The sequence below is a fragment of the Amphiura filiformis genome, unplaced genomic scaffold, assembly GCF_039555335.1.
Source record: "Amphiura filiformis unplaced genomic scaffold, Afil_fr2py scaffold_50, whole genome shotgun sequence".
NCBI lineage: Eukaryota > Metazoa > Echinodermata > Ophiuroidea > Amphilepidida > Amphiuridae > Amphiura > Amphiura filiformis.
The window spans coordinates 605122-749300 of NW_027305514.1; the positions used below are offsets into that span (position 1 = coordinate 605122).

Consider the following 144179-nt stretch of genomic DNA (forward strand, 5'->3'; position numbering starts at 1 on the left):
TTTTTGTGGGACATGAGAGCACATCAAACATATCGAATTGCATTCTGAATACGAAGAATGTCTTTCTGATATCAAATAATTTTCATTTTGTGAAATTCACGATATAATACAAATGACAAATTATTAAAATTTGATATTTTTCACATTTTTGATATTATAACAGTCCTCGAAGTAAATTTTATAAATCTAATGATATAATTCTTAAAGTGTAGCCTATGTAGCTGGGTGGAAAAGCCGACGATCAATTGAAACATTTTGACCTTTCATATTGAAGATTATGGATTTTTACCCCAAAAGACCTATGGTTTGTTTGTTTTTTTGGTGTTTTGGGAAAACAGATCCATATCTTCAATACGAAAGGTCAAAATTTTCAATTGATCGTCGGCTTTTCATCCCACCTACATACACTTTAAGTATAAATCACCAGATTTATAAAGTTTACTTCGAGTAGGGCCTACTGTTAAATATCAAATATCAATTGTTAATCATTTGTCATAAAATGTGTATTACATTGCGAAAAAATCAAAATTATTTGATCAGAAGGACATTCTTCGTATTCAGAATGTAATTCGATATGTCTGATATGCTCTAATGTCCCACAATAAATACTATCCAAACGTTCATACCCCATCCCTTAATGACATAAAATTTGATAAAATATTGTACAGAGTTTTGACTTTAAAACCCTACAATTCCCGCTATACAATTATCACTAAAAATAAAACCACTACTGTCTGTTCAATTAGCTTAGATTCTTGAATTTTTGAGATATTTGAAAAAATAAAAAATTGCGGCCAAAGTCATCAAAGAAAAGTGTTAGCACAGCCTTGGACGGTGATTTATACTTTTCAAATTCCCAAGTTCAATTTAAAACCCCATTTCTTTTCAATTTTGCCTCATTTAGGCAGTTACTTGGGTCCACCAAAAAGGTTCGCAACCGTTACAAATCGAATGGGACGGTCCATTCTCAACTAGGGCATAGACCCTATCCAATTTAGCAAAACAATCTGTCCACCAATCTGGCCTGCCATTTCAATTGTTATACCGTTCCGGTTAGTGGATAGGTTCCATTGGTGATGATGGTCCACCGGTTTTTGTTACACGAAATTATATGGCGCGATTACGTTTTATGCATAACATTATTATGAGCATTATTTTTTTCCTAAACAATGACATTAAAATTATGGATTTCGTTCTTATTTCAACTGGTTTACAATGTAAATTGAGTTTTGTTTAATACCATCATTCCTTCCCAAGAATATCAGCATTCGCTTGACATTTTTCAGATACAGTAAATAAATAAATCAATAAATAAATAAATAAATACGCAAGAAATGTATTTATACCGGGTGTCCCCAAAGTCCCTTAACATTGTGAATTTGCCATAACTTGCGTTGGGTTAATAGTGTTGTTACAAAATTGCACAGTATGTAGATAATTCTTTTAGAAATGTTATGATACCAAACATGCCTATGTGGTCATGACCCTTTGGCATGAAATTAATGGATATCTACTGTACCGTAAAACCCACTTTTATAAAATAAGTCATTTGAGACGTGAACACGATATAACGTGTTATCATTTTAAAATCTGTTTTGTTTAATCTGGCTGTGTTTGTTTAATTGTTTGTTTTCAATGCGTAATCTTCATTTTCTGTTTTATCTGGGTTTTATATGGAAACTGCTTAAGATCTTTTCTGAGGATTCGATGAATAGTTGTACGGGGTACGTTGTTCTCCATTGAAAGTCGACGTACTGATCGCCTTGGGCTTTTTGCCACCGCTCTTCGTATGACATCAATGTTTGTAGCCGATCTTCCTGTTCTTCCACGTCCTGCCCGAAGTAGATCATGAACAGATCCAGTTGATAGGAATTTCAGCACTAGTCGGCTGGGTAGTGCATAATTTACATTAAACTGTTCCTTAAACATTGCTTCAGTGAGTTTGTCCGACTTTGTCTCGGCAAAGGACCATACGACCTGAATCCGTTGATCTATAGGAAATTCATCTTCACTTCAACTGTTTTAAAGTAAAGTTTAATCTACCTGGATGACTGAGAATATTCACAAAGTTTAATATTGTCAATATATCCTAATTATAATCTAAAACAGCAGTCACGCTTACGCTAAGCCATGTAATCCATGAATGTTCATACCGTGCGCAGTGAGTGAACCAACTCTATTGTTCAGGGAAGTTCATCATTCATGTTCTTGAACAAAGAACACATGAGCTTGCTTTTGTGGGTTTGATACACACATATGTACAGTCGCACAGTAAGGTCAAAGGGTCTTCAATAATGCTCTTTTTGGTATCAGAATAATTCTAAAAGATCAATCTATATGAATATGTTCTCCATTTTGGTATGAAGTAGGAAATATTTGAGATATGGCCAATTCACAATGTTAAGTTACTTTTGGGACACGCTGTATAAGCTGGGCCTATTTTAGAAAACTTAGCTCATAAATAATAACGTAATGTTTCAACAGTAGGGTTTCAACACAATAGGCATACTGGCAAATGTAGCTATTTTGCTGGACAATACTTCTTGATGCGGATGGTCGAATACATACTATCTCAGCGCAATATGACATTCGTCCCCATTGTCTAAATGGATTGATTCAAAAAAGTTTATGGTACCCGACGTTCTACGGCTTGTTATAAAAATATCGCGGGAAAAGACCAAAATTGAAAAGAAATGGGGTTTTAAATTGAACTTTAGAATTTGAAAAGTATAAATCACATTAGGTCTAAGGCTGTGCTAACACTTTTCTTTGATGACTTTGACCACAATTTTTTATTTTTTCAAATATCTCAAAAATTCAAGAATCTAAGCTAATTGAACAGACAGTATAGGGACATGTAAGTACATTCCATGATATTATAATGATAGGCACAAACACCATAAAACACCCAGGCGGCGGATGACATGATCGAGCCGGCAACTCGTGAAACCGCCCGGCCGTAGGCCTATGGCATTTTCCATATACTCGGTTAGTTTTGTGGGGTTCATTATCGAACCCCAACGGTTTTAGCTTGTATTTATATTTATCAACATAGGCCTAGGCCTATTTGTTTGTGATATTTCAAGCGTTTTAAAATTTCAAAATAATCACATTCAATTACACGGTTGACGATGAAAATTTACTGAATTTAGGGAATGCACGTCATACACCACCTGAAAACACCAACCCAAAAATAAACAAACATATCTGCAGTCATCGGCAATATCATCAATGAATGCACCATGTGCACGGCGATTATTGAGGTCGAATTATCAGGGAGGTCGACTTGTCCGCAGGTCGAGTTGTCAGGGAGGTCGAGTTGTCAAACCTTTGAACTTCCGTGAACTTTGACATAAACATCAGTCAATAACAAATGTTTTATTTTTATGTATTATTATTCAATAATAAATATATCATTTTGCAAGAAAAAGATAGAGCAGTATGCAATTAAATTTTAACAAGAAATATCTTGGATTATATAAAAATGTAAATCAAATAAACATATGAATATTTATGTGTTAAGCGTAACTGCAGTAATTTTTAAATATTACATCTGTTAATGATCAATAAAAATTGAACAGCGGCGAAAGAGCAAGATTTAATTTTTGCGAGAGCATCTATTGCACCTTATAATTCCTAATTTATTGCAGATCCATTGGCCAAATAAAGCAGATAATATGGGTATCATTGACCAAGTAAAGGTTCTACACAGCGAAGGTCTCTTCTCAAATGTAGCCATACTGGTAGGTCAATAAAACTGAGATGAATTTGAAAATAATAAATAAAGATTAACATGTCAAACAAACTGCCGAATTCTGCACTGCACCTATTCTACATTCTACAGGATTTTATGGGTAGACAACCTATGTACAGTTGTATCGCGCCCATCTTGTCCTCTTGAACCTAGAGGGTTGAGTGCAGATATCAGAACCGGGGATGATCCCCCTTCTCTTTTCGAATAGCTCTGACACTTTAACGTGCACAGGGATGAATCCTCCTGTACACGGTCACGGGACCAACGGCTTTACGTGACTTCCGAATCACGGACATCGCACATAACTACCTATATCTGCACGCATAGGCAGTGTATGGGGCGAGAAGAAATTCTTCAATTAAATTCTGAAATTAAATTACTGAACTTAATTGAAGGATTCCCGACCATATAGGAACTTTTTGGGAGGGAAGAGAATTTTCACCTAAGGCAAGCCCAAGGCTCGAACCCTCGTCGATCGTATCTCCCGGCCGGCAGCGCAATGCCTTAACCGCTCGGCCATCTCGCCCTATGTTTATAGCTAGGGAGAACCAGACAGGGTCTAATTCTGCATAAAACCGGGCAACGTTATTTCTATAGATCTGCTGCGCATTCAAATTGCATTGTATTGCATCGTAATTTCATTTGTGTCTATGCTAATTATGTTTACACAACATGAACTCACGTGTTTTCAAGCAAATTCGCCGATAATAGGTGATCAAAATCGATCGGAATGTTACAAAAGTACAGATCGCATTCAGCTTACTTCATATGAGATGATCTTGGGAAAAATACGGCCTAATTTGTCTTGGTGTTTGCGGAATGCCATGCAGTAAAATATTAATACGTTGCGGCAATTCATGATTGACAACTAACAATCGGCGTGTCCTTCGTTAGTTCGTATCCTCCACTGTCAATTTCTTATCCACTCACTAATCCTCACAAAAGCTTTGTGTTGATTACGTAATGTGTGGAGGCAAATTGCAATAAGTACAATGAAATAATGAGTAGGGCGGGCTCCGAGGCGGGTTTCTTCTTCATCTTACGTAACAGTAGGCCTATTGTTCTCCAAAAAAACCCGGAAGCTTGTCGTTTGGAGCTCTAGCTGAAATACAGCAAGATAATGTATAAGATAGTAAATGTAAACCTGTATTTTAGCTAGAGTATCTCGAGCTAGGGAGAACAGTAAACTGTCTTACATGCTTTTTCAATGGGAAATGAACTTTGCAGCTTGGATGATGTCACGAGAGATTAGGTCACGTGTCATGAGGTGGTCCATTTTGTGTTACATGGTCAAAATGGTCAAAAAAATTATTTTTTAATATGTTATAGATATTGTAAAACTACAACATCTCTAGACGTTCGCCTTTTGTATCTCTTTCCTTGTTGGAAAGGTATAACGTTGTGGAGATAGGAACATGTACGACCATCCGGGACCTACTCTGCCATGTTTGGCTGAGTAACGCTTCGCTGAACACGGTCTTTTGTGCCTATGTAAATTATCCTCTGACAGGTATTGTGTTGAGAAATGACCTCACGACTTTCACGTGCTTAGAATTGTACCATTGACATTTATCAAATTTTGACATTCGGACAACGATGGGATCTTTCTATATATGCAGATCATATTCGTTAGCCTGATATCTGGCCTTTAAACTTACCAATATTCTTCAGAAATTTGCTCATACATCTTTACAGCATGAAATAGACGACATTTGTGTGATATTGGCAATGTCAAAGGTTACGATAATCTGGACTATTCTACTTTACGGGGGAGTCCGAAAATGAACTTTGGCAGGGGCTGAAATGCATTTTTTACTAGCGCAATTTCTGTTTGTAACTAAAGCATTTGGAGTTCCAAGACAATCCAGCGTGTATTTTTTATTCCAACGGCGGCCGGCCGGGTCGGTCATGCGTGAGTTATTCTCGTTTTATACAGGTGTTTTACGTTTCATGTTAATTTACTATTCCTAGTCCACTACTCCGTCATTTATCCACCCCACAAGTAAAATGGACATGACGACCTATGCCTGCCACTTCCACATACTTGTGCATAATACGGAAGGTCGATTTGTGCCCATAAATGTTTAGGCCTATGTTAAACTGTATGTTATACAAATTGTACAGCTATAATTTCTACCCTATGACGAACCGACATACCTGTAAATCAAATAGCCCACAAAAAACTGGTCATCGCTGGTATTTTTCATGAAGAAAAACGACACTTTTTTACGCCGAACATGTCCAAAACACGCCAGCTGACGACAAGCCTCCCCACGCATGTACATAAACAAGCCGTGTTCATTGTTTAATTGTCACCTGCAGCTGTTCGCAAGAAAACTTTCTGCATAAAATTACCTGGGGTCGTTATCAGGCCTGAGACACACTGGCGCTAGTTTGAGGACAGTCACTATGAGTTACTAATGTCGGCACATGCAGAAAATGCATGATGGGTCGCCATTTTGTGACTCGTGCAGCTAACACAAACAAATTATTGGACTTAATAATCTTTTCAAGTTTTAATAAAACGTGCATCTATCATGATAATATTACATTTTATTATTTGAATTACATAAGCTATGTCAATTTTGTGTCCATGTTAATTTTTATATGGATTTACCTGTGTTGATTTTAAACTGTTGTGAACGTGGAGCTACGCAAATTGGCAGGCGATTACCCACCATGCAATGATGCAATGCGAATACACGGAAACGATCCAGTTTAGGATGCATCGCAGTTCCTGTTGTGTAAACCAGGCGTAAACCGCCCATCCAACCTGATCGTGTGCACAGGATTTGTGCTGGAGGCTAGTTAATGCGCACAACCAATGCGCAGAAGAAGACCTTGATACTAGGCGGAGCTTACGTTTCACAAGAATGATTGACAGCTGTGAGTAAGTGAAATTCTGTTCTGTGATTGGTACAAAATATGGTTCTCGTATAAATGAATATATTATCCATGGCTTCAAAATTAGGAACTGTTTCTTCCACAGAGCCCTATAGGGCTCTATGGTCTCTACTCATCATACACGACCGTAGAAGATCTGGCCAGCGAAGACGCTTGCCAATCAGGCTAGCTATTTGTACGGCGTGGCCTCTCATGCTTTTTATTATCTCTGGTCTTGTCACGCTGGTAGATTCGCCCACCTGTGATTACTGACCTGGATCTGACAGAAGATTGTGGAATTTACGATTTTCAGCAGCAGGATTTTATGAAACTGCCAATATTTGCAAGTACATTTTTTGTATTCTGAAGGATCGGTAATAATTAAAATATTTTTCATGGTGTCGGTAGTGCAAGTTGATGAAGTTAGTGAATTTGTGGTTTTGTATGTTATGTGCAAGAGTGTTTTCAGGAAGCGTAAATAGGCAGGCCGTTATGCTAAGCTCTCCATCTTATATGTAAGTTCGGCGACGAACTGGACACATCACACGGTAGTGTGATGTGTCCAGCCTGGATATAATGACGACCCCGGGATGTGGCGAGGTCAGATGCGGTTGCATGATGGTATAATTGAAGACCGAATTAAAAAGACTAGTTTGCGTCTGACGTCAGGGCAAAGGCGCGACGTGATTGGTTACTGACCTGCGCAGTACGGCATTTTTGGTCTGGTTGACAGGACGTCATGTCACGTCATATGCAAACTAGTCTTTTCAATTCGGTCTTCAATTATAGGGAAGATTGTTGCAAATGGAAAAAGTCACATGAAAGGTCAAATGATGCCAATGATGTAAATAACAGAAGAACCGAACAATTCCCTCCAAGTAAATGCAAGCGTTTTCACGGCAAATCAACAGGGATCGTCGAATTGAAGGTAACACAAATGGGTACACTATGATGGTCAATATTGAGGTTCATTTAAAATAGGTAGGAAAGTGTGCATAAATATGAAAAATATGTTTTTTCAAATGGAATTTTACAGCTCTTATGGTGACCCACGAACACAATGAAAAGGTCAATTTTCATCATTTATTTGTTCTGTTGCGTTCAACCATCTCCAACAATTTTTTCAATGTAAGTGCCTCTGGCCCTAGTGGAAGTAAAAACGGATACTATGGCCAGAGTTCTAGGGCTAAACATCTCCTACAATTTTTACCTCAAAAATGTTTATCGTTTTGGCGTAATTGCCTAATTAATAACTAATTAGCCCATAGGCCGCAATGTAAATCAAAATTTTCAAATGCGTTTTTCTCAAATTGGACCTTATTCACATAAAATACCCCACAACAAATGTCTGAAGTTGGATTTTGTCCAATGTGCTGGGATATGTTCACAACATATGCATCAGTCTGAAAAATTTTATGTAATCACGTTCACGATATACAGGGTGCACCAAAAAATATTTGATATTTTTTAATTCAAATTTAATTAATCATTCATATTTTCCCAACACTACTTTCTACCATTTTCATTATGCAAAAATTAGTTTCCTTGTGCAATTTCCTTTCAGAAAATACATACATTTATCATGATACAGTGAATATTAAAGGAGATATGGACCTTTGCAGTTTTTGCATGTGATTGCATTGACTTCTGTGCATTTAGAGGCAACCCGTGGTACAAAATGTAATGAGAAACTAATATGGAACATGAAATTGATCAATTTTGAAGTTAATCTTGTTTCTTTGAGTAATTGGCTCTAAAATGAGACATTGAAAAGCTCAATATGACAAGGGGTTATGAAGATACAATAATTTATTCAAACCAACACTATGGAAATCTTACATTTTCCTATGCTAATAGTACTCCTGATCCACATGCTCCTGATCCACGTGCTCCTCCACCCCATCAATTTTCAATTCCAGCTGATGCCATTTATTTAGTTTGACTCACTTTTCAGTACTAGTTTACACAGTTTTAGCCCTGTTCTTTAGCTTTAAAATGAGACCCAAAGTAGCTCAACAGGACAAAAGGTTGGTTCAATATGACATTTTTCATTCGCCTACATTCGAAAAATTGTAACACCACCACCTTTTTGGTGTACCAACTTGTGACATGTGACCATTAGCATTTATTCCGTATTGAAAAGCGTGTACTGACGGATATGCAGTCGACCGGCCTCTAGGCATCTGTCGGATTTTTGATGACTACAATGTTGTAAGGCTAAGCTTTGGTCAAAAAAGGGTGGGGGTTCAATTTTTGATTAAAAAAAGGGTGTCCTGGGGGCTTGGTTCTACCTAAAAAGTGTGGGGTGGGGGAATAAGGTTATTAAAGGGTGGGGGGGGGTTATGTAGGAGCTTACACACGGAAAATGTGACATGATCAAGGGGAATGAGTCGCATGTGTTTCAAAAGAGGACATTTAGAGCTTTCAGAAACTGAAAACCCCATGTTGACAGTAGGCTACAACTTTTCTTTCCAAAGTTACATCAATTTATCAATTGCTGAAAATAATATAAAACAAAGGAATTTTAACACTTTCTTTGCCAATATCTCAAAATCGATATTAGCGACATCTGACTTATTTCCCTTGAACGTGTCACAAATGGTATCAACTAACAATCCACAATCATAGAAACTAGGAAATCATATAATGTCCATGTACAGCAGATTTTTTTTACAACAAGTTACTTCTCACCATTTTCTTTTGTGGCTAAACTTGATTAGGAGAAGTCCTTTTTGTAAGAATATCCTTTTAAAATTTGGTTGAAATTTGTTGCCAAAAATGATGAATAAATGTTTTAATTCCACCACATAAATTCTTCTGATCAAACTTGCCGCCCAAATAGCACATGGCAAACTGCAGCCTGTAGGCCTTTACGTACAACATGTAACCTTATAGTCTGTATCAAGTCTTAAAAAAAACCAATTTATTTCTTTGATACACTTCACCGATCAGCTTCTTTTCAATACACTGGTAATGGAATGTTGATGCCATTTACCTAAATCAAAGTTTGTTTAAGTGTTGTGCATCCTTAATTATTCCTATGGCATGTTTGTTTATGTGATGAGCGCCCTTGAAGTATGCTAAACATGGCCTGTCACCCAGCACATAATTTCACTGGACGCTAGGCCTGGCATTTTCGGGTAATTTTGTACCCGGGTCCCCGCCGCAATTTTCGGGCGGGTAACCGGTACCAAATGAAAAAAAAAAAAAAAAAAAAGTTTTTTTTTTTTTTTTTTTTTTTTTTTTAAGTTTTTATTTTTCGGTTTTGTAGTGTCTCTGGACCTAGACCTAAATGCCAGGATCATTCATGGTTGACCTAAAAAAAAAAAAAAAAAAAAAAAAATTCAAGATATTTTGTTATTTTTTATATGAAAATTGATAATTTGTATTCATGTCATAGTCTATTAATGATTTCAAAATGTATTGAATTTGAATGCATTTTGAAATTTTTTTTTTTGAATTTGGTACCCGGGAGGTATTTCCTACCGGGTAATGTAATCTCGGCGGGTACCCGTTTACCCGACCGAAAATGCCAGCCTTACTGGACGCTGACATCTTGAAAAATGTTCGTTGTTGTACTGTAGGATGCTCTCGGTAAAATACATTCTTTTACCACTTCAAGTTCAACATATAGACTTCGATATGTAAAGGAAAGCTAAGTGCAGATACTAGTAATAAAAGAAGATAGGTTTCATCTTATGTGTAGTCTATCCTTTTGTGCACTAATTTGTCATTTGAAGTCAAGTATTTGGTTGTTGGATGCGAGTCAAAAGATTACCAAGCTTCCGGACAATAGGTTTCTACTCGTTTCCGAGAACCGGCCTATTGAAAATTGTCAGTAATCAGTTATTGAGTCGACTCAGTTGAGCTAGTTGGTAATGTTTGAATGTTTCAACTTTCCGTTTGTTTCCAACAGGCTTGTTTGGTAAAGACGGCTTGCGAACAGAACCCAGAGCTATTGACACCATCTGAAAAGTACCAGTTACAAGTTTACTATGCTGATGCTTTGTTTGAACAACAAGAGTACAAGAAGGCAGAGGTAGGGTATGCGTTCAGGATATGTATTATACATGTAATTCCTCAAATTGACTAATTGTAATACAGCATTTGTGTGTGCCAAATATAATTTTCACTGGGCCAAAATTGCGCCATACAGCCTCTGAGTAAGGCCAAAAAAAAAGTTGTTTGTTTGTCCTCCACCGCCCGCTCCTCAGAATAGCAATTTGGCAAAAATATCAAGGTATCATTTACACAATTATTCACATGTTGAAAAGTATTGATGCTATTGATAATTAGAGTTCCATTATTTGATTAAGATGCACTGTCGGTTTGTAGTCAAATAAGACAGTAAGTATTCAACAAAAATAATACAAGTCTTTTTAGTTTCTCTGTGGTAATTGCCCAAACATGCTCATCTGTCAGTATACAGTTCTTTAACCCCAATAGGCTTCCACATACATAGAATGACCTTTGAGTGTGTTGGGTACAAAAACTCATACTCCATCCACTTGAAGTCAAATTTTGAGCTATATGTTAGTTAATGGAGGTCATTAAGCTTTGCAATTAGGGATGAGGTTATTATGGCTCATAGTGCTTGTTCAATTTCAGTCCCAGCTTACCGTGTATACCCCAATCTGATAATAGTAAAATATTACATGGATGTAATTGAAGTTACTGTAAAACTTGTGGTCACAGTGAATATCGCATACCCTGCTGACAGCTCTTTATAGTGTATCCGATCCACAGGGGTAATTTGATCACCTCATTTGAAAATTATACATAAAATTGTTTTGACATCATAATTTATCTTTTCAGTTATTATACCGGCGAGCGCTGCAGTTGAAGAAAGTGTTGCTGAAGAGTAAGGTAAAGGGAGGCTCACACAGCCACAGCAGCAGTCAGCAGCAATCATCAGCAGATGGGCTGCCCTCGGAGTTGGATGTCAAGTTCCGCATCTATGAATGCAACTATCATCTGAAAAGTTACAGGGAGGCCATTGCTGTGGTAAGAGAAAATGCTTAGGAAAAATCTGTTTTGGATCTGTGGATCAGGCATCGGATATCATTGCAATGATCAGCACCCAAAGTATTCCATCCCTTTATTTGACTTCAGATGGAGACGTTAGCGCATTTTGTGGGGAAGGGCATTCTCACTCTCTCATTCACTCATATTTAACCCCATGAGAACTACCTGTCGATTGGCCTAAATGAATATTGTGTCTAATTTTGAACCAATCAAGGAGGGTATTAATAAAATTGTCTGCAAATGCAAGTTTGACCATAAATAGTTTAAAGCCTAGTCATAGTTAGCAATTGAAATGAGCATTTTAAGTAATATCAATCAATCAGAAATGCTGTTATATGACCAGTAGTGTCTAGGGGTTGAGAGTTAAGACTACACCCCTGCCCAATTTTGTGCCTATTTTTGCATTTTTCTCAAAAATTATAGCGCATTGGTGACAAGTAAGATATGTATATTATAGGGGCAAGGACTACAACTACTGCACTGGAAATTTTATTTCAGCACAGACAACAGTTGTGGAGTTACAGTCAAAAATGAGGAAAACCAATATTTGATCAATAAATCAATAACTACTTGCCTTGAGTTGCTGAATTTTCAGTGCAGTAGTTGTAGTCTTTGCCCCTATAATATACAAATCTTACCTGTCACCAATGCGCTATAATTTTTGAGAAAAATGCAAAAATAGGCACAAAATTGGCCAGGGGTGTAGTAAATTACTTATACTGTAACAAAATCGATATGTAGGTTAAGGTAGTTGTATCTACTTCTAGGACAGTGAAGAAACAGTTATCAAAGTCTTTACATTTATTCTGCTGTCTCTTGGATAGATTGTTGCCAACAATAACGGCAGCGTATGACACCTGCTTTGGTTTCACAAAGCCTTACAATCGATCTTGCGATTGGTGTACCACACGTAAACCCCTATTAACCCTAACTTTCCAAGTGCTCTTTGGCGAATGGAAGGGAAAGAAGGAAGGTATACAGAGAGAAGATAAACAAAGAAGTTGTTTTATTTAGGGTGGGATTCGAACCCGAGACCCCTCGCATGCCAAGCACTATACAGGTCGCCCACCAGTAGCTATTGCATTGTGTGTCGCTGTCCCGACCCGGCATATCTATATGATTTAGGGGGATTGCTTCATCACATTATGTGGGATGCATGCATGCACAGTGGCTTTCAGCTGAGTATTTTGTAGCGCATGATGCAGTTAGGGTTAAATCTATTGTAAGATCAATCATACATTTGCACTGAGGTTTTGTGAAGTGGGCCCCTGGGTAGAGTGGGACAAGCAAAATCAAGTGTTTTCCCCAAGCTTAGGGCATAACATGTTGGCTCTGACAGGGTTTCGAACCCACAACCATGTGATCATGAGTCAAATGCCCTAACACTGGCAAAACATTTAATAGGCCTACATGCCCTATGGAAGAGGAACCAATGTGAACTTATATCATAAGATAGTTAATCCTATGGACACTACTGGTCATCTAACAGCATTTGCAGGCATGAGAATTTTCAGTTTAAAAACTGAATTCAGTTTTTTTTATAGTCAAAATTTCCGCAACTTTATTTAATTTCAGCCTGTTTTTGGTACTTTTTGCCCAATTTCACGCGCATTTTCAGTTTTTTCAGTTTTTTTTAGGAAAGTGCAGTCTCATGCCTGCATTTGGAATGCTCATTGCAATTGCCAATTGTAACTACATGTAGGATTTATGGTCAAACTTGCATTTGCAGATGATCTTATTAATACCCTCAGGTAGTTCTCATTGGGTTAAAAACAGAGAATATAATGCTTTGAAGGAGGATTGTAAACTCAATAGCTGTTATCTTTTGTATTGAGGAAGTATAATGTAAGAAGTGGAATATGACGTTGTCTTATAAGAACAGTGAATTTGTGTAAAATTTTACCCACATCCAAGCAATTGACTTTAATCGTTAATGTTTGTTTTCTTGTAGTTGGAAAGCATTCCAGCTAAGCAGCGTAAACCCAATGTGAACATGGCCCTTGCTAAGCTATACCAACACTTTGGCATGGAGAGATCAGCTACAACAGGATTCAAAGAAGTTCTCAAGTAGGTACTTTTTTTTATTCTTTTTATGCTGTTGATACATGTACCACCATAAATTTCAATGAAAAACAAAAGCAAACAAATAAATAAACAACATAACTCAAGTCATCCAAGTAACTGTATGTGGATTAGATAAAGCCACAATTTCTCCGTGTTTCAAAATTTAAAATCTGTGTTACAAATTGGACGATTCCATGATTTTCTGTTTTCCACTATAGAGCACTGAAAAGTTAAAGCAAACATGATTTAAAAGTGTATTATGCCTTACCTTTTAGTGTAGTATGACCAGAATCTTGCATCGTAGGCCTAAAATTAATGTATAATAACTTTTCTTTGTTTTATTTTGCAAATCAACACAAAAGTTAGACATTTTATACAGTTTTTCACTATTTTGTGGCATTTTCAAATTTCTGTGAGCAAACCCCGAATTCTGTGAATTTTTCTGTTTCTTCGAATCGCCGAGAAATCGTGGCTTTAGGATTAGCGATCAACTGAACTCATCACCGGTCAAGCCCCTCATATGGAGCTCCTGCATAAGGAGGATGAGAAGACCCAGCTCAGGAACATGCATGCATGTATATCTTAAACAAGCACTGTTTATGTCATTACAATAATTAAATAAAACATGTTCAACAGAAATCCTAAAATGCTTTTCCAGCATATGTGTATAGTTAATCCAGTTAGCAAATTTCCCAATAGGAATCGTCTTTATACAATGCTTTTCATATTATTGATCTGAATTTCTTTGTGCGTGAGAAATTGTGCAATAAGTTTTATGTAATTAAAAAAAATATGAATTGCTCTAAATTTTATCCTAAACAAATAAGTAAGTAAACATTATTTACTGAAGGGTTGAATGCCTTATGATGCGTCATAATTCTTAGCGATGGTGACTGATCCGTTTTTCCATCTTCCTTACAGACAGTGCCCATTGGCATTGGAGGCAGTGCTAGGGCTATTATCACTGGGTGTCAAAGGCACAGAAGTGGCTGCACTAACCATCAATAGTTTGCCAAATGCCAGCAATCTAGAATGGTAAGAATAAACCATGAAATCTGAATCAATGAAAAATCCAATAAATCAGTGGATTTACCAATAAATTGATCAAGCATTCAATCAAGCAATCAATGTTACAAGGTGTTAAAGGTACATAAACGGCAAGACAAACTGTGCCAGCAACTTGATAGTGGTGATAACGTTTCAAATAATAAAGCAATCATTGAATCAACCATGCAATCAATTAATCAACCAACCAATCAATTGAGCAATCAACCGGTGTCACTTGGCGTCAAAGGCACAGAACATGCAACACTACTAATGGTAAAATACAAGATCAATCAATAAACCATCCAAACAATAAATCAATCAAATGGATTTACCAAGATTTTTAGCCCTTCTTTGTACTTTTTAGCCCATTTTTGACCTTTTCATCAAAGTTTTCCCCCATTAAAAGTTGGCTCCCCCACCCATCTAAAAGAGGGCAGACTATGACACTGGTTGTGGCATCGGAAGGCACTGCAGTGGCAGGACATCAGTGAATATAGTTTACCAAGTTCCAGAAACTTAGTGGTAAGATAGATTCAACTAATAATAATAAGCAAGTAAGCATGCAAACAATCAATGGAACCAACAATCCATCAACTTAAAAAAAAAAGGTGCAGTGATTTAGAGGGCGCTACGCAAAGGCACAACGCCTCAGCACACTTTACAGGTTGTCGCTGACCACTATGGCCCACATCATTCCATAAACCATTTAACAACCAATTCAGGGACTTCGCTGCTACAAGAGCGCACACCCTAGACATTCCACAAATAACCTTGCAACCAGAATCGGCTCTGTGAGTTTCATACGGGTTACTACGAGACAATTAGCAGTAAGTTCCTTGTCCATGGGAATTTCAAGCTAAATCAATTATTTCCACAACAGCATACTAGGCACCGCCAGGATTCAAACCCGCAACCTCTTGCACCATAGTCGAACACCTTATCGATTGAGCTAACTTACCTTTTGGTTGTAGCTTTCCTGCTAGGCAAGCTATGATATGTTCACCCTATGTTTATTAGGGTTGTTAGTAGAGTGATTAAAATCAGAATTTTGACTTTTCATTAAATCTTGATGAGCTTTAAATAAATGAATAATATGGCATTGTTACCATTCAAAATGATGTTATTTTCAGGTTGACATTCTGGTTGAAAGGTCATGCATATAGTGCCAGCAAGGATTATGCCAAAGCTGTCAGCACATTCAAGAGCCTGGAAACTGGGGTAAGTGCACTAGAAAAAGTGGATCAGTATCATTTTCTTTTGGCATCAAATTGTCACGGAGGTATAAGTGCGTTAGTGTTCTAGACCTGATTGGGAAGTCCTCATTTGGTCTATACGCTAACGCGCTCATCTCTTAAACCCAGGGTCGTGGATTCGAGTCCCGGCAGGACCGGAAGTGGCTCGAGGAGGCGCAGGATATTTCCGTGAGGGGTTTGTGACATAAATGGTGGCAGCGGTGGTCCCTGGTGTTTCTTAACACCAGGGGGATCACCCATCGGAAAGGGTTAGGCGTTCACAAAAATGGCTGGCCGAGTATTCCTTGTATCAAGGGCGACCAGTCTGGCCGAGTATGCCTTGTATCAAGGGCGACCAGTTTAAACAGAGGAAGTAAAGGCGCGAGGACGCCTTACGAGGAAGGGGAGCATGTCACGGAGGTATAAGTGCGTTAGTGTTCTAGACCTGATTGGGAAGTCCTCATTTGGTCTATACGCTAACGCGCTCACCTCTTAAACCCAGGGTCGTGGGTTCGAGTCCCGGCAGGACCGGAAGTGGCTCGAGGAGGCGCAGGATATTTCCGTGAGGGGTTTGTGACAAAATGTCTTCCACTGGCATCAAAAGGCTTCAAATGGCTTCCAATGGCATCAAATGGAATCAGCAGTGTTGGAATTAAACATTTTTATACATAAAAAAATTTGCTTTCATTACTTTTCTCTTGGTACATCCACATACTTCAGTGTGTAAGTCTATGGCATAAAAATGCTACTCAACTCCAAAATTGTGTAGCAAATTGATAAAATTGTGTAGCATATTACTATGCTATACCAGCTACTTCCAACGTTGGGAATCAGTGACGCCAATTTTGGCATTATCAGTGAAGCTATTATATTGATTTTCAATGTAAAATGGAATCAGTGATGCCAATTTGAGATCAGTGATGCGAATTTGGAATCACTGATTCCAATAATTATGGAATCAGTGATTCCATAATAGCTTCACTGATGCCAAAATTGGCGTCACTGATTCCATTTGATACCATTGGAAGTCATTGATGCCTTTGGAAGTCGTTTGATGCCAAAAGTAGAAAAATGATGTGGTTCCACTTTTGCTAGTGGTGTATGTTTTTGTAAGTAGTGTTTAATAGTTTAGTGTAGCTTATGTTCATATTAGATCAGACTACTAATTAGCCTGATTAACTGCGAAGCTCTTAGTTACTTTGGCCTCATAACTAGGCATCTGGACAGTTTCCTTGAAAAAGTCTTGATACATGGGACGACTGAGGGTTCTTGTAGACCTGATTGTCCAAAGTCCAGATGGAGGATCAAGGTACTTATTGGGGAACCAATGCCAGTGATGTACAAACTCGCTGATGATCATCAGAGGGTGGCATACGAAGTCTTGAGCTGTTGGATATGATGGAGACGTACCAACCAACCAATCATAGATAGGTTGCCTTTCCTCTTGAAGAACTCATAGGTCCATATGCACAAAAGAGTTAGACCGGGTCTAAAGTAAGACCTGGTCTAAGTGGAATTTAATTCCATCTGGAATATAATGGTCCGTCACTCTTATTTCCTTCTGAGAGTAGCTAGCAAATTCTAAAGATTTTACTGCAAAGTTAAAAAATAATACTGACAAAAGAACTTACACAAATGTAAAGGAAATTGTCCTTTTTCCTGGGATTAGATTCCACTTGATAGACCAGGTCTAAATATTTTGTGCATGTGGACTATGCATATATAGGCTATATCCCAGTGCATAAGCCCACTTCCTATTTTTGGTTAGAACCTCTTTAGGATGTGGTTAGTACTGGTGCTGTATAGTTTTGGATAGTTTTGTGGCACAATAAAATGGTTATTACTGGTTAAACAACAGAAATTCTTTGTTATTTTTTTTCAGAGTGTATTGAGGGAGAACATCAATGTACTGTGCTGTCTAGCGGAGAATCACTTCCTGTCTGGAGATCTTGCCAATGCTGCATTGGTTTATAAACGGGTAAGAAAACCACATACACACCCCAACACCAGCACACCCCCACACACCCCTGTGTGTAAGTACTTGCAAACGAGGACCTCATTCTGCATATGATTTAATCCTATCTGATCGAGGACACACACCCGATTTCAATCGCCACACCGTGGACCTACCCCACATACCTCCGACAACTTCCTATCCAACGGTGACCCATCCTGAACCCCCTAAACGTGGACCACTTTTAAATGTATTTTACGTTATTTGCGTTGTCCTAGTGGTTATAGCCAGACGCCAATGGTTGCAGGTGTCCACGTTTGTGCGGTGTATATCATAATGTAGGTCCACGTTTGCAGGTAATTACAAACACAAGTCCCCCCACACACAAACACGGGTGTTCGCCTCCAACCATGGACAAAGTTTAGTACTATGCAAACGTTGACATCTGAATCCGCATTCTATCCACATACCAAGGACATTTTCACCATTTTTTTAGTGTATATGTACACTATATATATAACATGAATGACCCTTGTAACATGCAGAGCATGCAGAAGTTGAGTAAATTTGATAAGTACAATTATGTGCTGGTTTGATCAATGTAAGTGGAGTTTGAAATTTGAACCTTCATATCATGTAGTTATAGCATGTAGTTGGCATCTGCAAACTATTTTCTTGATAGTTCCTATTTCATAGTTCAAGCTTCTTATCTGTAATCTATTTGAACTTTGCTTCTACACACATATCCCTTTGTATATAATGCAAAGCAAAATCAGTATCTTTTTACACAGTTGATGCACAACAAAAAACGCTTTGCTCTCTAAGTCTGATTGAACCATGGCTACCATATCATGTAATAGCGTTCTCTTCCTTGTACTAGCATTTGTTTTGGCTCATCACATCAATTGCAGTCCTATCAAACAGAAACCAACAATTAACCAACAGGCTAGCGATGAATGCGACCAAATCGCATGTGCTTCAGATGCAGATACACCAACTGAAATAGATGTGAAGTTGCCCAAAAAGCTTACCAGGACTGTCATGAAAGCACTTCCACATATCGAAGACAACCAGGATACGTTGGTAGCTTTGCTTGAGAACATGAACAATATGACATCATCCATGAATGTCCTGTTGCAAAATGTTGCTAACTTGCTGCAGAGCCAAGCTCGTATGCTGAATGACCGATTACCAGCTCCGCTACCCCCTGCTAGAGATTGCCAGGAAGTTGCTGCATTGGGGTCATATAAGAGTGGCCCCTATGTCATCACACCTCAAGATGGTTTAGGACCATTTGTGGCATATTGCGCTGGTGGTTGGACTGTATTTCAGAAGCGATTTGATGGTTCAGTAGATTTTGATCTCGGTTGGGAGGACTATGAAAATGGATTTGGGGAGCCGGATGGAGAGTTTTGGATGGGTTTGAAAAATATTCACAGACTTACAAAATATGGAAAGTGGCATTTGCAAATCAACTTGAAACTATACGGTGGCATACATGTATATGCTGTATACGATTATTTTAAAGTTGGAGATGCAGCGTCAAACTATAAACTTTTAATTGGAGCACATAGTGGAAACATAGGTGATTCCCTCCGGTCCGGCAACAACACAGCCTTCACCACCAAAGACAGACAAATTGATCCAAGTCTGCGTAATTGTGATGGTCTCCCTCAACATGCCTGGTGGTATAGTAGCTGTAGTACTGATGGCTCCAACCTAAATGGTCTGTACTATGAGAGACAAGGTTATGCAGGAATATGGTGGTATAGCTCAAAAAAGATTCATAGAGAAAGTTATTTACGTCCACTGCAATACACCCAGATGAAAATGTGTCATATAGCCTGAGAAACTTACAAAGCAATTAACTCTTCCATTTGTACTGAGAGCCTTAGTGTATGAATATGGAGACCCAATATGACCAACTTTCACGTCACAATCACAGTGTTGGTCTTTTAGTTGAAGCATTTGCTGAGGAGGATGCCTGAATTTAATTTAAAAACTCAGATTTCTACACAATTGTAATGTACATTAATAAAGTAACATAACCCTGCAAAAAGTAGATTTTGAATGTAACAAAGTATGTCGTTTAATTCATACGATCAAAATATTATTAGTCAAACGGGTATGTGATGTTCATAACATTGCATGTAGAAGACGTTTGGGATGTTCATAACATATTGAGACATGGCCAGCCAAGTGACACACATTGGCGACATCGGCGCTGAAATTAAAATTTACCTCATTTGTTCAAATCAAAATTAAAGGGGCATATCTAACAGTGAAAACTACTACCATTTTGTGGGGAAAAAATACAAATCTATTTAATCAAAACATTACAATATTGCCTTAAAATAGATTCCATTAGGAGGTTAAGTTTTCCAAGTATTGTACAGTGGAAATGGATGCGGTAAATTTTGATGCTCCAATTTGAAAGAAACGGTCTCAGATTGTTTGTCATATAGTCAAAAAAGGGTAAGTTTTTCCACTCTCTAGAATAGGTTGTACATAGTCAACAACTGGGACTTAACATTTATTGCTCTATTACATGTACTCAGTAATAAAGCATTTTAGACAATGCAAACCATTCCTAATGAATGAATAAAATGAAAATTAGAGAAAAAGTATCTTCTACTAGAGCAGATTCAACCCATCGTGGGACAAATTCAGACTATATACCAGGTGATCATGCATATCACACTAAAGATGAGGCACAGGTGATCAACCATCCCCAGCAGCCTGGATATGTTGGAAAAACATCCCACAATGGGTTGAATCGGCTATATAAGCTGTACAGTTATTAAAACTAGGTACATTAACAAGTCTGCATGCAAATTAATGAGGAATAAAATCATGTAAAATGAAAGTTTTTCAAATAAAACTGAATCAATAAATGTGTCAGTGTAATACTTGTATGAAAAGTTGTTATTTTATTACACATTTCATGATAAATTACATCTACATGTATACTAAGAACATAACATCCACCCATGGCAACTGATGTAAAATTATTAATATTTGAAGCTTGCAAGACAAACAGTTGTAAGGTATTGCTTTTCATGTCCAAGGAAGTTGTTGTATGACCCATAATGATGACATAAATTCTTATTAGAGTCACACGGTAGCCGTGACCAGCAAGTTTTAAAAAAAAAGACTGATAAAGAAGACTAATAACAGATGCTCCCGCGAGACTATATAATACACCTAACATTAAAACACTTGACTTCTATTGTTCGATGTTATTTTTCGCTGGGTACAAAATGTTTCTAAAATCATGCTAAATGTTATTTACAGTCCCAGGTGTAATATCTTGACAACTCATTAATTCAAAAAGGGCCACCAATCCTACAGTCAATCATTGTTCGTAATAAACAAATATTTTTGCTTCCATTTCACGCGGTATTTCATAACGAAAATTAGTTGCAAATCATACTGATCCAGAATTTTTAGACACTGCTACATGTCTACCTGGTATTCACCTTCACACTACTTTTTCAGATTCACTTCCAAATATACCCTAGCAGTTTCTGAGATACCCTACATACAAATTCTGAGCCCCATTCGCCAAAAAATCTAGTTTTTCACAATTCTTTTGTTCTTATCGGACGACGCATCCATTTATATAATAAATGCTGTATTTCGACACAGTAGTTTACAGCAGAGGCCCGTGGCCTAATGGTTAGGGCTCTTGACTCCAGATACGCTATCCCGAGTTCGAAACCCGGTGACCAAGTGATTTTTTTTCAATGTTTTATTAAACAATTTATTGTCATTAATCAAGGATAACATAATTTTAAACATCCAGTGCTATTGTGATATTATTTTTTTTATTAAAGCAAGTTGTTTGATTCTCAGGGAAATTGTTTATTGTGTTAGGGGCCTATTTAAAAACACAGCATAGTGTGATACAACACCATCAAGGATCAAAAGAAATCTGAATAACACAAGAAACTAGATCAGGTATTATAGGGTATGCAATACGACGTTACTCATTGTTATTCTCATTTAAATATATTTTGTCCTACCACGGGCAAATTTGCATGATAATAGGACAATAAAACATGATTGTGATATGTATGAATGGTTGTTGAATCGATTTAGAGACCTGACTCTCTGTGTCATCTTCAGCTATCGCAGAAAATGACAATTGTCATACCGTTCCGGTACAAATACTCGATAGGTGTGAAAAATTGTTCCGCTAGTATGGAAGGCCAGCAGGGAAAAAAATATCCAAATAACATTTATCAAGCATATATAAATGCGGGCGTCTATGTGACACAACTTGACAAGATAATTATCTTGCCATGTCGACTTATTATCAGCATTATGTCAACATGACGATATAAAATATCTCGCCAAGACAACTGAACAAACAAGTCAACATGGCAAGATAAATTATCATGCTAAGTCGACATACCAAAAATGGAAAATCGCCAACAACTGCCGCTCAATAGGAATATTCAACTATATTGCCCCGCAGGGCTACAAAGAACCAAAAACCGCGAAATTTGGATATCCAACTAGATTACCACGCAGGGCTATAAAGAACCACACACCGCGAAATATGGATGTCCAACAAGTTTTAGCTATACATTAGCCCTCGATAGAGGACAAGGCTTGAAGGATTAGGGAAATTATAACCACGAACCGCGAAAGTTGCCTTAACAAACAATATAAGTCAACATGGTAAGATAAATTATCATACCAAGTAATAGTAATTTTGACACCGTATGATTTAACTTATTGAAAAGCATCCTCGGGATGTAGAGGAGGGGGCGGCCCGAAATTAAAGGGAAAATTAAAACCACAAATCTCAAAAGACTGCCGACAACCGCCGCTCAATAGGGATATCCAACCGCAGGGCTACAAAGAACCACAAACCGCGAAATTTGGATATCCAACTAGATTGCCCCGCAGGGCTATAAAGAAACACACACCACGAAATAGTGATGTCCAACAAGTTTTAACTATAAATTAGCCCTCGATAGAGAGCAAGGCTTGAAGGATACGGAAAATTGTAACCACGAACCGCGAAAGACCTCCAACAACCGCCGCTCAATATAAATTTCCAACTAGATTGCCTGCAGGGCTACAAAAAAGAACCACAAGCGGCGAAATTTGGATATCCAACTAGATTGCCCCGCAGGGCTTCAAAGAACCACACACCGCGAAATATGGATATCCAACAAGCTTAAACAATAAATTAGCCCCGATAGAGGACAGGGCTTGAAGAATTAAGGAATACCACGAACCGCGAAGGACCGTCAACAACCGCCGCTCAACAGAGATATCCAACTAGATTGCCTGCAGGACTACAAAGAACCACAAACGGCGAAATTTGGATATCCAACTAGATTTTAGTTATAGGTCTAGCTACATATACATATTTTTTATTGTCATAAATCAAGGATAACATTTTTCGCTTTATTCGTCTTATGGAGTACTTCGTACCCGGATGACTTTTCAAGCTTGGAGCTACTCGGCTTCATTCATAAAAAGAAAGGAAATCTACCAAAAAACCGTTGACAACGTAAAGAAAGCAGCAAGATTAAAAAGCCCCACCTCGGCTCACTTTTTGAAACTTGGCGTTTTTATTTTATTTTTACAAAATACGGCGTTTCCAACAAGTTATAACGTTTTAATAATAGCATGACTGGCATTATATGCATTTAATTATTATTTATTCATTTAATTCGATCATTAATCATGAAATTAATATTATAAAACAAAACATATATAGGATGTTGGCTTACCATGCAAGAGCAAGATTATAACCTTTCTGATCTTACAAATTAATATCGCATCGGCACATTAAAGACACATAACACATCTGGAAATGTTTGAAGTTGATAATATTATGATAAAGTTTAAATCAGTCCCAGGAAATCAGTACGTTTTACAAATGGGACCAAGTTTCAAAAAGTGAGCCGAGGTGGGGCTTTTTAAACTTGCTGCTTTCTTTACGTTGTCAGCGTTTTTTTTTTGGTAGATAACAATTTACATTGTAAGTTTTATTTCTTTATGCATGATAGAGACCAAATATGTAGATAGGCTTTCTCAACAGGAATTCATGATAAGTTATAGTATTTCCACGAGTACGCTGTTGGTTATCATAATGCCGATGCAGCTGGTCCCTAGGAGTGGTCAGGGTTTTGTCCGATGTGTCTTTAACTTCACCAATCCTGGTTAAAAGTCAGACACACATCTGACGAAAGCTTGACCACTCAGTCAGTCACACAGGGACAGGCTGCACTGGTAATGTGATAGGCGACAGCTTACTTGTAGAAATATCATATCTTATGATATAGAGCACTCTATAGACCTTTTTGCCTACTTCCTATCATGCACTATTCCAGGGAGTACTTATGCCCCATTCCACCATTCGAGTGTCTCGAAACATAATCTCCCAGGGTGAATAGCGTTATGTTCATTACATTCTTGAATACGTACATTTCGGCTGGTGCCTTCATCAGAAAAAGGGAATCACAAATAATGACGCACAATGGCTCATACCTTTCAGATGCAAAAAAAATCTTTTCTACAATGTAGGTGTTATTGGCATGGAATCGTCTGGAAAAAATTGTTTTGTAGATGTTGATCTTTACCATTATTTCATAACACATGGTTTGAGTTCAAGACTATGCTGAGATGCAGTTTTTCCTATAAAGAGCTCTGTGGTTGTGGGCAAATCATATGATCTTATTTGGGAATCAAATGGTTTTCATCGAGGGCTTAGTGCAACAAAGACTCATCTCCATTAGTTCCCAGGGATTCAAATTCGAGGAGAACCCGAGCTGGATTACAACTAGGAGAACCAAAATTGGTTCTCGTAATTAAGCTTCAAGTCTCAGATCACATGTTATTTTATAGTACCTTTCTGCAACAAAAATATGATTTAATAATTTCATTAATCCAAAAATATAATTCTGAAATGTTGGGAAAAAGGCAAAGTTTTCCACATTTTAGCTGTCATTACGATCACAAACGGGAATCTATGACCCATGCATGCATATACTTTTCAGTGTTTAATACTCGACCATCCCATAGCTGTGATGGTGTCACTTCAACCTGTTGTAGTTCTCATCTCATTAAATTTTTCATTAAAAAAAGTTGATCTCTGCATGGAGGAAGGTCCTCTCTATTTACTGACCAATCAGGAAAAAGTTTGGTTAATGTTTTCCGGTGGAATCAGGAATTTCTTGAAACACCCTGATATAGGCCTACATTTGGATCAAAAACAAGTATATACGCCATTTAACAGGCCTGGGATTTCTTGTATCGATCAGTTTCTCCATAGACAATACGTGTGTGAGTGCACGCATACAGTAAATGAAAAATCGTTCTACATGTAGTGGAAACTGTATGGACAGTGGGCATCCCTAATACTAGTATATGGTTGTCATGAGCAGAGTGCAGTACATGTAGATCTAGATAAAAGTAATTCCGTAAAGTGTTGGATGCGTACCGTTAGACCAATAGGCCTGTGAAATAAACTCCTTGAATGACAAAAGTCTTTGAACATGGTAAAGGTTCGAAGGCAGCAAAAACATCTAAATCCAGCCATGCTGACGTCTTCATCAGTGCTCAACATTGTTCATCCTCTATACCCAGCCTGTACAGTGCATCAGTTTTTGCATCATCCATTGTGTCTTTCATAGGCCTATTGGTCTAATGGCATGCATCACTTTACGAAAACAACTTTTATCTAGATCTAGCTGCACTCTGCTAATGACAACCATCTTTTTTATCTTTTACTTTGCATGCTGATGTTGCAAGTGTCTTCTAACAGTACGTAGATCTAGTGTACTTGGATCTCACTTGCTTCCATGCATATGGGATGAATACGACAACCACACCTTTAGCAGGACAACCACATAGTACTCCACACCTCTCTCTTTTTATTGATAACCCAGTAGTTAAAACTACTTAATAGTGGAAATTTGTCATGGCACAATAATTTTCGCACTTGTCACACTCAACACAGCTACCACAAAGGTAAAAAGGTGCAAATTTAATTTTGTACTTTTGTATATGCGGCTATGTACAAAAAACATGAAATCACTAATTTAAGAACAAGTGAAGTATCAGGAAAAAGTGCAGGCGTGAAAATTAATACTTTTATACATGTAGTAGACCGAATAATTAATATGTGTATTTGTATGATGAGTTTAGCTGTGTATTTTTCTTTCTTCATTTCAGGTTCATGCATTAGATCCACTATATCTAAAAGGAATGGATGTGTATGCATATCTACTTGCTAAGGAGAACTCGAAAGATCTACAGAAGTAAGTTACCACACCTTTTAAAACTTTCATTTTCTCTTATCACCATATAGAGAGGTGCAGCATATTGCCACTCACTCAAAGATATTTTGTTTATACTATTTTTCACCCTAATGTGGCAGTGACGTAAACGCGTTGAGGCAGCTGTTATGAGGCGTTTTTAAGTGTGTATGTGTGTACACTTTGTAGCGCTTTGAGTCATTACTAGCGACGTAGTTGAGCCCAATGAAATGTGCATTAACATCACTGCCACATCAGGGTGAAAAATGACTTGGCCTTTGCATCATGTCCCTATAGTCTTATTATAACATGAGCAATATTATATTCAAGTAAGCCACCCACAAGAAATCAAAAGGAGATGCAATTGTGGTTCCCATGCATGGTCCTTGAAAGTCCATGAATTTGAAAACAGCTTTTCAAGGCTTGAAAGTCTTGGAAATTTGCACAGATTTGAAACACACCAAGGTAAGCAGTGACATGATAATTGAGTTTTATTTGTTCGTTTGTTTATCTACAATCTCTGTCAAAATTTCTTTGAATGCTAACAGTAGAGAGGCCATGCAGCCAAAAGTGCTCTATTTAATGATTTCGTATGACAGATGTTTAACATGGACAAATCATGTGACCAGCTCCAACAAAACCCACAACAAGTCTCCAGACATGTTTTTGAGTTATATGCCTTTAAAGATGACATTCCCATAAAAGATATGAAATTCTTAATTTCATAGTATTGACTGTGGACTAAGTGGACTAATTGGTCCATTTCTCAGAATAGCAATTTGGCAAAAATATCAAGGTATCATTTACAAAAAGGTCCTTGAAAGTCCTTGAAAATTGGAATTTTACCTGAAGTATAATTTTGACAAAATTTGGGGAGTGGAAGGAGCTGTCACTTTCGTTATCACGCAGCTTTTTGGGTTGTGGTAAGTCCCTGAAAATCATGCTTTTGGACCTTGGAAGTCCTTGAAAAGTCCTTGAATTTTGAAGGTGTGGAAACCCTGTGCAATGAGGCCAGAGGCCAAGTTCTACACCAAACCTGACATGTTATATGAGGAGAAGACAGGTACTGAAAATAAAACTGTCATTCTTTGTGTTCAAATGGCCTATCAATATAAAGATTGACCCTTACTGAATCAGATCTCACTAAATCTCAATATTAAAAACACTGCTTGTGCACACATTGCATGTGGCTTGATGGAGTCATATATACCCAGGGAATCGTTGGCCGGGCCAACGTCACCTGTGTGGCTACATGCTGGGGTTCTTCTGTGTGGCATGCGAGGGCTCCGAGGTTCGAATCCCGGGGTACCAAGTGACTTCTTTGTTCATCTTCTCTCCTTTTTTTGTTTCTTCTTTCCTTCCGATAGCAAAAACCTTGTGTTCAGTTAGGGTTAATAAAACATTTCCAAGATTGAATGTCAATAATATCTCATAATATGCTTATATTTTGATTGTTTCAGTTTGGCAAATGAATTGATGTCCGTAACTGATAAAAGACCAGAGCCATGGATAGCTATGGGTTATTATTGCTCCAAGACTCCAGCTAAGGCTACAAGAGCAGTCTACTTTGCACAAAGGGTATGGTGTACTTAATTATGTTTTATAAATATTACTTTATTTATTCATGGGTAATGTTGTTGTTGTTGATGTTGTTGTTGTTGTTGTTGTTGTTGTTGTTGTTGTTGTGTTGTTGTTGTAAATATATCTGTTGTTGTTGTTGTTGTTGTTGTTGTTGTTGTTGTTGTTGTTGTTGTTGTTGTTGTTGTTGTTGTTGTTCACGGAATGATCCCTTTAGCCAAATTTGTTGAATCATCCTTGATTCAACAAACTTGGTAAACAAAAAATGTTTTACTACAGAAAACTTCTAAATGATGCCTTATGTCAGGCAATATAAAGGCTAAAGGGTATAAAATGTTTTAATAACATTCCGAAAACGTTTTTGAAAACTTGATGCAAAACATTGTAGGATAATGTTATTAAATGTATGCAAAATATTTTGCAAAAATGTATGACACAGATGGGTTTGCTCTTACAATCTTATCATGCATTTATTGTTGTGTATCTTTATATACATGTAGGCATTTCAGCTAGATCCACGCAATGTTCAGTGTCTGCTACTCAAAGGCAATGTATTAAAGGATATGAACAAAATACCTGAGGCATTGCTACACTTCAGAGAAGCTGTCAGAACTGCACCACACAGATTTGAAACACACCAAGGTAAGCGATTATAGGTTAATGAACATGTTTTACTTGTTGGGAGAGAAATTAGACAAAAATAATGCACACGCACTGATGTTGATGCCTCTAATGCATGAGCCCGAAGGGGGGGGAAGTGCATTAGACGCATCAACAGCGCAAGTGCATTATTTTGTCTTAATTTTTCGAACAACAAGTAATGCGCATTTATTAACTTCTTTCATGCTCGAGAAGAAAAAAAAAACACATGATTTTTGCTGTTTTTTTATAACAAATTTATCACTAAACATGTTGGTAAATAGAACCAAATATAAATGCATCAACCCGTTTGAAAAATTAATCAATCCAAACGCATGCCAAAGTACTGCTACTGCTAGTAGTACACAGAGTGCACATTATACACAAGCAACGCACTCCGCCTGTACATTTCTAACCACTTTTCCGATTGGCTACTTTAAGAAGTGTATGAATAGAATGATAATGGAGTTATGTTTGTTCGTTTGTTTATCTACAATCTTGGTCAAAATTACTTCCAACACTAACATTTGAGAGGCTATGTAGCCAAAAGAGTTCTATTTCTGATTTCAAGTAGGTTAGGCGTTTCAAATGGACAAATCATATGTGACATGATCAAGGGAAATGAGTCGGATGTCGCTGATATTGATTTTGAGATATTGGCAAAGAAAGTGTTAAAATTCTTTTGTTTTATATTGTTTTCAGCGATTGATAAATTGACGTAACTTCACAAAGAAAAGTCGTATCAACATGGGGTTTTCAGTTTCTGAAAGCTCTAAATCTCTTTAGAAACATGTGTAAAACTTATTTTCGACCAGGGCCGACATGTGACTCATTCCCTGATCATGTCACATATATCAAAATGTTCAGAAGAGTCTGGAGAATCGTTTCTGCTATGTTGTCAAATTTGTAACCTGCAATGCATGTTCTACTTAGTTTCCACGGCAACAGCCATGCTATTTTTAAAAATTATTTTATAATTTTTTACCCAAGAATATTACAGTTTAAATAGCTATTTCTATGAAACTACAGCATTTTGCAAAGATCTTTCGCATTGCCCGATTTGGCACAGTTTATGGCATATGCATAAAGTGGGGGTTCTGAATGGTTTTAATTGAAACATGTCATCATCACACCAGCACCTCCTTCGATGATGAATTTGCGTAACATTGTGTGACTCAGGCGTGATTTTATGCAATCAGTCGACCAGTGCGATAGGTCTTTGAAAAATGAATGGAGTAGAAACTTCATATTTGGTGTGCGCAATATATGACACATGGATGTCTAATTAGAGATAGAAGTTTCCAATAGATTTCTTGATTTCAGGAAATACGATCTTGTAATAAGTAGGCAGAAAATGCATGTTTTTAGGGATTTGGGGCATTTTGGCCAAATAGAGCTAAGAATGTGGACCTGATCTAACTTCTGAATTCACCATTCTGATCATGTGGATATCAATCACAGACTGTACCATATATTACGTTAACTTGGTAAAATGGTTAATGAAAAATATTCAGAACTGATGAACATGCAGCTAGACATTGTGGCATACATTGTGCTAGCAGAGATGTGTTGAGAAATTGTTCTATACTGTTGGAGATCTTGATGCCACAAATGACTTTGAAACAAGAAGTTTGTTTTTCTATTAATCCTGATTTTGGAGGTGAAATATAGTGGTTGTCCGTCGAACAAATGCATACGGTACGTAGTCGGACATTGAAACATGGAAGTCAAGTTTATTTATTAATCATGATGTTGGAGGTAAATTATAGTGGTTGTCCATCAGACAAATGCATGGCTTATCATGGTAGTCACATGATTTTGTACAAGTGGATAAGTGCTTATTTCAGACACTAGTCCTGAATGGGCTATTCCTTTTAAAAATCCATGCTCCCCCTGTGGAAGATTTTGAAAATATCATCCACAGGGGGATTATGAATTTCAAATGGAATTAGCACATTTAACTCCATTTGAAACTGCCAGAATGAAATTCAAATGGTGCTGCCTATTATGTTCATTCCATTTGAAATTCATACTCCCCCTGTGTGGAAGATATTTCCAAAATCTTCCACAGGGGTACGTAGTGTGGATTTTAAATGGAATGGCCCAATGTTAGGTGGCAGTAATTGCAAGAATGGGTGATGACATGATATTCTTCTTCAGGTCTCCCATTCACTGAGCTAAAAAAATACAATAACAAAAGTTTCATTTTTGTATTCCTGCAGGAGTTGTTGAATGTTACGTCAAACAAGGGCGTGTACGAGAAGCCATGTCTACTGCTAGCAATGCATGCAAGGTACTGGGACAAACACCAAGACCTCTGACACTATTAGGATCGGTACTGGCAAAAGATAGCTTATCTGTTGAAAAGGTAGGTGTGGCTGTATGATTTAGGGGTTTTAAGGGGGTACTACACCCTTGGCCAATTTTGTGCATATTTTTGCATTTTTCTCAAAAATTATAACGTATTGGTGACAAGTAAGATATGTATATTATAGGGGCAAGGACTACAACTACTGCACTGAAAATGCAGCAACTCAAGGCAAGTAGTTATTGATTTATTGATCAAATACTGGTTTTCCCTCATTTTTGACTATAACTCCACAACTGTTGTCTCTGCTGAAATAAAATTTCCAGTGCAGTAGTTGTAGCCCCTATAATATACATATCTTACTTGTCACCAATGCATTATAATTTTGAGAAAATGCAAAATAGGCACAAATTGGGCAGGTGTAGCACCCCCATAATGAATGGATGAAAGTAACAGAGGATCGTTGAGATTGAGGTGAGGAAATAAATTGTGCTTCAGGATTACAAGTTATGTGATGGAATCTCAAATACGACACCACTTAAAAATAAAAAAATTGATCATGACATGTTGGTGTCTGCATCACATACTGTTGTATCTCAAAAGGCTGCCTTGTGTGTTTTTTATATTTTTGTCATTTAATTGTGATACACCATAATATTACTTATTATCAATTATTGTTACAATCCCATGTCCATTTGTAAAAGAAAGAAGTATGCTGAAATACAAAATATAAATTATGAAATGCAACAATGATATTGAAAATCAGGTTTTTGAGGCAGCAAGTATGTGATGCAGACGACGAAATATGAGGAGATAAAAATGGCTGATGCATTGAGGTGAAGATGGAAGTCTTAATTTGCAAAACTAATTGGATATTGCTAGAAATAAACTCAGGCACAAGTTTTGATGTGACATTGATACAGGTGTAAGGCCAAGAAAAAAAAATTGTTTGCTTGCCCTCAATTGAATTTTAACAATTGGGTCGGTCGGTCGGGATTTCTTTTTTTTTTTTTTTTTTTTTAATTACTAGGAAACTCTAATGTTTGTATTAATTAAGGCTCAAAATATGAAAAATCAGACAATTTTGGTGTCAAAATGAATCAACTAATATTAGAAAACAACTAAAATGTTGAACACAAGCTCTAAAATACATTTTTTTTTACATCTTCAGAATGCAAAAATTTGAAAAGAAAAAAAACTTATTCAGGAATTTCCAAAAATAGGGTCGGTATTCTTTTGTACAGTAAATAGAAAAAAAAAAAACTTTTTTCTGATTTCCAAAATTAGGGTCGGTCGGTTGAGGGCAAGCAAACAACTTTTTTTTTTTTTTTTGACCTAAGGCTGAGACTTTCAAAGTACAGAATATTTGGTTTCAAAGCTTGCAAGCAATCTACATGTATGCAGTCATGTTTAATAATATACAAATATTTGACTAACATGTTCCCATTAAATATGAAAAAGGAAATGTTTATTCTATATTCCAGTGAGGTGTTTATTAGGCCTGGTTCATACTTTTTTATTGGATGTTGGTATTCAATGCAGCAAGTAACCCTAATTAGGCCGTTCCATTTACAATCCACACTACCCCTGTGGAAGATTTAGCTAAGTCTTCCATAGAGGGAGTATGAGTTTTGAATACAATAGACAATTGGGTAACTTCCATAGTTCCATATGACATATTCACTCCAGTTGTGTAAGATATGGGTAAAGTAAAGCCATAACACAGGGAGAGTATGCATGTAGGTTTCAAAATGATTAAACTCTGACCAATTACATTTGAAAAACGTACTCTATGGAAGATATTTCCAAAATCTTCCCCAGGAGTAGTGCAGATTTTAAAAGGAATAGCACACTGAATCTGTTTTAGTTCATTTGTTTTCTTCCAACATTTAAAAAAAAATTATATTTGACGTCAAATTTGAGTATCTTGAAACATATGATCGATTTTACATCAACAAACATTTGTTAGAGATTAAGGACTAGAAATAGATTAAATAACAAATACTTGTTGCATCAAATATTCAATGTTGAGTAAAAAGTGTAAACTGGGCTTTAGTTATAGTGTGTACTCCTTTGATTTACTACAGTAGACAATGCTGTATTGTTATCACGCACCACAGAAACTTGACAATAGGTTATTGCATACATGTACATATCTTGCCTACGAATATTTTATTTCCCACAATTGCAGACAATATGTGTTGAAATCAAATAGAAGCAGGAATTGTGTGTTAGGCAAGACAATTTTTTCTTGATATCCTAGCATGTAGCCATGATCACAGGGCAATTTTTTTACAGGCTTTGTTTTATATTTATAGCGCCAAAAAACAAGAAATTAAAAAATAGTCATTGTCATTGAACATGGTTTTGTGTTATCCAGCTAAGGCTGGTCGGAAGGGAGCATGACCTGGTGGTGTTTGCACAAGCTGACACACAAGAGGAATATACTAGTCTCAGAGAGGAATGAGATAAGCTTGATATATATGGGTTGTCATTTGTGCCCTATCCATTTGCATGAAATTATTTTTGGGTGATATATTATTGGCCTTAACTCAAGAACCGCAAACCCTATGGAAATATATTATATTAATGTGGTTAAATTGGCCTTATTTAGTTAAATGGCTAAAACTGGAAATTTATTGCTCCTGCCATCCCATTCGCCTTAATTAAAGCAAATATATGGATTATTAATTTGGTGAACATGATTTAATTTTACATTGTTTATTGATTTGGTTGAGAAATTAATGACAGCTGTGGCACTAAATATTTCATCACAAAATACCCTGGCATGATGGAGCCATTATAAATCCCAGGACTTTGGATGGCAACCGGTGGATTGCTGGTTTGGAGTCCCGGCAGTGCCATCGTGTTGTGCACTTGGACAAGGCGCTTTACCTTACTTGCCTCTCTCTACCCAATGGTGAAGAGGGGAACTGATGTTATGAATATTGTCCGTTGAGCATGCCTTCAACATTGTATGGCAGCTGACATATTCTAACAACAACAAAATAAAGCGCTTTGATGCACGTAAAGGCGCTGTATAAATGCCAACATTTATTTTCATTTTTTGTTTATTTATCCAATGGGAAAATTGAATGTAACTGAATGCCATGACTCTGGAAAGTAGTTAGAGTTGCATGATTTTGGATTTTTTAGATCTACTCTGACAATAAAAAAACACCTTAAGGTCAAAGGTCCGTAACCCGATCGACAGCATCATCCCCCTGATTTTTTTCATTGTTGATGAGGTTTTGGTATCACATAATAGATACTATTTTTCTCATTACTATCCCGAAATTTGGCGCTCCAAGTCGATGTATTTCGGATGGAGAAATCATGAAACACAGCGGTTTTTACAGGTTACCATTTGTTCGCATTTTACACGACACGGGAGTTTTGGGTAGTCATAGAATGAAATCGAATAGATTCGGAAGACTTCACCCCAGTACCAATTAGTCCATAAAAAATACATCAAATAGGCCCCTAATGTCAAACTATAGATGGCGCTATAATGATATAAAACAAAAACAAAAATAAAGAAATACATAAGAGGCGAAATAAATAAGAAAACATGACCTATATTGTCAAGCATGATACGAGGAATATGAAAAAAATTATGAGAGCACCTCCCCCCATTAAAAAATTAGTTAAAAAATAAAACAAAGAAAAATCATAAATATGTGAAAATGTGCATCATATAGCTAAAATAAAGAAATAATTAAGCAAAGTAAATACAGCATGGGCTATCTTGTCAAGAATGATAATGGCGCAGTGATATGTAATGTTTTTAAGATTAATCAGTATGAATAGAGGTATAAAAAGTGTACAGGGCGAGCCGGTTTTCAGTGCCAAGGCGAACACTTCCTGTTTCCACCAGGACATGCGCTCGGCCGTTGTTTCGGGATGCCTGACCAGAATGCAATGCACACGTACCAGTGTATTGGCTTGCTAATATGCTAATTATTCACATTTATGCTGAAATTGTTCCCGTTTTCTCACATAGATTGATAAAGGGGATAATATTTGACATTGTGTGTAAGTTTGAAGAGAATCCATATCCTGAACCGATAGGGTTACCCCCCTTTAAGGTCTGAATGGATGGTGCAAGTAACACATTATATATGCCCAAAACACTGTGCAGTTTTGCTCACAAATATCATGTATCATGAATATAGACCAATATCAACATTTATTTACATGCCATGGTAATGCAAATTTTAGATTTGCGTCCACCGCCCGCATGTTTTGAAACCTACAGCATGAAATTTTCATTATGTGAAAAATATTTCATTATTTCCACAAAACAAGGCTCTGAAACAGTTTCAAGGTCTGGATTGTCAGGCTGCTTTATTTACGCAATAATTGGCACCTACATGTAGGGCCTCCCTAGTACTAGATCGTATCCGTACTTTGATCTCTGCACTCATTAATGATACCCCTTTTCAATGCATCCACTTAAATTGTGGACAAATCCTACTGAAAGCAATGATGAAAAATGAAAAACGGCCGCATGCGATTTGAGAAAGTGACAGATGCAAATCTACAACTTTCATTCCCGTGGCCTTAAATGAGTCATTTGTTGCTAATATTAATTTTGAGATATGTGACGTGTCATGTCAAAAGGAGACACTTTTGGGCAGAATCGTAAATGGAGAAATAGCTAAAAATCTGACCGGGGTGATTTTTTTTACAATTTGGGTTTGTTGCGAATTTGTGATGTTATTTTGTTACAAATATTGTCTGATAGTTTCAGACTGGAATATAACTGGCATCTTGTATTTTTTGAGACATTTTTCAAGGTAATTCCTGCTCTCAACATTGTCAATAATATTTTAAAAGGCCGATATCTCAATTTCCAATTTTTTAATACCATAACTTACGAACTAAATATCTTCGCTTAGGAATGTCTGATTTCATTGGGGAAAACGGCATTCTGGAGACAAATATCTCTATATTTAAGATATGTAAAAACCTCAAAATTGATAACCTGCCCAAAAGTGTCTCCTTTTGACATGACGCATCACATATTACTAAGAAATTGTTCTATGGAATTTTCAGGGAAAGAAAGTTCTGATAATAGTACATCAAATGAAACTGATTCTTGATTTTTGATTTTGCTTGACAAATAATTCAGTTTGCTTGGTTGCATCACACTGTGTGACCATCCATCACAAATTGGCTGTAATCTCAGCAGATCTTTTGAGAAATGGTTCTTTGAACCTTTTAAAAAACAATAGAAAACAAAGGATTTCCCAACCCTTTTATTTTTTATTACCTTGCAAATAAGCAATAGGGAAAAGCTTATTGTAAGGTGAATTTGTGACACAATCTGGTCCACGGGGTCAAGCGCAGCAAATTTGTAATTGAGATAAAGGCAAAACTATGAAGTAAAAAACAATAAAATAGACATCTCAAAACTTCAAAATTTTAGAACCAGTATTAAAGGCCCTTTCAGTGATTTCACAGGAACATTAAAAAAAATGGAAATTTGTCAGAGTTGCTTAGAAATAAAGAATAAGTCTACAGAATTTCATGAAACCACTTTTCCCCTGAATACATCGACAAATAAGTAAAAAAACAGAAGTTTTAGGAAGGTTTTCTACTTCAACTCAGATCGACTCGAGAAAATCACACGCGAGAAAATCGAGATTTTCGTACAGTGCGCCACCAATCGACTGGGAAAACTTCCTAGTCCAGTGTTTCTAACACGGGGAAGTAGAGTCTAAATTGATTTAAAACAGGCGCTTAATTTTTGTAGTAGCTTGTAGTAGAAAACAAAATAAGCAATTAAAGGTCACCGAGGCAAACTAACGGTCAATTCAAATATGAAAAACAGTTAAAATTCTGTATTTTGTTTAAAATAGTAGCTACTGATGTAATAAGTAGTAGAAACAATACATAGCGCGTGTTGCAAAGCTTCTTCGATCTCGAGTCGGACTTTTTGTTTTTTTATTATCAAAAGTCCAGATTCATGTAAATGCTTTATTTTGTCTAAAATACACGGCTTTCGACCGAACCACTAGCAGGCTATGTTAGCACATCTATGCCAATTACAAAGGTACCAAAATCTGAATTTTGATGATTTTTACGATCGTCCGGATGAGCAAATCACTGAATGGGCCTTTAAGACTTATTACAGTGTTTAAGGGTAGACGAGGTATTGTTGGTCAAAGCAGCCAAAAAAATTGATGTTCATTGTCTAAATCAATATATTATTGAAAAATAACACTTTGATGTTTTGCAAAAGTTCATTCTACAAATTTAATAACTCAAGAACCACAGGACCCACAAAAGTATATTTGTGATATTTGAATTCTTCTACACAAAATGATCAATGCAATTTTTGCCGAAGCTCACTACCATTCGAAAGATACCGTGAAGGTAAAAATTATAGTAACTCAATTTTCAAAAATGTCTTCTTTGGTCCCATGAGCAAGTTGTGTCACATTAACCTTTAAAACCAATATCTCAAAAAGTAAAAAATACCTACATTACATTTGAAAATTGAGTTACTATATTTATTACATTATATAACATTAAGCTATCATATGTGTTGAAAACACCAAATGTCTAGCATACTTGGTTCTAAAATTATGAAGATTTGTGATGTCTATTTTCTTATGTAATATATACATGTATTTTATTGTTTTTTTTACTCCATATATTATGTAATATGTATTTTATTGTTTTTTTACTCCACATATAATATTTGCCTTTATCTCAATTTCAAATTTGCCACCTCTGGCCTCCATTGATCAGATCATGTCACATATGATAGCTTTTGTAGACACATGCCAATCAATGCACAAAAAGGCACCTTAAAATTTAGCATGTTGGAAATAGCAAATTTATTCAAAGCAGCAAGGAAAGCCTTAAAAAGTCAGCTTTATTTCTCAGTAAATATACACAAAATGGCAAATTTATAAACTTAGTGTTTTTATCTCATACACCTATATTTTTAGTTTATGCTATTTATCATATGATTATGCAATTGAAAAGAACATGTTCAATTGATATATCCATAATGTTTGATTTCCGCCAAATTATAATTTTTTTTATTCTTTACCACAAATGTTCAAATAATATTACTAATAACTGTTAGGAAAGGGTTTTGTCTATTTTTTAAGCAGGAGTACTGACAAGGTAAAGGTGAAAGATACCCCAACGGAAACATGAAGTTCTATGGGGAACTAAGTTAATGTGTGGATTATGAAATTATGTCAGAAATTGCATTGTTTACTAGATACAAAAAATAAGCACAACAATTTGGCTGATTCCATTTATAGCAGATTCAACCCATCATGGGACGTTTTTCAAACAAATTCTGGCTACCAGGCAATCATGCATATCACGCTATACGCTATGCATGACTGGCAGATGATTGACCAGCAGCCTGGATTTGTTGGAAAAAACATCCCACGATGGATTGAATCTGCTATAAATAAGTTGAGACATTACCATTGGCTTTGGAAGATTTTCAACATTGGGGGGCTGAGCAAACAGAAAATTTTGTGGACCCATCCTGGGGAGGGGGGGTGTCTGAGGGGTTCCCCCCCTCGGTGTCAGGAAATTTTGCAAAAAAAATTGGTCAAAAACACACATTTTCCCGGTATCTCGTCACATTTGTTTACTTCATCTGGAATTATTGGGGGGCTGAGCCCCTACACCAAAATTTTTGAGGGGGCTGAGCCCCCACAAGTCCCCCAGTCCCTAAGCATATGATTTCAAATATAGCAAAAAACAAGGTTTGAAAAACATCAACCAATTTCATATTGTTTTTGTAAGATCATACATTACATGACTTTGAATGATCAGACTTTTGCACAATTTATGACAGCAAAAACTGCTAGTCATGTGATATTATTTTAACCCTATGGGCACTAACCGCCAAATTATCGACCTCTAAGAACTACTTTGATTGGTTACAAAGAGAGCTATTATCATGTATTTAGCCAATCAGAGACATGGTAAGAATAGTCAATATGGCTGACAGGGGATAAAGCTTGGAAGTACCAATCTAAAAGCTCTATTTTATTTGGTTACTGAGATGATTATATCATGTAATTAACCAATCAGGGAATCTGTAAGAAAGGCAGTAGTGCCCATCAGATTCAGATACATGTGTAAACCTCAAGGTAAGGGGCCGTGAAATAATTATGAGTCCTTCGGGAAGGTAAAATTGGGGAGAATCAATTTTTGGCCATCCAAGAGGGGAGGGAAGCAATTTTTGGCAAGCCGAGAAGGGGGCAAACAATTTTTGGCACACATTCATGGGGCACCTTTTAGATAAAATGCTCTAAAATGGCTTAGGAAAACAGTACAGAAACAGAAAATAAATGAAAGTTTTCCTGCTCGCTGCATTCGCAATACATATCCAGCTGAAATGCCAACAATTTGGTATGTGGAAAGGAGAGGGGCAAAGAATTTTTTGGGTGCAGGGGGCTCATAATCATTGCACAGCCCCAAGGTATTGTTGCCATATAGCAATTATTCCCAAATATTCTCCACGTCTTCTAAATAAGAGCAACTGCAAAATATATAACTGCAAATTTAAAGGCGATAGCTTTTTGCCAGTCTTGAAAAATGGATTTCACATATATTTAAAAAATTGCAGTTTGCTTTTGTATCTACACATAGTTAGGTCCAAGTAATACAAACAATGAAGGTGAACAAAATGAAATGAATTCAGCCTCTGATTTTAGGGATTGAGAAAAGTCGAGTCATTTAAAAATACAGTGTAAATAATTGATTGGCCCTTCAAGCTTTGGGTATGAGAACAAAAGCAGGAGGTTCATTTTTGCACAATCATGGTGTTGCAAAACAGAACAGCAATACATTTTTGTGATATTTACGATAATTTGCAACCAAGCACTTGTCCTTATTACTTGTTTAAGGTGTGATTTCACACAAGAGGAAAATAATCTTGCTTATCATAGGCCTAGAGCACTTTTTGAAAGCCCCCCTCCCCGACAATCCATTATGGATAAATGAACCATAGCATTGTTGATACAGTTCTTTATGACGTCACATGTATATTATATTGTTATTGATATATTTATGTGATAAGTTTGCTCCTGAATAGAGCTATATAGTTCAGCAATACATAATTTTCTATATGACTATTTGCCTTTTATTTACTGAGCGTTGAACTGTCATAAAAGACATAGTAAGTCCTATACTTTATCTACTTTGTTCAATACAAAAAATATAGAACATACAGGTCAACTGTATCACTCTGAATGTGGGTCTACTTTTCGGTGTAGTGGTAAAAGCCTAACAATTCCCGCCAATTATAAGCTGATCAAAGTATTTTGCATTTCATTGCTGACACCCTCCCTATCCATCTGTAATGAACCAGTGGGTCAAAATAATATTGATGATTTTAAGGGATCTAAAATGGCGTTTATTAACGTTTAGACAGTATTTTTGTGGGACATGAGAGCACCTCAGACCTATCGAATTGCATTCTGAATACTGAAGCATATCTTTCTGATACCAAATAATTTTCATTTTTTGAAAATCACAATATAATACAAATTTTATGACAAATTATAAAAATTTGATATTTATCAAATTTTTGATATATAACAGTCTTCGAAGTAAATTATATAAATCTAATGATATATTCTTAAAGTGTATGTAGCAGGGAGGAAAAGCCGACGGTCTATTGAAAATGTTGACCTTTCATATTAAAGATATGGATTTTTTTCCCAAAAAGACCTAATTTTTTTAGTGTTTTGGGAAAAAAAATCCATATCTTCAATATGAATGGTCAAAATTTTCAATTGATCGTCGACTTTTCATCCACCTACATACACTTTAAGTATAAATCATCAGATTTAAGTATAAATCATCAGATTTATAAAGTTTACTTCAAGTACTGTTAAATATCAAAAATATTAATTTTAATGATTTGCCATAAAATGTGTATTAAATTGCTAATTTCAAAAATCAAAATTATTTGATATCAGAAGGACATTCTTCGTATTCAGAATCCAATTCGATATGTCTGATGTGCTCTAATGTCCCAAAATAAATACTGTCCAAACGTTCATACCCCAGCCCTTAAGATCATAGGAGTTCAATAATTGACATTTTCCGTAAATCCGCTCCCTGTGTAACAAAACTAGTTTCTGTTCATATGACATCTTCGATCATTTATTTAGTTCCATATTAATAAGTCACATTGTATATCTTCACTATGTTGGCATCAGCAACTGCAAGTACATTCTCCGTCAAGAATGCCATTGCCCTAGGGTATATCAACCCACTGGCTATCCGCGCCACAAAGTCACCGTTTACGCACGAGTACTGCTCGATCACACCTTTCTTCTCCGACTGCTGTTTCTCGTTGATTCTTCCAACAAGGAGGCAGTTTGTGCGCTTATCGTAGCAAATTGCGTAAGCTTTTGGTATGGACAGGTTGAGTACTGGCTTGCCGGATTGTATGTCGACAATACATACACCTTTTTCACGACTAGCTATCGCGACTTGAGTATTCAAGATTGGAGCAAGACGATCGGGTGACGTGCCGATTTTGAACGCGGTCAAATCGGTGGAATGATGTATCGTAATTTGACATAAGTCCCGATCTCCAGCAATGACACGTTTATTTGGAGTTGACGTGACGCATACAACACTGAAGCTTCTGTTGCTTCCTTCAGCTTGTGTTTGAATGTCACCTTTATGCGTACCAACTTTGTCGTGAAATTTCAATACACTCCATTCGGGCACCAGGTGATCGCCATTTGTCAGCACCGTCACGTCTTGCGGTCCATACGCGCGCACTGGAAGTTTGAAGTGCATTTTCTTCTGATATTGTTGATTGATGCGGTCGTGATGGTACAGCTGAATGACGCCATGGTATTTTGAGCAAACTGCTAGGGAGCCATCACTGCCAGCCGAGATGCCAGAAAGATCGCGTTTGCAGTCTTTGATTTCTTGGATTAGACTCAGCTTTCTTGGCTTACTCTGCGACTCTCTGCGAGCTAGATTACTTGTGTTGCGTTCATTTAAACTCAAATTTGATATATCATGTGCTTGACTCACAAGATCTGGCTGTGGTGCCTCAGGGGTGCTTGATTTGCGACGCTCAAGGGTGCTTGATTTTCGTCTGGAAGCATGTTCCTGACTCCATTGATCCGCCTCGGGCATCTCAGTGGTGCTAACTTTACGCCGCTCATGTGTACTCAGTTTACGCGCAGAAGTACTCTCGACTGATCCAATATTTAATCCGGCTGGGTTAGGTTTGAATTTCACCATTTCAGGTTTGCTGTATTTATCTTCAAGCTTGTGAGGCTTTTTAGAGCACTTTTTAAGGAGTTCCTTCGCAATCTTATCGTGTTTTGGCACATAATCTTGACAAGATGTAGATTCCTTTACTTTCCGTGCGTTAGTAGCAGCAATTGTGATATCACTAGCAGTCTGAAGCAGCTCCTCTCTCTTGCTTTCAAAGTTCTGCAGATGCACAGCGCTTCTGTTACGCATTTCTTCCTTGATTCTGCGTCCTTGTTCCTGCACGGATTCAATCAGTGTATCAATCTTTTGCTCTTCCATGAGAAGTAACAGTTTAAAGTTTTCCTCCTGATCCTCCACCTCGCGTGCTGCTTTTTCCCACTGCCCAGTGCTCTTTCCGGCTTTTACCAATATCATATGCATCTCCTCAACTTGCTCCGCGTACAGCTCGTTCACATCTTTGATATCATGTCTAGTACGCGGCTCATGTTTTAATACGATGCAAGCCTGGCATGCTGTCGCCTTGCATGTGGTGCAATAAAAATGCACCTTTTCACCGCTATGATTCGGACACATTGGTACACCACTCGAGTCGACGTGCTGCTTCTTCCGCGCGCTGTCCTTACGCTTTTGGACATGGCTGAAATGTTTCTCCGCTAGACTCCGTATACGTAGATTAGTCTTGAGTCCTTCTATTCCTTCCGCTGTAAGATGAGTCACCATGCGGCATTCAGGGCATTCAATAGTAGGTTTCCAGCCATCCGTGATCAGTTCCAGACATATTTGGCACTCGATATGTGGACAATCCAATTGCTTGGGTGTATGTGGATCAACAAACAACTCAAAACAAAGCGGACAAGTCAAGTCCTCTTCAACGCTCTCCTCATAAGTAGCCATTTTGTTTAAAACTGGTAGCAATGTCTATTATAGTAATTATCCAGTGTGTGAAAACAACCTGTTGAATCCACCTGATGATATTAATTTATGTACATGCATATGAACAAAAATAATGGGCTTAACACTACAGCAGGTGTTGTGAGCATTATCCCCTGCTCAGTGCTGCATGCTAGACTAAGTATACAGGGCGTAACAGCATGCTGTACATGTGCTCGTTGGTTACAATCGATATTTTTACGAGCACTTTAATTTTACACCATTCAGGGACCATATGCCACAATGCAATAAAGGCTGTGTCTTTGCAGTATAATACCTTGAACTTTACTGAGTTCATTGTGGTTCCTGTTTCAGATTTGCTATTCATATTTTCCTTGCAAATGTGTGAAATTGCACAATTATGCCAACTGAAATATTGATGTGTTCCCGGGATGGATAGGCCTGTATTAATTCTTAACAAGTTCCTATTGCTTTCGTGCAATGGCAAGCTAATTATATAGTATTTTGTGTGATTGGTTGGTAAAAGGGTATAAAGTTCATGTTTAACAAGAAATAATTTTTTTGTAGATAGCAAAAAGTTAGGACAAGAAGGTCATCTACAATAGCTGCCCTATAGACATTTGCCAATTTCTGCATTTTGTATTGTATACAAATCTATGGCATCATCAGCGGGACCCATCGTTCCGCCCGGCCTGGAAGCCTTCCAAGGCCAGAAAACAGTAGTTCTGTTAAACCCTAAATAAACCCAAAGGCCCTTTTCAGGGCCACCCTACCTTCAATAAGAGAAATGACTTTGTTCCCAATTGTCCTGTGTCGCTTTTATTTAATATAATAAAATAATCGTGTGTATATCTTTCTTTCGAATCTTCATTACTCTAAAGGCAAGAAATTGCACCAGAGTTCTTTTACCATAAATTTATTCAATGAAATTTTCAGACTCTTTAGGCAAGAAATTGCATTAGAGTTTTATACTAGTTAAACATGTTGAAATGACTCCTTCGACAAGAAATTGCATTGGAGATTTTCAGCTAATTAATTTAATCTTTTATATTTGACTCTTAAGGCAAGAAATTGCATTAGAGTTTTCTAGTTCATTTTATTTGTAATTTTAATCGGACTCTTGAGGCAAGAAATTGCATTAGAGTTTGGAATTTAGTTACACATTTTCTCAGAAGTTTAGTTTAATTTATTATATCAGCATAGCATATAAGTTAGAGATTTCAGATACAGCCTAGAAAGTCATGGTATTTTACGCCACATTAATTAAAAATGCAATTACATATTAAAAGCCAACATGACATGAACCGACAATCTTTTCACAGTTGATCAATCAATATAATCCGCGGCTCATGCAGTACCGTCAATTAGATCAAAGCACAAAGGATGATTGACAGGTTATTGATTGACATGTCAATTAGTATACAAGTTATACTTGTAATAAAATAAGGTATTACAAGTTAGTAATTACCAAGGATTTTCCAAGTTGGAAATTATATTTATATAATTAATATATTAAAAATATCCCATAGTTTGGGATTTTATTTTATTTTATTTTTAATTTTAACTATCATCGCCTATGACATTTTCCGACTGGAGGCAGGTTCTGTCCGGGACCTATTTCATATTTAATTTTAAAGCAGATAAGGCCATCTTGCACTAACCTTTGGCTGTTATTGTCTGAAAGGTTTCTAAGCTAAATACAGTCTTTTGCAGCTACCTGCTTATTCAGTTAGCAAATCCAGTCATGTGTAGAATACAAGTATTGTACCAACTTAACCTTGCATGGAAGTATAGGTGTGATTTCATGCAGAACAAAATGAAAAAAGGTTTCAGAAGTTTAAACAAATGTCTGGATTTGTCTCTCCCATGAGTCATGGATATACTGGTCTTAAAAAGTTCAAATGTGTGAAAGGTGTTTTGTGGTTAACTTGAGGGCTTTGTTCTTGATTTTAAAAACTTGATATTCAAATCAAGAACAAGTTCACTAACAGAGTTGGATAGCAGCATTTGTACAGTATTTTTGTGGGACCTGAGAGAGCACTTCAGACACACCAAATTCTGAATATGAGGAATGTCCTTCTTATATCAAGTAATTTTGCTTTTTTGAAATTCGCATTCTATATGACAACATCCAACATCATGATTTTGCACCCCTTTGCCAAATGACTCAATATTAAAATTGCCTTTTATTTACAGTTTGTTCAAATGAAAAGATTGAGTTGAGCTTCATTTAAAAGAAGAATTTTTTTTTTAATTGAGATAAAAAATTAACTGCTATTTGTTTCATGGAACAGCAATTTGCAAGTATAGACATTGGTACTGCATCATCTGGCCAGTGTGTGCAATTTCATTTCATTTTTCCTATCACTCCTAACAGGGGTTAGGAGTGTGACCATCGGACACCCCCAACTTTATCCTATCAAAATGGATATATTGCCATCAGAAGAATGCTCATTTATATGTTATGAACGAAAGAGTGATAGTCTCATCCCTCATTGTGGTACCACTAGTGGCGTAGCCAGGGTTGGCAAAGGGGGATGCAACTTAGATGAATATGGTCAAAAATTGACTAAAAATACAAAAAAGGTCTAAAAATCTTAAATATCAGGGTGGGCAAAGGGGGGAGGCAACTTTTAAGGGAGATTAGAAGTAAATGGTCAAAAATTGTCTAAAAATACACAAAAGGCCTAAAAATCTTAAATATCTGGGCGGCCAACACAATGAAGAAGAAAAAAAATCTAACCACCACCCCTTTTAAATACCCAACATTAGTTTAATAAAGCAGGACTGTTTGTATTGTGTTTGTAACAATTAAAACAGTTTCTGTCACGCTATATTGATATTATTAAACACAAATGTTTAAAGGCCAACTATTCTTTCACTACAGGCATCTTATGAATGGACACATGTTTTCAGTGTTATTTTTAAATGAACTTTCACTTATGTCTATGGTAGACATCCAAATGCATGCAGCAAAGAGGGCAGTATGATGTTGATTGAATTAAAGTATGATAAACATAGGCCTATCACAGGGTATAATAGTTCAATAGCTCTAGCTGCATTACAATATAATCAACAGTTTCTACATTCTATATATTGCACACACTTTTAGTGGCGTAGCCAGCGGGGGGCCGCTCGTCATGGCCGTCTGTTCATGTAAGGCCGTCGGTAGACGGAAGGCGTTGGTGAAAAAAAAAATTGGGTTAACAATAGACTATTCTTTACCCAGGGTGACAGAAAATAAATGATGTAAAATTGTGAATGAAATTGAATTTTACATAAAAATTTTGTGTTTTTATGATAATAAATAATAATCCTTTTTTTTTTTGGCTCATTCACTTTTTCAAACCAAAAAAAAAAAAAATGTGGGTCAACAAATCACAACTTCCGTCGGCAACAAATATTTTCGTCGGTTCATTTACAAGTTGTGCCCCCTCGGTTCCAAAATCCTGGCTACGCCACTGCATATGACACCTGGCAGCTATTGCAAGTTTTGCCAGAATTTGCTTTAAAAAAATGTGGAATACACTGAAAAACATTGAATTTGCTGTGAAAAACTTACAGTGTAAAGTAAGGAACAAATTTCGTAAAGTGCCATAAGACAGGTTTTCATGTTTTTTGCCAAGTGGTGAGGAGACTCTTTCGTTATTCAACATCATGATTTTCTTAATATTTAACACATCTGTTGTTAATGGTAACCAACAAAGAGTTAAAGAAAATTAAAGAAAATTACAGGTCGGTGTACTATTATAGCTTTAAGTATTGACCTCTGTGCACTGTTTGCTGGAGGTATTTGTTTACACAAGATACTATCAAAAGTAAAAAAGAGACTGAAATATTGCAAATTTTCTATGAAATGGCAAAATAATGAACTACCTCTGCAAAATGACTTTCATAAGGCAGCATAATAAGGTGATGTGTGATGGCGACAGGTTAACTTACAATCGACTTGGATCACTTCAACTTGAATTGGATCACTTGGTCATTCCTGACCAAATGGGAATATTAATATTATTTTTTGTTATAATGAGTCATTCCATATAAAATCCACACTACCCCTGTGGAAGATTTAGCTGAAGTCTTCTACAGAGGGAGTATGAGTTTTGAATACAACAGACAATTGAGTAACTTCTATTTGAAATACTCACTCCAGTTGTGTAAGATATAGGTAAAGCCATAACACAGTGGGAGTGTGGGTTTCAAAACGATTTAACCCTGACCAATTACATTTGAAAAACATACCCCCTCAATGGAAGATATTTCCAAACTTTTCCACAGGGTAGTGTGAATTTCAATTGGAACAGCTCAATTCAGTTGGAAGAATAATGATCTTTTTTTAGAATGATACATTAATTGTTTATATTTTTTAGTTTCATCATATTTCTTGTTTTGCACATTGGTCGGTAGGTGTTGCACCAAGCCATGCAGTGCTGTTCCTTACAACACCAGGGTATATTTATTTGTCACAGAAAATTTAACAAAATCTATCCATTTCCTCTATTTTTTGCAGGCAAAAACCATGTTGGAGAAAGCATTAGCAATAGAGTCAACATATCTTGATGCAGTCTACCTATTAGCTGATATTCACCAGGAGGAGAAGAGCTATACTAAGGCTATTGATTTGTAAGTATTGATTGATTGATTGATTGATTGATTGATTGATTGATTGATTGATTGATTGATTGATTGATTGATTGATTGATTGATTGATAGATGGATGGATGGAAAAATACAAAAATGAACATAAAATATTCAAAGTTCATAACTTTGCTACCAGGTATGGCGTGGATAGTGGGAATTTCAACATCATTAAGTATAGAGGCCCTGCATGCTTTTATCGATTGGCTCCAAACAAAGGATTTGAACCTGTGTCCTTCACCCTAATCATGGCGCCGTGCATTCCATTCAATCAAATGTTGTCATCAACCTATTTGATCGTAGTGCATTTATTATGTGTGTACAACTGTACATGGTGTAAGACGAACTGTTGCGGTAGATTGCAATCATGCTTTTGTTGAATGCAGTTGAGTAGTCCGCCATCATTATGGTATGATATGTCATATGCACAGCCTCTATTGGTCTTGAGCAAGTTGGAAGTAACAATTTTTCAAAATGTTTGACTGGTCTGCGTGGATCAAAATCATGAGAGGTTTATGTGAAAAATTGCTTATTATGTGTCACATGAAAGCGAACCATTTTGTACAACACACTTTATTTTCTTAACTTAAAACAGAACTGTCATGTGTATTCATTGGATGCATATCTGGCATCCTTAACAGTTTTTTATGACACATTCTTAAACACTTCCTGCAATCTTATTGGTTCTTGGCCTTGTGATATGACACAATGTAACACAGCTCGTGTGTGCTAGTCAACACGATACACATACGCACTATGAACCAATCGGAGGCACAAAGCAACAACAAGACTGGTTATAGGTTATTCCTCATGTAAAATGTAGGATTTTATTTAATTAAAATTTTGTATACTTATGATTAATATATTTATTTGAATTGAAGTGTTTAAGAATGAGAATAAAAGGATTGTTTTTAGCCGCTCTCAGGCATCTATATACCCATTAATGTTGACTGATAGATGCATGACAGCAGCTAAAAACAATACATTTATTCTCATTCTTAAACAATACCTTTATTCTCTAATTATATTTTTGTTGTTCTTATAGGTTAAGGCAACAGTTACAGAATCAGAGTACAGCAAGATTACATCAGATCCTAGCTGATTGCCTAGCAGCAAATAATGAGCTACAAGAAGCACTGGACCAGTACAGTATAGCACTAACGTAAGTCATGCAGTCATTAAAGAAATCCTTCACCAATAGGCAAAATGTAGCATCAACTGTTATTGAGTACCAATCGTTCCATGATGTGGAAGAGAAGACATATTTTTCAAAGCGCAGTTTTTTTTAAAATGCACAAATCGCACAAGTATATTTACGTGTTCACTCAATTTCTGTACACCTTTAAATGCAAAGTGAAACGTAGCGAAAACTTTCGGTCCAAACCCACCAACCCCCACTTTCTTGAGCGTCCTATCGAAACAAAATTTGGATCAACAATTCATTTAACTTGAGAGATACGTTGTTAAAAGTTTAAAAAATATCCGCTGGGCAATGTTTAATACCCCTTCAGATGAAAAATTTAGAGGGTACAAAAAATGGAATATACACCTTCAGCAAAATGCTTAAGAAAACCCTGCTTATGAATATTTGAGAATCCTCTTTCTGTACAAATCGTGGGGATGTGATGATTTTCATCCTCCAAAACTGCTGATATTGTGTTGTTTGCATCTGTCAACCAAGCGATGGTGCACTAACATACAAAAAAAAATTAAACACCACCCAGATGGCGATGGACAAATATGCGCCCATCTAAAAGTAACTTCAGCACCCTGGATACGGCACCATAACCTTCAAAATCTCTAATATTATAGTACAGAACATTTAATTTAAGGCTACATGCTCTTTTTGGTTGAAATTTTTGGCGGGAAATAATCCCGTCAAAACATTAAAGTAATCTTTTCCCACAACTAAATATCATACTCAGGAAATTAATGATGCATCTGGTAGCTTAGATCATAACTTTCATTATACTTAGTTGCAATTATCCCAGATAATTCTTGATTTGTTTTTACAGAGTCTTGAATTGTCGAGGTTTTTGATCAAAAAACATCACTCGGTGTATTTTGAAACTCGAGGCATTAACTCTTCTCAAATTAGCCCCAAATCATAATTTATTATATACACGTGTAGCAAACACCAATGGGAATAATTGGACGTTGTTTGCGGAGCCTAAATTTGGTTTGATTTTATTTCACAATAATTCTAAGGTGAGAATTTTGACCTGACATTTCCTTTTTGGATTTCCAATTTAAATTCATTGATATGTGATATTTTGAATAAATAAGAGTACGCTTACCTTTCTGCAACTCTTCCCGGTATCATTGAGCATCTGCTGAGAGCCAACATTTTGGCTGAAAACAGTCCCTTCCTATCATTTTTGAACAAAATATGTCTCAAAATTACGTGCATTACGCGTATATATCGGGACAGCGAGGGAATGAAGAGAGCTATTTACGGTGGGGTAACTATTGTATAGTGTATCAGACATGTCAAGCAGATGCATGCATCCATAAGGGCGGTATATTCAAATGCTATTGTCTGGATCATTGAGTATCGATCGCGCAAGTAAGTAGGCCTATACTGCGTATAAAAGCGAGTGTCGCACCCCAGGTATTGACATAAATTACAATGAAGTCGTGCATGACCCAGCGTTTTTATTTTATTTATTAGAAAATTAATCATCGTTTATTACGAGTCCTAAGAGTCATACCATTTCAATTCATCAAAATTAATTTGTATCAAATGAAAAACAAACAGACAAGTAGAGTCCTATGTCTTACTATGACTGTATTCCTACCAAAATCTGTTATTCAATATACTAGAAATGTGTTGATATGTATATCTTTGAAAATCGCCAGACATTAACGACAGGCAGCGTGGCGCAGTGGTGAAGTCGCCTGTCACTATTAAGCATTCATAGTACCTTGGCAGTGGTTCGAATCCTGGTGTGAATTTTAGTATTTTTTATTCTCTTTACTAATGCGCTGTGCCGTTTTTCAAACACGCCCCTGTATGAAATTGATGGTCAAGTATCCTTAAGCTTTTAATTGACCAGACTCATGAAATCCAGTGCACGCCACTGATGACAAGGCATGAAACCATTACCACATCAACAACAACAGTACAACAATAATAAAAAACCCTTTAAAAAGGGATGTACCGGGACAGGAATGATTTCATGTGAAGATTAAATAATCCTTCTGAAAGATGCTTGTAATGTGTAATATTTGACAGGCGAGACATGGTTTTAAGATGACAATTGTGATTCAAGGATGTACATCTAATTGATTGGCCTTGGTTGGATGCTTGCAATTAAACATATAGGGTAATCTCTGATAATTATGTGATATTGTTGGCTGGCAAAATAGGGAGATTTTGGATGGTGGGAAGTACTGGTTGATTGGTGGTAATCATGGTGAATTCTTTTGTTCCAAATCATGCGAATGATCTGTCTTTGAATGACACACTACAGTGCAACAGGGCATAAATGCCCGAAACTGCAATTTTGGACAGATTGACACGTAATTTAAAATCTAGATTAAAGTGAAAAATGTCACTCACAACATTTTGTGATCAACCTCTGATCTTTACTAAGGTTGCAAAATTTGACACGTTTTCATACATTTTCATATAATTAACATAATAAAAAGAAATGTATAAAAAAAACGAATTTATTTTTTTATTGTCAAAAGTAAATATGTTATAAGAATCAAACTTATGGGAAATATCGACTCTTGTCAAATCCTACAATTCTGTCAGAGAAAATCTGCATATTTGTATTAATGTTTTTAATTAATGGACATAATTGATTAATTAATAAATAAATTTTAATGATTTACCATCATTCCAAACATGTCCAGCAACATGTCAAATTAAAGCTAATGAAATGCTTTATAAATTGGTCAGAGCACATTTTGCAAAATGCATTTAGTATTTTAGTTATAAAATTCCAAACATTTTATTCCAAATTTTTGCTATACACGCACAGGAGCTGTACTTTTAAAATCCGCGCCTAATCAATAATGAGTCTTTCACTCCATTGTTAAAGTAATGTGCTCCCTGCAGCATTATGAGTGACCAGGTCCTAGAGTGTGATGGTTTTGTAGCAGATGACAGTGTTCATTCAAGCCTGTCAAGGTCAGTTATTAGCCACTTGCTGAATGGCTGGGCATTATCATGATTATCAAAGAGATGCCTTATGCAGCTGCCAATCACAGTAGAGGTTTGATAACATTTTGTTAAAACCCAAAAGTGATATAAGGACAAAGCTGTGTATGTTGGTACTTGATTGTTTGGATTCAAATTTGTTGAAAATCCCTTGTAGAGTAGTAGTATTATTTTATGTATAGTGTATATTGTTCATAAATTATATAGCTTTTAAATTTAGGGCATTTATGGTCTGTTGCACTGTGTGGGTTATGAGTTCAAGTCATCACCCATGTTTCTGAAATTTTAAGCTGAATGCAACATCTTGGGCAGGTCGGAGTTTGAAGCAGGAGCCTTCTTCAAAAACTAACCGCATTACCTCATACTCTTTTTTACCCTTCACAAACTTTAGTCTTGATCCAACCAACAAGAAAGCACTGGAGGGAATGCAGAAAGTAGAGAAGGCAACTGATGGTCTGGAAGCAGGACATGAAGATGAAATGGAGATAGCGGAGGAGAGTGGAGAAGATTTAGATTATGATGCTAGTGACGCAGAGGTGTCATGGGCTGATAATGAGGTTAGTAGGGTCCTGGGATGATGACACTTTGTGTATAGGGGAACAGACTCATGCTATTCCTGGGAAGAGGGTATCTCTCAAGATAATAAATTTATTTTTGTGAGAAGTCAGGCACACTTCTTGCCTGGGAAGCGGACTCTGATCTTTCAAGGTAATTTGCAGATTAACTGGTTCAACAATGATGGCAGGAAAAAAGGGACATAGCCAGGAATTTAATCTATAATGGAATTATATAATGAGAAGTTAAAGCTAAATGACGTCAACTATCCAGATTAATTAACTGAATGTTCCTGGCTTCAGGAAAATAGCAGGATTAAATGTATATGAACTTTTCTAAGCACTTTTCTAAGCAATACATATTAAAGGATCGACTTAATAAATGTATGTTAACTTCTCTTGAGAAGTTCAGCCACATTTGTTGTATTTGAACGGTACCTTTTTGATCCATATTTTATTTGGTAAGTGGAAGTTGAATCCAATTCTGGATTCCAAATGGAGATACTCCTGACGGATATGCCTAGAAAATGTTTGAGTGATTTAATTTTGTTCGTTATTTCATCTGGGCAAGAAGCAGTTTTGATTTTTGCATTGGGCGATGAAATCCTATCCTTTTTAAATATGAGAACACAAGTCATGCCTTGCTTGTGTGGATATTGCCTGTGGAAGGTAAATGAAAATGTAGTGTATTGTGTGCGCTAGATTAAATCTGCAATTCACTGGGTACAGTTGTTTTATATCCACAATAATATAATAATAATGATAATTCTTTCTTCTTTGTTTCAGTGGTTCAGCTGATAATGTGATGCCTCAATTTGGAAGACAACCAAACTGCAGCAGAACCAATGCAAGGCACCTCAGCAATGTGATAAGATTGGTTTCCTCTTACAATGTTGGAAGAGATAAATAGCTGTTGTGTTGAAGAAAGGTTGTAAATATGAAGAGCTTGGTTCCAAACCAAGTCCACCAGCTCATGTTTCTGATTTACCTGTGTGATATTGCAATGGGTTGTGATGCTATAGTAATTTCAGTTGGATTCACCATTACAAAGCAAACATTGGATGGATACACAGTAACAATACTGTGTGCGGCCTTTGGTTCCCAAATGAGAACAATGGTCTGCATATTGTTAAACAGCATTGTTGTGGTAAATAATGGCTTGTTGATGGTACAACTCACTGTTGCTAATGTCAAACTTGTCAAAGTAATTATTGTGATTGTGTCACACAAGTAAATGAGAAACATGTGGCTGTGGACTTGTGAAACAAGCTCTTCATATAATGCATGGTTGATGTTTCAAACTATGATGTGAGTTATGGTACTTCAGGATAGATCTTTGGAAGACTGAACTTAAAGACAAGTATATGACAATATCAAGTTGAAATTATTATTGTCTGTATATTTGACAAATTATACAGGGTGTATCAAAATGATTGGTACCAATCAATTTTGATGTTCATTGAAAAGTCTGCCTCTCCCAAATACAACAGTGGATACTCTAGTCCAGAATGTATAGTTTATGATTTGTTTTACGATTAAGCTACAAATTATTTGGATCATATGTTGAATTGTGATCTGTCAGACTCATCCATTATCAATGAAAACTGATGGGTACCAATCATTTTGATACAGCTTGTATTTGCTTATATCTCAAATTGAGAAAAATAGATATATCGGTTTTTGCATCAGAACTCTTCAAATGTAACAGGTATTGTTATTCAATGCCAAAATCATTTTGCTGTGCACTTTTAATCTTAGAAGTGCACTGTAAGGGAGTGCATATAAGATCCCAATCTGTTAGTGATCTTTCGATTGAGCATCGATGCTTTGTCTATCCTTATTATTAATGAAATATCCATTAATTAGCTATTGTTAATTGTTATAACATTTAATCTTTGTACGTATTGCATTGTCCAATAAAATTTCTGATTAATTAATAATAATAATAATGTATCCGTCGAGAGACGCTCATGGCGCTTTGCAAAAAACAACCAATGTACAATGATACAAACATATTATAACAATTAATAACAAAAACAGTTCATCAGTGTTGTATAGTTCATGATATGCAAAGAGTCAATTAAAAGCATTTTGGAACAACTGTTTTCAAATTTGTTTTGAAACTACACAAGCTCTAGGCAGAGCGAACCGAAAATGGCAGATTGTTCCAAATGTTTGCAGCTGAAACATGAAATGATCTGCTGCCCCACTGGTTTCTGGCACCTGTTTCTTGAAGAAGTCCTTTTGTAGTAGAACGGAGGTTACGAGTTGGTGAATACATTTCTACAAGTTCATTTAAATATGCTGGAGCTGATATATACAAGATCTTGTAGACAAACAAGGCTATTTTAAATGTGATTCTTTGTTCAACTGGTAGCCAATGCAAGTCATGTAAAACAGGTGTAATGTGCTCATGTGGTTTTGTGTATGTTATAAGTCTGGCAGCAATGTTTTGAATTCTCTGTAGTCTATGCAGTTGGGTCTTTGTGATGCCATGCAACAGAGAGTTGCCAATGTCTATCTTGGATGTTATGAAGGCGTGTACCATCATTTCGGCAGTCTCCCTGTTTACATGTCTACGAATACGACCTATGTTTCTAATGGACGCATATGTGGCTCTACACACTGTTGTGATATGGTATTCCATAGAAAGGGATGAGTCAAAAATAACACCCAGGTTTCGAACCTCATTCATTCATTCATTCATTTATTATTTTTTTCACTCATCAAATTACAAAAAGCAAGAATACATACAAAATCATAATATAAGTGAGAGTGAAGGAATCACAGGAAAGGCCAAGGAGAGGCCTGAAATCTGTGATCCCTTGATTGGTTAATTCATTATTTGACATGGCAGCAGACTGTCACTTCAATGAAGTAACAGTAAGCTGTCATATCTTGATATGAATTAACCTAAATACATAAAAAAATAACAGTTAACAATAGTAAATAAGAAAATGCACAACACAAATAAGTAATATACAATATAAATATCCAATGTGGTCATATAAACCAGATACAATAAGAGTTAATAGTAACTTTGCATAAGATGTTTTTTAAATACATGGCGGAATTGATTAATCGATGATGATCTTTTAATGCTGTTATCAACATTATTCCATAACTTAGTAGCTGCATATTTGATGGATTTTTCACAGAAAGCTCTTTTGATAAAAGGAAGCCTCAGACGATATTTATTTCTGGTGTTTAAGTCATGGATTTTAGACTGTTTTATAAACAAATCATCAAAAACACTTGGTAAAAATCCATTTTCATGCTTGTACATAAATAAACCAAGTTCAAATGTTTACATATCCCTGACACTTAAAGTATTATACCTAATCAGTAAGGGATTAGTGCTACTTCTATAATCACTTGCACTTATAATACGAAGTGCCCTCTTTTGAATTAAAAAAAGATCATTTATGTATGATGAACATGCACATCCCCAAGCTAAAATACCATAGTTGATATACGGTAATATCAACGAACAATACAATGTATGTAGCGCCTCATGTGGGAGGAAGTTTTTTAATTTATTAATGATACCTACATTTCATGAACATGTTTTTACAATATTATCAATATGTTCTCTCCAAGTGATATTCTGGTCGATTTGTAGACCTAGAAACTTAGTGCTTGGCACTCTTTCAAGCGGTGTTCTTGCTGTAGAGTGCATGTCAGAATCAAGAAAGAGTAACAAGTTGTACTCGGGTTTTGTGTTCTTCTTGGTACCGAGTAACATATAATTAGTTTTTTTAGCATTGACAGATAATTTATTTACCTGGAACCATCTATTCACATTTATAAGCTCTTTGTTGAAAACCTCAACAACATTAAACTGATTGTGAGAGTAAAATAAATTGGTGTCATCAGCAAATGAAATCACATCAAGTGAATCAGTAATTAAGTGAATATCGTTAACGTAAATGATGAAAAGCAGTGGACCCAGTATTGAACCCTGTGGCACACCGCAAGTAAGATTTTGCTGTTGAGATGAAACACCATTATAATAAACATATTGTTTTCTATTACTCAAATAATCCTCAAACCATTTGTGTGTAATACCTCTAAAACCATAGTGATAGAGTTTATCAAGCAATATTGTATGGTCTATAGTATCAAATGCTTTTGATAAATCTAAAAAGACACCTGCTGTAAAATAGTCATTGTCAACAGCTTCAGTAATTTTGTTAACCAAGTCAATCACTGCCATATATGTGCTGTGGTTTTTCCTAAAACCATACTGACGTTTGTATAAAATGCGATGATGATCTAAGTATGACATGCACCTGTTAAAGACAAGTCGTTCCAGAATCTTTGAGAAAATTGGTAAAACAGATACTGGTCGATAATTCGAAAACAAGTCATTATCATCCTTCTTATATAGTGGAATTACCTTCGCTACTTTAAAACTGTCAGGTATTTTACCAGTACAAATAGACTCGTTAAAAATTATCTGAAGTGGTTTTACTATCACTGGAGCAACTTTTTTTATTATAAATGAACCAAGTCCATCATGCCCTGGACTTTTGTTAGAGTCCAATCCATTGATAATTTTTAGGATTTCATGCTCAGTGATAGGTGTAAAAAACATACTGTTGTCATGACTGATTTTACTCATTGACAGATAATGCGAGTAATCAATACCTGGAATACATTCAATTGATGAAGCCAATTTTGGACCTATGTTAACAAAGTAATCATTAAAGCCATTTGCAATGTCATTTGGATCTGTGTATACTTTATTATTATCACGAAATTTGGTGGTGAAGTTTGAACTTTTATTTTTATTCAGAATATTTTAAGTATTTTCCAGGTGTTCCTCATATTGTTTCTGTATTTATTTAGTTTATTTGTGAAGTAACTTTTTTGGCTTTCCTGAGGAGTGAATTTAATTTATTTCTGTAAATTTTATACCGATCTTGCTTGGCAGTCGTCGATGTTTCAGAAACGATTTATACAATTTATTTTTATGGTTAATTGATTTTAAGAGTCCTTTTGTTATCCATGGAGAATGTGGTTCTTGATTTTTTTTACGATTAATTTTTTTATTTGGTACGATGATGATGGGATAACATTAGCATTTCCTACCCTGATATGTGCAACATGGACTTTTGCAGTTTGATATTTTGAACCAATAACCATGAACTCTGTTTTGTCATCATTCAGTTTCAAGTAGTTATGGGACATCCACAATTTTACCTCATCAATACATGTTTCCAAGCGATTGATAGCAGCATCAACGCTACATTGGTCAGGGTCTACAGAAATATATATCTGGGTATCGTCCGCATAGCAATGGTAATCAAGGCCATGGCTTTGTATAATGTCACCAAGTGGTAATGTGTATATTGAGAAAGCGCTAGGTCCGATGACAGAGCCTTGGGGAACGCCATAGTCAAGACGGACTTTTTCGGGCCTTTCATTATTAATGCACACAAGCTGATGTCTGTCATGCAGATATGATTTAAACCATTCTAACGCTACGTCATCAATTCCAATTTGATATTTCATTCGATGGATAAGTAATTCGTGGTCCACAGTATCAAACGCTGCAGATAAATCTTACAGCAGTGTGATTTTCCCATTATCCATTGCTTGAAGCAGGTCATTTTGTACTTTAAGTAAAGCAGACTTAGTTTTTAGTTGATAGCAAATTTAGTTGATAGCTCAATAATAACACATCAAAGCAGCATCGATGGTCGATCCATGGATCAAACAGATTTGGCTCTGGTGCCTTAGTTGGCTGCATCACATATTGCTGTATGTGTCTCGTAAGTTTAACTTATAACCAACTGTCATTTCTGACAGGAGTTTGATTCTGGGAGAAGAAAAATTGTGTTTTACATGTAAGATGTTGCTATTATTATAAACGCAACTCAGAAATAGAGTGCATGTAGTGAAGGCCATATGCAGCACATTTTTAGCCTCACCTCTATACTGTGTTTCACTTCGAGTTTGGTTGTGACGTAGGTGTGTTTTTCACTGATTGTAATATAAAATCTTGTGCACTAATCTAATAAGCTGGCAGAGCGTATGAACGCAGCTGTACAATAGCAGTTTGTCGCCACATTTTGGGTGTAAATACATAAAAACACTGATGTCAATACTAAACTGCTGAAACCTGGTTAATATGTGTGTAAGGCCAAATTATTTCTAGTTATAACACCGGGATTTGGCCACTGACAACTTTTGATGCATTTCCTATGCAAATTCATTGCATTATTAATAATCAGGAAATTAAAAATGAAGTACACATAGTAAAAGTTGAAACAAGCCCACAAACTGCCTCTTGAGTCACAAAATAGCCGCTCTGTGTATACCTCGCTCTGTCAGGTCTCCTATGTGCTGTGCAATTAGAAGAGACCATAGAGCCCTAAGTAGGGCTCTGTTGAAGAGACTAACTATATCGTTCCAAATTTTGAAACATTCTCAAGTCACAAAATGGCTGTTAAACTTTTCAGTTTTTCTACTGCCCCAGGTGATTAAAATGTTTTAAAAATCTAAATAGGTGTCCCTATATAACACCTTTATTTCTAAAAGGTAAATTTGTGCTGGGCAAGAAAAACCTATGTTCATTTATATTTTCATTTTGCAGGGGACATCAAACACATTTAACTAATAAAAAAAAAACCATTTGAACAGGATGGTAAATAACAATTTGATAATTTGTTCTGTTTCCTGTTTTGCCAAATGAGTAATAATGAAAAATTACATAAGTTTTCCCTGCCCAGTGATGTAGTGTAACATAAAAGAGGTACGTATAATTTGTCAGATCATCCAAAGAAGGTGACAGAAGACAGTATTTTTGAATGTTACCTTCTTTATTTACATCATGAATAGCTCATTTCTATGTAAGGTCCCACTCTTGCCCTGTCCTCAGTTTTATGATCAGAGGGCACCTCTCATAATTTAGTGCTCTCAGGTTGAAATCAATAAGCATTTCACTTTCTTATGGTGGCAAAATTTTATTTGTAATGTCATGCAATTATTTCACAATGCAATTTAATATTGAATTTAGTAATAAAAGGGAATAATTTTCATTTTATTTCTAGTATTGCATTCACTATATGAAATATCTGACTTTGAGGAATTTACTCTTGAAATGAATGGCAATCTGTGACCTGCTTCCATTAAATAAGTGTAAAGTCGCAAGTTGGTAGTTTTGAGACCCCTTGCTGCTGAACTGATGTTCTTTGTTTGACGCGCACCTGTACATGCCAGAAGTACCATATTCATTCCATTAACCGCCCAGGGTGCTTAACAAAGTCATTTTGGGTGGGCGCTTATTTTTTATATTATTTACATAATTGCATATGTAAAAAATGGCCCAGAATATGGACTTGTGTTGATGGCTCTATGATTGATACACGAGTAGTTGCATGCATGGATCCTGCACATAGTGATAGAGGGTCATGTGTACTAAAGTCGCTGGGTGGGCGCTTATAGGGGTATGGGTGGTTAATGGAATGAATACGGTATGTCTTTCTTTGTGAATGGAGCATGCTTTACATGACAGTGAATGGGAGACAATAGGGCAATCACATCAAAGGACATACTACTGGCTTGTACATCATGTACAATAATAAAGAACATCAACTCAGCAGCCAGGAGGTCTCAAAATTACCAATTTGCAACTTTACACTCATTTTGTAGGAGCAGATCACATAATGTTATGAAACTTTTTGTTTTCTGCAAAATTATGTATAAACTGATGCAGCTCACGACTCAGAAAATTAATATGTGACTGGACACCACGAATCAGCCGTAAACTCAGCCCTCGGTCAATTTTGTATTTCGTGTTTAGAAAATATATATCATAAGCTTTAAAATGGTATATCATTTGACTTCAAACGATATCCAGAAGCGGGGTTATGGTTTGTTGAAATCGGTTCCTTCAACAAAATTGAAATTTTTTTTGGTTCTACATGCATCTCTTTTTCGACATATCTGGTAATACATATCAAACAGTCATAATTGGCGGTCATTTCAAATCATCCCCAAGTCAACGAGGTTCAGGAATGTCCTCTCATTGTTAATTGTTGGTTATACATACCTAGACAAAATAGAATGCTTTGTTATCCACCACTTGAACAGGATTTAGCCAAAACAAACAAAGACAAGAACTATTTAAAGGATTCTATAGAAATAGGTAGAAGCTTATAAATCCTCTTCAGCAATAGGATTATTGATTGGTTTAAACCGTGTATGATGAGATACTTGTCGCGCTGAATTAAGATACCTATGAATACGACCTTCACGCATATTTTATACTGTAACTCAGAATACAATAGAGGTTATCCACTTTACTCATGTGTGACTTCTAACAAAAGGCGCTGATTCCCGTAGTATTCCTTATTCAAAACAATTCAATGCATGACCTCAGAGTTACCTGCATGACTTTCGGCGGGCTATTTTGAAACAGTCATGGTTGCACATGCAGGTACTTCTTTTGAAAGTCTTAAACAAGGTATAGCAGTCGTTGATAGGATATGCAGCTTATAGAACACGGATAACCTCTATTTGCCGAATTTACGGCTCATTCATAGTGTCCACTCACATATTATATTAATATTGAGTTTGTTCACGTTATGTGATGCGTTGTAAAATGTACTTATATCTACTAATTGGGGTGAACTTGTTATGAGACTTACTATATATCCATTACCAAAAATAATTAAATACACTAATATGGAAAAATAGCTTACTATTACTGATGAGAGTATAGTTTTTAGGTAGTCTCACCCCAAAATGTCAGCATAATGATGTTACACACAAATGTACACTAAAACGGCAATTAACAATAGTAGGTCCATTTTGTTGATTCATTTCAATATGGTTATTGTCACGCTCGCGTAAAATCTGCTGGCAACGCATCGTATTGTGAATCACAAGATTTGGAAGGCTGTTGCCATGTTAGGGAAGCCAAAACGAAGAGCCAACTTTCCTTGAACTACCGTAAAGGTCCTGCGAATGGCGCTATATGGGCTCCCTTGACATGTGGAATTTTAGGCACAACCTGAAAGTGCCCTCCCGTAAAATTTCCACCAGCAAATAAGGGCACAGAACCTTAATTCTGGTTTGAATTTCAGAGGAGGGAGCTCTCTATTTGCACATGAAATTTACCTCAAGACAAAGGAGCCCAAGTGTGCTATTAAGCGAATCTTTACGGTATAACCATAACTGGGATTGGCTATTAATTAACAACAAATCTGTGGAATGGTGGTAATTGCTATATTAATATAATATAATTAAAGTATGTTGATTCAATCCAAAGGTTCAATTAAATTAAACTTTTACAACTTACTAATATAAATATAATTCAAATATGACCTAACCCAAGTAGAGGAGTCGGATATATAAATACTGATTGTCACCTGCTCCCACAAAATGAGCGTAAAGTCGCAAGTTGGTAGTTTCAAGACGTCCTAGCGGCTGAATTGATGTTCTCTGTTTGATGCACACATACATGTACAAGCCAGTAGTGTGTCCTTTGTGAATGCCCTATTGTGCATGCTGTATGTTATTCACAAAGGAGTTACAGTGTACTACTGGCATAAAGAATACCCCATTCACAAAGACATACTTTACAGGTGCACGTCAAACAAAATTGTGGTGGATGGTCACATATAATCAACTTACTAGCCAGGGGTCTTGAAACTACGGACTTTACGCTCATTTCGTGGGACCTGGTCATATAGAGGTTGCTTATTATGGGTAATTAGTAAACTTGAACATTACAAAGTATTGAAGTGCCAAATATTGAAAGATTTTATTATGTACTTTCAAAATTCTTATCAATATCAATTACTCATTAATTTCCATTCAGTGCAAGTTTAATACATTAAACAATTTCTTTTTGTCACAACATCAACAGTGTTGAAAAAGGAGTCTGTAAGATTTGAAACATCCAGAGTGAGTACTGTTTTATTGGACTAGAACTATGAAATCGCGTTATAGATTTCTATACTGTTTTATGTGATATGATATATGCTTAAACTCATGAAATGTATGGTTGTCAATGAACTGACTGTATACATATGAATTGTAAATGTGTGTAAAAAGTAAGAATTAAATGAAAGACAGGCATTTAATACATATGAATATGTTTACCTCTATGATACTGTGTACAAATTTGGTCATTAATTGCTTGTGTGTATTTACTGGATACAGATATGTAACATGATTAAGGGAAGGGGTATGAACGTTTGGACAATATTTATTGTGGGACATTAGAGCACATCAGACATATTGAATTGCATTCTGAATACGAAGAATGTCATTCTGATATCAAATAATTTTGATTTTTTGAAATTCGCAATGTAATACACATTTTATGGCAAATCATTAAAAATATATATTTATATTTATCGTATTGAAGATATGGACTTTTTTTCCCAAAACACCAAAAAAAAAAAAGGTCTTTTTAGGAAAAAAAATCCATATCTTCAATATAAAAGGTCAAAATTTTCAATTGATCGTCGGCTTTTCCTCCCAGCTACATACACTTTAAGAATATATCATTAGATTTATAAAATTTATTTCGAGGACTGTTATATATCAAAAATTTGAAAAATATCAAATTTTAATAATTTGTCATAAAATTTGTATATAAATTTATATTGTGAATTTCAAAAAATGAAAATTATTTGATATCAGAAAAACATGCTTCGTATTCAGAATGCAATTTGATACATCTGAGGTGCTCTCATGTCCCACAAAAAATACTGTCGAAACGCTCATTCTAGATCCCTTAAGAGAAATGAGTTTGTGGCGGCACTCTTTAAACTTCTGGGTGTTAGGATGTTTTTTTGAAGGAAAATAACCAACAGGCCTTTTAGAAAGGCTAGGCTGGGCAAGAAAAGGTTATTTACATTTCATGCAGCTTTGAAATGAAAACCTGGGTGCAAACCTGTTTTCAGACTAGCGAACCTTAGGACAGACCTTCTCAACTGAACTAATTAGTCAAAGTGGCGCACGGTAAATTTACTAATTTTTTTCACATAAAATTTTAAACAAAAAATGGGTGAAAATACCACATCTGAGCCTTTAGAAAGCCTTAAAATCTCAGAGCTTCAGGAGGCAGCCCGCGGTCGGGGCTTTCACACTGGACCCCTGCAGGGACTATAAGGTGGCCCCCTGGACCCCACGCGCTATGCGTTCGGTCATGCATGTGCTCCCTCGCAAAATCCTCCCTTAACATGTTGGCACTTCATGAGCACTACAATTTTCCAGTTTGCACTTCAAATAAACTAGTTGAGAAGGCCTGCCTTAGGACTAGATAGAAGTCCCCAAATTGTTATTGGGCAGTAATTTGTACATATGACTGGTTTTAAACTGGGCATGTGTTTACATAGAAGGTCTGAATGTCAAAGGTCAAGTGCATGTGGGAGGTTTTCTTGCACAGCGACGACAGGAAATAGAAGCCGTATTCCAGCAAACAAAAACGTTTTACAGAAAATGTTTAAATGTCAGGTTATATAAACAGTATAAGATGTTTTAATAACATTCAAAAACATTTTGGAAAACTTAATGCAAAGCATTCTAACATAATGTTATTAGGTGTTGACAAAATATTTTGCAATAACATTTTGGGAGCATTTTTAAAAACTTTTTGTGTTTTTTCATATAAAACGTTTTAAAGATGTTTTTGTGGCCTTATTTACTGGGTAAGGCCAGTCTGATGTGTTTGCTTGATTTTTCTGTTGCAATAGAGGCTACATCGTTGGTTCTGTAAGGGATTTTCGGTTCTTGGCTGCAATTTACTAACTCAAATGATTAATCTTTAGGGCTTTGTTCAGCTCCAAACTTTTTCACAAAAGTGACAAATGCAGGCACAATTTTCACATTTATTCTGGCCTTTTATGTAGGGTTACTTAGAGATTTAGTTCTTGAACAATTTTTCAAGAGCAACTGTGAACTTAAGACACGTCTTTGCATTCATTTGGTAATCCGACCTCAACTCGTCTTTGAATTCCTTTGGATCCCTGGAGTAGTCACTGTACATCTTTTCAAGATGGCTGCCTTCAAATGTGTCCAGTGTTTCGCACAGGTCATCAAGTTTCTTCTTCCTCAGCCAATCTTGGACATCTTCTTCAGTCCAGTTGCAAACAGATGAGTTGGGATTTGGTGTAGCATGGACTGTGGTTGCTTGTGTAGCTCCGAGTGGGCCTAGAATGAAAATGATGATTAAAAAGTGGTTTTAACATTTGTTGCAATCATTCATAGATACTGGTGTACTTTCGTCCACGTGCAATAAAGTAAAAGCCACAGTATAATATATCGTTAATCTTAAATACCACTCAAACTCGCTGATAGTTGCATTTTATGCAATTGCCAAAATGCATCAACTTCAAACCAAAATGTCACTGATACAAGCTGTATCAAAATGATTGGTACCTAACAGTATAACAATATCCCGTGATCATGGGCATGAGTGCATGCCACATCAAAATGCAACATAAGATCCAGTAAATTTGATAATTAATGTCATAAACAGTCATATAACCATAAATTATGGTAATTTTAATAGTACCATATGTTGCATTTGGAAGAAGCGGGCTTTTCAATAACCATCACAACTGCTATGGTTGGTACCAATCGGCCTGTATTGATCATAATGATGATTAAAGTTGGTCACTTTTTTGTGAAGCTTCCTCCCCAAAAATAAAGTCCTGATGCAATGCCTCTTGCATGGACTTTTTGTGCTTTTGCTACTCTCACCGTCATGTTCATCAGGGATTCTTCTACAGGCATCTGTCAATTCCTCCAAAGCTGTCAAGAGTGATGCCAAATCTGTTTGTGTGAGATCCTCAGAAAGGAACTTATAGTAGAGCTGCATTCCCTGTAGAGCACCAAGCCATCCATCTGGGGTGTAATCTTGCTGTACCAGTAGGGGAATGACTTTCTTCTTGAGCTTGTATGCATACTCCGCTTCTGCAAAACGATAACCATACCGTACCATAGGATAGCATTGTTATAAATATTCCAGAATCAATGTGAACAGATTGAACATAATTTTTCCTGGGCCTCAAGGAAGAACAAATGATTAATTGTGTTTTCAACTGATTGAGTGTCACAGGTTAAAGCGTTAATATATGATTTCTGTCAAATTTTAATTTTGTTATTCTTTATTCAAAATGTTGAAATAATACTAGTAATAACTGCCAGGAAGGGTTGCTGTCCATTTTAAGCTGAAATAACAAGGTAAAGTGAAAGAAACCCACTGATTATATTGGCCATTTGACATGAAATTGCATGTGAGGACATAAAGTCATATTGTTTTTATTATGACTTTATGGCGAACTTTGCTCTGTTAAACTGCAAAGTCAGCAAATTTGGCCGATTCCATTTAGGTGCAAGTTGGAACATGTGTAAACATTACAAATATGCAAAATATGTCAGGTTTGAAAAAAATTACCAATTTCATAAAGATCGTTCATTATGGCTTTAAAGAATAAATAAAACAAACAAACCAAACAAACAGATCACACAACCTAAATTATATCAAATGAAAGGAAAATTCTACTGACCAAATACAGGATTTGAACAGGTTCCCTTTGATTCACTCCTTTAATACACATCTTGTGCAAGGGAAGGTTTTCATTATCCCATCAGTTTCAATTATATTATTATGAAGGAGGTGAGTGTATGCCAAGTTGAACCCTCCCAGCAAACACAAAATGTTTTCGATATCATCCGCAAAAAGGTTAGAAAAGGTTGCCCGAAAACGTTTTCTGGCAACCTTTTCTAACCTTTTTGCGGGTTATATAAAGGGTATAAAACGTTTTCATAACATTCAAAAACATTTGTTGATAACCTACTGCAAATATTCACCTTACCTATAAATAGTAAATCAGTTGGTAGTCAATTCTCATGTGGTTACACAGAAACAAAACGTCTTTACAGTATACTCGGAAAATAGTGGGTTATATAAAGTATATACACGATTTATTAAAATTAATCAAAAACACATTAGAAAACTTGCAGCAAAACGTTCTAACATAATGATGACCAAATATTTTGCAAAAAATATTTCCCAAAAAATATTTACAATAACATTTTGACAACATTTTTAAAATGGTAATTTTTTTTAATGTAAAACATTTAAAAAACGTTTTCATGAACTTTATATTACTTGACAATCAAATATTATTAAAAATCATTTTGACCGAAACCAAAAACGTTTTATAACGTTTTAAAAACATTATTTGTGTGTTTGCTATGCTTTTGAAACAATAAATCGAGACGCTTAAACCAATAAGGGAAAAACTATTTTAAAGTATGGACAAAATTAGAAGTCAATAAGCACAGTGATTAATGTCAATGCATCAGAATCAATATGACCTAAGGGACCTAAACATGATTACATTAAATAAGTACCTGTTCTACAACTTTGGCTGTTCTTGTATGTCTCGGACATGAAGATGAGAATTATCTCAGACTTTTCTACAGCTTCGGCCATGGAGCTCAGGATGTCAGCCCCTAGAGAATAGAGATAACAAAATGATTTTGTTGATATTTTACAGTAAAAGAAACAATTATACAAATATAAACTGGCCTAAAAAAGAAACTTATAATTTTTCACAAGGTCATATCTTAAAATCCTGTCTATAAAAATGAACAAAAATTACACACAGGATTACTTCAATAGTCTACTCTAAACACATGTCAGTAACCAAGCAGTTGTCCAACTGACACAACCACATTCACAGGCGAATAATTGGAACCCAGCAAAAGAAAATTTGTTGGGGTTTTGAAGGTGTTCCATGTCAGTGCATTTTGCTGTTGTGTCAGTTGTGCAACTGTTTGGTTATACCAGAGAAGATGTAAGGAAGAGGAGGGTTAACGGAATTATATACTTGAGATAATCCCGTAGGTAATCCGATTGCACCTATTCATAGTCCTTTATTCTCAAGTAGTTAGACATCCACTTGCAGTAGCCTTTGATGTGATGTGTGAGACCGCTCACGGTCGACCGATTTTCACTCCAGAATTGGAAATATTTCGAATGTTTCTATAGAGAGTTTGTTGAAAAGTATGAAACGCATGTATTAAGGACCTCCTGCTTGGATGGGATACCACATGTTGATATTACAAGAAAGAAATCGAGTGTCGTAAAATTTCCCCCAAAATACGCCTTTTTTTGTTAATATTATACATTTCTAAAGAAGAAATTTGTAGGATTTTTTTAGAGAAGTGATGATTGTTGATCATTTCTATTTTCAAGTTTTTATGTATTTTCCGGTCATTTCCTGTAAACCCAATAAAGATATTCTGATAATTGACAACATTCTCTATCACAAATGATAGAGGCTGAAAGTGACAACAAGCGACGAAAATTGTAATTTGTCATGGAACTTCAGTCATATTTTATCTGAAATCTGACTGGCTGACAGGGCCTGCATGTATGGTATGCATGGTAGGATGACATGCAATCACTGACCTATCCCTAAAAGTAGTTGCATGTATCACGCCCGTTCCGGGTTCAAACCCCATAGTATTCTATTGTTAAGCGGCTAAATAGGGTGATTCATCATTTACTTTGAATGAGCGGTCTCACACATAGTTTGTTTGAGGATAGCTGGATCCACCTCCTCTTCCTTACATCTTCTCTGGTTATACCAGGAAAGTTGAAAAAGAAGGAGGGAGAACGGAATTATATCCTTGAGATAATCCCGTAGGTAATACTGTCGCACCTATTCATAGTCCTTTATTCTCAAGTAGTTACATATCCACTTGAAAGTAGCCTTTGATGTGATGTGAGTTGCCGACTACGGTTGATTAATTTTCACTCCAGAATTGAAACCATATCCAATGTTTCTATAGAGAATCCCTTAAAAGTATGAAACGTGTGTGTTAAGTACCTGATGTTGCTCTGAAGGGATGCCACAAGTGGATACTATAAGAAAGAAATGTAGTTTTGTAAAGATTTGTAAAAAATCCGCCCATTTTGGTACATATATTAATTATTTAGGAGAGTGTTTTAGGATTTTGTTAGAAAAGGGATGATTTTTGATCATCTATATTTTATTGTTTTATGTATTTTTCTGTCATTTCCTGCAAACCTAATAAAGATATTTTGATAATTGAAAATAGGCTGTATCATAAATCGTAGAGGTTGAAAGCGTAACCAAGCGTGCAAAATTATTATTTGCCATGGAACTCCGGTCATATTTTATTTGAAATAAACTGGATGTTAGGATCTGCATGCATGGTATGCATAGTATTGATGGTATACAGACACTGACCTTTCCCTAAAACTAGTAAGCAGCAACTTGTGTATCACACCCGTCATGGGTTCGAACCCTTTTGTTGTATTTTATTGTTAAACCTAAATAGCGTGATTGCTTTTGAATGAGCGGCAACACACATATTTTTTTACATCTTCTCTGGTTATACTGACCAGTGTTTAGAGTAGAGTATTGAAGTAATCCCGTTTGCAATATTTGTTCATTTTTATGTAGAGGATTTTAAGATATGACCTTGTGAAAAATTATAAGTTTCTTTTTGAGACCAGTTTAGTTAGTATTCTTTGTAATTTGCAAATGCTAATATTAATGACCTTTAACAATGAGGCCGGCAGACCCAAAAATAAGAACCACTGGCAACTCAAAACGATGTTCCTGAAAGAACTTTACCGTTGGAAACATTTTGGGTATATTAAGGGATGGGGTATGAGCGTTTGGCCAGTATTTTTTGTGGGACACAAGAGCACATCAGACATATCTAATTACATTCTGAATACGAAGAATGTCCTGATATCAAATAATTTAGATTTTTGAAATTCGCAATATAATACACATTTTATGGCAAATGATAAAAATTGATATGTTTGATATTTAACAGTCCTCGAAGTAAACATTATAAATCTGATAATATGAACTTACAGTTTATGTAACTGGTATGAAAAGCCGACGATCAATTGAAAATTTTCATATTGAAGATATATAGATTAGGTCTTTTTGGAAAGAAATGTATATCTTCAATATGAAAGGTCAGAATTTTCAATTCTCGCTATTCACAATAAGGGCGCCGCCAGCGGTTTGCGATGTAATCGTGATGTATCATGGGAAAAGGTCGACATCCAAGTCAGCGCAATACGAATATTACCATGCTATTACATAGGAACACGTGACAATATTTTTTAGTTTGTCAAAATAAAGGTGACACGCGAATCGATACTCAATAATACTTAATAATGTGATTTGAAATGTGCACAATTAATTTTTTCTCTATCGATTTGCGTGTAATACCGTTATATTGACAAACTAAAAAATATTGTCACGTGTTCCTATGTAATAGCATGGTAATATTCGTATTGCGCGGACTTGGATGTCGACCTTTTCCCATGATACATCACGATACATCATACAAACCGCGGCCCTGGCGGCGCCCTTATCGTGAATAGCGAGAATTGATCGTCGGCTTTTCCTCCAGCTACATACACTTTAAGTACATATCATTAGATTTATAAAGTTTACTTCGGGGACTGTTATATATCAATAAAAAATAAAAATATCAAATTTTAATAATTTTTGTCATAAAATTTGTATCATATCGCGAATTTCAAGAAATCAAAATTATTTGATATCATAAGGACATTCTTCGTATTCAGAATAATACTGTCGAAACGCTCATACCAGATACCACAATACCTTAAACATGGCCGAATACTTTCTTGTTCCTCCACGGATTCAAATATCAATCAATTATCTGGATCGATGGTAGCAAGCACTGATCATCGTCTGATTGTTCAATACATGTTTAGGAATGGATCAAAACGTGAGGTATGATTTGCACATTGTTACCACCCTGTCAAGTGTTATAAAAATGTTTTAATTATTTAAAAGGCATTTCGTGATCCACAACCTCATTCCCCGCTCTTCCCAAAAAAGTTGAGATTTTTATATCACTGGAAACATCTGGCTACATAATGTGTATGTGCAAAAAGTTTCTTGCAGATTAATTCATAGATATCGCCAAATTTGAATTGCGTTCTGGTGCACCAGAACGAAATTACAACACTAGCCTATGGTGCAGTGTAATACACATAATCATGCATAACTCGCAAAGGGAAAATCAGAATTAACTGAAATTTTGGGAATAAGCTTTTTTCGTGGATATCTACTAAAATATGCCATAAAAAGGATACTAGGATCACAAAAACTCCTTTAATACGCTTAAAATGTAACGGATAAATTATACCATTGTAAGTAACTATGTTTCAACTTACTCAAATGAGTGACATCCATCCACACTCTATAGCCGTGGTTAACCAAATTATCCCTGATCTTTTCTGCAATACTTTGGAAATCCCACTGGTAGCTAATCATGACTTTGGCTGTGTGTGCCATCGCCTGCCTGGGTTCCTTGATAGCTTCTTCGTATGATGGTGGGGACTCTTGTGGAATGCTCTCTCTTGTTGGCAGATCTTCGTGTCGGTTGTTGTTGATCTCCCAAAAAGCAAAGGCACTGGCATTCCGAAGATCTCTGTTCGTTGAGTGCCGCAATTTATCTAACACTGTAAAAGGACCATATCATAACTTGGGTATGAATATACATGTACTTTCCGATCCGGCGATTCACCCTTCGCCACAACAACAAAGATTAATTTGTATCTATGGTACATGGCTCAATGCATTTAGACTTACACACAAATTGGCTCGATAGCTCGAAATGTGGTATATTTTAAATTTACTACTTGCAAACGTACCACGTGAAGCGTTTTAAGCAATTCGCCGAACGCGAGTAGCGGCAACGCCAAAAACTATTTTACACTGAAAAATAAATTGGTGATATCTCCCTCCGCAGTTATAATAAAACAGGAGCACGGTGGCCAAGCGGAACGGGCTCAGACTCATATAAATCGGAAGGGTGCAGGTTCGAGCCCCGGCGACGCCATCGTGTTGTGCCCTTGAATAAGGCACTTTACCTCGATTACTCTTCCCCACCCAGGTGTCTAAATGGGTACCGGCTTTCTTAAATGCTGGGAAGGTAACATACTCGCTGTGGAGGAGGTGTGGCGATCCCCCACAGCAATATTTCATATGGAGTCTGGCCTAATCGCTAACGAAAGAGAGATGTGCACTTGGTCCTGTAATATGCAGGTTTGACTCTTTTTACTGTTCCACGAAAGGGATAAAAGTGACAATGTGTTTGTTATGCAATATTGGTGTCATGTTGGTTCTTTCTATCGTTTCCATCTTCAAAATTAAACAAATGCACCATTGTCACAGAGTAAGGTGCTCTCATAAATAATGGCTAATAATTCTAATTCATATCATACTTACATGGAACTGCTTCTTGGAGTTGAGGGCCGTTCTTGATTGACTCCACAAATGTCAGGTTCCACACGGCTTCAGCAGCCACACACTGTTCCTCTTCGTTGAAATCGTCTTGCAACATGCGCACTATGGTAGGAATGCCGCCTTCTTTCTCAATCTCGAGTTTGTTACTGTCATTAATCGATAAGCGATTCACGCAATCAAGAATCTCTTTAGCAGACCCTCCTACCCCACAAAAACCCACTTCGTGATTTGATGACTTCGTTGCACTCTGCAACCATTTAACAAGAATAGCTACTCCTCCATTTGATGTTGCAAGAACACCACTTTCTGTATCATCAACGACATATGCAAGGATCATGAGCGACAACAGGCTAACCATTCCATTTTGTGATGTCAGGTACTTCTTGAAGATACCATACGCGTCTGCTTCTCGGAAGAATTTTCGGTTGCTGCTAGCCCGAGATATGGAATTGCAGAGAAGGAAAAGTATGTTTTGCACTGGACCTTTTATCATTTTGAATTCTTTCTCTTGTTCGAAGTAGTTGCCGAGTTCCTTTAACCCCGCAAAAAGCATCGGAATACTCCCACATTTTCCCAACTCGACACACAGCTCAGGACAAATATCGGTAAAATTAAGGTAAGTCTGCAACATAAGATTTAAGTTTGAGAATCCAGCCTTCCCCCATTGCTCTCTTGTTAGAAAGCCACACAAATGACTCCACATTCGACCAAACAACTGCCCATACCCTTGAGTAGACAAATATAAGCCTATTTGATTTATATCCCCTGTTTGGCTCTGCCAAATTGTCGAAAGTGCCGCTTCTGCTTTAGAACTTGTATAATCGTCACATTTCTGCAAGTATTTGAATGCTTTATCGATGCTCTTTTTGACAGATTTGTCCAATGTCGCCATGTTGTTAACCTTCTGTTTTCTAAAATATGGAAAAATACAACAAAGGGTGAATATCAAACGTTGTGAGCCGACGCTGACTGCAGTGAGAAAGGGCCTTACCACCGATGCCCGGGGGGGGGGCACTCAACTTTGGAAGTAACGGTATGTGCCTGTCAATAGGCCCCTTTTGAAGTCGACTATACCCGATGACCCCTTTTTTAAAAAGCCATACCCGATGACCCCCCTTTTTTTTTAGTTGCGGCTACCCAATGCAATGCCACCCTTTTTGGTTGCGGCTACCCAATGACCCCCTGTTTTCTAGAATAGCATAATCAAAATGCAACAAAAAAATGCCGAAACTGTCAAATTTTGCTCCATTTTTTCAAAATTATGCCGAAATTTTCAAAATTTTGCTCCATTTTTTTCAACATTTTCTACCCGATGACCCTTTTTTAAAAATCTTATACTCGATGACCCTTTTTTTTCAAAATATTGTACCCAATGACCCCCTTTTTTAGTTTGTTTGTACCCAATGACCCCCTTTTTAAAAATAACGCTTTGTACCCGATAGGCCCCTGCTTCGCGACTCCGGTAGGCACATACCCGTCACTTCCAAAGTTGAGTGCCCCCCCGGGCACCGATGTAATGGTATTAATGTGCAGGCACCGACTCTGAGATATAGGGTGACTTTAGCAATCCCAGTAACTCGCAAACGCAATATCGGAATCAACTGAAATTTTGGGAATATGCTTTTTTCGTGGATATGTACTGAAAAATGTCATAAGAAGAGGATGCTAGGATCACGAAATACTCCTTTAAGTTACCAATGCATACGACCTTCGTACACATTTTACACTGTAACTCAAAATACAATTAAGGGAATTTACGGCTCATTCGAGCTGTACGGTCACGTATGGTGACTTCATGGGCACTTTCCAGTACTTGCAATGGCGGAAAAACAGACATCCGTTTGATCTTTTTGAACGCAAAGACGAATAATGCACATGATGTCACGTACCATGTCGTGCAGTACAGACACCTTTAATCCCATTTCATGCAAAGAACATATTGTATAATGTGGAATCGACAGGATTTAACTTACGTGTCGAATTCTTCTTTTTCGGCTATAAGCTGCTATATTCAATACTAGCTTTAGTGTAGTGTGCTTGTGATAACTAACTTCTGTACACGTATGCCTAATACGTATAGCTTGAAATGTTCGTTGCTAGTTTTACTGCTCACTGCTCTATCTTCTGCAGATGTTTAGATGATCTTCAATCAGAGCCCTGGTGTTCAATAGTTCTCTCCGAACCAAAAATATTTTCATTCGGATATAGGAACATTTGGTTGGTATTATACCATGCAAGTGGTCGATATAGAGTATGCTATATCTGCAATCGAGTGTTGTAGCCCTGCGTCGGGAATTAACTGTCACTGTTTGCAAGCACTGCTAAATTCAGGAAGTGAAACAATTATATACACGTACGTACGCATGATTGAAAGGTCAAACAGTCACTTGACAAAACCACACATCTATAATATAGCTTATAATTATGTTTTTAGCCCGGGTTTTTAGAGAATTTAATAATATACAATGTACGCACATTGTTTCAGCCAGGATGTGAAGAACGCAACATATAGACATATTTTCCATTCACGAACATCGTCGGGTCACTGGCAAAGAACTATATAGACATGTATTGGAAAGACGAAAAGAATTGGTTTTTTGTATATGCCTCAGCAACCAGAGAGCGAGTTAGCGATGTTGGACTCCTATAGTCATGACAACAGTCTGCAACATGTGGAGAAAATATCCGACAGAATCCTGGTGGCCGTGGCAGCTAGTGTAAGTTCGCACAGAGCCAGATGACACAGAAGCAAGGGACACCTTTTTTACAGAAAACTGCTGGACACCATAATGCGACATCCCAAGACATAATGTTAGTACCAGAGGATTTCAACGCAAGAGTAAAACGCTAGATCTCTAGATTGCAAGCCTCGAAGAAAACATGGCGTGACAGCCTCTTATCTTGACGATGGAATCATACATCTCGAAGAACAGATGGAAGAACTCTCCGAGGCTGACAGACACGAAGAGCCCAACAGGGTATGGAACATCATCAACACAATATTGCTGGTAAGAAATCTGCAAGGGTCCTCAACGGTGCGGTTCTATGTTGCCTATGAACATGATGAAAGGACGCAGTCAGATGTGATGAGTTGCCAGTCTAATTAGCAGTGGGCTATACAGAGGTGAAAACTACTTTTTTTGTCACATGATTTTCTAAACAGTTTTTATTTATTCCTTTTACCCTATCTCAATATGAACTGACAAAATTTTTGGCATGGTGTCCGTGAAAAAAGTGTGCAGCGCCCTCTTGTGTCACCATACAAAATCCTTCAAAGTAGTCCTTTTCTGGCATGTTGCTATGTTTTTGGTGTCTAAATATATGTAAATGAGCTCAAAATACCTAATTTTGGAAGTTGCATGAAAATTGGACATCGCGTTTTCTTAAAAATGGACATTTTGGGTCAAAATTGAGCATGAGGGCGCTTTTCATGATTTTTCGAAAGTTAACATCAGGTATTTCTTTTGAAAGTCCAAAACAAGTTATAGCAGTCGATAATAGGATATGCAGCTTATAGAATACGAATAACCTCTATAATTATACCTTCAAAACGGCCGCGAAAGAAAGAATTGTATAAGGTCACTCAATCATAAATATTCGATAGATTACAACTATTTAGTGGAAGTAAGAACAGGACAAAACAAATGTACCTGCATAACATTTTCCATTTCCAAATAGGTTAGTGCTGAACATGCTGAATAGTCAGCGATTTTACAGGTTTTCAAAATAGGTTGTTTTGTCGAAATTTAGAATTCAGCAATTTTACGTAATATCCTGTAACTTCTATTAGAAACGTCCAATTTCTAACATCTAAAATTCCTAAGAAAGCTAAATATATGTAAATTTGAGAATATAAAACAATACTTAATGCTCTTCATCCCTAAATAAATTTTTCGGTATAGATCATTCTGGGACACCCTGTACATACACTTAAGTACATAATAAAGTCACTATAAACACGCTTATAGTTCCCAAAATATTAGCAAACACAGATTCCTAAAACTACAGATGTGTAGATTTGTGTCATTTTTTTTCAATTTAGCAAGCATCATGATCAAATCCATCTGATCAGATGTACAACATAAAGGAGTATTTCGTAATCCTATCATCCTCTTTGTATGACATTTTTCAGTAGATATCCACAAAAAAAGCTTAGTCCCAAAATTCCAGTTGATTCCGATTTTGCGTTTGTGAGTTACGCATGATTATGTGTATTACACTGCTCCATAGACAATGTGTTGTAATTTCGTTCTGCTGTACCAGAACGTAATTCAAATTCCACCATATTTTTGCTAAACGAATTAATCTGCAAAAAAAATGTGTACATAAACATTATGTAGCCAGAGGTTTCCAGTGGTATAAAAATCTCAACTTTTTGTGATAAAAGTGGGATGATGATGCTGTAGATCACGAAATGCCCTAAAAAAGCCTTAAATTCATTGTTATACCCATCTATATCTTTTGGATTCCTGCTTTCGGGATTAGTAAAAACAACGACAATAATAGCAACAACAACAGCAGCAGCAGCAGCAACAGTAAAAGTAAAACATGTTGGATATATTGATTAAATTGACCGCAACATTACACTATTTTACACGTAGCAAATGTCACATACTATTAATTAATGCAGAAGAGTATATCAATGTATGACGTGTATTCCAGGCTTTTAAGCAAAAAGACAACAATATGGGCACTGTAGATGATATGTTTGCATCAACTTACAACCAGGGACTGCCGACTAACCATGACGAATTGTTCATTCTATATGATCAATGGGCAGATTCTTATGACCAGGTAAATTTTCCTTACTGCGTAAAAAAAGTATCTTTGCACTTGGAAAAGAACACATAATTTATCAACATTTGGGTAAATGCCCGGGTAAATGTATGTGTTTAATGTATGTGTTTAATGTATGTGTTTTATGTATTTTAATATCTTATCCTGCGTATTTTGACACTTCTTTGAATCTGATGTCATCTCTACAAGCATTTACCATTATTTGAATAGGAAAAGGTCGCATTTTAACAATTAGTTGACTCATATTTAGTTTTAGAATTATACGAATTATAGGCACTTTTGCAAGTGTAAAGGCGTCCAACTGACACGCGAATCTTATATAGGCCTACATGTCTATACTAATCTGGCTTCAAATCCAGTTGCTTAGGTTGTTTACATACCAGGGCCGGATTTACCATTGGGCCAGATGGGCCCGGGCCCCAAATATATGGGGGCCAATAATTGCCCTCTATATCATTTATTTTTGGTGCTTCGCGCGCACTGGCCTTTATAAAGCAAAATTGATGTTCATTTTGGCCTAAAATTGCATGAAATAGATTTTTTATTAAATGACATATTAAATGAAGGTGACCTGATATATTTGGAAAATCAAAGTCTTTAAAACCTATGTAAAACACAAAATGTTGTCACATTCAAGCATTCATGAATATACGAGGGGGGGGGGGGTCATATAATTTTGAGACCAAAAATAGGGGGGTTGGCATATAATTTGTTAATACCCAAAATAGGGGGGGGTGCTGGTGACTCAAAAATTTTAGCGCTGCGGGCATTATTTCTTCACTCTTAAGTTTTGGCGCGCTCCGCACCTTAGTGCCGACAATGAATTGTCTAAAGTCTGTGTAAGCGGAAGAGGGGTCATAAAATTTAGACTCAAGATAGGGGTCGTAAAAAATGACCCCCCCCACCGAAGACAATGACATCCCCTAAAGTGGGGGGATGAGGCTGTCAATCAGGTTACCCAACTTAAAGTAAGATATTATTCACACAATATCCCGTGTTAGCCAACACAGATGTCTACAAGTTTCGTCCACTGAATAATACTCCGATCAACTGCCGACCTGCACTTAGTATGGTATTGAAGCTATTGGATATTTGATAGTATAATAATTATTATCTGGGATATTTACTATGTTTTGGTTAACTTTTCAGGACTTCAAACGATTTGGCTATAACGGACCTCAAGTTGCTGCAAGTATTCTTGCAGATAACGTCCCTGACAAGGATGCCCGAATTCTCGATTTCTGTTCTGGTACCGGTATGGTAGGCGAACAGGTAGGGGTAGTGTGAATGTGATATGAAATCATGCATGGATCTTTGAAACAAATGCTAAGTCATCATCATCATGTATAGCACAGACTAGACCAGAACTTAAAAATAGTCCCATCATGTTGTAATGTATCTCAAATTGTTCCTCTTGTCTCAGGGAATTAAAAAAAGTCAATTGTCACAGTTTTTGCTTAGTTCAGGAGTTATTAGATAGAATAGGTCAAATGTTAAAACTTTCATACACAGAGGTCAAAATTTAAAATGGTCCGACTTCATCGAAACTGGTCTCAAATTACTCCCCTTAATTTAGGAAATCTCAAACATATTCACATTTTGGTTCAATTTTTATTGTCTTGTCCCCTTCAGAGTTAGTGGATCCAAACTTCAATAAAAAAAATTTATAACCTTTGACCCGTGATTTCATCCGATTCTGAGGTTATACATTTCTTAAACAAACTATTTTCCTATTTAAAAAAAACACCTATTTTCATATTCTTGCAAGGAGCACATTTTACAAACCTAACTAGTCTATCCTGTTTATAGTCTCATGTGTTTTAAATCTTTTAAATATTTTATGGTATTACTTCTGTATATATTATGTAGTTTGTAATTTTATAATATTTATTTGTTTTTACCTAGCTGGGGTGTAATTTTATAATATTTATTTGTTTTTACCTAGCTGGGGGGTTTACAACACCCCGAGCTAGGTACTGTTTTTCTACCCGATTCCTCTTTCTTTCTTTCTTTCTTTCTTCTTTCTGGGAACAAACTTCAAAATGCTCTCCTCCTACATGTTACACCCTACAATTACGTAACTAGCACATATGTATCGGCTATAACCAGTGCCCATAGGGTGCAAACAGAATTGGGATCAAAGGTCATTAAAGGGGCATTTTTGGTATATAACCAAATATCTTCAAAATGCTTCTTCTGCCACATATTACATAGCACAATGACGTCACTTACACATGTGCATCGGCTTTACCCAGTGCCCATACCTTACACACAGAATTAGGGTCAAAGGTCATTAAGGGGGTAAACTGTTACAATTATATTATCTAGACATCTGTAAGGGGTATGGGGCTCAAATTCAGTGACAACAAATATCATGACCAAGGGAACATTTTGCAGGGGTCAGGTCAAAGGTCATGCAGAGGTCAAATTTTAGAAATGCATTTTCTGGACATCTGTAAGGGGTGCGTGGTTCAAACTCGCTGACAACAAACTTAATGACCAGGGGAACATTTTGGAAAATTTTGCAGGGGTCAGGTCAAAGGTTATCTGGGGTCAAATCTTATAATTTCATTTTCTGAATCTGTAAGGGGTATGGGGCTCAAACTCAGTGACAACAAATCTCATGACCAGGTGAACATTTTGCAGGGTCAGGTCAAAGGTCATGCAGAGGTCAAATCTTAGAAATGTATTTTCTGGACATCTGTAAGGGGTACGGGCTCAGACTCGGTGACAACAAACTTGATGACCAAGGGGGGCATTTTTGGAACATTTTGCAGGGGTCAGGTCAAAGGTAATCTGGGGTCAAATCTTAAAATTGCATTTTCTGGACATCTGTAAGGAGTACGGGACTCAAACTCGGTGATAACAAACCTCATGACCAGGGGAACATAATTGGAGCATTTTGCAGGGGTCAGATACCTCCACCAACACGCCCAGCTAGGTTTGTGGTCTATGACCACCATTTGCCACTAGTATATCTTGTATTTACAATTGGTGCAATGACTTTCTAAGTGTATTCTACATTTATTTCTTTGTAAATCATTTGTTTATATGTTTTATTGTATCGAGGGCCCCTATGGAAAGCAGTGCTTGTACTGATCAGGGTTTACCCTCGTTAAAGATGTCATTAAAGGCACATATAAAATTAACAGATGTGAAATAGGAGTATAAACTGACCAGTATAGATCAGTTGTAGTCCTACTAATTCATGGCATATTGGATGGCCTAGGGGAAAGTTAGCCCATATTAGCAAGACTATCCTTGCCTTCAAGGTGAAACAAACCTACTCATGTTACCCTCTGGCCATGGGCTGGCCTGGTGTCAGATCTTACCCAGGGAAAGATGACATTCCAATATATGCCTTTAAATAAAAATAAATAAATAAAAATATTCTGTTTGCCTAGAGGAGAATTTTGAGACAAATTGCGATTTTTTTGTGCATTTTTAAAAGTTAGCCTTTGTGCATGAGATATTTGACATTTGACCTAGTTTACTCTATAGCACCTGAAATAAGTAGACCTATGTTAGTGCAGAATGATAGTTGACTTTTTTATTCCTAGCATTGAGAGGAACAACTTGAGGTATCTTACAACATGGTAGAACAAATTTTGTTGATTTTGGCCCAATATAAACCTTCGACCACTTGTGGAAAGGATGGGGGCATAGAAAAAAATGGAACCAATTGAGGTGTAAGGATGCCAAAATCATTGGGTCCACTGATGTAGCAAAACTAGATGGTAACTCAAAAATCACCCGATAGCGCCCTGTACTATAATTTATTCGAAGATTTAAACATGGTATCATGAAATTACTGGTAACATCTTATGGTTAGTATTCGGCCTATTAAACTTCAACCTTAGCATACGGACCAATTTGCTAAGTTTTAATATTTAATCATTCAATTATAATCTGATGATTTGTTAACTGAATCAAACAAAATAAGTATTTTGTTCTTCCATTTTACCCTTTAAATGACTTTTAACAGGGGAAGTTCCAACAACAACAAAACTGAAGCAGATTTTTACTCTTGTATTTCGTATTTCTTATATTTCTTTTTGCCGTATTTTAGCTTAAAATGCATCAGTTTATTAACATAGATGCTATTGACATGTCACAGAGTAGCCTCAAAGTCAGTGAAGAAAAACAAGTTTACAAAACACTGATCTGCTCCAAGATTGGCTCAAATCCTTTGGACATTATATGTGGTAAGTCATCTATGGCTCTTCACTTCCGTACATGTGTCATTTGAAGTTTATCTATATCTGATCGCACCAGTGGCGTAGCTGTGGGGGGCAAAGGGGGTATTTGCCCATTTTGACAATTTTCGTCAAAGCACCCCCCCCCTTAAAAGTTGTCTCCCCCCTCCCACCTTTGCTCACCCACTCAAAAAATGCTACATGGCGCTGTGTATACTTTAGTGTACGGCCGAGAGTCTACGATACTAATTCGGAAAGCTGCGCGTCTTATAATGTCTCTGCCAGTGCCCCTATAGGACAATCAAATTGAGTTGGACTTTTGGGGATATTTTATTTAATATACTCATATGGAAAGGTTTCTATACAAAAACGATTCTCTTATAAACCATCATGCGCACAGTTTCCACCTCGATACACCTGAGCACACATTTTCGTCCCAAGAGCTTCCAAGCAGAGAACATCAACAAGCAGCGAATGTCTCCACCACAGTCTTTGATTACACGGTTGAGTACATAGCAATGTAGGAGCTGTGAAGCTTCTAGCTAAAAATGGGCCTCTTTGATTGGTTTTTGTCGAAACCTCGAGTGTTCCCTTCATCCAGTCAGAATTTATTCCGATGACGTATCATTTATGTGACATATTTTCTGCACAATTCATTTTCCGCGCATTGAACAGTGTTGAATTTCGTATCAATATTCATATCGCCTTGTTAAAAAAAATGAAAAATGAAAAATATTTTTAGACCAATCAAATCCAGTATACTAGAGTGTTTATCCTTAAAGTCAAGTTGCAACATTTCCATAAAAATAGTTTTGTATTTCTGTACCACAAAATATTAGTTTGTCCCCTTTTAATTTTGACCTCAGCAGATAATGCAACACAAAGAAAAAATTCTGTTCCAGCGCATAATGTCGCCAATGCATAACCCTCTGTCGATTGTGACCGACTTCGGTCCTTTTGATGTATTATGACCTTCCTGCACGCCGTGTACGTACAGTGTTTTGGGCACCGCGTACGCGTTCGACTAATATCTGCAATAAACGCTCGTGGCGCATACGGAGCAAAAACAAAATATACCAGCAGGAAAAATGGAAACAAGGAACAAATGCAATCAACAATAGAACATTTCAAGATACATCAAGTAAAAAATAACAAAGTATACTACAAATTAATCCAGCTCATAAGCAAGCTCGAAAAAATATTTCTTGAGTGAGGATTTGAATGACTCGATTCACGAGCAACTGCGAATAAAATTGGGAAAACTGTTCCATATGCGTGGGGCTGCCACATAGAAGGCGCGATCACCCTATGAACGAGATGATTTAGGTTGAACAAGGAGAGTTTTATTTGCAGAATGGAGACCGGGCGAGAAGGGTTGTAAAAGTCAAGAAGCTCATATATATATGTAAGGGGGAGCAATTCCATCGACAACCTGGTAAAGCGAGTAACATAAGTTTGTACATGTATTTCAGCCGGAAGTTAACAGGGAGCCAGTGTAAGTCAAACAAAACAGGAGAGATGTGTTCAGAAGGTTTTGTGCGGGTGACCAGTCTAGCAGCGGTATTTTGTTTGAGTTGCAGTCTGTGAATTTGATCTTTTGGAAGTCCAAACAGAATGGCATTACCCATGCCTTAATAATTAAACGACGTCAAAATCTCATATTTTGCCACAATTACAGCACTTAAAGTCTGGATTAATCTGGGTATGTTAGTGTACTAAATTACAGGCTCTGTGGCAGTTGAGATTGGATTAAGCACGTACTTCCTTTCTCTTGACCCAAAGGCTGACAGTAAAATTGTTAACTTGATTGTTGGGAGTGGTCTTCCTTTCCTTGTTCTTTGTCTTCAAATCTGTTTCTCACTTCTCTTTCCATACAGGCCAGCATGCTTATAAAGGCTTTTTAGCCTGGTTTAAGGATTTTTGTTTGAGCCTGGTCCCATCAGGTCCCGGGATCAGGACCCAAGCGTGTCTCCATACGGAGCGACCGTTTAAACAAACAAACAAAAAAACATTACAATATTGTAAAAATCAGAATTTTGAACAAAAAGATTGAGGCGAATTGTTGCAATACGACTTGCGGCTGATTGTTGCAATGCCTCATATTCTACACCACCATACCAATGAACAGTGACAGATTTGTTGTTAAATATGAAACGAAATTTAAACCTGTGCAAGATAAATTAAATAAAGCAGATAAAGAAAATCACTAACAAACGTTTTTTGTCTTGTTTGTTTCTGTTGAAACGCTTTTGCTGCCTAACTTAATTAGTTAATGCTACATCGATATATTACCATGATTACTATGAAAATCTATAATATAATTGTAGTGGAAAATCATAGATCTACAAAATGTTCAAATGAAGTGATGCACATGTTGCATTATATTGATGAATTAATATTATTTTGTTGCATATCTTTTTCGACGAACACGTTCTGTACACGTTTGACAATGATTGACTCAATAATCCACAAAGATCAATATTTGTTGATAAATTAATATTATTATTAATGAATTATTTCATTGCTTATCGAGTACGACGATATAATCTTCACACGTTGGACAATGATTACTTTTTTTCCGTAAATTTTATTCTTTGTACTTGAAATACGTGGTTGGAGAGAAAAAGTACAATGTGGATTCACCAGCTCTCAAAACGCACCTTACCAATCATACATTTATTATAAGCTTAACAACTCTTACTCTTCATTACAAATTATACATAAATAATTTTGACGTTTATTCACTGTAAACATTTTAAAAAAGAATTTCATTTGTTCCGAGAATTATTTGTATTATTCTGTATCAAAGCCATCTTAATTTCTTAAAATTCATTTGTGACTTTGAAATTAAGACTTGATATCTTTCCACATAGTTTCTGCAAGATTTGGTTCTACCTACATCCCGTAAATAAACATCTCAAAAAAATAACTAACCCCCCTTAAATAATGACCATTATTCAAAAACGGGTGATTGTATTGCAAATCTGTTAATTTTGACACCTCATTTGTAGCAATTGACTAAATATTGTCGTCACAGCGTACATTTAAATCAATGTAACCCAAGATTTGAAAGTTGCAGTAAATTGTATTGACTTTGTATTCAGTGTCATGGAAGGAAATCTGTGTAATGATATCTGAGTGTTTTTGTATTGTAAAAATTTGTATGTAAGTGCAACTTTCAAATCTGGACCTCACTACATTAAATTGACCGGTGTTTTATTGTTTTCTGGGCTATCGTATCAAAAATGCGCAGATATAAATTCTGCTTCCAACGCATTTTACAGATTTGTAATACAATAGCCCGTTTTTGAATAATGGCCATTATTTAAGGGGGTTTAGTTCCTGTTTTTTTAATGTTTATTACAGAATAATGGTCAGGAAAGGTTTCTGTCCATATTAAACCAAAATAACCATGATAACAAGATGAAGTAAAAGAACCCCCTACTGGCTATTAACCGAGGACTTTAATGTCTGAATACGGCACTATGTCAAATGCGTCGCTTTTCAAAGAGATACATTAGAATGTTTAATAGAATAGAACAACGTTTTTGAATCAGTAATCATATAACGGATAATAAGGATTATGAATTTCAGATACATATGACGGATTAGTGTGCTGTGGTTCCTTTATGCCCGGTCATCTGAACCAATCCTGTTTTCCAGAGATGTTACGAATTGTTAAACCAGGTAAATATTTACTATTTTTCAATAATTGTTACTGATCTGTGACAGGTAGACCACCTTTCTCAATTATTTACCTGTTTACCATACACTTCCTACGCCATAGATGTAGTAGTGGCTTGTGATTAATGCAGCATTTTCTTTTATTAAAATCTATTTTAACAAATTCGTCATATTTTCTGTCCATACAATCCGTTTAGGGATCGGATAGCGATGTTTGCACAGTATTTTTGTGGGACATGGGAGCACACCAGACACACCAAATTGCATTCTGAATACGAGGAATGTCCTTCTGATATCAAATAATTTAGATCTTTTGAAATCTGCGATATAATACAAATGTTATGGTAATTGATATTTTTGACATTTAACAGTTCTCGAAGGAAATTTTATAAATCTAAACGCCCACCATCATCTGAAAATTTCGTATATGTGAGGTAATCAACCAATATCAGTCGGAATTCGCAAATACTGATTTTAAGATATAGCTAAATAAAGGAAATATCCTGTTTCCTAGTGTTTCGGAAACTCTTTAACTGCTCGTATCTTTTGAACGGGTTGTCCAATTTCAATTTGAAATTTGTATATCTCCGACTTCAGACTGATTTTGCTTGATCACACCACATCACGGATTTCAAAAAAATCAAAATAATTATTATTTGATATCAGAAGGACATTCCTCGTATTATTGAGAATGCAATTTAATGTGTCTGATGTGCTCTTAGGTCCCACAGAAAAAACTGTGCAAACATGGCAAATGTTGCTATCCGGTCCCACCATTGGGTAACCAACAACATAATTATGCGATGTTACCGAATTTTGTTTTCAGGTAAAGCGAATTTATTAAGGAAAAAGTCTACTTTTGCTTGATCACGCCACATGGCGGATTTCAAAAAATCAAAATAATTATTATTTGATATCAGAAGGACATTCCTCGTATTATTGAGAATGCAATTTAATGTGTCCGATGTGCTCTTAGGTCCAACAGAAAAAACTGTGCAAACATGGCAAATGTTGCTATCCGGTCCCACCATTGAGTAACCAACAACATAATTATGCGATGTTACCGAATTTTGTTTTCAGGTAAAGCGAATTTATTAAGGATAAAGTCTACTTTTTAGAAATCCCCCTCCCCTTCGCCTAAAGTCCTGGAGTCCATTACGAAGGTTCGTAAGTCTCGAAATCGTAAGTTTCGAGTCGTAAGTTTCATTTTACTAAACTTACTTACGAACGGTATTCTTTTAGTAAAAGTAAATAATGATAGGGATTTTTTTTCTTTGAACAAGTTCATTAGGAATGTAGATTTCAACTGTAAATTTTGTTCATTTTGAACAATTCCTAAGTAAAAACGAAGTTTTTGACTCACGTTTTAGTGACGTTTCATCACTACACTAGTGGCTTCATCAGACTGGCAACTCATCACATCTGACTGTTTCCTTTTATGAGTGACAGTAGGCACCGTTGAGGGCGTGATGATTTGGTCAAAGATGTTGTTGAGTGCGTAGGCCCCCTCGTCCTTGTTCAGAGTGAAGCCATTTGGATCCGCAGAAAAGGACATGACACTCTAAACAAGGACGAGGGGGCCTACACACTCAACAACATCTTTGACCAAATCATCAATGGAAATGGACCCAAGTCATATTGATTGTATTTTTTTTCCATAGGTGGTATTATCGTAATTTCAATGAGAGAAGAGTATCTTTGGACTGCGAAGGAGTTTCAGAATAATCAATTGGAAGAGGCAATTCAAGACATGGTTGCTCAAGAAAAGTGGAACCTTGTTGCCACGAAAACGTGTGAAGGGTTCTTTCATGACAAGACCGGTGTTACATTTGTCTTCAAAACTATTGTTTGATGGAACCAAGTTCAACTTGTAACTGATAAATACCAGCATCATTATGTCCGAACTGTAAAATTATTTAGTTGTTCCTTATAAATCTGGCTCTGGGCTTGTAACCATGATAACATTTGTCTTCAAAACTAAATTCTAAATAATCATAAAATTAATTGACACATGCATGACTTTTTTTATATATTATATAAAATGCTAGAGTGAACATTAGCCATGAGGAGTGACACAGCTCACGAACTTATATAGGCACCTAGGAACTATAAAAGACAACCACATGGGCCAGAAATCAGTGGTTCACGGCAGCTTAGGAACAACAAGAGTGAAGGGGTACAGTAAAACATCATCCGGGATGATTTAGTCCTGGCCCTGTCCTACAGACCCGTATACAATTTCTCAGGAAGAAAGTTTGAATGTTGATTCGAGTAGGGTATGCATAGGTCTTTCAAATTCTACTAGGTGGAAAATTCCAAACCCGGGCAAACTCTGTATATGGCCGTTTTTCAAAATGGCCGCCAAAATGTACTTATGAACCAGGTATAATGACAATAACTCTGAAACTATTTGACCTAGAGGGGTGATTGAGGTGTCTATCCCCACTAAATCAAGGCTGTCTGATTGAATGAAGGGGTTTCATGGTTGTCCGAGGTCTAGGACACCTGAAATCCAAGATGGCCGCCCGTAGCAACCATAATCATCATATTCGCCAGATGAAATGACAATAATTCGGAATCTGCTTGACCTACAAGGGTCATTAAGGTGTCTATCCCCACTAAATCAAGGCTTTCTGATTGAATAAAGGGGGTTTCATAGTTGTCCGAGGTCTAGGACACCTGAAATTCAAGATGGCCGCCCATAGCAACCAGATAATCATCATATTAGCCAGATGAAATGACAATAATTCGGAATCTGCTTGACCTGCAAGGGCCATTTAGGTCTCTATCCCTATGAAATCAAGACTGTCTAATTGAATGAAGAGGGTGTCATGGTTGTCTGATGTCTAGGACCCCGGGGTCTAGGACACCCACAATCTAAGATGGCCGCCCATAGCAACCATATAAATATTCACATTAACCAGGTGAGATGACAATATCTCAATAATTATTTGATCCAGAAGAGCAATTAAGGTGTGTAACTTCGCTAAATCAAGGCTGTTTGATTAAATGATGTGATATCATGGTTGTCTGAAGTCGAAGTCACACCAAACCAGCCATAGCAACCACTATTAACCAAGTAAAATGTCATCAATTCTCTCTGTGTCAGGTGGCGCTGTGTAGCGCTGCTGTGGTCTTCACAAGAGTACGCCATCTCACTCGATCCGATGCCAAGTGTGTTGCACCTTGCATTCCCTGGTTAGAAACCAGCTTCACGTCATTAGTCCAAGATGTTGGTGGACGTCCTCTTCCTCGTTTGCCTTCCATGGCCCCTTGCAAAATCTGTTTTTCTACACCTCCATGTTTCCTGACAATATGGCCAAAGTACTTCAGCTTTCTCTCCTTATGCCGCTTCTGATGGTTAGACTTGTACCAATCTTGTCAAGGATCCAGGAATTTGTTCTCCTGTCTTTCCATGTCACTCGTAGAAGCCTCCTGTAACACCACATCTCAAAAGCATCTACTCTTTTCCTATCATTCTTGGTCATAGCCCAAGACTCGCATCCATAAGTGGCAATGGAAAACACAGTTGCACGAAGTAGGCGTACCTTGAGGTCAATGGATAGGCCTCTGCTTTTCCATATGCTTGACATGCCCTGCACAGTTGTCCTTGCAATAGCCAGTCTTCTCTTAATTTCAGTTGTGCTGTCACCACTGTTGTTAATCATTGAACCCAGATATTCAAATTGCTTCACCTCCTCAATCTGTTGTCCATCTATCACAAACTCATCACTTTTTCTCTCTCTGTCTACAACCATTATTTTTGTCTTCTTTGTGTTCAGGAGAAGGTGTTTTTCTTCACTGGCCTCTTTGATGCGCTTCAAAAGATCAATCAGCTCTACTCTGCTGCTACAAATAAGAGTGGTATCATCGGCGTACCTCAGGTTAGTAATTCTTGTACCGCCAAACTTCACTCCACCTTCAAACCCCTCCAAAGCTGTTCTCATTATGTCTTCAGAGTAGATGTTAAATAGGTTTGGTGATAGCACACAGCCCTGTCGTAAGCCTCTTCCAATCTTGAACCAATCTGTGTCTCCACTACTTGTTCTGACTGCCGATTCTTGGTCTTCATATAAGCAGCTGATCAGATCCACAAGATGACTTGGAAAACCCATCTTTTCATAGTTTCCCACATCTGAGGGTGGCTAACACAGTCAAAAGCTTTACTGTAATCTATGAAGCACATGTAAAGAGGAAGTCTATGCTCTCTGCATTTCTCAATCACATTCCTGATATTGACAATTTGGTCCCTAGTACCCCTTCCTTCACGAAATCCTGCCTGCTCATCAGATATTTCCTGATCCATTTTGTTCTTCATTCTCTTGATGATGATCTTCAGAAGCACTTTACTTGCATGACAAATCAGGCTGATGGTCCGGTGATTGGCACACTCTTTCAAATTTCCCTTCTTTGGCAGTGGAATAAATACTGCCCTGCACCAGTCTCTCGGCCATTTCTTCTTTTTCCAGATGATACCACATAGACGCCACATTAGGTCTATCCCTTCTTTCCCAGTTGCCTTCCACAACTCAGAAGCTACATTATCAATGCCAGGTGACTTAGCATTTTTCATTTGTTCCATGGCAAGCTCAACTTCAGATCTCAATGGTGGAGGTTCTTCCTCACTCGTTTCACACTGTACATACACCTTGTCATCTTGTGCCTCAAACAGCTGGGAACTATACTGAACCCATCGCCTTTTGATGTCTACACTTTCGGTAAGAGTGTTACCTTTCTCATCATTTATAACATCCATCCTGGGGTCCACTTCTTGGTAAGTTCTTTGGCAATACCAAAAGCTATTTTTGAGTCACCCTTACATCTTTCCATTTCCACACACTTCCTTTCGATGTAGTTTCTTTTGTCCTCCTTAACACTTTTGGAGACCTCTTTGTTTAAGCGTGCCCATTCTTCCTTTCCTCCATCTGCCTTTGCTCTCTTCCTGTCATCAGCTAGGTTTAAGGTCTGCTGAGAGATCCACGGCTGTTTCCGTTTCATCTTTCTAGGGATGTACTTCTTTGCTGTGCTCTGGACTGCTTCTTTCATGTCTTCCAACAATTCATTTGGGGTCTGCTCCTCTTCATTAACTTTCAGTAACTCATCAAACCTGTTCTTCACATCTACTGAATATTGAGTGGGAATGTTGTCAACATCATACCTGGTAGGTGGTGCATTGTCTCTCTTAGCTCTCAGTTTTAGTTTTACTTTGGCTACAAGTAGCTGATGGTCACTACCACAGTCAGCGCCTGGTCGTGTCCTGACATTTTGGAGTGATGTTCTCCACCTCTTCCTGACCATGATGTAATCGATCTGGTTTCTTGTTCTATCTCCTGGGCTCATCCAAGTCCACAGTCTCCGTGGATGATGCTGAAATAACGTGTTCCCAATGACTAGGTTATTAGCTTCACAAAATTCCTCCAGTCTGTCTCCACGTTCATTTCTGATCCCAAGTCCATATTGGCCTATACACCCAGTTTTCTCCTTCATTTTGCCAATCTTAGCATTCCAATCCCCCAGTACGATGAGTAAGTCTCTTCTAGGTATACTATCCATAACTCCTTGTACCATCTCATAGAAGTCTGTCATCTCACTCTCTGATGCATCTGATGTTGGTGCATACACTTGTATGATAGATATATTTAAAGGATGTCCTTGCAGTCTTACAGTCATCACTCTTTCATTTATTGGATTATATCCCAAAACACACTTGGCTGTGGTTCTTTCTATTATGAAACCCACACCTCCACGTTTCCTTCCAGTATCTTTTCCAGAATAGATAAACATACTTCCATCATCTGTAGTGAACCTCCCTTGTCCAAGCCACCACAACTTTGTTACTCCTAGGATCTTAATATTGTTTGCAACCATCTCCTTCTCCACAACTTCAATCTTTCCTCCTGACATACTGCGTACATTCCATGTAGCAATATTTATTGGCTTCCTTAAAGGGGTGCTGTTCCTTTCCTTCCTGGGACCGTCAAGAACAGGACTTCCTGTAGCAGGCTTTAATCCTGATCTGTCATCACCAACAGGTGTACTCTGAGCAGCATCTCTCTCTTCCCCAGTAGCCATTGACGTATCTTCCGGCCTGCGGGTCGCACCTTCCGATACCATCGTTTTCTTTTGACTTTGTACTCTCATGCTTACATTCAAGGCCAAATAGTACGGTGGGTGGCCAGGTCCTTCCGTATTAGAACCTCTGTAACATAGAGGCTGGATTAATGCCGCCAAACTATGTTTTTTCACTAAAAAAAATGGGTTAGAGTGTCATTGAAACAGCATTATAAGCAATAAATATTCAAAATAATCGATGAAAAATGGCTTTGAGGGTTATAGCAGAAACATTTCTCCCTAAATGATGTTGCTAATATGTTTTTAATCCAAAATGGCGCCGATTATGAGGTCCAAAATGGCCTTCAAAATACATTTTTTCACTCAAAAATGGGTTAGAGTGGCATTAAAACAGCATTTAACACATTAAATATTCAAACTTATCAATGGTAAATGGCTTTGAAGGTTACAGCAGAAACATTTCTCCCCAATTGTGTTGTTAACATGTTTCAAATCCAATTAGTGAAAAAAACGTATTTTGGCGGCATTAATCCAGCCTCTATGTTACAGAGGTTCTAATTGATGACATTTTACTTGGTTAATAGTGGTTGCTATGGCTGCCATCTGGTTTGGTGTGACTTCGACTTCAGACAACCATGATATTACATCATTTAATCAAACAGCCTTGATTTAGCGAAGTTACACACCTTAATTGCTCTTCTGGATCAAATAATTATTGAGATATTGTCATCTCACCTGGTTAATGTGAATATTTATATGGGTGCTATGGGCGGCCATCTTAGATTGTGGTTGTCCTAGACCCGGGGGTCCTAGAAATCAGACAACCATGACACCCTCTTCATTCAATTAGACAGTCTTGATTTCATAGGGATAGAGACCTAAATGGCCCTTGCAGGTCAAGCAGATTCCGAATTATTGTCATTTCATCTGGCTAATATGATGATTATCTGGTTGCTATGGGCGGCCATCTTGAATTTCAGGTGTCCTAGACCTCGGACAACCATGAAACCCCTTTATTCAATCAGAAAGCCTTGATTTAGTGGGGATAGACACCTTAATGACCCTTGTAGGTCAAGCAGATTCCGAATTATTGTCATTTCATCTGGCGAATATGATGATTATGGTTGCTACGGGCGGCCATCTTGGATTTCAGGTGTCCTAGACCTCGGACAACCATGAAATCCCCTTCATTCAATCAGACAGCCTTGATTTAGTGGGGATAGACACCTCAATCACCCCTCTAGGTCAAATAGTTTCAGAGTTATTGTCATTATACCTGGTTCATAAGTACATTTTGGCGGCCATTTTGAAAAACGGCCATATACAGAGTATGCCCGGTTTTGGAATTTTCCACCTAGTAGAATTTGAAAGACCTATGCATACCCTACTCGAATCAACATTCAAACTTTCTTCCTGAAAAATTGTATACGGGTCTGTAGGACAGGGCCAGGACTAGATTAGATCATGTACAGTCATCTACGTACGTCAAAGGGTGTACAGATTACCGATTTAGCATGGGGGACACAACAGGTGCTTAAAAACACATTTTGAATTTGTTTTTTGTCCATTTGATACTTAATTGAATGTGAGCGAGCGAATGAATAAGTTAAGGGTTGAGGAGGTCGGGCGGGGACATCTAGCATATTTAGTTCGAGAGGGTCATTATTCCGAAAAGGGCTAAAGTTACATAGTTTCGTCAATTTACGTTAAAATTAGAGTTAAAATTAGGGTCAGGGTTATGTTCAGTGGCGGCACTACGCGGGGAGGGGAGGAGGGGAAATACTTATCTTGACTCCCAAATAAATAAATCCATCACCCATTCCTTCCGAAGAAAATGACAGCCCCCTAAGTTCCCTATCATCGCGTGCAGAAATTATCCAATAACATCATCGGCAGCTACTCAGTTCTTACCTTAATGCCAGCAGGAATCACATTTCGTCATCAATATGAGCAATTACCACGCCCATTTAGCGCGGAAATAATGAAATATAAGTTTTTAAATCAGCTATATCTAGCTTTTCCGTCATTATTTTTTTTTTTGGTAATGGAAAATCCAAATAAAGAGTTTATGTTTCGGGTCAAATTATTTTATCCTTTGCAATCAATGCCACTATTTTGCAAAAGCAATTTTCCTTGTAACCTGTCATTTTCGCTTATACTTTTGCGTGTGGAATTTGTGTACATCCGGGTACCTTACATCGTTCAACACGGTATGGCGACTTGTAGATGTCACGTGCGCATTTATAAAAGCGCATTTATATATATACCCGAAGTCCACTGCTGTGAGAGCAGAGCAATTAAGGCATGGATAAGCTAGAGCTGGTGGCTCTTCGAACTACAAATCTATTATGATAATGAACAGTGAGGACAGTATTTTATGCCTTTTTTCGTGCTTTAAAAAAATATATGTGTAGTGTATCAATGCCTTACTGTTTTTGATAATGGAATTCAATATTAAGAATCTCAAACTTTTTCGATCGTTTGTTTTTCAATAAACACGATTTTACACGGGCTACAATAATGTTTGTAAGGTGGTGTGCCATTTTTAGTTTATTATTTGATAACGAACTTTACTGACGACATTAATAATTCAAATTTGGTGTAAGCATAGACAGTAGAGTGCTATGGTGTAAGCAGGGAAATTTGTAAACATTTCAAACGATATGCCAAAATATCAGGTTTGAAAAAGTGTAGCATTTTCAAGTTAAAAGATCGTATGGCTTTTAAATATAATTATGTGACGTGTCATGTCAAAAGCAGACACTTTTGGGCAGGTTATCAATTTTGAGGTTTTTACATATCTTACATATTAGAGATATTTTGCTCCACAATGCCGTTTTCCCCAATGAAATCGGACATTCCAAAGCGGAGATATCAAGTTCGAAAGTTATGGTATTATAAAATTGGAAATTGAGATATCGGCCTATTATTATATTGATAATGCTGAGAATAGGAATTACCTTTAAAACTTTCTCAAAAAATAGAAGATGCCAGTTATTTTCCGGTCTGAAACTATCAGACAATATTTTTAACAATAATAACATCACAAATTCGTAACAAACTCAAATTGTGAAAAAAATCACCCCGGGCAGATTTTTGGCTATTTCTCCATTTACGATCCTACCCAAAAGTGTCTGCTTTTGATATGACACGTTACATATGTGTATTTTCATAGGGTATGCTATAGTTTATTATAGTACATTATAATCGAACTTGTGAGCGCTCTCCTCAGCAGATATTGCAATACCCAGCAAACATAAAAATGTTCTTAAAACGTTTATTTTAAAAGTCGGGTTATATAAAGTTCTTAAAACGTTTTTGAAACGTTATTGTAAAACATTTGGGCCAAACAATTTTGTAAAATATTTTGTCAACACTTGAATAACATTCTATTTAGAATGTTTTGCAGCAAAATGTTTTTGAATGTTATTACGTTTTTATACCCTTTATATAACCTGACATTTAAGCGTTTTCTTTAAAACATTTTGTGTTTGCTGGGTCAGTCGTGTTGGTCGGATCCAGATGTGTAAAACAAATGAGGCTACACATACCATTTTAAATTTCGGGTTTTTTTTTCTTTTTCCTTTTTTGTTTTGTTTTGTTTTTGTTTCATTTTTTCTTCATTTATTTCAAAAAGCGTTAGGGGGAACTTATAAATTTACATTCGTGACAGTGTCAGTGAGTTATGAACACAAATAAAGAGAAAAAAAGGAAAATATGGTTACCTCAGATGTCTCTTTGTTGCCAGATGTTGCCAAGTGCGTTGCACCATGCCTTCCTTGGTTACAAACCAACTTCACGTCGTTAGTAAAATATGTTATTGGACCTCCCCTTCCACGTCGGCCTTGAAGACTTTCCATAGCTCCTTGCAAAATTTGTTTTTCTACTCCTCCATGTTTTCCAACAATATGACGAAAGTTCATAAGGACAAACATACCGAATGACACTTTCATTGACGGTACTATTCACTTTTAAACCACTCCTAAGTACATTATTGTTTGAACCGTAAAATATAAATGACCATATAGCCTAGCTTATACCTTGGGCGTGGTCGTAAAATCTTTTGAACACCTGGCACGTGTTCATAAAAATAAGCGTGATAGAATCTCGGAATCTGCGTGCAGAATCCTATTATCCAGTATAATGAACAAAATATTCAGATGAGATGAGTGGCATGCATATTGGCGCTGGAAATACATTGCGAATTTCTTTACAAGTGTACTTCGGTTAAAACTATAAATACGCACGTGACCAGCAAGCGTAACCAAATCCTCATGCATTGACCACTATACAAAAAGGGACAGGAACTCTTTAGATAAATATCATCAAATTTATAACGGCAAATTCACCGTGACCTTTCCAGCCATAAACCCGCTTAATGAAGATTAAACCGAGATATGCAGTACTAAACCATTATAGTAATCGATTGTCCAACGCAAATTTATTAGCACGTGATACTATTAATCAAATGAGCGATCGAATTGTCCGCTACGGTCGACTAATCCAATCGATAATGACGCTATTGACACGTACGGGCGGAGCTCCACTGACTGAGTTTTGGGGTATTTTTCACTGGTTTGCTGTCATTCACTCATCAAGACGGTCCCCCGTTATTATAAGGAGTATGCTAATGATTTAAAGATTGACATGTAGAGAATAAACCATACTTGATTGACAGAAAGTACTAAATTTGGTTTCGTGACACCCCTCTTGCAAATACGACCAAGCCTTTCTCGTACAAATGTATGGCCCACGTTATTAAAGCTTGTACCGGGTTGAAAGTTCAGATATTTTAAAAAAGAATAAGTAATTGAAACAAAGAGCAAGTACTAAAATCATAGCTTTTATACTTTTTCATATATGACGCTAACTAGTTCATCTCCTATATCTACAACACAGCGCTACCAGTAGAGTTCAATAGAGGTTATCCGTGTTCTATAAGCTGCATATCCTATCAACGACTGATACAGGAGGGTGAAAGTGCATAGGAACAATGCCGGAAACTACGTCACGCTATTGTTCGACCTAGGCTACATATTTTTTAACGCATGCGTGTTCGTCAATACAGCTTTAGTCTCCTCCTCCTTCGCAACACGGTACGTGGAGTGTCTGGAATCACACTGACGGCGGAGGAGAATACTAGCTGGTCAGACAGTTTAATTTTATCAAGCATATAATACCTGAACAATCACCGTCATTTGATCGATTTACGACAGAATATATTGTATATTCAAAATATAATTTTAATATTGTAAACCTGTTAACTTATATATTTGTGTACTAAAGTATAAGAACACGTGAATAAAATCATGTCGAAGACAAAATGGCCGCTAATCCGCCTATTGTCTAGACCTAGGATACGTATTCCGAATGAGGGCAGCAGTCTAGGATGCTTACCCTTCGTGTAGATCCCTGACTGATATACCTTGTTCAGGACTTTCAAAAGAAGTCCCTGCAATGTGCAACCATCACTGTTTCAAAACAGCCCGCCAAAGTCATGCAGGTAATTCCGAGGTCGTGCATTGAATTGGTTTGAATGAGGAATACTACGGGAACCAGCGCCTTTTGTTAGAAGTCACACATAAGTGAAGTGGATAACCTCTTTTGCCTATTGTGACTGCCCCTGTGTTGTGTGCATAAATGTAGTTAACAATAACTGCATGATGATTGAACATGTTGAATTGCAAAATTATTTGTAATATTTGATCAAAAACAGCATTTTGAAAGTATTTGACGACGGAAAAGATATTCAACGACGGAAACGTTTAAAATATAATCACAACGTTGAACAAAATATACAATTTTGCTGCACAACAGTCTCATGTTGTTCCGCCTTTGCATTCAAAGGTATAGAAAGACCACTCGCTATGTAAAAGGTCACTTCGAGACTTACTGTCTATAAGCTGTTATGGCAGCGCGGAGATGGTAACGTGCGTATTTATAAAAGCGCATTTATAGATATAAACGAAGTACACTGTTTACTTACCTCAGTTATTTGGCTCAACTTACCTCAGTTCGAAAAATGTGTCTTGTGTGATGATAGTCTCATTAAGTTTGCTTTCTTTTTTCTGTTTTATAAAAGGGGTGACCTTTTATAAAAAGCGGTGCTGGCCTTTCGATCATTCCCTTCATAATCGTTTCGTTTAATCTTCCTTTGTAGTAACTGTAATGTATCTTATAAGTATTTGTCTTTCTTCTTTTTTTCTTCTTCTTTTTTTTCGTTGTACAATTTGTACATTTCCTAATATTTTACTGATTACTATGTTGATTTTACAATAAAGCACATCAAATTTTTCTTCTTGACAGTAAAAACAATGCCTATAAATTAAATTTAAAGTGTGCTGACATTGTAGCAGCTAAGCCCGGTTAGCTCAGTCGGTAGAGCATCAGACTTTTTAATCTGAGGGCCAAGGGTTCGAGTCCCTTACCGGGCGAATTTTTTTTGTTTTATCGGGAATAACTCATCCAGCGGGGACTCGCGCTCCGCTATTCGGGAATAAAACTTGGTACATGGTGTTATTGGGACAAGAAACCATAGAGACAATTTTTTTATTCTTATTATTATCCTAATGGTTGCATTTAATGTAAGCACGTCATATAAAATATATTTTTCTTTTTGTGAGTAAAAACAATGCCTATAAATTAAATTTAAAGTGCACTGACATTGTAGCAGCTGAGCCCGGTTAGCTCAGTCGGTAGAGCATCAGACTTTTAATCTGAGGGCCAAGGGTTCGAGTCCCTTACCGGGCGAAAGTTTTTGTTTTATCGGGAACAGAGGATGTTTAAGGGCTGGGGTATGAACGTTTGGACAGTATTTATTTTGGGATATTAGAGCACATCAGACATATCGAATTGCATTCTGAATACGAAGAATGTCCTTCTGATATCAAATAATTTTAATTTTTGAAATTCGCAATTTAATACACATTTTATGGCAAATCATTAAAATTGATATTTTTGATATTTAACAGTACTCGAAGTAAACTTTACAAATCTGATGATTTATACTTAAAGTGTATGTAGGTGGGATGAAAAGCCGACGATCAATTGAAAATTTTGACCTTTCGTATTGGAGATATGGATTTTTTTTCCCAAAACACCAAAAAAAAATAGGTCTTTTGGGGAAAAAATCCATATCTTCAATATGAAAGGTCAAAATTTTCAATTGACCGTCGGCTTTTCCTCCCAGCTACATACACTTTAAGAATATATCATTAGATTTATATAATTACTTCGAGGACTGTTATATATCAAAAATTTGAAAAATATTAAATTTTTATAATTTGTCATAAAATTTGTATTATATTGTGATTTTCATAAAATGAAAATTATTTGATATCAGAAAGACATGCTTCGTATTCAGAATGCAATTCGATAGGTCTGAGGTGCTCTCATGTCCCTCAAAAAATACTGTCGAAACGCAATAAACGCTCATTCTAGATCCCTTAAGGGGGGTCGATCTTTTGTGCGTAATTATAGAGGGCCAGGGGATTCACTCTATCATTAAAAAATTATTTGAAGAAGTCAAAGAGCCCTAGGAATAAAAACTGTAGTGTAATTCACGCCAGATACAATTTCTTTATACGACAAAATTATTTTTTGTAATCGATCAAAAAACAAACGTTTTATATAAATTTTAAATTTAACCTGAATCCGTAAATATGGTACCTCTCGCCCTTTTTTAGGTCAAGGCTATTTTTACCATTATGCAGCGAACCATTGTTGAAGCTATTTCACATACATGTACAGAACATTCTGGAGAAAAAATGAGGACATATAGTGTTGAAATATCTTTTGTTGATTTCGAATGATAATGTCATGAAGTCGTAAATTTTAAGGTCAAATTCCTAAAACCAAAACAAAACATTGCGACGCAGATAATTCCCGACTTACGCAATTTCATCATCACATCAGTGTCTTTATTATTTGTTTGAAACCTTTCCCAAACGTTCGTGCTATTTATGCATAAAAACGGCTAATCTATCTTTACAAAACGCGTCTTTTTTTAGTAAACAAAAGGCTAAAGATGGCATTATGAGATTTATCATTTATCATTACACTCATCCGCTCAACTGCCACGGTGGCCGAGTGGTAAAGCGCTAGACGCGAAATCGAAGGAAGTTGAGAATCGCTGGTTCGAGTCCCAACGAAGCCTGTGGAAACTTTTTTTCTTCAAAATTCATGATCGCATTCCGAAATGAGTCACTTGTCGGTAAATCATGTATTATTGCATTTTAAATGCAATAACTCCACGGCGTGTGCGATTATCTTGACGAATGCATTGCACTCATTTCATTATCCTTATCATCACCCTGGTGGCCCCATGCACTGGAAAACCAGAATTTGTTGTTTAAAAAGAAACGAAAATGCAAAAAAATCCAGATCTGTGTGTTTACATATAAATAGGTTGCAAAATTGGTCTCGATTATTAATGAATTAAAGGGGCATTTCGTGATCCACAGCCTCATCCCCCACTTTTCCCAAAAAAGTTGAGATTTTTACACCACTGGATACCTCTGGCTACATAATGTTTATGTACCAAATATTTCTTGCAGATTAATTCGTTTAGCAAAATATCGCCAAATTTGAATTTCGTTCTGGGGCACCAGAACGAAATTACAACACATTGTCTATGGAGCAGTGTAATACACATAATCATGCATAACTCGCAAACGCGAAATCGGAATCAACTGAAATTTTGGAAATAAGCTATTTTCGTGGATATCTACTGAAAAATGTCATAAAAAGAGGATGCTAGGATCACGAAATCCTCCTTTAAAAGAAACATACAGGATAAAATGAACCATTGACCTGACGCCATGATGGCAGAATTTATTGGTCGTTTGATTCCATGTTTTTACCATAATATCAAAATCCCATTTCTTGTTTAAATTATAATGACTTATATTTTGCATCTTCAATGTGAAATATGTCATATTGCATAGATTCATCAAAGAATGGTGATAAAGGTGCGATGATGGTTATTTAGCGCGTTAGCGCTGCTCACTAGCAAATTTGCAAATTGCGCGGTATTTGCAATTTGCTGCGTTTTCCACGTTAATAGCGCTAATATCGCCGATAGCGTGATAATAGCAAACCTCTGCTATTTCGTGCTAATTGTGGTGAACCAATTGCGCGCTATTACCAAAAGTGCTAAAACTGTTCTCGGCAAGGTAAGTGATATTAGCGCTAATATCGTTAATAGCGGCCATTAGCGTAATGCGTGCTATTAGCGCTATTAGCGCGAGTCGTGCTATTTTCATCACTAACGCTATTAGCACTCATTAGCATATCACTTGCAAAAGTTCTAAAAATGCTCTCAATCGCGCAAGGTGTGCTACTAGCGCTAATAGCACTAATTTGCGTGAGATGCGCTATTAGCGCTAATAGCGTAAGGCGTGCTATTAGCGCTATTAGCGCAAATACCGACAGGTATGCTAATAACGATATTACAACTTATTGTATTATGTGCCAAATTGTTCATTTTCTGCAAATGGTAGGCGCTATTAGCGCTAATAGCACTCATTAGCGCGAGGTGCGCTTTAAGCGCTAATAGCGTAAGGTGTGCTACTAGCGCTATTAGCGCTAATAGCGTAGTGTGTGCTAATACCGATATTAGCGCTCATTAGTGTATCGTTTGCAAATTTTAAAATTGACCATTTTCTACGGATGGTAGGTGCTATTAGCGCTATTAGCGCTAATAGCGCTAATAGCACTCATTAGCGTGAGATGTGCTATTAGCGCTAATAGCGTAAGGCGTGCTATTAGCGCTATTAGCGCTAATACCGACAGGTATGCTAATAACGATATTATAAATCATTGTATTATGTGCCAAATTGTTCATTTTCTGCAAATGGTAGGCGCTATTAGCGCTAATAGCACTAATAGCACTCATTAGCACGAGGTGCGCTTTTAGCGCTAATAGCGTAAGGTGTGCTACTAGCGCTATTAGCGCTAATAGCGTAGTGTGCTAATACCGATATTAGCGCTCATTAGTGTATCGTTTGCAAATTTTAAAATTGACCATTTTCTACGGATGGTAGGTGCTATTAGCGCTATTAGCGCTAATAGCGCTAAAAGCACTCATTAGCGTGAGATGTGCTATTAGCGCTAATAGCGTAAGGCGTGCTATTAGCGCTATTAGCGCTAATACCGACAGGTATGCTAATAACGATTTTACAACTCATTGTATTATGTGCCAAATTGTTCATTTTCTGCAAATGGTAGACGCTATTAGCGCTAATAGCACTAATAGCACTCATTAGCGCAAGGTGCGCTAATAGCGTAAGGTCTGCTACTAGCGCTATTAGCGCTAATAGCGTAGTGTGTGCTAATACCGATATTAGCGCTCATTAGTGTATCGTTTGCAAATTTTAAAATTGACCATTTGCTACGGATGGTAGGTGCTATTAGCGCTATTTGCGCTAATAGCGCTAATATCACTCATTAGCACGAGGTGCGCCATTAGCGCTAATAGCGTAAGGTGTGCTAATAGCGCTAATAGCACTCATTAGCATCAGGTACGTTATTAGCGCTAATAGCATAACATGCTTATAGGCGCTATAAGATGTGCTTATAGCGCTTTTATCCCAAATAGCGTATCATTTGCACAAATGTTCTAAAAATTTTCTCACCTTTGCAGGCGCTAATAGAATGATGTGCACTATTAGCGCACATCACGATAATATTGTTATAAACGGTATCAATATAAAAGGGCCCCGCAAGGCAAGAAAGCTGGTGTGACCGCTGTCCCCACCATCAACAAAAAACATCAAGGCCGCAGGGCCGGCAGGCCCGAGGCCGGTGACTCCCATACGACAACTAAACACTCCAAGTGAGTTCGTATAAAAGGGCCCCGCAGGGCATCAAAGCTAGTGTGATCGCTGTCCCCACCATCAACAAAAAACATCAAGGCCGCAGGGACGGCAGGCCCGAAGCCGGAGACTCCCAATACGACAACTAAACACTCAAAGTGAGTTCAACTATAAAAGGGCCCCGCAGGGCAAGAAACTTAGTATGACCGCTGTCCCCACCATCAGCAAGAAACATCACGGCCGCAGGGCCGGCAGGCCCGAGGCCGGTGACTCCCATACGACAACTAAACACTCCAAGTGAGTTCCAATATAAAAGGGCCCCGCATGGCAACAAAGCTAGTGTGACCGCTGTCCCCACCATCAGCAACAAACATGGTGACTCCCATACGACATCTAAACACTCCAAGTGAGTTCCAATATAAAAGGGCCCCGCAGGCCAACAAAGCTAGTGTGACCGCTGTCCCCACCATCAACAAAAAACATCAAGGCCGCAGGGCCGGCAGGCCTGAGGCCGGAGACTCCATACGACAACTAAACACTCCAAGTGAGTTCAAATATAAAAGGGCCCCGCAGGCCAAGAAACTTAATGTGACCGCTGTCCCCACCATCAGCAACAAACATCAAGGCCGCAGGGCCGGCAGGCCCGAGGCCGGTGACTCCCATACGACAACTAAACACTCCAAGTGAGTTCCAATATAAAAGGGCCCCGCAGGGCAACAAAGCTAGTGTGACCGCTGTCCCCACCATCAGCAACAAACATCAAGGCCGCAGGGCCGGCAGGCTGAGGCCGGTGACTCCATACGACATCTAAACACTCCAAGTGAGTTCCAATATAAAAAGGGCCCCGCAGGCCAACAAAGCTAGTGTGACCGCTGTCCCCACCATCAACAAAAATATCAAGGCCGCAGGGCCGGCAGGCCCGAGGCCGGAGACTCCCATACGACAACTAAACACTCCAAGTGAGTTCAAATATAAAAGGGCCCCGCAGGCCAAGAAACTTAATGTGACCGCTGTCCCCACCATCAGCAACAAACATCAAGGCCGCAGGGCCGGCAGGCCCGAGGCCGGTGACTCCCAAACGACAACTAAACACTCCAAGTGAGTTCCAATATAAAAGGGCCCCGCAGGGCAACAAAGCTAGTGTGACCGCTGTCCCCACCATCAGCAACAAACATCAAGGCCGCAGGGCCGGCAGGCCCGAGGCCGGTGACTCCCATACGACATCTAAACACTCCAAGTGAGTTCCAATATAAAAGGGCCCCGCAGGCCAACAAAGCTAGTGTGACCGCTGTCCCCACCATCAACAAAAAACATCAAGGCCGCAGGGCCGGCAGGCCCGAGGCCGGAGACTCCCATACGACAGCTAAACACTCCAGTGAGGGGCAAAGATAAAAGGGCCCCGCAGGCCAAGAAACCGCTGTCCCCACCATCAGCAACAAACATCAAGGCCGCAGGGCCGGCAGGCCCCAGAGGCCGGTGACTCCATACGACAACTAAACACTCCAAGTGAGTTCCAATATAAAAGGGCCCCGCAGGGCAACAAAGCTAGTGTGACCGCTGTCCCCACCATCAGCAACAAACATCAAGGCCGCAGGGCCGGCAGGCCCGAGGCCGGTGACTCCCATACGACATCTAAACACTCCAAGTGAGGGTTCCAATATAAAAGGGCCCCGCAGGCCAACAAAGCTAGTGTGACCGCTGTCCCCACCAACAACAAAAAACATCAAGGCCGCAGGGCCGGCAGGCCCGAGGCCGGAGACTCCCATACGACAACTAAACACTCCAAGTGAGTTCAAATATAAAAGGGCCCCGCAGGCCAAGAAACTTAATGTGACCGCTGTCCCCACCATCAGCAACAAACATCAAGGCCGCAGGGCCGGCAGGCCCGAGGCCGGTGACTCCCAAACGACAACTAAACACTCCAAGTGAGTTCCAATATAAAAGGGCCCCGCAGGGCAACAAAGCTAGTGTGACCGCTGTCCCCACCATCAGCAACAAACATCAAGGCCGCAGGGCCGGCAGGCCCGAGGCCGGTGACTCCATACGACATCTAAACACTCCAAGTGAGTTCCAATATAAAAGGGCCCCGCAGGCCAACAAAGCTAGTGTGACCGCTGTCCCCACCATCAACAAAAAACATCAAGGCCGCAGGGCCGGCAGGCCGAGGCCGGAGACTCCCATACGACAACTAAACACTCCAAGTGAGTTCAAATATAAAAGGGCCCCGCAGGCCAAGAAACTTAATGTGACCGCTGTCCCCACCATCAGCAACAAACATCAAGGCCGCAGGGCCGGCAGGCCTGAGGCCGGTGACTCCATACGACAACTAAACACTCCAAGTGAGTTCCAATATAAAAGGGCCCCGCAGGGCAACAAAGCTAGTGTGACCGCTGTCCCCACCATCAGCAACAAACATCAAGGCCGCAGGGCCGGCAGGCCCCAGAGGCCGGTGACTCCATACGACATCTAAACACTCCAAGTGAGTTCCAATATAAAAGGGCCCCGCAGGCCAACAAAGCTAGTGTGACCGCTGTCCCCACCATCAACAAAAAACATCAAGACCGCAGGGCCGGCAGGCCCGAGGCCGGAGACTCCCATACGACAACTAAACACTCCAAGTGAGTTCAAATATAAAAGGGCCCCGCCGGCCAAGAAACTTAATGTGACCGCTGTCCCCACCATCAGCAACAAACATCAAGGCCGCAGGGCCGGCAGGCCCGAGGCCGGTGACTCCCATACGACAACTAAACACTCCAAGTGAGTTCCAATATAAAAGGGCCCCGCAGGGCAACAAAGCTAGTGTGACCGCTGTCCCCACCATCAGCAACAAACATCAAGGCCGCAGGGCCGGCAGGCCTGAGGCCGGTGACTCCATACGACAACTAAACACTCCAAGTGAGTTCCAATATAAAAGGGCCCCGCAAATCAACAAAGCTAGTGTGACCGCTGTCCCCACCATCAGCAACAAACATCAAGGCCGCAGGGCCGACAGGCCCGAGGCCGGTGACTCCCATACGACATCTAAACACTCCAAGTGAGTTCCAATATAAAAAGGGCCCCGCAGGCCAACAAAGCTAGTGTGACCGCTGTCCCCACCAACAGCAACAAACATCAAGGCCGCAGGGCCGGCAGGCCCAGGCCGGAGACTCCATACGACAACTAAACACTCCAAGTGAGTTCAAATATAAAAGGGCCCCGCAGGCCAAGAAACTTAATGTGACCGCTGTCCCCACCATCAGCAACAAACATCAAGGCCGCAGGGCCGGCAGGCCTGAGGCCGGTGACTCCCAAACGACAACTAAACACTCCAAGTGAGTTCCAATATAAAAGGGCCCCGCAGGCCAACAAAGCTAGTGTGACCGCTGTCCCCACCATCAGCAACAAACATCAAGGCCGCAGGGCCGGCAGGCCCGAGGCCGGTGACTCCATACGACATCTAAACACTCCAAGTGAGTTCCAATATAAAAGGGCCCCGCAGGCCAACAAAGCTAGTGTGACCGCTGTCCCCACCATCAACAAAAAACATCAAGGCCGCAGGGCCGGCAGGCCCGAGGCCGGAGACTCCCATACGACAACTAAACACTCCAAGTGAGTTCAAATATAAAAGGGCCCCGCAGGCCAAGAAACTTAATGTGACCGCTGTCCCCACCATCAGCAACAAACATCAAGGCCGCAGGGCCGGCAGGCCTGAGGCCGGTGACTCCCATACGACAACTAAACACTCCAAGTGAGTTCCAATATAAAAAGGGCCCCGCAAATCAACAAAGCTAGTGTGACCGCTGTCCCCACCATCAGCAACAAACATCAAGGCCGCAGGGCCGGCAGGCCCGAGGCCGGTGACTCCCATACGACATCTAAACACTCCAAGTGAGTTCCAATATAAAAGGGCCCCGCAGGCCAACAAAGCTAGTGTGACCGCTGTCCCCACCATCAACAAAAACATCAAGACCGCAGGGCCGGCAGGCCTGAGGCCGGAGACTCCCATACGACAACTAAACACTCCAAGTGAGTTCCAATATAAAAGGGCCCCGCCGGCCAAGAAACTTAATGTGACCGCTGTCCCCACCATCAGCAACAAACATCAAGGCCGCAGGGCCGGCAGGCCCAGGCCGGTGACTCCCCATACGACAACTAAACACTCCAAGTGAGTTCCAATATAAAAAGGGCCCCGCAAATCAACAAAGCTAGTGTGACCGCTGTCCCCACCATCAGCAACAAACATCAAGGCCGCAGGGCCGGCAGGCCTGAGGCCGGTGACTCCATACGACAACTAAACACTCCAAGTGAGTTCCAATATAAAAAGGGCCCGCAAATCAACAAAGCTAGTGTGACCGCTGTCCCCACCATCAGCAACAAACATCAAGGCCGCAGGGCCGGCAGGCCTGAGGCCGGTGACTCCATACGACATCTAAACACTCCAAGTGAGTTCCAATATAAAAAGGGCCCCGCAGGCCAACAAAGCTAGTGTGACCGCTGTCCCCACCATCAACAACAAACATCAAGGCCGCAGGGCCGGCAGGCCCGAGGCCGGAGACTCCCATACGACAACTAAACACTCCAAGTGAGTTCAAATATAAAAGGGCCCCGCAGGCCAAGAAACTTAATGTGACCGCTGTCCCCACCATCAGCAACAAACATCAAGGCCGCAGGGCCGGCAGGCCTGAGGCCGGTGACTCCCAAACGACAACTAAACACTCCAAGTGAGTTCCAATATAAAAGGGCCCCGCAGGGCAAGAAAGCTAGTGTGACCGCTGTCCCCACCATCAGCAACAAACATCAAGGCCGCAGGGCCGGCAGGCCTGAGGCCGGTGACTCCATACGACATCTAAACACTCCAAGTGAGTTCCAATATAAAAGGGCCCCGCAGGCCAACAAAGCTAGTGTGACCGCTGTCCCCACCATCAACAAAAAACATCAAGGCCGCAGGGCCGGCAGGCCCGAGGCCGGAGACTCCCATACGACAACTAAACACTCCAAGTGAGTTCAAATATAAAAGGGCCCCGCAGGCCAAGAAACTTAATGTGACCGCTGTCCCCACCATCAGCAACAAACATCAAGGCCGCAGGGCCGGCAGGCCCGAGGCCGGTGACTCCCATACGACAACTAAACACTCCAAGTGAGTTCCAATATAAAAGGGCCCCGCAGGGCAACAAAGCTAGTGTGACCGCTGTCCCCACCATCAGCAACAAACATCAAGGCCGCAGGGCCGGCAGGCCTGAGGCCGGTGACTCCATACGACATCTAAACACTCCAAGTGAGTTCCAATATAAAAGGGCCCTGCAGGCCAACAAAGCTAGTGTGACCGCTGTCCCCACCATCAACAAAAAACATCAAGACCGCAGGGCCGGCAGGCCCGAGGCCGGAGACTCCCATACGACAACTAAACACTCCAAGTGAGTTCAAATATAAAAGGGCCCCGCCGGCCAAGAAACTTAATGTGACCGCTGTCCCCACCATCAGCAACAAACATCAAGGCCGCAGGGCCGGCAGGCCCGAGGCTATTAAGTTTCTAGGCCGGTGACTCCCATACGACAACTAAACACTCCAAGTGAGTTCCAATATAAAAGGGCCCCCTGCAGGGCAACAAAGCTAGTGTGACCGCTGTCCCCACCATCAGCAACAAACATCAAGGCCGCAGGGCCGGCAGGCCTGAGGCCGGTGACTCCATACGACAACTAAACACTCCAAGTGAGTTCCAATATAAAAGGGCCCCGCAGGGCAACAAAGCTAGTGTGACCGCTGTCCCCACCATCAACAAGAAATATCAAGGCCGCTGGGCCGGCACGCATGAGGCCGGACACTCCCATACGACAACTAAACACTCTAAGTGAGTTCCAATATAAAAGGGCCCTGCAGGCCAACAAAGCTAGTATGACCACTGTCCCCACCATCAACAAAAAAAAATCATCAAGACCGCAGAGCCGGCAGGCCCGAAGCCGGAGACCCCATACCACAACTAAACACTCTAAATGAGTTCCAATATAAAAGGGCCCTGCAGGGCAAGAATCTTAGTGTGACCGTTGTCCCCACCATCAGCCAAAAAATCAAGGCCGCAGGGCCAGCAGGCCCAGGCCGGTGACTCCATACGACAACTAAACACTCCAAATGAGTTCCAATATAAAAGGCCCCCGCAGGCCAAGAAACTTAATGTGACCGCTGTCTCCACCATCAGCAAAAAGCATCAAGGCCGCAGGGCCGGCAGGCCCGAGGCCGGAGACTTCCATACGACAACTAAACACTCCAAGTGAGTTCAAATATAAAGGGCCCCGCAGGGCAAGAAACTTAGTGTGACCGCTGTCCCCACCATCAGCAAAAACCATCAAGGCCGCATATGACGTGCTATTAATTGCTATTAGCGCTAATAGCACGCTTTCCCTAGACTTAATTTTTTTTTAGATTTCGCACAATTGCATATGACCTGCTAATAATTGCTATTAGCACTAATAGCGGTATTAGCGCTAATAGCACGCTTTCCCTAGACTTAGCACAATTCCCTAGCACAATTGCATATGACGTGCTATTATTTGCTATTAGCGCTAATAGCGCTATTAGCACACTGTCCCTTGACTAAGAATCTTTTTACATTTAGCACAATTGCATATGACGTGCTATTAATTGCTATTAGCGCTATTAACGCTAATAGCACGCTTTCCCTAGACTTACAAACTTTTTAGATTTAGCACAATTGCATATTACGTGCTATTACTTGCTATTAGCGCTAATAGCGCTATTAGCGCTAATAGCACGCTTTCCCTAGACTTAGAATCTTTTTAGATTTAGCACAATTGCATATGACGTGCTATTATTTGCTATTAGCGCTAATAGCGCTATTAGCGCTAATAGCACGCTTTCCCTAGACTTAGAATAGTTTTAAATTTAGCACAATTGCATATGACGTGATATTAATTGCTATTAGCGCTAATAGCGCTATTAGCGCTAATAGCACGCTTTCCCTAGACTTAGAATCTTTTTACATTTAGCACAATTGCATATGACGTGCTATTAGCGCTAATAGCGCTATTAGCGCTAATAGCACGCTTTCCTAGACTTAGAATCTTTTAGATTTAGCAGAATTGCATATGACGTGCTATTATTTGCTCTTAGCGCTAATAGCGCTATTAGCGCTAATAGCACGATTTCCCTAGACTTAGAATAGTTTTACATTTAGGACAATTGCATATGACGTGCTATTAATTGCTATTAGCGCTAATAGCACGCTTTCCGTAGACTTAGAATCTTTTAGCGCTAATAGCGCTATTAGCGCTAATAGCACGCTTTCCCTAGACTTAGAATCGTTTTACATTTAGCACAATTGCATATGACGTGCTATTAATTGCTATTAGCGCTAATAGTGCTATTAGCGCTAATAGCACGCTTTCCCTAGACTTACAAACTTTTTAGATTTAGCACAATTGCATAGGACGTGCTATTATTTGCTATTAGCGCTAATAGCGCTATTAGCGCTAATAGCACGCTTTCCCTAGACTTACAAACTTGTTAGATTTAGCACAATTGCATATTACGTGCTATTAATTGCTATTAGCGCTAATAGCGCTATTAGCGCCTAATAGCACGCTTTCCCTAGACTTAGAATCTTTTTAGATTTAGCACAATTGCATATGACGTGCTATTATTTGCTATTAGCGCTAATAGCGCTATTAGCGCTAATAGCACGCTTTCTCTGACTTAGAATCTTTTAGATTTAGCACAATTGCATATGACGTGCTATTATTTGCTATTAGCGCTAATAGCGCTATTAGCGCTAATAGCACGCTTTCCCTAGACTTAGAATCTTTTTAGATTTAGCACAATTGCATATGACGTGTTATTATTTGCTATTAGCGCTAATAGCGCTAATAGCACGCTTTCCCTAGACTTAGAATCTTTTTAGATTTAGCACAATTGCATATGACGTGCTATTATTTGCTATTAGCGCTAATAGCGCTATTAGCGCTAATAGCACGCTTTCCCTAGACTTAGAATCTTTTAGATTTAGCACAATTGCATATGACGTGCTATTATTTGCTATTAGCGCTAATAGCGCTATTAGCGCTAATAGCACGCTTTCCCTAGACTTAGAATCTTTTTACATTTAGCACAATTGCATATGACGTGCTATTAGCGCTAATAGCGCTATTAGCGCTAATAGCACGCTTTCCCTAGACTTAGAATCTTTTTAGATTTAGCAGAATTGCATATGACGTGCTATTATTTGCTATTAGCGCTAATAGCGCTATTAGCGCTAATAGCACGATTTCCCTAGACTTAGAATAGTTTTACATTTAGGACAATTGCATATGACGTGCTATTAATTGCTATTAGCGCTAATAGCACGCTTTCCGTAGACTTAGAATCTTTTAGCGCTAATAGCGCTATTAGCGCTAATAGCACGCTTTCCCTAGACTTAGAATCGTTTTACATTTAGCACAATTGCATATGACGTGCTATTAATTGCTATTAGCGCTAATAGTGCTATTAGCGCTAATAGCACGCTTTCCCTAGACTTACAAACTTTTTAGATTTAGCACAATTGCATAGGACGTGCTATTATTTGCTATTAGCGCTAATAGCGCTATTAGCGCTAATAGCACGCTTTCCCTAGACTTACAAACTTGTTAGATTTAGCACAATTGCATATTACGTGCTATTAATTGCTATTAGCGCTAATAGCGCTATTAGCGCTAATAGCACGCTTTCCCTAGACTTAGAATCTTTTTAGATTTAGCACAATTGCATATGACGTGCTATTATTTGCTATTAGCGCTAATAGCGCTATTAGCGCTAATAGCACGCTTTCTCTAGACTTAGAATCTTTTTAGATTTAGCACAATTGCATATGACGTGCTATTATTTGCTATTAGCGCTAATAGCGCTATTAGCGCTAATAGCACGCTTTCCCTAGACTTAGAATCTTTTTAGATTTAGCACAATTGCATATGACGTGCTATTATTTGCTATTAGCGCTAATAGCGCTAATAGCACGCTTTCCCTAGACTTAGAATCTTTTTAGATTTAGCACAATTGCATATGACGTGCTATTATTTGCTATTAGCGCTAATAGCGCTATTAGCGCTAATAGCACGCTTTCCCTAGACTTAGAATCTTTTTAGATTTAGCACAATTGCATATGACGTGCTATTATTTGCTATTAGCGCTAATAGCGCTATTAGCGCTAATAGCACGCTTTCCCTAGACTTAGAATCTTTTTAGATTTAGCACAATTGCATATGACGTGCTATTATTTGCTATTAGCGCTAATAGCGCTAATAGCACGCTTTCCCTAGACTTAGAATCGTTTTAGATTTAGCACAATTGCATATGACGTGCTATTATTTGCTATTAGCGCTAATAGCGCTATTAGCGCTAATAGCACGCTTTCCCTAGACTTACAAACTTGTTAGATTTAGCACAATTGCATATGACGTGCTATTATTTGCTATTAGCGCTAATAGCGCTATTAGCGCTAATAGCACGCTTTCCCTAGACTTAGAATCTTTTTAGATTTAGCACAATTGCATATGACGTGCTATTATTTGCTATTAGCGCTAATAGCGCTATTAGCGCCAATAGCACGCTTTCCCTAGACTTAGGAATCTTTTTAGATTTAGCACAATTGCATATGACGTGCTATTATTTGCTATTAGCGCTAATAGCGCTATTAGCGCTAATAGCACGCTTTCCCTAGACTTAGAATCTTTTTAGATTTAGCACAATTGCATATGACGTGCTATTATTTGCTATTAGCGCTAATAGCGCTATTAGCGCTAATAGCACGCTTTCCCTAGACTTAGAATCTTTTTAGATTTAGCACAATTGCATATGACGTGCTATTAATTGCTATTAGCGCTAATATCGCTATTAGCGCTAATAGCACGCTATCCCTAGACTTACAAACTTTTTAGATTTAGCACAATTGCATATTACGTGCTATTAATTGCTATTAGCGCTAATAGCGCTATTAGCGCTAATAGCACGCTTTCCCTAGACTTAGAATCTTTTTAGATTTAGCACAATTGCATATGACGTGCTATTATTTGCTATTAGCGCTAATAGCGCTATTAGCGCTAATAGCACGCTTTCCCTAGACTTAGGAATCTTTTTAGATTTAGCACAATTGCATATGACGTGCTATTATTTGCTATTAGCGCTAATAGCGCTATTAGCGCTAATAGCACGCTTTCCCTAGACTTAGAATCTTTTTAGATTTAGCACAATTGCATATGACGTGCTATTATTTGCTATTAGCGCTAATAGCGCTATTAGCGCTAATAGCACGCTTTCCCTAGACTTAGAATCTTTTTAGATTTAGCACAATTGCATATGACGTGCTATTAATTGCTATTAGCGCTAATAGCGCTATTAGCGCTAATAGCACGCTATCCCTAGACTTACAAACTTTTTAGATTTAGCACAATTGCATATTACGTGCTATTAATTGCTATTAGCGCTAATAGCGCTATTAGCGCTAATAGCACGCTTTCCCTAGACTTAGAATCTTTTAGATTTAGCACAATTGCATATGACGTGCTATTATTTGCTATTAGCGCTAATAGCGCTATTAGCGCTAGCACACTTTCCCTGACTTAGGAATCTTTTTAGATTTAGCACAATTGCATATGACGTGCTATTATTTGCTATTAGCGCTAATAGCGCTATTAGCGCTAATAGCACGCTTTCCCTAGACTTAGAATCTTTTTAGATTTAGCACAATTGCATATGACGTGCTATTATTTGCTATTAGCGCTAATAGCGCTATTAGCGCTAATAGCACGCTTTCCCTAGACTTAGAATCTTTTTAGATTTAGAACAATTGCATATGACGTGCTATTAATTGCTATTAGCGATAATAGCGCTATTAGCGCTAATAGCACGCTATCCCTAGACTTACAAACTTTTTAGATTTAGCACAATTGCATATTACGTGCTATTAATTGCTATTAGCGCTAATAGCGCTATTAGCGCTAATAGCACGCTTTCCCCTAGACTTAGAATCTTTTAGATTTAGCACAATTGCATATGACGTGCTATTATTTGCTATTAGCGCTAATAGCGCTATTAGCGCTAATAGCACGCTTTCCCTAGACTTAGAATCTTTTAGATTTAGCACAATTGCATATGACGTGCTATTATTTGCTATTAGCGCTAATAGCGCTATTAGCGCTAATAGCACGCTTTCCCTAGACTTAGAATCTTTTTAGATTTAGCACAATTGCATATGACGCGCTACAGCACGCTTTCCTAGACTTAGAATCTATTATTTGCTATTAGCGCTAATAGCGCTATTAGCGCTAATAGCACGCTTTCGCCACTGATTTAGTAATGGACAGATTCAAGTCTAGGAAAGTGTGCTAGGATATGTGCTATTAGCGCTAACATTAGCGCTAATATGTCATCAATTGTGCTAAATCTGTTCTAGCCAGGGAAAGCGTGCTATTAGCGCTAATTAGCGCTAATAGCATATAAGCATATGTAATTGTGCAAATCAGGAAAGCGTAAGCGCTATTAGCGCTATAGCTAATAAGCATTCATATAATTGTGCTAAAGGCATTCTAAATTAAGTGCTATTAAGCTGCCAATAATAAGTCATATGTAATTGTGCAAATCTAAAGATTCTGAAGGGAAAGCGTGCTTAGCGCTAATAGCGCTATTAGCGCTAATAGCAAATAGCTACGTCATATAATCAGCAATTTAAAGATTCTAAGTCTCAGGGAAAGCGTGCTATTAGCGCTAGATTAGCGCTATAGCAATAATAAGCAATAAATTCAAAGATTCTAAGTCTAGAAAGCTATGCTATAATAGCGCTATATGTAGCGTAAGCCAAAGATTTCTAAGTCTAGGAAAGCGTGTTTAGCGCCAATAGCGCCATTAGCGCTAATAGCACGCTTTCCCTAGACTTAGAATCTTTTTAGATTTAGCACAATTGCATATGACGTGCTATTAATTGCTATTAGCGATAATAGCGCTATTAGCGCTAATAGCACGCTTTCCCTAGACTTAGAATTTTTTAGATTTAGCACAATTGCATATTACGTGCTATTAATTGCTAATAGCACGCTTTCCCTAGACTTAGAATCTTTTAGATTTAGCACAATTGCATATGACGTGCTATTATTTGCTATTAGCGCTAATAGCGCTATTAGCGCTAATAGCACGCTTTCCCTAGACTTAGAATCTTTTAGATTTAGCACAATTGCATATGACGTGCTATTATTTGCTATTAGCGCTAATAGCGCTATTAGCGCTAATAGCACGCTTTCCCTAGACTTAGAATCTTTTTAGATTTAGCACAATTGCATATGACGTGCTATTATTTGCTATTAGCGCTAATAGCGCTATTAGCGCTAATAGCGCTATTAGCGCTAATAGCACGCTTTCCCTAGACTTAGAATCTTTTTAGATTTAGCACAATTGCATATGACGTGCTATTATTTGCTATTAGCGCTAATAGCGCTAATAGCACGCTTTCCCTAGACTTAGAATCGTTTTAGATTTAGCACAATTGCATATGACGTGCTATTATTTGCTATTAGCGCTAATAGCGCTATTAGCGCTAATAGCACGCTTTCCCTAGACTTAGAATCTTTTTAGATTTAGCACAATTGCATATGACGTGCTATTATTTGCTATTAGCGCTAATAGCGCTATTAGCGCTAATAGCGCTATTAGCGCTAATAGCACGCTTTCCACTCCTCGACGCTTTTTAGATTTAGCACAATTGCATATGACGTGCTATTATTTGCTATTAGCGCTAATAGCGCTAATAGCACGCTTTCCCTAGACTTAGAATCGTTTTAGATTTAGCACAATTGCATATGACGTGCTATTATTTGCTATTAGCGCTAATAGCGCTATTAGCGCTAATAGCACGCTTTCCTAGACTTAGAATCTTTTAGATTTAGCACAATTGCATATGACGTGCTATTATTTGCTATTAGCGCTAATAGCGCTATTAGCGCTAATAGCACGCTTTCCCTAGACTTAGAATCTTTTTAGATTTAGCACAATTGCATATGACGTGTTATTATTTGCTATTAGCGCTATTAGCGCTAATAGCACGCTTTCCCTAGACTTAGAATCTTTTAGATTTAGCACAATTGCATATGACGTGCTATTATTTGCTATTAGCGCTAATAGCGCTATTAGCGCTAATAGCACGCTTTCCCTAGACTTAGAATCTTTTTAGATTTAGCACAATTGCATATGACGTGCTATTATTTGCTATTAGCGCTAATAGCGCTATTAGCGCTAATAGCACGCTTTCCCTAGACTTAGAATCTTTTTAGATTTAGCACAATTGCATATGACGTGCTATTATTTGCTATTAGCGCTAATAGCGCTATTAGCGCTAATAGCACGCTTTCCCTAGACTTAGAATCTTTTTAGATTTAGCACAATTGCATAGGAAGTGTTATTATTTGCTATTAGCGCTAATAGCGCTAATAGCACGCTTTCCCTAGACTTAGTATCTTTTTAGATTTAGCACAATTGCATATGACGTGCTATTATTTGCTATTAGCGCTAATAGCGCTATTAGCGCTAATAGCACGCTTTCCCTAGACTTAGAATCTTTTTAGATTTAGCACAATTGCATATGACGTGCTATTATTTGCTATTAGCGCTAATAGCGCTATTAGCGCTAATAGCACGCTTTCCCTAGACTTAGAATCTTTTTAGATTTAGCACAATTGCATATGACGTGCTATTAATTGCTATTAGCGCTAATAGCGCTATTAGCGCTAATAGCACGCTATCCCTAGTCTTACAAACTTTTTAGATTTAGCACAATTGCACATTACGTGCTATTAATTGCTATTAGCGCTAATAGCGCTATTAGCGCTAATAGCACGCTTTCCCTAGACTTAGAATCTTTTTAGATTTAGCACAATTGCATATGACGTGCTATTATTTGCTATTAGCGCTAATAGCGCTAATAGCACGCTTTCCCTAGACTTAGAATCGTTTTAGATTTAGCACAATTGCATATGACGTGCTTTTAAATGCTACGGCCGCTACTGGCATTAACAGCGTTAACAGACCGGTGGCTCTTGCGATCGAGTAATGTTCAATGGGGCACAATTGCATATGACGTGCTATTATTTGCTATTAGCGCTAATAGCGCTATTAGCGCCAATAGCACGCTTTCCCTAGACTTAGAATCGTTTTAGATTTAGCACAATTGCATATGACGTGCTATTATTTGCTATTAGCGCTAATAGCGCTATTAGCGCTAATAGCACGCTTTCCCTAGACTTAGAATCTTTTTAGATTTAGCACAATTGCATATGACGTGCTATTATTTGCTATTAGCGCTAATAGCGCTATTAGCGCTAATAGCACGCTTTCCCTAGACTTACAAACTTTTTAGATTTAGCACAATTGCATATGACGTGCTATTACTTGCTATTAGCGTTATTGACATATTTGCAAATGAGGCTCTAATAACTGCTAAAACGCTAAAAGTGGTATGGTAATAGCAGTTTTAACGGATTTTTCATTAGCGTTGCTATTAGCACTATAATGCATAGAGATAGCATACTAATTAAATGCTAATAGCATTGTTAGCATAATAGCGCTAATTCTGCTATAAGCCATCATCGCACCTTCCTCAGAATGGTTTGAAGTACTAACCTTATTTAGTAATTTTAAAAAATTGGGAGAATTTTACAAACTCAATGTTTTTACCTGTCGGTATTACAACTCGTGAAACACATTAGTGATGTGCCTGGGTGACCTAAATCTACTAACCTTTAACGTTTCCTCTATGAACTCTAACCCTCCTGCAATATGGCGCCTATTGTCTAGAGTTAAACTACATCTTCTGGTGTGTTACGTAATACTACGATGCCTATCCCATTATATCGATCCCTGGTACAACTCATATAACATGTCACTAAAGCAGGTCATATGTGTTGACCTTCTTCTATTGTATTTGTTCATCTGTGTATGGAGAGAGAAACGACATTAAAACTACGTATTAAGGCGCAGTTCATTGAACTCACCGGATTGTTATTCCAAGTACTTTGATAATACAGATAATACGTACTAATGGGTCGAGGCGATTGCATTGAAAAACTAATAACTTATTCATAACAGTTACGTAATCAGTCAATAGTGTGGACACTCTTTACTTGCAAACCATCAAAATTCGTAATCTTTTTGCGTTGGAAAAAACCACGTGAATAGAGTGTCCTCTCAAAGGTAAAGTAAGCATAAGGACATTTTTTTATTATCATTATCACATTATCATCTCCAAACATTAACATTTTGATACATTATGTTTGAGTAAATTTGGAGTCGCCTACGTATTTTTTTTTGTGGTCCATCAAAAAAAAAAAAAAAAAAGACCTTTTATATCAGTTCTAAATTTAGCGTAAGTAGATCAAAAACGGTTCAAATCACGTACTATTGTCTTTTTTTAATGTTCAACTCCTTGCGAAACCACGCCAAAGTGGTTGCTTTATATGGGAGAAAAGTAGAATCGCGCGAATCAATTCTACTTTTCTCCCATATTTCACCAGTTTAGTCTCAATAGGCCTATGGTACCGGGTACTTTTTAAAAAACCCAGCCCCCCTCCCCCCATGTCTTTTGAAATGCTTTTGTATTGTGCGCGATGGGAAAAGGGAACTGATATTATAACATTCATCGCTTTTTCGACGATTTTTGAGTGACAAAGTACCAATGAAAATAAAAATGTTGGTGCCTTTGGAAACTGTCGTTTATAATGAAAGACAGATAAAAAGACTAGCTCGCGTCTGAAATTCTGACAACTAGACAGAAAATGCCGTACTGCGTAGGTCGGCAACCAATCATGTCGGGCCTTTGCCTTGACGTCAGACGCGATTTAGTCTTTTTATTTATGTCTTTCCTTATAGTTTGCCGGCGGTACATAACAACAAATTGCGTAACTCAATCAATTACGCCTGCTTTGGTCACTCCGCGAGCACGGGTATCGCGTAACCCGCTATAAGTTGCCCGCACCAATTTCAATCTGAATGTGGTTTCGTCGTAACGGTGCTGCTGCTGCACTGCAACAAACGCATCTAAACCAACGCAAAATCTGCACACTCGTTCAGTATCAGAATGTCTTGCATGGTATTGCTGGGCCGCATTTAAAGAAAGGTGACCTGATATATTGGGAAAATCAAATTCTTTAAAACTTGCGTTATAACATAAAATGTCATCCATTTCAAGCACTTATGCAAAAAGAACATGTAAAAGTTTTTTGTAAATGTGACTAATTTCTAATGGTATTACCGACATTTATACAGCGTGATATTGGTAGTCTACGGTGTTTTTATTAATAATAATCATCATGATCATGTAATATATTGATTTCAAGTTAAAGGCCTATTTTTTCATAAAACATATTGAAATTAGAAGTTCCAACTCAGTGTATTTCCGAAGATATCATCAAAAAACTGCCCAATTTAGTCTGAAATGTGGTATACCATATTAGAGTCTAATTCGGCAATTTTTTGATGATTTCTTCGGAAATGTACCGATTTGGAACGCCAAATTTCAATATGTTTATGAGAAAAATATGAGCTTTCATCTGATACCAATATCAGCTTTTTGATGAGGTAAAGTGGGGGATGAGATTGTCAATCAGGTTACCCACCTTTAAAGTTCGTGGCATATCTAAAAGCTTCATATTATTGTATACATAATTTAAATTTAGTTTCATCAAACAAGAGTTTTGAAGACAAATGTAACACCGGTCTTGTCATGAAAGAACCCTTCACATGTTTTCCTGGCAACAAGGATCCACTTTTCTTGAGCAACCATATCTTGAATTGCCTCTTCCAATTGATTATTCTGAAACTCCTTCGCAGTCCATAGATACTCTTCTCTCATTGAAATAACAATAATACCACCTATGGAAATAAAACGCAATCATTATGACTAAGCTCGTAGTCAGGACTAATGTTATTTCAATTCATTGGAATAGGAATTGAATTGATTTGAATTTGAGCAATTTTTTAATTTCAATTCAATGCATTATATCAATTTTTTTTTCACATTCAATTCCATTCACTGAATCGGAAATGTATACAACATGTCGTCACTGGGCGGTCCATCAAAAAAAAAAAAAAAGACCTTTTATATCAGTTCTAAATTTAGCGTAAGTAGATCAAAAACGGTTCAAATCACGTACTATTGTCTTTTTTTAATGTTCAACTCCTTGCGAAACCACGCCAAAGTGGTTTGCTTTATATGGGAGAAAAGTAGAATCGCGCGAATCAATTCTACTTTTCTCCCATATTTCACCAGTTTAGTCTCAATAGGCCTATGGTACCGGGTACTTTTTAAAAAACCCAGCCCCCCCCTCCCCCCATGTCTTTTGAAATGCTTTTGTATTGTGCGCGATGGGAAAAGGGAACTGATATTATAACATTCATCGCTTTTTCGACGATTTTTGAGTGACAAAGTACCAATGAAAATAAAATGTTGGTGCCTTTGAAACTGTCGTTTATAATGAAAGACAGATAAAAGACTAGCTCGCGTCTGAAATTCTGACAACTAGACAGAAAATGCCGTACTGCGTAGGTCGGCAACCAATCATGTCGGGCCTTTGCCTTGACGTCAGACGCGATTTAGTCTTTTTATTTATGTCTTTCCTTATAGTTTGCCGGCGGTACATAACAACAAATTGCGTAACTCAATCAATTACGCCTGCTTTGGTCACTCCGCGAGCACGGGTATCGCGTAACCCGCTATAAGTTGCCCGCACCAATTTCAATCTGAATGTGGTTTCGTCGTAACGGTGCTGCTGCTGCACTGCAACAAACGCATCTAAACCAACGCAAAATCTGCACACTCGTTCAGTATCAGAATGTCTTGCATGGTATTGCTGGGCCGCATTTAAAGAAAGGTGACCTGATATATTGGGAAAATCAAATTCTTTAAAACTTGCGTTATAACATAAAATGTCATCCATTTCAAGCACTTATGCAAAAAGAACATGTAAAAGTTTTTTGTAAATGTGACTAATTTCTAATGGTATTACCGACATTTATACAGCGTGATATTGGTAGTCTACGGTGTTTTTATTAATAATAATCATCATGATCATGTAATATATTGATTTCAAGTTAAAGGCCCTATTTTTCTCATAAACATATTGAAATTAGAAGTTCCAACTCAGTGTATTTCCGAAGATATCATCAAAAAACTGCCCAATTTAGTCTGAAATGTGGTATACCATATTAGAGTCTAATTCGGCAATTTTTTGATGATTTCTTCGGAAATGTACCGATTTGGAACGCCAAATTTCAATATGTTTATGAGAAAAATATGAGCTTTCATCTGATACCAATATCAGCTTTTTGATGAGGTAAAGTGGGGGATGAGATTGTCAATCAGGTTACCCACCTTTAAAGTTCGTGGCATATCTAAAAGCTTCATATTATTGTATACATAATTTAAATTTAGTTTCATCAAACAAGAGTTTTGAAGACAAATGTAACACCGGTCTTGTCATGAAAGAACCCTTCACATGTTTTCCTGGCAACAAGGATCCACTTTTCTTGAGCAACCATATCTTGAATTGCCTCTTCCAATTGATTATTCTGAAACTCCTTCGCAGTCCATAGATACTCTTCTCTCATTGAAATAACAATAATACCACCTATGGAAATAAAACGCAATCATTATGACTAAGCTCGTAGTCAGGACTAATGTTATTTCAATTCATTGGAATAGGAATTGAATTGATTTGAATTTGAGCAATTTTTAATTTCAATTCAATGCATTATATCAATTTTTTTTTCACATTCAATTCCATTCACTGAATCGGAAATGTATACAACATGTCGTCACTGGGCGGGAAAAACCTCATTATGTACTTTTGGCCCTTGAACCTGGATAAAGCCTTGTAGGTGTAGACTTAATATTGAAAAGGTTGCTTCGTCCATGTTCAAGGGCCAAAAGTACATGCAGGAAACACCACATATTTACTTTTGGCCCTTGAAAATGGATAAAGCCTTGTAAGTGTAGACTTTATATTGAATGGTTTGCTTCATCCATGTTCAAGGGCAAAAAGTACATTATGAGGTTTTTCCCGCCCAATGAACATGTATTACCATTATGTCATTTTCCGTGTATTGTCAACTTTTAAACTTCCTCCCTGAACTGCGTCCTCCCTCAAATGCCCGGTAAAATGCATCAGTGTTGGTAGTAAGAATTGAATTTGAATATGAATCGAATTCAAATGCTATGAATTGGAATTGAAATTGGTTAGCAGTTAATTTCAATGCATTGAATTTGAATTGAATCAAAATGATTTAAACCAGAGAAGTATTGAATTTAAATTGCACTAAAATAATTTTAAAAATGAGAATTTAATTTCAATTGGATCTAAACATGTTAACTACAAGGATAATTTAATCTGAGTTGAATTGAAATTCATTTTCTGAATCGAAATAACACGAGTTAGGACTTTATGAGAGGGGTACAAAAAGTTGACTTTTTACTTGGTCAATTCGCTTTACTTGCACTGAATAAAATTTGCTAGCATTGCTCTCTGCAGCGAGGTAAATAACATGTTAACTGGGTGGGCAAATTATACCTTAATATTTCTAATAATACCTGCACGTTTTCTTCCACACATCTCAGTGTATTGTGATTCTTATATTTTACAAAGTGGGCTTACTATCTCTCAGCATCTTTATAATAACTTAAAATATAGGTATATGTATGTGTGTACAATGTACATGTATGCTTGCCTGTCGATCTGGCTAAAGGATCCACCATTTTTTTTACATGCTTCAAACTTGGCATGGTGGAAAAGTCCATTGTCCATCATTGCTGATTACCAGACTTATAGTGCTCGCACCCGTACTCGAGTCCCAATTTCCATATACCCGTACCCGTACTTGTACCCATGGCTTTGGACCCGTACTCGTACTCATGCCCTATTTTGTCTTCGGACTCATGGACTGGGACCCGTACCCGTACTCATGGCCTGGGACCCGGACCCATACTCATGGCATGGGACCCGTACCCGTATTCATGGTCCGGGACACGTACCCGTATCCATGGGTACCATACAGTATGGCTACACAAATGCAGGAAATCCCACCGTGAGTCCTCTGATCATAATCAAAACAAATAGGTTACATCATGGATGGGGTTGGATGGGGAGTAACGCATGGATCCAGATAGCAAGCTATAGCAAGTGCCCTTAATTTTATTTTAGCCTGGTCCTGGGCCCTGAAAAAGGTAAATCCAGCCCTGGCTACACAAAATGTACATGAATGCTACACACATGTCATTGTAACAGCCTGTGCACACACCCCTATGTATGCTACATGTCTCATTCACACAAAACCCAGCAAACTGGGAAAACATTTCAAGATACTTTCTTTTTTGTGATGAATTTCAAGTTATCATGTTAAAATATCATTATTATAGCTTTTATTAATCATTTTGATTACTCCCCATCCAAATACACTCCTCTACATGCTGCACACATGAAGAACTACATTGCAATGTGACTGACTGGTGTGAGCATTTCCACCAGCCACATGTACTTCTTGTGACCAGGCTTGGGCTTGTGCATCTGAGTCAAATGAATAGAGAGGTTCTTACCATATACAGAAATTTGGGATGTATATGAATTTTAAAATATTAATAAAACATGGATATAATTATCCAGATGTGCATAATAAGACTCGAAAGCTACATCATTGCTAAATATATGTTGAAATTAGTATTGCACAGTCTGGCTGTCCATACTGTACATAGACATAGTTTTTTCACTTGCATCCCAAAATATGCCACCTTTAGGCTAGATTCACTATGACCACCAATATTTGATCTCTTTTTGTACTTGATTAATTAATTTGTTTATACCCATACCCATAATAGGACCCATAAAAGTCCCAATTTCCATACCACTACTGGACCAGTACCCGTACTCGAGTCCCAATTTCTGTACCCATACTCGTACCCGTACCCATGGCTCCGTACCCGTACTCGCACCCTATTTTGGAATGGATCCGTACTGAATACTCATGGCTAGGGATCCGTACCCGTACCCTTACCCATGACCTGAAATCCGTACCCATGGCCTGGGACCCGTACCCGTACAAGTACTCGTGGTCCGGGACACGCACCCGTACCCATACTCATGGCGGGTCCTAATGGCAATACTACAAATCTGACTGATTACTGATTTCCACAATGCACTGGATGGAGCACATAGATTCATAAATTAATATTATGTACTCTCACTGGGATTTTAATTTCAAAAAAGTACAAATTCATGCAAATTGGGCTATCAAGTTGACAGCTGGTGTCATGAGCATATAAAACGTGACGTGACTCGAAATGACTCGACAAAATATATCCGACTCGACTCGACTCGACTCGACAGAATGGCCTGACTCGACTCGACTTGCGAAAAATGTTTGCCTAAAATATTTTCAATAACGTTTTAAAAACGTTTTCATGACCTTTATATAACACGACATTTAAATTTTATTAAAAGGTTTTTGAAAAAACATGTTAAGAACATTTCTGTGTTTGCTGGGTTCAAATATTTTAACAAAATGTTATTTAAGTATTGACACAATATTTGGCAAAAATGTTTGCAAAGATAGTTTACAATAACATTTCTTGAAAACATTTAAAAATATTGTTGCAGTGTGTTTTCATACAGAACGTTTTAAAACGTTATCTTGACCTTTATATAACCCGACATTTTGATGTTATTAAAACGTATTTACCTAAACCAAAAGCCAAAATATAACTTATTTAAAATGTTTTTAATACGTTTTTGTGTTTGCTGGGTTAACAAGTTTTCTGAACAGGAAATTCATGTATGATGATTTTGTTATAATAGCTAAAAGAAAATGCTGCATTAATCACAAGCCACTACTACATCTGCGGCGTATGAAGTTTATGGTAAACAGGTAAAAAATGAAGCAGATGGTCTACCTGTCACAGATTATTAACACTGATTGAAAATATTAATGATTTACCTGGAAAAATACAAAACCCACCCAAGTCCATACTGTGGCCAAATTGAGTTAAGCATGGGAATTTGTTGCTATGCATAGGCCTGTCATATGTACGAAAAAACAACTCAAATTCATCCACTGTGTCTATTGAGCATGTGAAAAATAGCATGTATGAAAGAATAACCCAAGTCCATGATTTGAGTCTTGTAGCACATTGATTGAAATCCAGTATGTATAAAAGTCCGCTTGTAACACATTCATTGCTGGAGAGTGACTTTTGAAAATTAAATGGGTTTAATAAAGGAAAGTGTGTGGTTTATATTACATGGCAGAATGCTTACCAACATTATACATACCTGTGTGCTTTATTTTGTATTGTCTTACTAGTGGTAATCTCATTCAAACATTGTTGTCTTTGTATATGATTCAAAAAACCACCCAAGTCCAAAATTTATAATGAACCCCACGAAGTCCCTGAAATGCTAATCGTCAACAGTTTAACCCACTCATTTGCTCGTAAAACTTACCATATTGACCAGGTAAATATAACTGAAGGAATTAAAATGATACACAGGTTTTTCTCTCAAAATCGCTTCCCATGGACTTGGGTGGGTTTTGTATTCATGTATTCATTTACTTAAAAGTCCACAGCAAATAGCCAATGTGATTCTTTCACTTTACCTTGGTTGTTAAGCTTAATATGGACAGTAACCTTTCCTGACCGTTATTTTGTAATATTTCAGAATTTTAAGTAAAGAATAACAAAATAAGTTTTGATAGAAATCGTTCATTATGGCTTTAAAGAGGAAGCCCCGCCAGAGCAGTTCTTCTGGGGTGAACCAAACCTGCCTGGTTATCAAATTAATAAGTAACAATGGTATCGCTAAATTTGACAGGCTCTAATTGATGGTTTAATATTATTGCATCAATTAGCACCTGTCAAATTCAGAGATAACCTGTCACTGATTAATTTGATAATCAGTCAGATTTGGTTCACCCCAGAAGAACTGCTCTGGTGGGGCTGGTGAAGCATCGATCGCCTGTCGCTCAAAAATTGTCAGGTTTGTTTGTTTTTGCAAGTGTTATTGAAATTTTAAATTATTTAAGGGATGTAGATTATTCCGAGGTTATTTTATAATATTTTGTTGAAAGTTAAATATATAAAATGACAAAGTGAATTTTTGGCCTCAATTTCAAATTTACAAATGATTTAAGATTATTTATTACAGAATAATAAAAATAATTCTTGGAACAAATAAAATGTTTTTAAAATTAATAAACGTCAAAACTATTTAGAATGTATATTTTGTAATGAAAAGAAGGAGTTTTGTGTTGTTTTATGTTATGTTTTCTTCAAAAAATTCCCGCAAATTTTTAGCGCGATCAAAATAACTTGACACATAATACGGAAGCAAAGAGCCTAGACTTACCGCATTTGATATCCAACGGATCTGAACCAATCTCGGAGCAGATCAGTGTTTTGTAAACTTGTTTTTCCTCACTGACTTTGAGGCTATTCGGTGACATATCAATGGCATCTATGTTAATAAATTGATGCATTTTAAGCTGAAATACGACAAAGAGAAATATCAGAAAAAGAAGCATAAAAATATGTTCCGGTTTTGTTGTTGTTGGATCTTCTCTATGTCATTTAAATGGTGAGATGGGAGAACAAAATACTGATTAAACATATTATAAAACTAAAATAGTTAATTGGTTGTTTTTAAACTTAAAATGATTAAAAGTAAGCAAATTGGTTCGTATGTGCTACAAGCTTTAGGTTTAATAGGCCGATGAATTTTACTTCATGTAAACATTAACTGTTAACAGTAATTTCATGATCACGTCTAAATATTATTGCTATTAAATTCAGCCAGTTGTTTACAATATCAGTTATCAATACTCTCAACAAAAAGATCAAGTTAATGATGATAATGATGATGATTTTACAATTTTTTTGTAACGATCCAGGCAAGGGATCATACATCTAACTGACCATAGATTTTAACGGTATTTAAAATCTATGAACTGACACTACCCCTACCTGCTCTCCTACCATACCGGTACCAGAACAGAAATCGAGAATTCGGGAATTCTTATCAGGGACGTAATCTGCAAGAATACTTGCAGCAACGTGAGGTCCTTTGTAACCAAATCGTTTGAAGTCCTGAAAAGATATTAAACCAAAACATAGTAAATCTCCCAGATAATTATATTATCAAATACCCAATAGCTTCATTAATAACACAATTAAAGCCCCATTCAGTGATCCCAGCGAAAGTGTAAAAAATTTTTTAAAAATTTATAAATTGCTTAAAAGGGAAGGATAGGTCATTCAAATTGTCATTTGGTATTTTTGAAATGAAACATTTGGCAAAAAACAGCAGTATTGACAACGTTGAAGCCCCATTCAAATACATGTAGCTAATTTAAATACTGTCAGTATATAAATTACAGATTCATGTAAAATGCCTTATTTTGTCTTAAATAGACAGCTTTCGACCGAACCACTAGCAGGCTATGTATAGCACATCTATGAAGCTCTATGACAATGACAAAGGTACCAAAAGCTGAATTTTGATGATTTTTACGATCGGCCGGCTGAGCAAATCGCTGAATGGACCTTTAATATTTAAATAATGCTATTAAAATACTTGTAGAGATGCATCAGATTCAAAGAAGTGTCAAAATACGCAGGATACATATATACATTAACCCAAATGTTGATAAAATTATGTGTTCTTTTCCATGTGCAAATTAAGATACTTTTTTTACGCAGTAAGGAAGATTTACCTGGTCATAAAAATCTGCCCATTGATCATATAGAATGAACAATTCGTCTTGGTTAGTCGGCAGTCCCTGGTTGTAAGTTGATGCAAACATATCATCTACAGTGCCCATATTATCGTCTTTTTGCTTCAAAGCCTGGAATACACGTCATACATATGTCATACTCTACTGCATTAATTAGTATATTGCGAATAATAATATTTCCATGTGTGAAATGTTTGAAATCTCGGAACCGGCAATTAGATGCATTAAAAACCTTAAGATGTTTTTATTTTTACTTTGTAAGCGCTACGAGCTTGTCATAAGGAACAGCGCACCAAAAGTTTTCTGTTATGTTATGCTATGCTATTTTATGTTATGTTATGTTATGTTATGTTATAACTCTCGAGAAAAATCTGTCTTGGATTTAAGATTTTCCACGAATTTTTCAACCTTTCACAGATTTTTGTCTTCTAGTGATATTTGAAATCTCGAAACCGGCAATTATCGCATGAAATCAACATTTTGTCACAATATTACAGAAAACAAGCCCTATGTAGTCTACAGAAATGTGATTTTCAATATAATTTGCATACAATTTACATAAAATAATGTTCTAGAGATGGTTCGTTGTTTTTGTTTATTGCAAAAAAATGCAAGATATCTAAAGACACACAAGCTTTTACACAGTGTTACTCTGGGGAAATAATTTAATATAACATATTGTTTACTTTTACTTAAACGGTACTATTATCTTTAATAACAATATTAATCAGAATTTAAAAAAAAAAAAATGCATACAAACTGCATATTATGCACACAGGTGCCTAAAATTTCATAAATTTACTATCTCCGTAAAATGTTGATAAGAAAACAAAATATTTTGATTTGTTTATAAACGTAGGTTTTCATTAAAAACTAGTGAATTCATTTTATGGAATTGTTACTTTTTTTTTACCCAGCTATAGCTGCAGCTCGATGAAAGTGCACAGCTGATTTACTGATATCAAGTTAAATGCTATCATGATTAAAAATGTTAATCAAAATGCAATAATAATAATAACAAATAATAATCAAATAATATAAAGCAATTTATATAGCGCATTATGCAAAAGCCTCGATACGCTTTACAGAGACAATAATAGCAAAATTGCTACACATGTAGGCTACAATCTTTAACATCTAAAAGATGCTTTCGAGTAGGCCTATTATTAGAACTTACCTGAAATCCTGACATTCCCTTTGGTTTAACAATCTGAATTAAAGGATGCACCTGTCCAGCAAGATAACGACAGCAAAAAAATGCCTGCTTACCTGTATCTTACTATAAATAGGCTAATGTTGTATCTATCTGGGTTAATCAAAGGCTCCTCCAGTTTCTATCCAAATGTCGCCAAATTCATACGGGAGATCGATGAATATACGGGAACGGGTTTAAACTTTATTTGGTTGAAAACGGTCAAGAATTTGTTGCAAAAACAGTGAAAATATGGGTAAAAACGGGGTTTTTGTTATGAAAATCGGTTGCCAGACTACGCGTCACTGCAGCTGGCCGGCAGCGCGTCGGCGCCGCGCGCGTAATGCGCACTACGCCAATGCGCGCGTAAACGGCACAGAGCCATGCACGCGAATACGAGAATACGGAAAGAAGGAAAAATAAAGGACAAAAAGGTATATGGACGGGTCACGGGATTATGATAACGTGTTATAGTAGTGCTCGGTGGGGTGAACAGATAGATAAAATGTACCTTTTCAATTATTCTACCTGTTTAGTAAGATTCCTCTTATAGTGAACGCTCCCATCTAGCGGGGACCCGCGCGAAGCGCGGGTATCCCGCTAGTATCTTTAACACACACTAGCGTCTATATATCTATGAGCTACATGTATTTCATATAGGCATATTTATTCCGTAATATTATTTTCATAATGCTTATTGCATGTGTACTGTGTTAATTAACCCAGACCATGCAGTGAACACACACAATCGCACAAAATAGTCTCATCATCTATTCAACAATCGTAGGAGCAAATTTGAGGAGTATGGGCTTTTCTACCCAACACATTTAAAGGTCATTCAATGAATGTATAAACATATTGGGGTTAAAGAACATGTCGTTTTAGACTTAACACGGTTTGGAAAAAGTTTTTCCATTTTTTAGCTCCCTATCGGGCAGTCAGAACTCCATATTTGGGAGGGCTCGACAACAACCTTCCCAAAATCGCATTTTAATCATTTTTAGATGACCATAGAGGGAAAGAATTTTTTACAGCTTCTATGGAGAAAATTGATCAAACCGATCACACGATGGTGCTCGCTGGAAGTTGGAGCTATCTCGAGTCAGCTGTTGAGCACAATTTGCCATTAAAATTACACGTCCGACTGTTATGAAATTTTGGAAGACTCTCTTTGGAAAAACAGCTCGACAACACAGGGCACTTAACATGTTTCTGAACAGGAAATTCATGTATGATGATTTTGTTATAATAGCTAAAAGAGAAAATGCTGCATTAAATCACAAGCCACTACTACATCTATGGCGTAGGAAGTTTATGGTAAACAGGTAAAAAATGAAGAAAGATGATCTACTGTAAAAACTCGATAGTTAGCATATGTGCTTACTATCGAGCGCTTTTGAAAACATGACATTGTGCCAAAGTCCGGCGCTTTACCAACTGAGCTAATGAGTTTGAGACACAAATTTGCAGGTTTACTTGTTCATATATAACTATGTGCATTCCATGATTTGCTCAAACCCCTTTACACTTTTGTGGGTGGGGCACTTCATGTTTGCATGTTTTAACAGTGCTCGATATAAGCACATATGCTAACTATCGAGTTTTTACGGTATCTGTCACAGATCAATAACACGATCAATAACATGATTTACCTGGCTTAACAATTCTTATCATCTCCGGAAAACAGGATTGGTTCAGATGACCAGGAACAAAGGAGCCACAGCACACTAATCCATCATATGTATCTGAAATGCATAATCCACAATTATCTGTTTTATGATTACCGATTCAAAAACGTTGTTATATTTCCAAAACGCGCGTTATTTTGTGTAGAAATTGAATATACATTCTAATGTATCTCTTTGAAAAGCGACGCGTTTGAGATTGTGCCGTATTCAGACGTAAACTCCGCGGTAAATAGCCAGTGCGAGTTCTTTAATTATTTTAGCTTTAAATGGATAGAAGCTTTCCTAACATTTATTTTGTAATATTATTTCAGAATTTTGAGTAAAGAGTAACAAAATAACAGTTTGATGGACAACGTTCAATACCGTAAAACATCGTCTACAAGCATAAAGAGTATTTTTGATGACAGCTTAATTAACCCAGGCGCTCTTCATAAACCAAATCATAACATTATGGAATTTGAGCAAATAAATTACCGAAACAAGCGTACACAAACAAGTATTATTGTACGTCCAATGTATTGCATTAATTGGCACAGTTACTGCTGTTTCGTATTGATTTAGCTTTCATCAAAAACACTCTATATGCTTGTAGACGAGGTTTTACGGTATGGCTTCAAAGTGAAGCATCGATCGCCTGTCGCTCAAAAATTGTCAGGTTTGTTTGTTTTTGCAAGTGTTGTTAAACTATTTAAAATATTTAAAGCATGTAGATTATTCCGAGGTTGTTTAATAATATTTTGTTGAAAGTTCAATATAGAACTCCTACAGATAAATGTAAATGGCAAAGTGAATTAATGGACAATTTTGTGGGAACAAGAAGGACAGATATTTGTATGTATAGCCTCAATTTCAAATTTACAAATGATTTAAAATTAAGATTTTTATTACAGAACAATACATAGAATTCTCGGAATAAATGAAATGTTTTTAAAATGAATAAACGTCAAAACTATTTATCTATATTTTGTAATGAAAAGAAGGAGTTTTATTTTGTTTTGTGTTATGTTTTCTTCAAAAATTTCCCGCCAATTTTTAGCGCGATCAAGATAACTTGACACATAATCCGGAAGCAAAGAGCCTAGACTTACCGCATTTGATATCCAAAGGATCTGAACCAATCTCGGAGCAGATCAATGTTTTGTAAGCTTGTTTTTCCTCACTGACTTTGAGGCTATTCGGTGACATATCAATGGCATCTATGTTAATGAATTGATGAGTTTTAAGCTGAAATACGACAAAGAGAAATATCAAGAAAGAAGCATAAAAAATGTGTTCTAGTTTTGTTGTTGTTGGATCTTCTCTATGTCATTTAAAAGTTAAGATAAGAGAACAAAATACTGATATGCTTGATTCGGATCGCAAATCAACATATTAAACTAAAATAAGTTAATTTGGTTGTTTTTAAATTTAAAAGTACTTAAAATGATTAAAAGTAAGCAAATTAGTTCGTATGTGCTACAAGGTTTAAGTTTAATAGGCCGATGAATTTTACTTCATGTAAACATTAACTGTTCATGATTACGTTTAAATTGCTATTAGATTTAGCAAGTTTTTTACAATATCAGTTATCAGTACTTTCAACAAAAAGATCATGTTAAGGATGATAATGATGATGGTTTAGCATTTTTTGTTACGATCCATGCACGGGATCATTATATCAAACCAACACTACCCCTACCTGCTCGCCTACCAAACCGGTACCAGAACAGAAATCGAGAATCCGGGCATTCTTGTCTGGGAGGTGATCAGCAAGTATACTTGCAGCAACGTGAGGTCCTTTGTAGCCAAATCGTTTGAAGTCCTGAAAAGTTAACCAACATATAGTAAATCTCGCAGATAATAATATTATCAAACACCCAATAGCTTCATTAATACCATAATTAAGACCCATTCAGCGAAAGTGTAAAAAAATAATTGTTTGTAAATTGCTTAAAAGTGAAGGATAACCCAGCAAACACAAAACGTTTTCGACATCATTCGCAAAAGGTTGTAAAAGGTTGTCAGAAAGTCGGGTTATATAAAGGGTATATTAAGAGTATAAAACGTTTACATATCCTTAAAAAGAATTTTTTGATAATCTACTGCTCAGCAAACAAAAATGTTTTACAGAAAACGTTTGAATGTCGGGTTATATAAAGGGTATAAAAACGTTTTAATAACATTCCAAAAACATTCTTGAAAACTTGATACAAAACATTCTAAACAGAATGTTATTTTGGGGAGTTGAAAAAATATTTTGCGAAAAATGTTGCCCAAAATATTTTCAATAACGTTTTAAAAACGTTTTCATGACCTTTGTATAACCCGACATTTAAATATTATTAAAAGGTTTAAAAAACATTTTAAGAACATTTCTGTGTTTGCTGGGTTCAAACATTTTGACATAATGTTATTTAAGTATTGACACAATATTTGGCAAAAATGTTTATAAAAATAGTTTACAATAACATTTTTTGAAAACATTTAAAAATATTGTTGTAGTGTGTTTTCATACAAAACGTTTAAAAAAGGCCATCATGACCTTTATATAACCAGAGAAGACACCTTCTCTGATATAACCCGACATTTTAATGTTATTAAAACGTTTTTACCTAAACCCAAAGACAAAATATAACTTATTTAAAACGTTTTAAAAACGTTTTTGTGTTTGCTGGGAAGTCATTAAAATTGTCATTGTGGCATTTTTGAAGTGAAACAAATGGCAAAAACGAAGAAAACAGCAGTGTTGACAAAGTTGAAGCCCCATTCAAATACATGTAGCTAAATTATATACTGTATGTCAGTATATAAATTACAGATTCATGTAAAATTATGACTTAAATAGACAGCTTTCGACTGAACCACTAGCAGGCTAGCACATCTAAGTTTATGTCAATGACAAAAGTACCAAAAGGTGAATTTTGATGATTTCTACGATCGGCCGGCTGAGCAAATCGCTGAATGGGCCTTTAATATTTAAACAATGCTAAATACTTATAGAGATGGCATCAGATTCAAAGAGGTGTCCAAATACGCAGGATACATACATTAACCCAAATGTTGATAAAATTATGTGTTCTTTTCCAAGAGCAAAGATACTTTTTTTTACACAGCAAGGAAGAGTTACCTGGTCATAAGAATCTGCCCATTGATCATATAGAATGAACAATTCGTCTTGGTTAGTCGGCAGTCCCTGGTTGTAAGTTGATGCAAACATATCATCTACAGTGCCCATATTGTTGTCTTTTTGCTTCAAAGCCTGGAATACACGTCATATAATGGACATACTCTACTGCATTAATTAGTATAGTAGAAATAATTTCCATGTGTAAAATGTTTGAAATCTCTTACCGGCAGTTAGATGCATGGAGACACTTTTCCGTGAAAAATCTGTGACTGGTTGAAAAATCCGTGAAAGTCTGTGTTTGATTACAGATTTTTCACGGATTTTTCAATCTTTCACAGATTTGTGTCTCCTATGGATATCTCGGAACCGGCAATTATCGCAGGAAATCAACATTTTGTCACAATATTGCAGAAACCGCAATGTATAGCCTACTTAGTCTGCAACAATTTGCATAATATGCAGAAATGTGATTTTCAATATAATTTACATAAAATAATGTTCTGCAGATGGTTCGTTGTTTTCGTTTATTGCAAGAAATGTAATGATATCTAAAGACACACGGGCTTTTACACAGTGTTACTCTGAGGAAATTATTTAATATAACTTAAATTAACCCCATAGTATTGTTTAATTTTAACGGTATTATTAGCTTTAATAAAAATATTAATCAGAATGAAAAAACTGCATACAAACTGCATATTATGCACACAGGTGCCTAAAATGTCATATATTTACTATCTCCGTAAAATGTTGATACGAAAACAAACTATTTTGATTTGTTTATAAACGTAGGTTTTCATTAAAAACTAGTGAATTCATTTTATGGAATTGTCACTTACCCAACTAGCTGCAGCTCGATAAAAGTGCACAGCTGATGTACTGATATCAAGTTAAATGGTATCCTGTTTAAAAATGTTAATCAAAATGCAAAATACTAATAACAAATAATAATAAAATAATATAATGCAATTTACATAGCGCATTATGCAAACTGAGCCTCGATACGCTTCACAGAAAAGAGGCAACAATTGCTACACATGTAGGCTACAAGCTTTGAAATCCAAAAGATGTTTTCGAGTAGGATTATTATTAGAACTTACCTAAAATCCTGGCATTCTCTTTGGTTTAACAATCTGAATTAAAGTATGTACCTGTCCAGCAAGATAACGCTATTAGAAGAAAAAATGCCTGCTTACCCTGTATAGCTTTAACACACACCAGCGCCTATATTTATGAGCTACGTGTGTTTCATAACTTGAGGCCTATTGAAGACAGAGATAAAAAAAAGACTAGTTTGCGTCTGACGTCGCTGTCAATCAAATTCCCTGCGATCCTTGATTGGTTAATAGCGCGTAAATGGAAGGCCGATTTATCTGGTGCCGATCGGAGAAAAGGAATAGCACAAAATGGCGATTACGTACTTTTACAAGGCAAAAAGCAACTTTTCAAGGCATGGTGTAAAAAAGTTTCCTACTATAAAGACTTAACTTTTGAGATGGTTTGTATGTTTGAAGGTGCAAAATTAACAATAAGGCGCCCGGTTTTATCGCCGCGTTCCATCAACTCACATCATCACGACACTTGTAAACACACCGTGCTCGAGTTTGATTGACAGATGACGTCAGACGCAAACTAGTCTTTTTTATCTCTGTCTTCCAGTATAATATTATTCTCTAATATTATTTTCGTAATGCTTATTGCATATGTACTGTGTTAATTAACCCTGACCATGCAGTGAACACGGTGAAACACACCATTGCACAAATTAGTCTCATTTGTATAAGTTCAGTAACATCTATTCAACAATCATACGAGCAGCCCCAGTGATTTTATTTCATTGACTAAATTGCTTTGCTGGAACCAATATTTTGCTCCCTTTGCTGGTACATTACGTGTGATATTCATTGTTTTAATGAGTCAAGCCAACCGTTTTGGTACACATAATAATACGACGTATGAAACCAGGATTTGACTTTTGGATCAATGGTGTCGTGTATTTTATAATTCATGTTTTCAAGTTAATATAAGGTGATTTCCAAGGTGTAAAAAAACCAATCATACGAGCAAATTTGACCTATATAATGAGCTTTTATACCTAAGACATTTAAAAGGTCATTCAATTGATGTATAAACATATTGAGGTTAAAGAACTGGGCCTTATAGATGAGCATTATAAAGCATCTGACGTCATGACGTCGATGTGATTGATTGCTGACCTGCGCAGTACGCAAACTAGTCTTTTTATTTGGGTCTTCAATAATTATACCTGAAATGCTGGCAAGTTTGTTAAAACAGACATGAAAAGCATCAGGCTTATGCAGTTTTGTTATCCAAATTTACACATTTTCAATTTTTTGTCAAGCTGTTTTGGTCCTTTCAAGGCCGAATTCACGCGGTTTTTTAGACAGTTTTCAAATTAGCCGTTCTCATGCCTGTAAAAGCATCTATAATGTATCACACACCAGCGCCTACATCATAATATTCAGGAATACTAAATAATAATATTTATAATGATTATTGCATATGTACTATCATCAATTTTAATTAACCAGAGAAATACAACCATTGCCCAGCTGTTGAAACGATTGGATGGCCAATAGCCGGTGCGTGTAAATTTGACATACATTACATTATACCCTTGTGGTCTTTGGGACCTAAAACCACCTCAAGCTAATTTCAATCCTTCTATCCTCCCCTCGTGTGTTATTGAAAATTGGCACGATAAGGCGACGGGAAAAAACCTCATACATACGACAGTAGTAGAAATTTATAATTGAAATTCTTTTAAAGCAATAAGAATTGGACAAAAGTATGAGAATTGAACTTTTTCATCCAAATGAATGAGACATACCAATTAACGTATTAATTTACCTGTCACGTTGTTTTAAATGAGAATATTTAACACTTATGTCAGGTTGTTGACATGTTAATTAATATTTCTAATTCATTTGGATGAGAACGTTTCATAGAAACAAGAACATTTTCAATTCTCATAGTTTTGTCCAATTCTCATCGCTTTGAAAGAATTCTCATTTCAAATTTACACTAGTCAAAGGTACCACTGCATGGCTCAAGTGGGCACTTTCACATGACTTTCTTTTGATCACTTATTGACAGTAGCATGTCCGATGAAGCGTGATTACGCTGTCAGGTCAGTTACCGATTGAATATTCACGCACGCTTTGTACGTTCACTTGGGATAGTCGACAGGTACTCATACGGGCAAGCTTGACCACGCTTAGCAACTTTTTGAAAATGCACCAAATTTCAAATACTGGTATCAATCTTTATCAAGAGCTTTTGGTATCAAATTAGAGCTAACAAGATTCTGCATACGACCATATCAATCAAATTGTTATTGTAAATCTAATCTGAATCTACCTTACGAATATGATATCCTCTGTAACATTTTTTATGATTTGGATCATATTTCCATTATCCTTCGCATTACCTCGCTACTTTTCTTGGAAAGTTTATCGTTTCCGTCTCAGTAACCTTTCGAAACAATCCGCACCCCTTGGTAATAGTATCCTAGTTTGCAGTACCTGCAAGACCACTGGGCACAGCATGATATGTTTGGTTGTGAGTGCATGGATCATGTTGATAACAGATCTAATGTTGTAGAATTTAAAGAAATCTGTATCATAATAATGGACCGCATTGAAGTCAAAGTAATTATCTTATACTGTATCGTTTTTGGGGCGCCCGTAACGGCGGGGCACCTTATTGGCATGACTTTGTGAAAAGCTTCTAATTTCACTCTTGCTAGATTTACTTCGCAATTGTTTTGCTAAAAGTATGCCCAGTTTAAAAAAAAACCACAATTTGCTTGGATTTTATTTTATTATTGTTTTCTGACGGGATAAAATCTTGCGCGTATATTCTTTGTTTCAAATACAAAATTAATGGACTTATAAAAACACCAGATAAACCGAGACCTTTGACCTTTGAATGGATTACACCAGTTTACCGCCTCTTAGAACCCGATAGACGGTGACCAACACTATGGACTACAAAAGCCTAATCTCAATGGCATAGTCCAATAACCTCAAATAAACAATCATAGTGCAAAATTTGACCTAATTTGCAGAGTATGAGTTTTTGTTTCAAAGTCATTTAATGAATGTACAAATGTACTGGGGTTAAAGAACCGTGTGCTGATAGATGCGCATGTTGTGGATCCTAGTGCAAGGTGACCATAAGGCCAAAAAAAAAAGAAGTTTGCTTGCCCTCAACCGACCGGCCGTATAAATTTTGGAAATCAGAAAACGGTGTGTGTTTTTTCTATTTACTGTACAAAAGAATACCGACCCTATCTTTGGAAATTCCTGCGATTTTTTTTTTCTTTTCAAATTGTTGCATTTTGGAGATGTAAAAAAATGTATTTGTGTTCAACATTTTAGTTGTTTTGTAATGTTAATTGATTCATTTTGACACCAAAATTGTCTGATTTTTCATATTTTGAACCTTAATTAATACAAACAGTAGAGTTTGCTAGTAATAAAAAAAGAAAAGAAAACGAAAAGAAATCCCACGGCCGCCTGACCCAATTTTGAAAATTCATTTGAGGGCAAGCAAACATTTTTTTTATTGTCCTAAGATCAAAAAAGGCAGTGACTATACAATGTAAACATGAGCAAGGCCATGTTTTTGAGTAGTACTGATAATGATAATTGCACGCTAATTAAATCTGAATATACAATTAAAAACCGCTCATTTTGTAAACAGATAATACTCTGTGGTTATTTATGGAAGAAAGTTAATGGAACTGCTCTCATTCTCTCATTGAAATAACTGATATATTAAACACACATTTTGTTTTGTCAACGATAAAAATCCGTTCACAGTTTTTACGACATTATTTGACAATTCAATTCATTCAGAAAATGCAAGATTGGATCATGGAGGTAGTACTAGCTACTACCTCCATGATTGAATAATAATCATGCAGTCTTTTTGATTTAATGTGCTTGTAACTAAATCCTGTTATCTACATGGTACAAGACAGAAAAGGCAAACAGACAGAAATTTCGAGTTTTAATCAGAGAGTTGACAGGAAGTTGTAAAAGTTAAATTGTTATGAACATGATTGGTGTAAGCGCGAAAATGTTGAATGTCAGATCAAAGTCATCCGAGGTGTGTTAAGTGATGTCGATCACAATTCTGCGCCAAAATTGTTACAGGTCATCTGAGGCAATATCTGTGGGTGGACTAAGTATATATATATTTGGATTGTCAGAACACCTTCCCCAATCAAACACATTTCTCTTGCATTTGATCATCTTCTACTCTTCCCTTGAAAAATCATTACAATACCAAATCTACACACCATGGAATTCACCATATCACGTACGTCCAAGCTCACATTGGGCATCCCATTCCTTTTAAAGGAATTTTTATTATGGATAAACATGACTCAAAATGTTATTGCTGAAATAATTGCTATCTTAAACATCAGTTTTCTATTTTCAACGGGAAAATCCGATGCAAAATGTATTTTAGGGCCTAGCTATGATACATGCATAGTTTATACATGTAGCCTATATTTATAAATAATTGTCTTACTTTATTATTTTAATAACTTATTTAATTATAAATAAAATGATACGTAAGCAAAGTGAATCCACTTTCTGTCTTTATTTGATTCATAAAGTTACATTCAACAAAATGATTGAAGAGAAAACTCACAATGCAGATTATAGAATTAAATAGGTAAAATGTCATGCCGATAGCTTCGTAGGAGTATCGGACTATTAACAATCAACACAGTGAGTAATCAATCTTTTTGATTAAATACATTATGTGCTTGCCACTATCTACTATAATAGTAAACTATACATTGCGAATTAATATTAAAATATTTTGAAATAAAATCTGAGACGTGTCATGTCAAAACCAGACACTTTTGGGCAGGTTATCAATTTTGAGGTTTTTACATAATAAATATAGACATATTTTCCTCCACAACGCTGTTTCCCCAATGAAATCGGACATTCCTAAGCGAAGATATTGAGTTCGTAAGTTATGGTATTATAAAACTGGAAATTGAGATATCGGCCTTTAAAGATATTATTGACAATATTGGGAATAGGAATTACCTTTAAAATGTCTCAAAAATACAAGATGCCTGTTATATTCCGGTCTGAAACTATCAGACCATATTTTAAACATTAATAACATCACAAATTCGCAACAAACCCAAATTGTGAAAAAATCAACCCCGGGCAGATTTTTGCCTATTTCTCCATTTACGATCCTGCGCAAAAGTGTCTGCTTTTGACATGACACGTCACATAATTATAACCAATTAACTAAAAACTACAGTGTATTTTCTTAATATTGATAATAAGCATGGGTAAAGGGCAGAAAAAACAAAAAGGACAATTTGGAGTATTGAATTAAAGAGTTGACTGTTGCAGTGTTCATGTTCTCATAATTGATGGTTTGGTGGACTATCATGAACATGATGGATCATAAGCGCGATTCTAACAATGCCTTTCCCCCAAACTAATTACAAGACCTCTTCTACATTGAAGCTGGCTTTCCCTTTTAAAGAGAATTTTTATCTGTAACTTAATTTAGTCCTCCAAAATAACCGTGGCACATTAACCCTTACATTTTTCAAGGCGGGTGGGGGTACACGTTATTTTATAATCAAAGTAAAGAGCAGATTAGAGACAAAAACTAATAGCGGAAATGTGGCCTGACGTAAGCCCTAAAAGAGCAAACAAGCAAAGAGGGCAGGCTTCTTTAATCAAACCTCAAGCCACAAGTCGTGATCAAGATCCTCATTCATTAACATTTTTTGAAATTCTTCGGATTTCAAACTTGGATTGCCAGGTTTGGGTATTGGACCTTCATAACTGTAGTTACACTCACAGTCTGGATAGGACTCAGGAGTACAACATGGAATTACATCCGAAGATCGGCTATCTAATAAGGGAGGTCCTAGGACCATGGTATCCAAAAAAACATCCAATTTGGACATCATTTCAACTAGAACAGCTTGGTGTTCGGGGATAGCAGTATCCAAAGAATATGCTTCATTGGGATCTTTGTCAACATTGAACATCAGTGGAGGATCGTGATCACTAAGACAATCTGGTGGGAAATTGGGATTAGGAGTACAAGCACCACAATAGGTATTTTGCTGTAATGGGAAACCCCCATCTCCACATCGCCCTGGTTCTGCGTGATGACCCTCCTTTGTCCAGGCTTTCTGGGTATGGAAATGAAACTTGTAGCTGCGATACCGTACAGCATATAAAGTGCTTTCGCAATAGAATACCAGAATACGAGGATCATGGCTTGTTACGTCAACTTCGTTGAATAAACGTTTCGTAGCTACGGGTTCCGGCTGGGGTTCGGGCCACCAATTGAAGAGCGTTGAAGAAATATCTTGACCGTCCATAGGCCTATCATCTGGAACGGAACCACCAACGATATTCATTAACGTTGGAAAAATGTCCGTCATGCTGGTCAATTCATCACTGGTAGTTTTGGGTCTGATGTGGCCTGGCCAGTGAAAGATAGTAGGTACGCGAATGCCGCCTTCCCAGAATTGCATTTTTCCACCTGTAACAAGTTTAAGAAAATTCATGTATTCATTATCATCAACTAATATTTGTGTAATTCAATGATATTGATCATGATGATAGGAGTATAATTTTAGCACTCACTTCAGCTTTTGATGGTATCAGAGGGCACTCAAGTCACGGCTTTAGGTGAACCTATAACGAATTCCGGTGGTTTGCGAGTGAAGAAATTTCCGCGTTATCGACTGATTAGGTAAAATAATAGGTAAAGTTAAATCGAATTCTGTTATTCTGGAAATAAAATTTGCAACTTACATGCGGGGAAAATATGTTAACGCATTCTTAGGTAACAGTTATTAATTATTTATAGGCTGTTCATTGCAATCGCCTCGTTCCATTCAATAGAACTCGTGTGAGCTCAGTGACACCCTTAAAGGGCAGATCTATTGCAAAAACAAGTTTATTTCCATTCTAAGAGAATAATTATTACATTACAAATTGACACTCGTTGCAATAATTTTTTATGCGTATTTCTCCTGAAAAAGGAGAAATTGTGTGGGTAAAGTTCGGGCTTCTACGTGTTCTTCCCCCGTTTGAAGCGAAATTAATTTTCAAGGCAGCGGGCTGATGAAGTAAGTAAATGAAGCGGACACTCTCATGCTCTCATTTACTTGTGTGATACAATCACAATCACTTTGACAAGTTTGACATAAGCAACAATCAGTTGTACTATTATTTACCACAACATTGTTGCATAACAATATGCAGACTATTGTTCTCATTCGGGAAACAAAGCCTCACACAGTATTGTTACTATGCGTTTGCTTTGTAATATTTCATCCAACTGAATCTATAATAGCTATAGCATTGCAATATCGCACAGGGAAATTAGATACATGAGTTTGTGGACTTTAAAAGGTCATTAAAGGGGCACTTTTGGTCTGAATCGAAATGCCTTCAAAATACTTCTTCTGCCCCAAACAGCATAGAAGGATAATGCCATTTGCACACATGTATTGTTATTACTTTGTCCTTCTGGGGTGTTCACAGATTTGGGATCAAATGTCATTAAAGGGCCATGCCCGATCTGAATCGAAATACCTTCAAATTGCTTCTTCTGCCACAAACAACATAGCGGGGTGACACTATTTGCACATATGCATTGTTATTACCATGTGCATATAGGGTGTTGACAGATTTGGGGTCAAAGGTCATTAAGGGGTAAAATCTTACAATTGCATTATCTGGACATCTGTAAGGGGTATGGGGCTCAAACTCAGTGACAACAAATCTCATGACCAGGGAAACATTTCGCAGGGGTCAGATCAAAGGTCATACAGAGGTCAAATGTTAGAAATGCATTTCCTGGACATCTGTAAGGTGTACATGGCTCAAACTTGGTGACAACAAACTTAATGATCAGGGGAACATTTTGGAACACTTTGCAGGGGTCAGGTCAAAGGTTATCTTGGGTCAAATCTTATAATTTCATGTTCTAGATATCTGTAAGGGGTATGGGGCTCAAACTCAGTGACAACAAATCTCACGACCAGGGGAACATTTTGCAGGGGTCAAGTCAAAGGTCATGCAGAGGTCAAATCTTAGAAATGTATTTTCTGGACATCTGTAAGGGGTACAGGGCTCAAACTCGGTGACATCAAACCTCATGACTAGGGGAACATTTGTGGAACATTTTTAGGGGTCAGATACATCTACAACACCAGCAAGTCCCAGCTAGGTTTGTGGTCTATGACCACCATTTGCCACTAGTTGCCATTTCCTACTCTCCTATAAATGGAACTCTCTGTGATTAAGTAATGGTATCTGAAGGGCGTTGGATAGAAGTAACGATCTTGTGAAATGGGAACACACAAGCTAGTCCTGTTACTTTTCAACACTTGGGATATACAAAATAGCACCACATAACTTTATTGAAGTCGCAATTAATGCCCATGCGCTTAATATCTACACAGCAAACCCAAAACGTTTTTAAGACGTTTCAAACTGGTTATATTTTGGGTTTAGGTTTAGGTGAAAACGTTTTAATAACATTAAAATGTCGGGTTATATAAACGTTGTACACTACAATAACATTTTTAAATGTTGTCAAAATGTTATTGTTAAATATTTCTGCAAACATTATTAAAAAAAAAAAAAAGAAAAATATCTTCGGCAGCAAGTTTTCAAAAATGGTTTTGAATGTTATTAAAACGTTTTATACCCTTAATATAATGAACCCGATATTTTCATATTTTCTGTCAACCTTTCATACACTCCTAGATAGTGCGAACCAATCAGAGCAAACGTAAGTAAATTACTAGCCGTGCATAAGTATTGTATAATTGCACGGGCGCGCACTCCGCGTAGTACGCGTAGTGCTTTCGGACGCGTTCATTTTTCTTGCGGGTGGATGCATTTTATTTGTTTGCATTTTCCAACATTTTTAGTGGCAATTTTGTTATAAAAGTAGCAAAAATCACGGGATTTCATTTTTCGTGCATGAAATGCGTATCACTTGTTGCTCGAGAAATTGTATAAAATAATGCACATGCCCTATGTCACCTGATCGATAATGCAAAATAACGAAATATCCTAAAAAACCTAAGAAAACACAAGAATATTGTAACATAACACAAAAATTCACAACATTCTCTAAAATAACGGAAAATATCAGTAGATATTCTAAGATAACGCTGAATTTTAGGAAATATTCTAAAATAACTTGTTTTTTTAAAGGATACTTTGCGTTATCGATCAGGTGACATAGGGCCTTTGTACTGAGATGTTGATGCGTCTAATGCACTCCCACCTCCGGGGCTCGTGAATTAGACGCATCAACATCTCAGTACGCGTGCATTATTTTGTATAATTTCACTCACAACAAGTGATAGGCATTTCTTAACCTATAATTCTAACCTCTTGTGAATAATGTAAAACACATTTTGTGTTTGCTGGGTATGCCTACCTTTGAATACACCTGCATCACCTCCTTCATTGCAGAGCTGCAACCAAGGCCCATTATCAGACGAGAAGATGGACAGCGTGTTGGAAGCCAAACCCAAGCGTTTTACTTCGTCTAATATGGCGCCCACTTCCCACGACATTTCATTGATGTTGTCACCATAACGACCTAAACAAATAAAACCATTTTTTTTTTTTATTAACTTACATCATGCACACTACACGAACATGAACAATGACAAAAAAAGAAGAAGAACAACAACAACAACATCCAACAGCGTTTTCAGATCACATTTAAAAAGGCTAACTCAATGTATTATTATACACTAAGCCAAAAAAAAACTTATAATTTTTCACAAGGTCATATCTTAAAATCCTCTCAAAAAAATGAACAAAAATTGCACACAGGATTACTTCATTACTCTACTCTAAACTGAGTCCAACTGACACAACAGCAAAATGCACTGACATGCAACAGCTTCCTGGACCACATTCACAGCGCAACAGATTTCTTTGGCTGGGTTCCAATTATTCGCCTGTACATAAACAAAATTACACACAGGATTACTTCAATACTAACTGGGAGGGCGAGTTAGCGCAGCGGTAGTTCCCTCGCTTTGCGCCACTGAGGTCCCGGTTCAAGCCACGGCGCGGCCCAAGGACTCATGTGCATTTGGTTTATCCCGATTCCATACTCGCTCTCGCAGGTTTTCGCCGGGATCTCCGGTTTCCTCCTGCCTCAAAAAATCGGTGATTAGTTGTTTGTTATCAAAACTTCCTTCACCCAATGGAATTTGGGGAGCTGCACAGATAAATGGTGGATGTTACGATCTAAGTGCGGATAGGTTTGCGCTATTCCGGCTGCACAGTGCCTAGTTGATGCGATCTGACTGTGATGATTCACCATGGCAGCGAAATTACAGCGCTTTGAACACTCCGTGATCTGTGGTAAGGCGCTATATAAATACCGAAATTTATTTATTTATTATTTATTTACTCTACTCTAAACACATGTCAGTAACCAAGCAGTTGTCCAACTGACACAACAGTAAAATGCACTGACACGGAACAGCTTCCGGGATCACATTCACAGGCGAATAATTGGAACCCAGCCAAAGAAATCTGTTGCGCCGTGAATGTGGTCCAAGAAGGTGTTGCATGTTAGTGCATTTTGCTGTTGTGTCAGTTGGACAACTGCATAGTTACTGACATGTGTTTGGAGTAGAGTATTGAGGCAATCTTGTGTGTAATTTTGGTTAATTTTGATAGACAGGATTTTAAGTTATGACTTTGTGAAAAATTATAAGTTTCTTTTTTGGCTTAGTGTATATCGAAACAACCAAGAGAACATCTTTGTACTGATATTTGTATGCGTATCTTATATTCTTTTTTTTTGTAATGTAGAACAATGTTTGACAAATAAAGTACCGTATTGAATTTAAACGACCGAGGGAGGGACTGAGGATGGTAGGGTCAATTACTGAAAGCATACCTCTCTTCGACGAACCTCGAAACCCTTCATTGCTGGTAAATAGATCAACATGTGTTTGAGTCAATGCATAATACAAGAAGAAAGGCTTCCTGTGAGGAGGCGGTGCCTGTTGAGAACTTCTAATGAAGTCTACAGCGTCGTTCACTAAAGTTTCACTGAGTCCATAATGCGAATAGGGCTGCTGGATAATGGTGGCGTTCTTGTATAAAGCGCATCCCAGCGTACTTGGTTCGTCTACATGCCACTGTTAATGATATGAAAGAGGTCTGGTTATTAGCGTGATTCCACAAAAAAAAA

At 37.3% G+C, this 144179-nt stretch overlaps 7 protein-coding genes and 1 non-coding gene across 8 annotated transcripts in view; 3 read left to right on the forward strand and 5 right to left on the reverse strand.

Annotated features, from left to right (window-relative positions):
* Nucleotides 1-3570: 3570 nt before the first annotated feature.
* Nucleotides 3571-54147, forward strand: LOC140144351 (anaphase-promoting complex subunit 7-like). The gene is made up of 15 exons (XM_072166176.1): nt 3571-3743; nt 10554-10676; nt 11453-11641; nt 13614-13729; nt 14648-14761; nt 15904-15991; nt 17888-17983; nt 26159-26244; nt 27702-27819; nt 28320-28461; nt 30681-30826; nt 47406-47518; nt 48579-48695; nt 52093-52258; nt 53042-54147. Exons 1-15 carry the CDS (start codon nt 3678-3680, stop codon nt 53051-53053), a joined length of 1692 nt encoding a protein of 563 aa, XP_072022277.1. The 5' UTR covers nt 3571-3677; the 3' UTR covers nt 53054-54147.
* On the reverse strand, nt 40940-43125 carry LOC140144352 (uncharacterized). Its single transcript, XM_072166177.1, has one exon. It carries the CDS (start codon nt 42896-42898, stop codon nt 40940-40942), a length of 1959 nt encoding a protein of 652 aa, XP_072022278.1. The 5' UTR covers nt 42899-43125.
* A 9797-nt stretch (nt 54148-63944) lies between the features above and the next one.
* On the reverse strand, nt 63945-73958 carry LOC140144334 (uncharacterized). The gene is made up of 6 exons (XM_072166159.1): nt 73542-73958; nt 71551-72479; nt 70494-70781; nt 66641-66742; nt 64982-65194; nt 63945-64429 (listed from the first exon to the last, which is right to left on the reverse strand). Exons 2-6 carry the CDS (start codon nt 72458-72460, stop codon nt 64143-64145), a joined length of 1800 nt encoding a protein of 599 aa, XP_072022260.1. The 5' UTR covers nt 72461-72479; nt 73542-73958; the 3' UTR covers nt 63945-64142.
* A 2245-nt stretch (nt 73959-76203) lies between these two features.
* Nucleotides 76204-87291, forward strand: LOC140144336 (uncharacterized). Its single transcript, XM_072166160.1, has 5 exons — nt 76204-76362; nt 77515-77637; nt 80435-80570; nt 84156-84248; nt 85907-87291. The coding sequence occupies exons 1-5, from the start codon at nt 76255-76257 to the stop codon at nt 86095-86097; spliced, it is 651 nt and encodes a 216-aa protein (XP_072022261.1). The 5' UTR covers nt 76204-76254; the 3' UTR covers nt 86098-87291.
* Nucleotides 87292-96994: 9703 nt separating this feature from the next.
* Nucleotides 96995-97067, forward strand: Trnak-uuu (transfer RNA lysine (anticodon UUU)). The gene has a single exon. It is a non-coding gene; the product is annotated as a tRNA-Lys (tRNA).
* Nucleotides 97068-118645: 21578 nt separating this feature from the next.
* Nucleotides 118646-133106, reverse strand: LOC140144350 (methyltransferase-like protein 27). The gene is made up of 7 exons (XM_072166175.1): nt 132995-133106; nt 132734-132796; nt 131895-132026; nt 130467-130589; nt 129877-130012; nt 128753-128845; nt 118646-119760 (listed from the first exon to the last, which is right to left on the reverse strand). The coding sequence occupies exons 3-7, from the start codon at nt 132000-132002 to the stop codon at nt 119570-119572; spliced, it is 651 nt and encodes a 216-aa protein (XP_072022276.1). The 5' UTR covers nt 132003-132026; nt 132734-132796; nt 132995-133106; the 3' UTR covers nt 118646-119569.
* Nucleotides 123034-125995, reverse strand: LOC140144337 (methyltransferase-like protein 27). The gene is made up of 4 exons (XM_072166161.1): nt 125888-125995; nt 125139-125261; nt 124525-124660; nt 123034-123071 (listed from the first exon to the last, which is right to left on the reverse strand). Exons 1-4 carry the CDS (start codon nt 125993-125995, stop codon nt 123034-123036), a joined length of 405 nt encoding a protein of 134 aa, XP_072022262.1.
* A 5317-nt stretch (nt 133107-138423) lies between the features above and the next one.
* LOC140144349 (arylsulfatase-like) overlaps nt 138424-144179 on the reverse strand; it is a 6254-nt gene continuing 498 nt past the window's right edge. The window contains exons 2-4 of the mRNA XM_072166174.1: nt 143883-144126; nt 142395-142559; nt 138424-139469 (exon numbers count right to left, since the gene is read on the reverse strand). Of these exons, the coding sequence (XP_072022275.1) occupies nt 138649-139469; nt 142395-142559; nt 143883-144126 (1230 nt within the window). The 3' untranslated portion in view covers nt 138424-138648. The remainder of the gene's footprint in view (nt 139470-142394; nt 142560-143882; nt 144127-144179) is intronic.

Bases quoted from the DNA above. Each gene is read 5' to 3' on its own strand.
- LOC140144336 (XM_072166160.1), top strand. From the start codon at position 76,255: ATGGGCACTGTAGATGATATGTTTGCATCAACTTACAACCAGGGACTG. The intron at 77,638-80,434 runs GTAGGGGTAGTG...GCCGTATTTTAG, and splicing joins CCGGTATGGTAGGCGAACAG to CTTAAAATGCATCAGTTTAT. The intron at 80,571-84,155 runs GTAAGTCATCTA...TATGAATTTCAG, and splicing joins TCCTTTGGACATTATATGTG to ATACATATGACGGATTAGTG.
- LOC140144352 (XM_072166177.1), bottom strand. From the start codon at position 42,898: ATGGCTACTTATGAGGAGAGCGTTGAAGAGGACTTGACTTGTCCGCTT.
- LOC140144350 (XM_072166175.1), bottom strand. From the start codon at position 132,002: ATGGGCACTGTAGATGATATGTTTGCATCAACTTACAACCAGGGACTG. The intron at 130,590-131,894 runs GTAACTCTTCCT...TTAACTTTTCAG, and splicing joins GGGCAGATTCTTATGACCAG to GACTTCAAACGATTTGGCTA. The intron at 130,013-130,466 runs GTAGGGGTAGTG...GTCGTATTTCAG, and splicing joins CCGGTTTGGTAGGCGAGCAG to CTTAAAACTCATCAATTCAT.
- LOC140144337 (XM_072166161.1), bottom strand. From the start codon at position 125,995: ATGGGCACTGTAGATGATATGTTTGCATCAACTTACAACCAGGGACTG. The intron at 124,661-125,138 runs GTAGGGGTAGTG...GTCGTATTTCAG, and splicing joins CCGGTATGGTAGGAGAGCAG to CTTAAAATGCATCAATTTAT. The intron at 123,072-124,524 runs GTAAGTCTAGGC...AATCTGTGACAG, and splicing joins TCCGTTGGATATCAAATGCG to GTAGACCATCTGCTTCATTT.
- LOC140144351 (XM_072166176.1), top strand. From the start codon at position 3,678: ATGGGTATCATTGACCAAGTAAAGGTTCTACACAGCGAAGGTCTCTTC. The intron at 28,462-30,680 runs GTAAGCGATTAT...GTATTCCTGCAG, and splicing joins CAGATTTGAAACACACCAAG to GAGTTGTTGAATGTTACGTC. The intron at 30,827-47,405 runs GTAGGTGTGGCT...TATTTTTTGCAG, and splicing joins ATAGCTTATCTGTTGAAAAG to GCAAAAACCATGTTGGAGAA.
- LOC140144334 (XM_072166159.1), bottom strand. From the start codon at position 72,460: ATGGCGACATTGGACAAATCTGTCAAAAAGAGCATCGATAAAGCATTC. The intron at 65,195-66,640 runs GTACTTATTTAA...ATCGTTTTGCAG, and splicing joins CAGCCAAAGTTGTAGAACAG to AAGCGGAGTATGCATACAAG. The intron at 64,430-64,981 runs GTGAGAGTAGCA...TTTTCATTCTAG, and splicing joins AATCCCTGATGAACATGACG to GCCCACTCGGAGCTACACAA.